This window comes from Trachypithecus francoisi, unplaced genomic scaffold (assembly GCF_009764315.1).
Source record: "Trachypithecus francoisi isolate TF-2019V2 unplaced genomic scaffold, Tfra_2.0 Lachesis_group10, whole genome shotgun sequence".
Lineage (NCBI taxonomy): Eukaryota > Metazoa > Chordata > Mammalia > Primates > Cercopithecidae > Trachypithecus > Trachypithecus francoisi.
Window position 1 is genome coordinate 59,388,767 of NW_022681455.1, and position 144,179 is coordinate 59,532,945.

Sequence of the window (144,179 nt, forward strand, 5' to 3'; positions counted from 1 at the left end):
TTAAGCTGTGTATTGAGAAAGCTTATTTCATTTCACATATTTTCACCACACATTATAAAGTGGACTTCTTACTTCCAAGGCCCCTAAAGTGTAGCATCATTTCCCCCACAGTCAGTCTAATTTACTACTGATGGGATAAGGATAAGCAACTAGATTTTGCAGCAGAGGACTGCAAAGGATAAATGTCAGTTGTCAAAAAGGTAATGGGGTCACCAGAACCACAATTTAAAAGTGATATGGAAGAAGAATTAGCAATGAGCCATGACTTGAAGGCATTCTTTATGCAGATTGGGGATTATTCTATCCCAGGTAATTTATTTTCCACAAGCACGTTGAAGCCATAAGACAGAGACCTTTGCTCCTCCTTCATGGCACATCAGAGTTTTCAACATTGTATTATTATTATTTTCCAAGAAGGAAGTGTTTTTAATGGTCCAGATTACCATTTCATCTGGGTCTGTCCTAGTGAATACTGCTATCCTCCAACTTACAAAGGTAGGAAAGACTCTTGTAAAACTTCTAAGGGGTATCACAAAATTGACAGAGAACAGAATACACATGAGGAAATCCATTATGACGATGAAATGCAAGGAGTGAAAACTTTGCTTCTGTTGTCTGTTTTGGTAATCAGGAGTAGAAGGCATCATTACCTAAATACAATACGATTAAAATTAGTCATTTATTGACTACTCTAAAGCCAGTTGCAGTAGTCTATTCCCAGTTTGTAAGTCTAAATTTAAATAAGCTAACAGTTTTTGCTTAATCATAATCACCTTCTCGACATTTCACTGTGAAAGGTAAATTAATAATCCAATAATGTCTCTTAAGAATTATTTTTGTTCAAGTATTATATCTGAACATCAGCGAGTTATTGAATTATGAAAGAAGCATTGACTATGATTTAGGACATGTGACGCTGAGCACCAGTCTCGTAATTCAGTTATACCATTAAGTCCTAAATATGCATTACTTTTTGGAACAAATATCTGCATGTTGTACTCCAAAAAGCAGAAGCTTTTGTATAGGAATAATCACCTTTATGTAAGCGAAGAATGTCTTAAGAATTTTAATTATTAACTTGCATTTAACATAGTTTGCCTGTCAATAGACAGAACTTTTATAAAGCAGTTGGAAATTTTCTAAAATAAAATAAAGAGGCAGATAATACATCTGTCAGAATCTAGTTACTTCATTCATTAAAAAAAAAAAAAGATGAGTCAATTCCTAAATATTTTCTCTTTGCTAATATAAGACTCTAAGACAGGTGTGTCTTTAAAAAACCAACTCTTTTAAATTTGAGTAATAAACACTACCTCCACTAGTGTGGTGCCTATCATATTCCTACAGAAGTGACTAAACTCAAGGATATAAAAATAAACTTCTGGTCAAAATTTTCCAGAACTCATCATTATTATTAATGGTGGGTAGCAAATAAATATTGAATTCTTATTTTTTTATTCAGTGTTAACATTAAATGTCATGAGTTCCACTATTGATTTTAAAAATTAATCTAACTGAAGACTCAACTGAAACTAAAGACAATTCTTAAAAATAGATAAGAACAGAATTAACATCATGGCATAAAAATGGTCTAAAAATAAAAACAAAAAGTTCAGGAAAGAAAAAATGGACAAAAATAATCATAGGAAAATGGCAGTTAATTCCATACAACATTATTGTTTTGATCTTTTGGGACAGTGAACAGTTCTATAATATTTAGTGCTGTAAAGTCTGTCACAAACAATACCACATATTCCATAAATTATGAATCAATTATTGTTTGAAGTCAATTTTCAATATCCATCAAAGCCTTTGATCCCATAATTAACCTGTACTCAAAGATATATGAACAATCAGATTAATTACATCCAAGTCTGTAATAGTAAAAATTGTGTATAAATCAAATTTCCCTCAATAAGAAATAACATAAATATGGCATCTATACAAGGGAATACTGAGCAATAATTTTAAAGACAGGTATACAGACAAGAAATGTCCTAAATATTAGAATGTGTATGACACAAATGTATTATTAAGAACTAAACTTTACAATTATAGTAATTTTTAAGTACAGGTAAATATATTAATATAAAACAATATAAATAAACATATACATGTATTCATAATTGAAAGTCTATAATAAAAGCAAACATGTTAAGAATGTTGAAATATGAAAAAGAAAGTAAAGTAGATGCAGGCCCACAGTGAAGGCTGACCTGGTTTTATATTTTCTATACAGTTTGGCATTTTCAACAAATATGTACTTAGTTACAATTTGTATAATCCAAAACACATTAAAAGTTAAAAAATAAACACTATTTTTTAGGTTATAAATTATTTTTTGCATTGTTCCCATGTACTCTTGTTTAGCCTCTTACTTTGGCTAATATATAATCATACATATAAATAAATTTAAGCTAATGAACCTATTAACATTAATGCTATGCAATATGACTACTGTAGATTTCATGCCATTATCTTAAATTTATGAATTACTTATAGCTTTAAATATACTTTATATATTGATAGGAAAGTATCTTTTTGAAAACATGGCTACTTGGAAGACAGTATTATTTTTAACTATTTATATGTCTTGATTTTATTTCATAGGTTCTCAGAGAAAATAAATACACTAACTTCAAGAAAATCACTTTTCTGTATCAGAACAACTTAACCTTTCTGTTCAATCACCCTGCAGTTGTGTGTTTATCTGTATGTTAAGAGGGCATGACTCTGTGTGTGCATAAAGAATACAACTCAAGGCCGGGCGCGGTGGCTCAAGCCTGTAATCCCAGCACTTTGGGAGGCCGAGACGGGTGGATCGCGAGGTCAGGAGATCGAGACCATCCTGGCTAACACGGCGAAACCCCGTCTCTACTAAAAAATAGAAAAAACTAGCCGGGCGAGTTGGCAGGCGCCTGTGGTCCCAGCTACTCGGGAGGCTGAGGCAGGAGAATGGCGTAAACCCGGGAGGCGGAGCTTGCAGTGAGCTGAGATCCGGCCACTGCACTCCAGCCTGGGCGACTGCGAGACTCCGTCTCAAAAAAAAAAAAAAAAAAAAGAATACAACTCAAGAAAAGCAAAGGACACAGTTCTATAATATCCTTGAGCAACATGACCCAAATTCAGACTCTCAACTCTCTTTAAAATTAGCCAGACTCTCAGGAGCAGGTTTGTCTAAATCTGGACAAATAAAGGCTTTAGGCCATTGACACACTGAAAATGTATTTATTTAATATCACTCAATGGAAGGTTTTTCTGCATTACAGATTAATTAGGAAAAGCAGTTAATTTTTCAGAATCTATTTTTAAAACTTAATTAAGTCTGTCTTTGTTTTCATTATTACTGTGTCTTTGGAAATAAAAGTCATGGAAAGATTAGTCTCTTGTGAAGATTATTATGAATATGAATAATTAGCTCCTCCATCATGCATTATATACATGTTAAACTTTTCCTTAATTGAATTTTTAACCATTACTGTAAATACTCTAATTTAATTTGCTATAAAGTGTCTTACTAAATAGCCCAAAGGTGTTGACTTTTATAGAGGTGAATCAGATTATTAAACTATGTTTTGGTTTAAAAGAAGAAAGAAAAACATCTTTTTTTTTTTTTTTTTTTTTTGCTTTTTGATGCTTTTTATTTGTATGTCAATAAAACTTTTGGAAAAATTGTAAGATTATAATAAGAAAATCCTAAATAATACTCTCTCTTCCTCTCTCATATTTTGGGACTAAAATTGCACATACTTTTGATGGCTTGATGTTGCATCATAGGTCACTGAGGCTCTGTTCACTTTTAAAAACTTTTTTTTTTCTCTATTATTCAAGTAGGTTAATTTCTATTGCCCTATCTCAAAGATCACTTACCAGTTTGTGTTGCCATTGCCAATCTGCTTTTAAGGAGATGGAGTTGTCTTTTCATTTAACATACTTTACTCTTTAGTTTTACTTTTTTTAAAAATGCTTTACATTTCTCTGCTGAGATATCCCAGTCTTTTCATTCTTTATAATAATATTTACCTTTAAGTTCAAACATGTTTATATTATTTGCTTTGAAGTCTCATTTCCTAATTTCAACATTTGGGTAGTATCAGTTTTGATTATCATTGACCACTTATTCTCTTATCTAAGGATCACATTTCACTTCTATTTATGTATTTAATGTGTTTGTGTTTTACTTTCTTGTGAGGTGGGTATACTAGGCACTGTGAATATGGCACTATTGACTCTGAGGTCTGTTTAGCTTATTTTGAAGAAAGATGAGTTTTTTTGGTGTTTTTTTGTTTGTTTTTTGTTTTGTTTGTTTGTTTTTTGTTTGTCTGTTGCACAGGCTGGAGTGCCGCGGCACATCTTGGCTCACTTCAACCTCTGCCTCCCAGGTTCAAGCAATTCTCCTGCCTCAGCCTCCTGAGTAGCTGGGATTACAGGCGCACACCACCATGCCCAGCTAATTTTTGTATTTTTAGTAGAGACGGGGTTTCAACGTGTTGGTCAGGCTAGTCTCAAACTCCTGACCTCGTGATCCACCCACCCTGGTCTCCCAAAGTGCTGGGATTACAGGCGTGAGCCACTGAACCCAGCTGAAAGATGAGTTTCGTAGTATCAAGTAGTTAACTTGGCTGGACTTTAAACTCTGCCTCTACTGCCGTGAGAAAGCAGTTAAAAATCTCTGTTCAGTTATTTCAACTTTCTTTTCAATGCTATCTGCAAGACACTTTGATAATCCTTTGTATGTGCACAGTTCATGAGAGAACCAAGGATGTAGGCAAAGTTTATATGCAGATTTGGGAGCTATTCTCTCTGTTGTTGCCTTTCCTTAATTTCCCCCTGAAGTTTTAATTCCTCTGGAAGCCCTGAACTCTGGTCTAACTTCTCAATATAGCTGGACTTGGACTTTCTGTTTGAGCTCAGGCTACTCCATATTGTATGGACAGAAAAGCCACAAAAACTCAAATATTACCCAATGATAATCCCTCTTTCAAGAATCATTCATCCTTCAGTTCTGTCTGTTTCAAGTGTATTATGGTTGTATCAGCGGTTGTTTTATTCAGATGTTTCCAGAGTTTTTAATTGCTATCTATAAGAGGCTTAGTTTCATACAAGCTTTTGATAATTGATATACCATTGTCAAGAGTGAAGTGAACTGCTATTAATAGAAGTTGCTTTCAATTTATTTTGTGCAGGTATTGCAATTTGAGACATTGAATACTTATTCCGTAAATATTTTGCAAAACATTTTATCTCTGCATTTAAATTATAAATAATTAGATTTTAAACCCTTTCACTTCATAAAAGTAATAAAATAAAAGTGCAACACAGGAGTCATTTATTGCAGTAGTTAGCTTCAGAACATCAACATGAACTGTGTGAGGTAAGTATTATTATTTCAATAACGAGTAATTGAGTGTCAAGAGTTTGGTACTTTGCCCAAGGTCAAAAACATGCTGGATCCTACCCTAAAATGATTAATTCAGAAATCCAGAGTAACTTAAACATGCTAAATTTTCTATTAAAAAAACATATTTATTTTAGAAATATGACTATTCATTTTGATGAAACTATACTGAAATCTGATGGGAATTCCAATAAAAAGTTTTTATGGGCTAATAAAGAAGCAATATACATCACACACTGGGGCCTATCATGGGGAGGGGGGAGGAGGGAGGGATTGCATTGGGGAGTTATACATGATATAAACGTTATGCACATGTACCCTAGAACTTAAATAAAAAAAAAAAAGCAATATAGTTTTTTAAATTTAAAATACTGTAGAAATCATATGAAATATTGTTTGGCATTAAATGAAAGACCAAAAATAAATTATCTCACTGGGCAAAGCATTTATTCTTCTAAATTTGTCTAAAGCAGCCTGCAATTTAAGCCATCTCTTTTAATGCTTATCATATTGGTATGAAAATGAAGAAATTAATGAGATAACTCATTATCAACCAGTTCTTAGGCCATTTATTATCAAAATTTTCAGAATTAATCGTGACATTTGAAAAAAAATCTGTTGGACTTTTAGACTGAATTCCTCTGTGTTAGCAAATAGGAGGTCTGGTTACAATCTCTAGATTTCCACACTTGCTTATGACAGGAAAATTTTAATCTAGTAATAATCATAGTCACACACTCAATGATAAGTTTTAGGAGGTCAGATTATTACCTATGTCATATAAACTATCTGAGCAAATAAAATTCTTCATAAATTGGGTACATTTAATTTAGAGTGTCTTTCTCCAAACTCTTTTATTATATTAGAGATCAGGGATCAATAAAATCATCATTTACTAATTTTATCGTTTTTTTCTGTCCTGCATTCTCTATCTCTCTTTTCTACACACACACACATCACAGTATCATACAAAATATGTGAATTTAATTCTAGTATTATAAAGGAAATCAGAAGAGTGAGTGATTAATTTCACCTGTAAATACCACTAAGGTAACATTTAAATGAACTTTTAGAAAGGAGGGGCTTTTTGATAGTCAGGGAAAGTACATGTATTCTATGCAGAAGGAACAATATGAAAAATAACATGGATTTATCCATGAGCTATAAAAATTTGGAGCCACAAATCTTTGCCTAGGTACAGAGTGTATGACGCTGTCAAGGCAGGAACTAGTGCTGGGGATACAACCTGGGATAGCATGGTAAAGAGCTTTGAAAGCTACATTAAAGTGGTCAGAAATTTTTTCCAGAGACTATGGGAAACCATCTCAGTATAGTTTCATTATTTTTTTCCAAAATGAAAAAAAAGGATCATAGTTGGTTTTTCCAACTGCAAAGATGATATTTACTTTTGGTTAATAAGTAAAATAATACCATAAAATATAAATAAGAAATAAATGTTATGTATACGCTCACTAGACAGAGGTAACAAATGTCAATAATTTGATGAGTGCCTTCTATGTATGTTCCCCCTTACAGAGTTTCTATATACCATAAAACAGTTTTTACAAACCTGTTTAAACTTGTTAAATTTGTAATCGATTTTACAGGCACGTTGTAAAAACAATTGAAAAAAAAATAAGTCCCAAGATATTATTTTGCCATTTTTCCTAGTTCATCATCCAAAAATCACAAATATGATTCATACTCTCAGAAAGAGCTATGCATATAAAAGAATATTTATATAATTATGCTCCCCTTTTAAAATATATTATTGTAGCATATTATAAACATTGCAACATGTAACACTACACTACACTTTGTTTATTCATTTAACAATTTACCCTGAAAAGTATTAGATATTAAAACACATGTTCCAAAGTACACAGAGAAGGTGATAAGTAATATAAACACATGAATTATTCATCTCTGCTTCTATTGCTAATTTTCTGATTGATCTGTTGTTTCATTTCATTATAAACAAAACATAATATTCTCACTATTTTTACTGTTGAATTAGATGAACACTTTTTGTCAAATACTGTGACTGTTTTATGGATGTTGGGAAAGTGTAAATTTTGTGCTCAATTGAGCTGTATCAATTAGATCAAAATAGGCAATAAGGTAATTTAGGTCATAGTACCTTTATTTTCCCAATTCTAGGCTTAGAGCAGCCCATACTGATAACATTTCCTTTATAATTTTAATGTAATTTTTTGTATGTAGATCATGACTATAAAATTTTCAATGTGGATCAAATATTTACTTTATATAAAGTCCTTATTTTGTGTTTAACCAAAATTATGTATTACTTTGTATGAGTAACTGACCCCCTAGAAAAACTTTTAACATTCAGTTTCCTTCTGTGTCTTTTTCTGCCCTTTTACTTTCAACCTTTCTGAATTTATGTTTCCAGTCTGTAACGAATAGTAGGATTTTGCTTGATTATCCCATGTGAGCATGTGTTTTTCTTTCAGTACATAAATAAGCCAGACACAGTGACTCATGCCTGTAATTCCAGCACTTTGGGAGGCCAAGGCGGGAGGATAACTTGAACCTAGGAGTTCAAGACCAGCCTGGGCAACATAGCAAAACCTTTTCTCTACAAAAATTTTATTCACAAAACTAGTTGGGCATGGTGACATGCACCTATAGTCCCAGCAACCCAGGAGGCTGATGCCAGAAGATTACTTAAGCCTAGGATGTTGAGCTTATAGTGAGCCATGATGATGCCACTGCACTCCAGCCTGGGTGAGAGAGCAAGACCCTCTCTTAAAAAAAAAACAGACAAGCAAATCGCATTTATGGAGATGAAGTGAATGCTTGATCTTAGTTTTTCCATCTTAATTTATGTTATTCTTTTCTTAGCATTCATGTTTTATTTATTTCTCAATAAGGTCTGTGCTTCCTTTATTGTTTATGTTTACGTGTGATAATTTTAAAAACTTATACTCTTTTAAAGTCATTATGGTGGTTTATAACTATAATTTATTTAGTGAAATGAATTTATTTCTCTACCATTGCTTAGTCATTTCCCTCTGCAAGGGTTACTGAGTTTATTATACATCTATTTTCTTCCTCTTTTGTAATCTCCATTGTTCAACATTATGTTGTTGATTACATAATTCTTGTTTCTTTGTGAGGGTACCTTCTTACATTTATACACAGATATACCACTTGTGTGCTTTTCAAGATGTAAGCAACACATCTTTTCCCCAACACCCACATTTACTTAGGTGAAAACTACATCTTATCTGTAGATTTTCTTCCACTCTGCCACACAGTTGCAAAGATGGAAAATTTCATGTCACTTCTGCTTCCTCTACAATGTTTTCTATGAAATAAATGAGGAAAATTATAGCATCAGTTGTCATCAGTGAAATAAATCTGTTTTCCAAGTATGGGATCTTTGATTTTGCCCCTCAGGATGGTCCTATGCCTTAGAGAAATCACTATCCCAAGATTTCTGCGTGAAATCATCAGCAGCAGGCATTCATCTCATCCTTGCTTTATTTTTTATTATGAAGTGAAGTATATCTATATGTGTATATGTTTTTATCTTACCATTAAGATAGATTTCTATTTATCATTCCTATACCTCATGTCATTCATTAGAGTCAGAAAGGAAAAGAAGAAATAGGTATCTTTATTATATCTTAAAGCCAGAAATTCATTTAAGGGTTTAAGGTTGAGGGTTATCACAATCATGATTGTATTTTAGAAGGACAACCACAAGTATATAAAACCATTGCCATATGTCAGGATTGGTGGCTCACACCTAGAATTACAGCCCTTTGGGAGGCTAAGGAGGGTGGATTGCATGAGCTTAGGAATTTGAGACCAGCATGAGCAACATGGCAAAACCCTGCGTCTACCAAAATACAAAAATTAGCTGGATATGGTGGTATGCATCTGTGGTCTCAGCTACCGGACAGGCTGAGGTGTAAGGATCACCTGAGCCTAGGAGGTTGAGGCTACAGTGAGTTGAGATCGTGCTACTGCACTGCAGCCTGTGTGACAGAGTGAGACCCTAACTCAAAGAGTAAACAACAAAAAAACAAACAAACAAAGAAAATCCAGAAAACCCATTGCCATACATACTAATTCAGTTGTGGTTTTTACAACATCTACAAATATTTCAGATATCATTGACTTTATCTAAAGACTATTCTGTTATGAGATACCTGATGAATCACAACATAATTTGTATATTTTATACAATAAGTGACTTAAGTAATCCAAGCATGGCAGGCGAGTCTAAAAGCCCATAAAATTGATTCCCAGGCAATATGGCCAAATACGAACAGCTCCGGTCTGCAGCTCCCAGGGAGACCAATGCAGAAGGTAGGTGATTTCTGCATTTCCAACTGAGGTATCCTGTTCATCTCATTGGAACTGGTTAGACAGTGGGCGCAGCGCACAGAGTTCATGCAGAAGCAGGGTGGGACATCGCCTCACACGGGAAGTGCAAGGGGTCAGGAAACTCCCTCCCCTAGGCAAGGGAAGCCCCTAGGGACCTTGCCATGATGGATGGTGCTATCCAGCCCAGATACTACGCTTTTCCCATGGTGTTCACAGCCTCACAGACCAGGAGATTCCCTTGGGTGCCTACACCAAGGGCCCTGCGTTTCAAGCACAAAATTGGGCAGTCGTTTGGTCAGACACTGAGCTAGCAGCAGGAGTTTTTTTTCATACCCCAGTGGAACCTATAATGCCAGCAAGACAGAACCATGTACTCCCCTGGAAAGGGGGCTGAAGCCAGGGAGCCAAACAATCTTGCTTACTGGATCCCACTCTCACAGAGCCCAGCAAACTTAAGATCTGCTGGCTTGAAATTCTTGCTGGCAACACAGCAGTCTGAAGTCGACCTGGAACACTTCAGCTTGGTGGGGGTAGGGGCGTCCGCCATTACTGAGGCTTGAGTAGGCGGTTTTCCCCTCACAGTGTAAAAAAAGCCACTAGGAAGTTTTGACTAGGTAGAGGCCACCAGCAGCTCTGCAAAGCTACTGTAACCAGACTGCCTCTCTAGATTCCTCCTCTCTGAGCAGGGCATATCTGAAAGAAAGGCAGCAGACTCAATCAGGAGCTTATAGATAAAACTCCCATCTCTCTGGGACAGAGCACCTGGAGGAAAGGGCAGCTGTGGGCACAGCTTCAGCAGACTTAAATGTTCCTGCCTGTCATCTCTGAAGAAAGCAGCAGATCTCCTAGCATAGTGCTCCAGGTCTGCTAAGAGACACACTGCCTCTTCAAGTGGGTCCCTGACCTCAGTGCCTCCTGAAGGAGAGACACCTCCCAGTAGGGGTTGACAGACACCTCATATAGGAGAGCTCTGGCTGGCATCTGGCGGGTGCCCCTCTGGGATGAGGCTTCCAGAAGAAGGAGCAGGCAGCAATCTTTGCTGTTCTGCAGCCTCTGCTGGTGATACCCAGGCAAACAGGTTCTGGAGTGGACCGCCAGCAAATGCCAGCAGACCTGCAGAAGAGGGGCCTGGCTGTTAGAAGGAAAACTAACAAACTGAAAGCAATAGCATCAACATCAGTAAAAAGGACGACCATGCAAAAACTCCATCCGAAGGTCACAGCAAAGACCAAAGGTAGATAAATCCATGAAGATAAGGAAAAACCAGGGCATAAAGGCTGAAAATTCCAAAACCAGAATGCTTCTTCTCCTCCAAAGGATCACAATGCCTTGCCACCAAGGGAACAAAACTGGACAGAGAATGAGTTTGACGAAGTGACAGAAGTAGGCTTCAGAAGGTGGGTAATAACAAACTCCTCTGAGCTAAAGGAGCATGTTCTAACACAATGAAAGGAAGCTAAGAACCTTGATAAAAGGTTAGAGGAATTGCTAACTAGAATAATCAGTTTAGAGAAGAACATAAATGACCAGATGGAGCTGAAAAACACAGCATGAGAACTTTGTGAAGCATACACAAGTATCAATAGCCAAATCAAACAAGCTGAAGAAAGGACATCAGAGATTGAAGATCAACTTAATGAAATAAAACATGAAGACAAGATTAGAGAAGAAAGAATGAAAATGAATGAACAAAGCCTCCAAGAAATATGGGACTATGCGAAAAGACTAAACCTATGTTTGATTGGTGTACCTGAAAGTGATGGAGAGAATGGAACCAAGTTAGAAAACACTCTTTAGTGTATTATCCAGGAGAACTTCCCCAACCTAGAAATGCAGACCAACATTCAAATTCAGGAAATACAGAGACCACCACAAAGATATTCGTCAAGAAGAGCAACCTTAAGACACATAATCGTCAGATTCACTGAGGTTGAAATGAAGGAAAAAATGTTAAGGGCAGCCAGAGAGAAAGGTGGAAGTTACCCACAAAGGGAAGCCCATCAGACTAACAGCAGATCTCTCTGCAGAAACCCTACAAGCCAGAAGAGAGTGAGGGGTCAATATTCAACATTCTTGAATAAAAGAATTTTCAACCCAGAATTCCAGCCAAACTAAGCTTCATAAGTAAAGGAGAAATAAAATCCTTTACAGACAAACAAATGCTGAGGGATTTTTGTCACCACCAGGCCTGCCTTACAAAAGCTCCTGAAAGAAGCACTAAATATGGAAAGGAAAAACTGGTTCCAGCCACTGCTAAAACAACCCAAAATGTACAGGCCATTGACACTATGAAGAAACTGCATCAACTAATGGGCAAAATAACCAGTTAGCATCATAATGACATGATCATATTCGCACATAACAACATTAACCTTAAATGTAAATGGGCTAAATGTTCCAATTAAAAGAGACAGACTGGCAAATTCGATAAAGAGTCAAGAGTCAGGAGGCACATCTCACAGGCAAAGACACACATTGGCTCAAAATAAAGGGATGGAGGATTTACCAAGCAAATGGAAAGCAAAAAAAAAGCAGGGGTAGCAATCCTAGTCTCTGATAAAATAGACTTTAAACCAATAAAGATCGAGAAAGACAAACAATGGCATTATATAATAGTAAAGGGATCAATGCAACAAGAAGAGCTAACTATTCTAAATATATATGCACCCAATACAGGAACACCCAGATTCATAAAGCAACTTCTTAGAGACCTACAAAGAGACTCAGACTCCCACATAATAATAGTAGGAGGCGTTAACACCCCACTGTCTATAATAGATCAACAAGACAGAAAATTAACAAGGATATTCAGGACTTGGACTCAGCTCTGGACCAAGCAGGCCTAATAGACTTCTACAGAACTCTCCACCCCAAATCAATATAATATACATTCTTTTCAGCACCACATAGCCCTTGCCTTAAAATCAACCACATAATTTAAAGTAAGACACTCATCAGCAAATGCAAAAGAAGGGAAATCATAACAGTCTCTCAGACCAAAGTGCCAATAAATGAGAACTCAGGATTAAGAAACTCACTCAAAACCTTACAACTCCATGGAATCTGAACAACCTTCTCCTGAATGACTACTGGGTAAATAATGAAATTAAGGCAGAAATAAATAAGTTCTTTGAAACTGATGAGAACAAAGACACAACATACCAGAATCTCTGGGACACAGCTAAAGCAGTGTTTAGAGGGAAATTTGTAGCAGTAAATGCCTACAGGACAAAGCGAGAAAGATCTAAAATGGACACCCTAACATTACAATTAAAATAACTGGAGAAGCAAGAGCAAACAAATTCTAAGATCAGAGCAGAACTGAAGGAGACAGAAACACAAAAAATCCTTCAAAAAAATCAATGAATCCAGGAGCTGGTTTCTTTGAAAGGATTAACAAAATAGATAGACTACTAGCCAGACTAATAAAGAAGAAAATAGAGAAGAATCAAATACACAATTAAAAATGATAAAGGGAGATCACCATGGATCCCACAGAAATCAGAGAATACAATAAACATCTCTACACAAATAAACTAGAAAATCTAGAAGAAATTGAAAATTCCTGGACACATACGCCTTCCCAAGACTAAACCAGGAAGAAGTCGAATCCCTGAATAGACCAATGACAAGTTCTGAAATTGAGGCAGTAATTAATAGCCTACCAACCAAAAATAAAACCCAGGACCAGACGGATTCACAGCCAAATTTTACCAGACATACAAAATGGAGATGGTACCATTTCTTCTGAAACAATTCCACACAATAGAAAAAAAGAGATTTCTCCCTAATTCATTTTATGAGGCCAGCATCATCCTGATACCAAAACCTGTCAGAGACACAACAAAAGAAGAAAATTTGAGGCCAATATCCCCAAGGAACACTGATGCAAAAATCCTCAGTAAAATACGGGCAAATCAAATTCAGCAGCACATTAAAAAGCTTATCCACCATGATCAACTCAGCTTCATACCTGGGATGTAAGGCTGGTTCAATATATGCAAATAAATAAACGTAATCCATCACATGAAAAGAACCAATGACAAACACCACATGATTAGCTCAATAGATGTAGAAAAGGCCTTCAATAAAGTTCAACACATTTTCATGCTAAAAACACTCAATAAACTAGGTATTGAAGGACCATATCACAAAATGATAAGAGCTATTTGTGACAAACCCACAGCCAACATCATACTGAATGAGCAAAGCTGGAAGCATTTTCTTTGAAAACTGGCACAAGACAAGGATGTCCTCTCTCACCACTCCTATTTAACATACTATTGGAAGTTCTGTCCAGGGACATCAGGCAAGAGAAAGAAATAAAGCGTATTCAAATAGAAAGAAAGAAAGTCAAATTATCTCTGTTTGCAGATGACATAATTGTATATTTAGAAAACCCGGTCATCTCAGCCCAAAAACTCCTTAAACTGATGAGTAATTTCAGCAAAATCTCAGGATACAAAATCAATGTGCAAAAATCACAAGCATTCCTATACATCAATAATAGACAAACAGAGAGCCAAATCATGAGAAAACTCCCATTCACAATTGCTACAAAGAGAATAATGTACCTGGGAATACAACTTACAGGGGATGTAAAGGACCTCTTCAAGGAGGACTACAAACCACTGCTCAAAGAAATAAGAGATGACACAAACAAATGGAAAGCATTCCATGCCCATGAATAGAAAGAATCAATATTGTGAAAATGGCCATACTACCCAAAGTAATTTATACATTCATGCCATTCCCATCAACTACCATTGACTTGCTTCAAAGCATTAGAAAAAAACTACGTTATATTTCAGATGGAACCAAGAAAGAGCCCACATAGCCAAGATAATCCTAAGCAAAAAGAACAAAGCTGGAGGCATCATGCTACCTGACTTCAAACTATACTACAGGGCTACAAAAATCAAAACAGCATGGTACTGGTACCAAAACAGATATATAGACCAATGGAACAGAACAGAGGTCTCAGAAATAGCACCACTCATCTACAACCATCTGATCTTTGACAAATCTGATAAAAACAAGAAATGGAGAAAGGATTCCCTATTTCATAAATGGTATTGGGAAAACTGGCTAGCCATATGCAGAAAACTGAAACTGGACCCCTTCCTTACACTTTACATCTTGAAAAATTATTTCAAGATTGATTAAATATTTAAATGTAAGACCTAAAACCATAAAAACCCTAGAAGAAAACGAAGGCAATACCATTTAGGATATAGGCATGGACAAAGACTTCATGACTAAAACACAAAAAGCAATGGCAACAAAAGCCAAAATTGATAAATGAGATCTAATTAAACTAAAGCGCTTCTTCACAGCAAAAGAAACTATCATCAGAGTGAACAGACAGCCTACAGAATGGGAGAAAATTTATGCAATCTATCCATCTGACAAAGAGCTAATCCAGAATCTACAAGGAACTTAAATAAATGTACCAAAAAAAACAAAAAACCTTCATCAAAAAGTGGGTGAAGGATATGAACAGACACTTCTCAAAAGAAGACACTTATGTGGCCAACAAACATATGAAAGAAAGCTCATCATCAATGGTCATTAGAAAAATGCACATCAAAACCACAAAGAGATACCATCTCATGCCAGTTAGAATGGCGATCATTAAAAAGTCAGGAAACAACAGATGCTGGAGAGGATATCGAGAAATAGGAACTGATTTTACACTGTTGGTGAAAGTGTAAATTAGTTCAACCATTGTGGAAGATACTGTGGTGATTCCTCAAGAACCTAGAGCTATAAATACCATTTGATCCAGCAATCCCATTACTGGGTATATACCCAAAGGATTATAAATCATTCTGCTATAAAGACACATGCACACGTATGTTCATTGCAGCACTATTCACAGTAGCAAAGACTTGGAACCAATCCAAATGTCCATCAGTGATAGACTGGATAAAGAAAATGTGGCACATATACACCATGAAATACTATGCAGCCATGAAAAATAATGAGTTCATGTCCTTTGCAGGGACATGGATGAAGCTGGATACCATCATTCTCAGAAAACTAACACAGTAACAGAAAACCAAACACCACCTGTTCCCCCTCATAAGTGGGAGTTGAACAATGAGAAAATATGGGTACAAGGAGGGGAACATCCCACACTGGGGCCTGTTGGGGGGTGGAGGGAAATGGGAGGGATAGCATTAGGAGAAATACGCAATATAGATGACGGGTTGATGGGTGCAGCAAACCACCATGGCACATGTATACCTATGTAACAACATGCACATTCTGCACATGTATCCCAGAACTTAAAGTATAATAATAAAAAAGGCCCATAAAATCACCTCCATTTTTTGGTTAATATATAAATTTCTACTCATAAATCTTAACAGCCTATGCATATATGCTGGATTTTTTTTTTACATTAAAAAATTTTAACATTGATAAAATTGTATGTGCTATGACATACAATGTGATGTTTCAATATACACATACATTATATAAAGTTCAAGTCAGGGTAGTTAGTCTATCCATCACCTCATGCATTTATCATTTTCTTGAGGTGAGAACATTCACAAACCTCTTTTCTACCTATTTTGTAATATACAATTCCTTACTGTTAACCAGTCATCCTGCTGTGCAAGGGAATACCCAGATTTATTCCTCTTATCCATTTGTAACGTTCTACCTGTACCTATCTCCATCATCTCCCACCCCACTGGATCACTTTTAATCTAAGAACACTACTGTTACTAACAACGCTATATCTGAGAATCAGTTTCCTCATATCCTAAAATTAAAAAAAAAAAATGTTGAGAATCATTTTTGAGAGGGAATTGAATAAAAGTGAAAAAGATACGGTTTCTGGGGGTGGTATGAGAAATTAAGATGAGGAATGAAGTATACAGTCTGCATATCCTAGTTTGAAAGAAATGGGCAGCTATGAGAACATGGAGAAATTAGTTTGGAACTAGAAGAATCAGAAATAAAACTTCATTTTAAACTTACTATTTTGATACTAAAATTGTGTCTTAAGATGTTTTGACACTTTCCATAATGCAAATGGAAGGTATTTTTAAACAGTGAATTCTAGATGAAAGGAGTGATATGCTCCAAGTCTCAGATGTTAGAAATGTGAAGCAATTAATCTGAGTATACTTAAAACAATGTAAAAATGAGTGGATAGAGATAGAAAGACACATGTGTTGGTAGTTTTATTTTTCAGAAATATTGAATAACAGTGATAGAAATTCAATTTCAATGAGATAAGGCTTAATGGAGAATGTATCATCATCTCTTGGATTCAAAGCACAGGCAAGTGAAAAAGCTGGCCTCAAGGTTAGCAAGAAGAGCCTTGTACAAGTAGCAGGACTTTTTCTATCTTGTATTTCAGTTTCTTCATATGGTGGGGAAAATGGTCCCCAGAATCTCTGCATTTATACATTATAGTTTTTCGAAAGAAAAAGTGTCCGTATTACTGTTAGCTCCCAACCCCTAGGTAAGTATTCTGGCTTTGCTCAGATCACAACACTAGGCTAGTCACTGCACCCAAGAGTGTGAGCAAATATGATTGATGCAAGTCGTCTCCAAAAACTTCCCCTGAGCTTAGACTGAAGGGGTAGGCTCCCAAAGGAAAAAGAGAAGTCTATCCCATAGATATCAACAATTGATACCCTACATTTACCCCAGGGAAACAACACACACACACACACACACACACACACACGTCTATATTTTCCAATATAGATTACAAACATGATCCTGGTTAATATTTGTCATACATTCAAAGCAAAACACATTCATTCTTTTCCCAGTGAAAACCATGAAAAAAAAAATGGATTCATTCATGAATCCTGCTCTGATCTCTGTTTTCCTGTCTATCACATTCATCACTTTAAAGCAGATATGGAAATTGTTCATCATAATTATTCAAATATGGCCTAAGACATTCAATTAAGAGGAACTTAAACCAGGGAGTTGAATGCAGTTAGGATTTTCCTGTTCTCTTCTGTTTGATCCTTCCTGTAGTTTCATTACATGCTCTAGCTTTAGTTTCTCTAGGAAGCAGGGATAATGGTCAGAGACAACAATAATCACAAACATTTTTGCAACAACAAAAAATAGATATCTCTTCCACCAAATATACTGTGGAAATCCCTAGGTAAGACTGACTTACTGGCCAAACTCTGCACCTCACATAAGCATCGTGTCTAGAGGATGGCCGGAGTCTGAAAGCAGTAGTGGTGGCCTGACCCTGTGTTCAGGGTTAGTTAGTAAGTAATGGGCTGAAAGGAGTATTGAGCAGATGATAGTAACTTCTGTGAAATACATTAGGAAACTGGAAAATGGAGACAACTCCTGTCTATTGTAATTTGTTTGTCCTCTGAATTAGACAGAATAATTTGCCTATTTTTGTAGAGTGCTTGAGAAACTAACAGAGTTGAGAAAGATTTGCAGAAAGGAATGAAAGATATGCCTCACTGGTAAGAGTTTCTCTTCTTCAAGTCCGAGATGCTAGAAAGAATTAATATTTGTTTATCTTAAAAATTCTGTGTTGCAATACTTTGATCTTCTCTTCAAAATTCTTTTCAAAGTTAAATAAACGTGAAATACAATCTAAGATAAAGCAATAAAAATTCAAGATAGTTCCATTGTTTTATCAATTTACAATTGTGTGGACTCAGTGGACATTCTCATCCCATCAGCAAATTATCTCCCTGTTAGAAACATTCCTAATAATCTGAAACCTCCCATCCAAGCACATTTTCGATACCATTTTGCTTTCACAATCTGTCACTTGAAGTAGCTTCATAAGATTATCATAACAATGAATATTGCTTTCTTCAGAGATATGAGTTGTTAGTAATAGAAACAACTGAAAAATATCTAATGTTCCCATTTTCTTCAGGGACATAAAGATATTCAATCTTATTTATGGCCAAAAACAAAAAAAGTTAGAGTTTTAACAAAAATAAATGATAAAAACAATGAAAGAATGCCATTATTTTTCACATATTCATAAAAAGCAAGGGTAAATATATTTAAAAAGAAATAACCAAATAATTCTTCTGCAGAAAAAATTAAAAATTTTAATATCATAAAACCATCCTAGAATTACATTATAAAATACAATACCCAGAGAACTACAGAAAAATCACAGAATGGTCAATGCTAAGTGTGTTTGTATTTAAGAAACTTTCATTTCTCTGATGTTGGCATGGTATACTTTTACAGCAAAAATCTGTCATCACCCATTTGGTCTTGAATTATCTGATAGAAAGTTATAATTTGAGAGTTATTTATAATAAGATTTTGGAAAACACATAACATAACTTTTAGAATTTATTGTTGCAAAGACTACAGGCGTGCACCATTCTCCACTTTATACTGAACTTAAATCCAATGAAAAAGCAAACAACCTGAAAATCTCTGACAAACTGACAACACCAATTTCCATGATGATACTTCTCTTGGAAATAACTGCTAGTGCAAACTATTAATACCAGTGATAAGCAGGATGTCAATTGATTTGTGTAAAGCACATCCAAGGTTACCTAAGTAATTTGTTTCAAATTGAGACTAAGAGATACTACTTAAAACAGGAGAATAAATTCAGAATCTATAACTAGAGTCAAAGAGACTAACATTTCCTGAATACCTATATTGTAGTGAATACGTAAGCACACTGAGAGATGAAGTGGTGGTACTAAAAATTGGTGATGGGATGTTTATTGGGGAAAAAGAAGATGATTAAAAAGGCTTTAGGTGACTAGCATTATACCAGATAGTTTTATGCATAATGTCATATTTTTCTCACTACCATTCATTTTTATTTCTTCAGCTTCTACAGTGTTTGTTAAATTAATATCTACACCGACTTCCCGTTGGTAGATGTTTTCTATATCCACCCTAGTAGTTCATTTTTATTACACAGCTTTCTGTCCCTCAGGACTCATTTTTTTTCCTGAAACATTCTAATACAATAGAAATAATTTTCACCTAATAAAATAGTTTCCTATTGCTGCTATAACAAATTACTACAAACTTAATGGCTTAAAGCAACACAATTTTATTGTCTAACAGTTATGGAAGTATGAAAGCCTGAAATGGGTTTTACCAAAACAAGACTCTGGTGTCAGCATGGTCACACTCCCTCCATCTGGAGGCCATAGAGAAGAATAAGCCTTTATGAGTTTTTCAGCTTTTAGAGCTGGATTCCTTGCATTCCTTGGACTATGGCACCTTCCTTCCTCTTCAAAGCCAGCAGTGTAGTGTCTCAAATCTCCTTCTGTTTCTTCCTTCAAATCACCTTCTGTCCCTTTGATTCCATGCTTTCCTCTTATAAGGGTCTCTGTGATTACATCACATCCACCTGGATATTCCAAGCTAATATCTCTATCTTAAGATCTTTGTTTTAACTATATGTGCCAAATCTCTGTTGCTGTATAAGGTAATATTCATAGGACTCAGGAATTCAGACCTGGATATCTTGGTGGGCTATTAATCAGCCTATTAAACTTAGGTTATGCTTTTATGCCATGCATAATACTATAACAAATAAAGTCTAAGTCATCTCATTTCAAAAAATGTACTTTGTAATGAGTAGCCATTGAAAGCCTAATGCAGTTTTGCCATTGCCAAGAACATGACACAATTATATGGTTTCTTCAGAAACCAATTCTTCGGGTAACCAACATGATAGAAACATCAGAAATATTAGTGCTATGCCACTAATATTTTCAGTTACTGGAGATTTTATTGACTGTCTTTAGAGTAGTTGGCACTCTAATTACTATTGTCTAAAATTTATATGTTGACATCCTCACCCCCAAGGTGATAATGTTAAGAGAAGGGACCTTGGGGGAAGTTATTAGGTCATGGTGGTTGAGTTCTTATGAATGATATTAGTGCTTTTATAAAAGAGGTCTAAGTGATCCCTCACCCTTTCTACCATATGAGGACACACAGAGAAGGCATTATTCATGAACCAGGAGACCAGTCTTCAGCAAGCACCAAATCTGCTCGTGCATTCATTTTGGATTTCCTAGTCTTTAGAAGGGTGAAAAGTAAATTTCCATTGTTTATAAACTACCCAATCTATGGTATTTTGTTACAGCAGCTGAAAGGACTAAGACACCATATACTTTTAAGAAAAATCTAAAATTTAATTACAGTGTTTTAAGCTATTAACCAAAGTATAATTTTTTTTTTAAAGAAAATTACTGGTTAGAATGAAAGTTAACTGGCTATGCTAGATTTATAAATTTCTACTTTTCTTCCCTCAATACACAATAGGGTACAAAGCCTGCAACACTAGAAAAATGTTCCAATTTCTAGAAGGAGTTTCCATCCACTAAAACATAGATGTATAATTTATTAGCAAACAATTAATGACTAGAAGACAACTGCATCAAGTGTTCCAATAATAAGAATTTCAGGTTTTAAATAGTATTACTTAGTAGCTCTTGAGACAGTTTATTGTGAGTTGCTATGAAAATTGAGAGATGACCTGAAAAATGGTGAGTAATAAAAAAATCACAATACCAAAAATCATGACTGATGGCCTATTCTCAGAACCTAGGAAGAATTTTCATTGCTTTTAATAGCAAAGATACTGGATTGAGAAAATTACCAAAGACCACATATGCATTATTTTATGTCAACGAACTATCCTAACTCTCTGAATGAAGATAGCAAGATGCATTATGAATTACCTATTCTCTGATCCTTGACCCAAGCCCAGAAAATACTGCATTCATCTCTCTGCTATATATCATAATATTTTTGAAGAACCTAAAGTATGTTAGTAACTCCAACAACTTTCTAAACTTTGCCCCATCTTGGAAAATAATTGGCAGATAGGTAGTTGAGTTGTATAGTAAGCAAATCAGTGCTTCCTGAGTATGAGGAATATATTTATTATCATTATAAGTAAAGTAGCCTTGGTATAGAAAGAGTCTCCAAGCATAATGTAGCTATTAGGACTGCATAAAGTTTAAAATATAAGAAAACCCAACTTTCAGTAGTTTGACTTAATAGGAGTTTTTTTGCTTTGTAAAAGAAAAAATTCAAGCATTAGGCTGTAGTGCCACTGATATCAGAGACCTGACTTCAGGTAGCTTGCAATCTACCCACTCATTTTGTAGTTTTGATTCTAATGCTTGTGGTGGTAACATTCATCATGAGATGGCTGTTGAACCTTCATGCATTGCATCCACATTCAATAGGAATGGGCAAAAGGTAGGACTATTTCTATCTGATCTTTTTCTTAGGAAAGCACAAGCCTTCCTGGAAATCCTTGCAACAGACTTTCTACCAGATATCATTGGCCCAGAACTAGGGCTAGGATTGCATCAGTTTTTGCAAATAAAAATGTAAGGTTATCAATCAAATTTGAATTTTAGGTAAACTATGAATAATTTTGTACTGTATGTCCAGTACAATATTTGGGACATTGAAATTGTTCATTATTTACCTTAGATTCAGTTTTAACTGGACATACATTTGATCTGGCAACCTTGACTGGGTCACTCAGCTATGCTGCTACTAGTATGTCATGAATGTCTTAAGCCAGTCATTATCCATAATTTAGGCCAGAACACACTGCCTCTTTATAAAACAAAACAAACAAAAAAAAAAACAAACAAAATATTTTTTCAAGGAAAAGATAGAGGTGAGAAAGTGAAGCAATTAACCGTGGCTATTAGAAGCTGCTGAATGGTATTCCTTGTCAGTTCTAGAAATTAAAATAACATAGAGAATGAATTACAGAGGAATCAGCAGACACTTCAACCTACTTTCAAATACAGATCTATAAACAACCAAGCAGATAAAAGCTAAAGCAAAGGGAAAGAAATCCAACAACCTAACTTTTACTCTCCCATAGAAATTATGGAATTCAACTAACTTTGAGGTAGGGGATATCTCCCTTAAAAATAAGTATAATGGTTCAATATATTAAAAAATAACTATAAAAATAGAAAGAGAAATAAACTGGTAAGCATTTTTCCACAAATAAAACAGGCAAAGAGTTGATATGCTTACTTTCTAAAAATTTCTGCTAAGTAATAATTTAAAGTATCGCTACTATCCCCAAAAATATGAGCAAAGGTTATGGACGTTCACAGAAAAGCAAATGCATGTGACTAACAATGTGTTTAGAAAATATCCAACAACTTGGTAATGAAAAAATCAAGTAAGTCAAATGTCATTTTTCACCTATCATATTTCCAATCTATGATAGCAAAGTATTTTCTTAGATGAACAACCTTATATACTAACTGTAGTGGTAGAGTTAGTGCAATATCCCTGAAAAGCAATTTGAAATATGTAGGAAATTAAAGGGCATGATCATTGAACAAGTAATTCTGAATCTAGGAATCACTTCTTAGCAAACAATCATTTGGTAGACAATTATTCAGAAACCTCATTTCTTAATTTGAAACAATAAAAGAATGTTTAAGATAAAAAAATAAGAAAACATCTAACATAAAACAATTGGAAAACATTTAAGAAAAAAATACGTTTCCAGAATACCTATGGCAAAACTACAGGGACGGAGAACAGATTTGCAGCTACCAGAAATTAGAGGGAGGAAGTAGATGTAAATACAAGGGTTAAAATGAGGGAATTTGAGGGGACGTTGGAGTTGGTCTATATTCTTTTGATGAAGGTGGTTACCAGATTCTATGAATGTGTTAAAATTCATAAAATGCTATACCAAAAAGAAAAAAAGAGGAAGAAGAAGAAGAAAAAGGAAAAGAAGGAAGAAGAGGAAAGGGAGGAGAGAAGATAAAATAATTATCTCTACATATATTTTTAAAAATTGTGACCAATATGCATAATAAATATGTTTTGGCAGAAAGCTGGAAAAGAAAACCAAACAAAAATGGAAAAAAATCACTCACTTCTTAGTATTCTCTTCCCAAGATGGTACAATTAAGAGCTAGCAGTAGCTAGAAAGTTTTCTATAGCCTTTACTGTATACATATGCATTCATATCTATAGATAAAATATATATTTGAATCATACTGTATTTAGTACATACTGCTTTATCATGTATAAAATAGATACTGTTATATAATTACATATTTTATATACACACTATATGATTAAATATCATAGCTTATGAATGTAATTTATTTAACCATTTTGCATAATGATATAATTATGATCACTATTATATTTACATATTCACATATAACTATTTTAATCATAAAGAGACATAGATATTTTCTAACAAAACACTTGATAATATTCTTGAAGAATGGTTGCTATGGTGATTTTGGTTTAGCTATAAACAATCTTAGGTGCTTGTTATATTCCTTTTTCACACCTGTCAAGGTGCTGCCAGGACAGCCGGTCTGGCATCATTTGCTGCCCTTTTCTTTCTTTTGCTGTGAACTACAAATATAGTGATTGCCAAATGGCCACCTTATATACTTTTTTCACACTCAGTGAATTAAAAAGAACAATGAAACATTTATTAAGGAAGATTGTTAGTCTTTGAACATTATCAAAATACAGAATTTTAAAGCTCTAGTATTTACAGATATGACATACTTTTATATAATTTAAGCTCTGTGGTAAATTTGTAAATCTCCCATGTTGTAATAATTATACAGATATATAAGAACTACTATGCTGGTTGAAGAGGCAGATCTTTGAAATTACAGCGCATTTCATTATAATACCAAAGTAAGAGAAACTAAATTATCAATGATTTATATGTACACAAAACCCAATAGCAGTCAAATTTATTAAACTCAAGAAGAGACTGATGGAAAATAATATAAATTATCTCTATGCATATATGTACCACTATTCCAGGCAGTAACTCTGATATCAAAGAAAGATTTTTTTTTGCAACAAGCTTTCCTACCTTTTCTCTAAGGTGTAGCACAAAGTCAGAGGGCCATCTTGTAATATCCAGGTGGGAAGGGGGTGCATCAGGGGTATATATTGCATATTGGAGCATCCAGTTACCCAGTTTAATTTTCACAACATTCAAAAAATGTACATTTCAGAGCCTGGTTATCAAGTCCAAGCAGGCATAAGGGAAATGGGCTGGAATCACGTAATTCTAGGTGCTGAGTGTAAAATATCAAGCAATGAAGTAGTCATGAGGCAGCTTCATGGTGGCTACCAGGGGCTCAAGGACTACAGCTGCTAGATTGCCTTCCCACACTTCCATCAACCCAGACAGTAGGAGAAAATAAGACCAAATGAATTCAGACAGTTTATTACTTTCACACACAGAAACAACAAGATAAATGTGCTGTCAACTCCCTTCATCTTAGTCCCACATGAACACACCAAATTACAGAAGTTGTATGACAGGCAGCATGGGTGCTGAGTAGCTCTAACACTGGAGAGTCAATGTTAACCTACAGTCAAGTAGTTTAAAGCCTGCAGTTGTACCCTAAAGGAGGGTAAGGTAGAAAGTCTGTTGCTCAACTGAAACTAGTAAGATGCACTAGAAACAGCCTCGTGGTGGTTTCCCCAAGATAGGAGAAGTAGCATGGTCTTGTGACAACTCATCAGGTGGCTTGTTTTTTCTGTGCTCAAGAGAAATTATAAGGCAATCTGCAAAGATTACAATGCTGCCAAGCCTTTCCCACACAATCTATGTGGACATGTTCAAAATTACCAGGACTCCGGGAGCTATTCCCTACATAGAATGACTTATAAGATGTTAAGCATTAAACCTATCACTAGCAAGATGCTGCAAGATCCTTACCTATGGTTTCTGAAGCCAAAGATACCAGCATGTACTAAGTTGGCGAGTTTTTAATCATGACACTTGTATATCTTTCATACTAGTAAGCAATACATAGAAAGAATGAATTTGTGAATAACATGTGGTTTTTAATTAATTTGTGCACTGAGCTGCTGTGTATTAACCAGGCCCGGTTGGCCCTAAGCCACAATTAATTTGCAAATAGATTAATAGGCTAATCTGCTTTTTGTCACTTACCCCTAACCTGTGAACACACTATAGCTCAGGTGCAGCCCGGACTCTCGGACTGGAGAAAAGTCCTTGTCCACATACCAGATGTCTCATTTCTGCTTGAATACTTATGAATCATGACTTCATAGACGCTTCCTTACATTATTGAACAGTTGACATTGCTTCAACTTTTAACTTACTTCTAGGTGCAAAGTTTAGTTTTTGTTTTTCTTTTCTTTTTCCCCCTACTGGCAAACACCAGATTAACATGCTACCTCTTATACATGGTTGTTCTCAACAAACTAAGACATGCTTATCTTCTGTTTCTTGTTATCTGCTCCCAGAAATTGTAGGGGCCAGAGAAAAGAGTGTTCCAGCATTGATTGTTTCCTCCAGCACAGAAATAGAATTCACTGCTCTGACTTTTAAGACATAAGTCATAGGCAAAATCAGAGAATCTAAATAGGTAGCAAAAGAATGCGCACCTTTTAAATCTCTTACACGGCAGTTATAGATGGCAGCCATAATAATAACATATTAGGGATAAGTACCTGACAGGGGACATGGCATCTCCCATTCCTATGCTGAGTTCTGACATTGTCTCCTTTCTCTTTTTAAAATTGTCTTTTTAAGTTTATGTCCTGGACCTGAATCCATCTATTTGGTCAACACATATTTATTGAAGTAGGTTGAGAACTGTTGTAAATTTCTGCCTTGGTTAAGTGTGATTATGTAGGAGACAATCAACAACTCAACAGAACTTCAGTTCATAACTGTAATGAAGACAATGAAATTGGCAATATGGCCAATAGTTGGTGGAGTGTTTCTTTAGGGGTCTTCTAGATCTGGATCATCCAGCTCTTCACCATCAGTTTCTAAATCTCACAGTGGAAAAGCAACAAAAATAGAGACACTTTTATGAAAATAGAACTTTATATGCTATGCTGCAATTTTCTATTTAGCATTATTAATTCAATTTATCCAAGATTATCTTCTGGAAATATTGCAAGCCTATAGTATATAAGAAAATGTATAGAATATACTAATTCTACCATTGGATCAAAACCAAACCATTTGAATGAAGATTGGTTCAATCTTCATTCAAACCATTGAATTGAAGATTAACTTTTTCAAAGCACATCTGAGTCCTGGGGATTTTTACATACATATTTGAAATATAGATATTCTAAAGGAATTTTAATTCCATATTACTTGTAATCCTGAGGTAACTAGAAAAAGTATTTACCAAAAAGTGACTTATTACATTTGATTGTTTGCTTACTAAGTAATTATTGAATGCTTTCGATGTGCAATAATGTTACCCTCATTTTATAATCTTATAGCATAAAAATGACCTTTGCCCATTTTTTCTCCTGGTATGATTTTTACTAATTCTTTGAAGTTCGGTTACAATCAGTCCCATTTAGCAAGCAAATCTTACAGTTCTGTTTGAACTCCAACCTCCGTGTAAGTACCTCTTAGGCCTGAATTATCCTTGGGGTCTCTGTGTCCCTTACTAGCCTATGAGCTCTGTGAGGCTGGGCAGTACCTAGCCCTCTGGGAGAGATAAACAAAAACAAGAAAGAATAGATGAACAGGCAATGTGAGAGGTAATATGCCATGTCATGGCTATAAAGGAAACAATAAACTTTTAAACTAATATGGGAGACAACTTCATGTGTGACAAATGACTTTTTTCCCATTTACATTTTTAAGTTGCAAGTCAAAAATCAGGTATTGCTTACTTATGTAAGAAATAGGTTTAAAAACATAGTCTAGGAATACCTTTGCTTCTCTAAAGACCTGGAACATTTACTCCTCATAGATAATGAGAACTGCATTAACTAACATTTCCCTTTTTCTTTGACTTCTAGGGATATCAGACACAAATTTATATCTCAATTATAGCATCCTCTTTGGACCTTATGTTCGCTTATCTGTGTTCTCTTTTCCCCTTGGTCTGTTCTACTTCTTCTGATTTATATTTTCCCTGGTCCTGATATTTTATTTATATTTTACTATATTGTTGGTTGTGTTTTTATAAGCCATTCTAAATCCTTTGTGGATTAACTTGGGATATAAATAAGCTACTTGCTTAAAACTGTTCTGAGTGCATTACTGTACCATCTCTAAGGCACATGAATTCTCCAAAAAAAAAAAAAAAAATCCAGGTTTTAAAGTTTTTTTTTGTTTGTTTGTTTGTTTGTTTTTTTTTGAGGCGGAGTCTCGCTCTGTCACCCGGACTGGAGTGCAGTGGCCAGATCTCAGCTCACTGAAAGCTCCGCCTCCCGGGTTTACACCATTCTCCTGCCTCAGCCTCCCGAGTAGCTGGGACTACAGGCGCCCGCCACCTCGCCCGGCTAGTTTTTTTTTTTTTTTTTTGTATTTTTAGTAGAGACGGGGTTTCACCGTGTTAGCCAGGATGGTCTCGATCTCCTGACCTCGTGATCCGCCCGTCTTGGCCTCCCAAAGTGCTGGGATTACAGGCTTGAGCCACCGCGCCCAGCCTTAAAGTTCTTTTTCTTGTAAAATTTTTTTTAAAGAAACAGTAACACTTTTTAAAACAACATTGTAGGTAATTTCATTTGTAAAATATGAACTAAATTTTAAATACTATCAAATATTTTTTCCTTAATTCTAAGCCCCTCTCAAAAAACAAAGGGGTTATTTTAAATATAAGCAGAAATAATTCTTCCAAGGTCTTATAACTCCCATTTTATTTCATTTTATTTTGTACATCTTCACTCTGATGTTTATTATTTCTGGATATGATTACAGACTTGTTCATAATTCACATGTATCATTCCTATATGAAAATGTCAGGACCTAGTTTGACTCTCCTGAAATAATTTAAGACAAAAAAGAGAAAATGTATAATAACATAGAAGGCATAGATAATAGAAGGCATACATAAATTTTAATCACCTGTGTGGAATTATAAGAAATTTTCAAATGCAAAAGAAAATCTAGAAAAATTAATTAATTCACATGGCTAACTAAGGGAGAATTTCTTTAATGAACAAATAGCTCTTTCAAATTACTAAGAAAAAGAATAATAACTCAAAAGAGAAATAGTCAAAGTATATAAATATGTAGGTCACAAAAACTGAATAAAAATATGAAAAGATGTGTAGCTTCATAATAAATGCAATGAAGATATAAAAATCCATGAGCTATCATTTTTTAGTTATCAGACAGGCAAAACTTAAGTCATTTGATGACCATACATTTTAACCAGGGTACCAAGGAATAACCCCTCTTATCTTCTATTGATAGTATATATAGCTGTGAACGTCAGAAGGCAATGTAATCAACATTTTCAAATGTACATAATCTTTAATCCAGTAAATTGAGTCCTGGGGATTTTTACATACATATTTGAAATATAGATATTTTAAAGGAATTTTAATTCCATATTACTTGTAATCCTGAGGTAACTAGAAAAAGTATTTACCAAAAAGTGACTTATTACATTTGATTGCTTGCTTACTAAGTAATTATTGATCACTCTGTGCCAGGCTTAGTTCTAGGTTTGGTAACCCACCATGAACAAGACAAAAGCTTACATTCTAGTGGGGTCATACATGTGAATGAGTAACAAATATACATATTTATACACATATTCATATACAAATTCAGACTGTAGCCCATACTATAAAAGAAAGCAAAACTAAGAATGCTGACGGAACTGGGTGGCTTATATTAGCATGGTCAAGAATAAACTTTGAGGAGGTGACATTTGAAGTATGACTACAGGAGCAAGGCACAAGCCACATGAAAACTAGGGTAAGAGTGTCATGGCACGTTCATACAAGGCTGCTCTTAAAAAAAAATAACAGGTCAATCTAATTGGGAAGGTTATAGAATGTGTTCTGTAATTCTTTCCTGTTAAGCAATTGTTAACTGTCAACAACTATTACACAACAGTATGTATTATACAATTCTTTTTGGTTAGATGAATTTGTGCGTATGTGCCTGTGTTTCGGTGTGTGTGTGTGTCTGTGTGTGTGCACACACTTCTGTGTTTGTGCATGCATATCCATAGAAAATTCCTGAGAATTATAAAAAAAAAAACTATCAATAGTGGTTATCTCCAAGGAGCAGACAGCAAATATCAGAGGGTTTTAAAAATCAGAGGTTTTATCTTATGCTCATTTTTTTGACATTTTCATTATAAGCATGTGTTACTTTTAAATAGTAATTTCAGTATCAGTATGTCATATATATACACATGTATATTTATTTATATATATACAAATAAATAAATAATAGGACTAGGAAGAAACAATCTTTAAACAGCTCCTTTTGAATGCCATTAGAAGTTTTCAGGTCTTTTTAATCCTGATTTTATTCAATAAAATTTCTATCAACCTATTCTGTCACCTTACACCTATATTAATGTATTCTAGAATAAACCTGACACATATCACCATTTTAATTTGCTGAAGTAATATTACATTTTTCATTTCAGATAGCATGTTATTATTGCCTGACAATTCATCCTCCCATTTAAATATAATATTAACGTGGACGCTGTAAATTGACTAATGAATTACAGCACTAAACTTGAATAAGATTGGTTATTTTAATTACTTATTAATTATTTGTATCTTGTTCAGAAGAGGACCACCAGAAGGATCTTTCTTCAGAATGGAGTATATTAAATATTTTGTTAATATAAATATATTAACTTTTTCAAAGCACATCTGTATTTATTTCAATTTGAATGTCACTTCCTAGGTGAATCTATTTCTGACTCCCCTATCCAGTTATTCTCTTCTCTGGAAGAGCACATTTTCTTGATTCTGTTATTGACCTTGTCCTATTATTATAATAGATATAGATATAGATATAGATATAATTTATAATGTTTATTTGTCAGATTCCCCTAAAATATTGTGAGTTCCTAGAGGAAAATTGATATACTTATTAAAGCAAAAACAAGTGATAAAAGAGAGTTTATTTCTTTAAACCAAAAGTTCTTTGAGTCCAAATAAGAAAAAATAGCATATAATCTCACAATTAAAAGTATCTGTGCTATTTCCCACATATTATTTTAAGATTTTTACACAATTATGTTATATGTATAAAAGTATTATATTGACTCTTAACCTGCATTTTTGATGAAAGAAAATATCATGGATATGTTTTGTCATTAAGTATTATTCTACAAGGGCATTTGGTAGCTACACAAGTCTACTGCATACACATGAACATTGTTTTAATCTTCTAACAGTAGAATTTGTGATTGTTTCTAGTGTGTTTTTTTTTCTTTCAGAAGTAAATAGCTATTAGATAAAACCAAACATAAATCTAGAGAATAAAGTAAAATTGGTCTTACCTGCATTGAATATTTTATATTTTCCATGCTCCATCACCTACTCCAACTCACCTAACACGCCCAGTCCCTAGCTGCTGTCAGCTTCCATAAGCTTTTCTGATGTGCGGAAGCTGCCCTACTTTACTTCTATTCCTTGTCCCAGCATTGAAGACTCCAGCTGACTCCTTTCTAGAACATGATCAGAATATGGCTTGTTATGGTTTGTTATGGCTATTTAAACCATACACAGGCCAGCGTTTAATGGGGCTCTTCTGTAGCTAGAGTAAAATCCTGGGGGATATCTTTCTCATCTCGGCTTTTCCTGGGCTTGAAGTAGCAGGCAAGTACTATTGCTCCTTTCAGATGGTCAGCAGACTCCTTATTAGTAAAATTCCGTGGCCAATGTGTAAACAATTTTGTTCCGATGATGGGAGTGTGGATGAAATTAGAAAGCTTTAAGGTAATTGAGTACTGAGGTAGCACGCTCAGGTGCCTGAACTTTAATAAGAGCCTAGACCATTTTGCCTAAATAAGAATGCCCTTCAGCTGTCTCCTCACAGAGGCAGATGTAGTATGAACAGGTGCATTGACTTTGCTGACACTAAACACCCATTGGGATCTGATGGCTTAAAAGACCAGACGAGAAGGTTCTCATACCTTGGGACCCACTGATTATCGAGATTCACTTTATACTTCTCTGTAGTTAGCTGCACCATCATGCTGTGCCCTTCTGGTAGCGGCAATAAAGTAACCATGAATATGTGTTTGTAATTACATAAAATCTAAAAGCAAAGAAACCTACAAGCAAATGGCTTCTGCTTACAAATTCAATTTATGCAAGTGCCAACCTGTAATTTAGAATGGTGGCTTGAGTGCCTCTTCATGCAGAAATTTGCAATTGTGAGGACATACACAGAATCAAATAAGGAAACAATGTATTCTTATTGCACCCCATTGTCAGAGGTGATGAATAGATTTGAAAAGCCGCAAAGGAGCAGAGCAAACTGCTGCAGCACCTGGAATGTTCGAGGAGAGAGAGAAGAGAACAGGCATTCTTGACAGGTCAAGTTGACCTTAGGCAGGCTCCAGATGTAGATACAAAATATCCTTATATCCTTGATACTCGAACACCCACTATTTTAGCTTTATTTCAAAATAACTGAAACTGACCCCTAGGCTAGAGAAGAATTTTCTAATTATGGGGCTGAATATCAAAGATTAGCATTTGACTAGGTTGTTGGAGTGAGAGGTCATGGAGAGAGGCTACATCATTTTGAGTTTTTATGTCATGTTTAAAGCACACATTTCCTCAAATGAGAACCCCTGCTTAACATTATACAGCTAAATAATGGCAGAGCTGATTTTTTTCTCCAACTAGGAAACATAAAATTATATTTGCCACTTCCCATGTGGTAATTCCAAAACGATGTGATTTATACATAGTTACTTATGTAGACCTCACAGTGAGCATATATAGAAGGAATTTATTTCGATGTAAACTTACTGATTCTTAATTTTAAATTCAGAGATACATGTGCAGGATGTTCAAGCTTGTTATATAGGTGAACGTGTGCCATGGTGGTTTGATGCACAGATCACAGATCATCACCACAGTCACTCAGGTATTAAGCCCAGGACCCATTAGCTATTCTTCCTGATCCTCCTCCTCTTCCTACCCCGCTGCCCTGTGACTGGCCCCAGTGTGTGTTGTTCCCCGCCCTGTGTCTATGTGTTCTTATCATTCAGCTCCCACTTATAAGTGAGAACACATGGTATTTGGTTTTCTGTTCCTGCATTAGTTTGCTAAGGATAATGACCTCCTATTTTTGGAGTAGTATATCATTTACTGTACTTCTCAACATTTCAAAAGTGGGACAAATGCTACATTCTATGTCTCTACCTCAAATTCTTCTGTTGGTGAGGTTTTTTGTTTGATCAACTTGGTCATCACAAGTTTCAGCTTCTTTTTAGAGGTTACTATATTACTTTTATTTGTGGCAATGTTACTACTTTTACAGATTGGCAAAGCATAGAAACATGTTCATTTAAGGTAAGGAGGAGTGTTTCAAAAAACCTGGCAGTGTTACAGCAAAAGATCTCCTGAAATCCTTTGTCGCCCACAATCATATTGGGATGAGGTCTATTATATTATCTCAGAAATACTGTTATAGCAAAAGACTTTCAAGTAGTGAGGAAAGTGCTTACAGTGTAGATCTTTTTATGTTTCTATTTTTACTATTTTTAATCTGCCCACATGTATTTATATGCTTTATTTCCTTTTTACAATGCCTTTCCTTTAGATGAAATATAGCTGTTTTAATTTAAAGTCAATACATTTTAATTAAATTAATATATTTGCATATCTCATATTCAAATAATATATTCAGAATACAATCTGACTTCTGCTTAATTCTAGAACAAACCAAAATTTTTTTAAAAAATGAAGAAAACTTTCTTCACCCCAAGCAAAACTGATCTCTGACAAATAAAGGTGTCCTCAGAAAATTGGATTAAAACCTTTTAGACTTCTTCTTCTTGTCCATCTTATTTTAAACATAAAATCTGTCTCTTTTTAGACATTGTTTACTTCTTTGCAGGCATAATACATTCATTTTGTCTCTTTCAAGAACTCTTCCATCCAGAAGTCAGTACTAGCTTTCTATGTACCCATTGAATTCATTGTTTATGTAGAGACCTTTTTGTTTTCAAGAAAGGCTACCAAGGCCAAAACCAAGTTTAACTCAAAGAATAGGGCACATCATTTTGAAATACCAGATGCTTAGATGACTGAATTTATGATATTTGGCGGCAGGAAGCCTATTTGTCTTGACAATCTATACCATATTAGACTGGTTTACTTGAAGGTTACATCTTTGATAAAGCACACATACTTCCCAGATGATAAGATTTGCTTAAGGTTACATAGCTAGCTAATGAGAGAACTGAGCTTTTCCTTTGAGTAGACCATACTACCTCCTATACATAAAAGTTTTTTAAATTAATTATTTTATTTCTAATTTTAATCACCTGTTTTACTTCTTTACCAATTTGTCTACAGATTTTCATTAAAATAAATATCCAAGGAAGGTGCTTTGACATCATGTATACTATTGTCACAATTACATGTTATTTGCTGGTCTCTGAATTAAGCACTCTACACATATTTTCTTATTCAGTCTGCCTATTAGCAATACTGAATGGATAGGCCTAAATCTAGGTTCAAAGCACCTGAAAAATAGTAAAGATTTTCATTTTAGTGTTAATATTTCTGCTATAAAATTGTTGTTAACTGATTTAAACAAGAATTTTAGACTTGTGCAGAAAACATACTTATTTGCAGCATACTTATTTACAACAACAATTTTAATGTGATAATCTTGGAGTAGATTAACATTTGTTAATGCCTCATGCATTGATTGTTTTTTGTCAAATGTTTTTAATGTCAATATTAATGTCTGAATGTAATTTGACCTTGGCGATATGATTCTGTATAGTAGTAAGTTATGTCATAAAGGAAGTCTTACTATAGTAGTATTTTTTCTGACATAGTTTGTAAAAATGAATTCATTATTCTATGGTATTGCTTTCAATTTTGGGGGTTTTCATAAAAAGAGAATTCTAATTTGAATACTAGTAAAATCCAAATTTAAATTGTGCTATTCCCATTGGTTCCCTAGGTTTGGGTTTATTTTTATTTTATGGTGTCTTTTATTTTATTTCAGATCTATTACATCCCTAGTTTTGCTAAATTTATCTAGCCAATTATTAGCTAGAGTATCATTACATTCCAGGGTGAATTATTTAGTAGCATGAGACAATGTATTCTGAAAATGAGGACTGTGTGTCAGTGAGCTCACAAGTTCAGTGTAATTGGTCAAAGTTCTAAAGAAAATATCTCAGTAAGTCATTAAAAATGAGAAAGGAAGGCTTTGGTAAAACATTGCTTCTCATTAGTATGGCAAGTCGTTAAGTATCTGGGGTTGGAGGAGGGGCCCTGCTGATGGATAAATGTGCTTTTTAAGATATTCCTGATCAGTTAGTAAGTGGTGTTTTCTTCTTTTTTTTTTTATACTTTAAGTTCTAGGGTACATGTGCATAATGTGCAGGTTTGTTTCATATGTATACTTGTGCCATGTTGGTGTGCTGTACCCATCAACTCATCAGCACCCATCAATTCATCATTTATATCAGGTATAACTCCCAATGCAATCCCTCCCCCCTCCCCCCCCACCATGATAGGCCCTGGTGTGTGATGTTCCCCTTCCCGAGTCCAAGTGATCTCATTGTTCAGTTCACACGTATGAGTGAGAACATGTGGTGTTTGGTTTTCTGTTCTTGTGATAGTTTGCTAAGAATGATGGTTTCTAGCTGCATCCATGTCCCTACAAAGGACACAAACTCATCCTTTTTTATGGCTGCATAGTATTCCATGGTGTATATGTGCCACATTTTCTGAATCCAGTCTGTCACAGATGGACATCTGGGTTGATTCCAAGTCTTTGCTATTGTGAATAGTGCTGCAATAAACATACGTGTGCATGTGTCTTTATAGCAGCATGATTTATGATCCTTTGTTTATATACCCAGTAGTGGGATGGCTGGGTCATATGGTACATCTAGTTCTAGATCCTTGAGGAATGGCCATACTGTTTTCCATAATGGTTGAACTAGTTTACAATCCCACCAACAGTGTAAAAGTGTTCCTATTTCTCCACATCCTCTCCAGCACCCGTTGTTTCCTGACCTTTTAATGATTGCCATTCTAACTGGTGTGTGATGGTATCTCGTTGTGGTTTTGATTTGCATTTCTCTGATGGCGAGTGATGATGAGCAATTTTTCATGTGTCTGTTGGCTGTATGAATGTCTTCTTTTGAGAAATGTCTGTTCATATCCTTTGCCCACTTTTTCATGGGGTTGTTTGTTTTTTTCTTGTATATTTGTTTGAGTTCTTTGTAGATTCTGGATATTAGCCCTTTGTCAGATGAGTAGACTGCAAAAATTTTCTCCCATTCTGTAGGTTGCCTGTTCACTCTGATGGTAGTTTCTTTTACTATGCAGAAGCTCTTTAGTTTAATTAGATCCCATGTGTCAATTTTTGCTTTTGCTGCCATTGCTTTTGGTGTTTTAGACATGAAGTCCTTGCCCATGCCTATGTCCTGAATGGTACTACCTAGGTTTTCTTCTAGAGTTTTTATGGTATTAGGTCTAACATTTAAGTCTCTAATCCATCTTGAATTAATCTTCATATAAGGAGTAAGGAAAGGATCCAGTTTCAGCTTTCTACTTATGGCTAGCCAATTTTCCCAGCACCATTGATTAAATAGGGAATCCTTTCCCCATTTCTTGTTTCTCTCAGGTTTGTCAAAGATCAGAGGGCTGTAGATGTGTGGTATTCTTTCTGAGGACTCTGTTCTGTTCCATTGGTCTATATCTCTGTTTTGGTACCAGTACCATGCTGTTTTGGTTACTGTAGCCTTGTAGTATAGTTTGAAGTCAGGTAGCGTGACGCCTCCAGCTTTTTCCTTTTGACTTAGGATTGTCTTGGCAATGCGGGCTCTTTTTTGGTTCCATATGAACTTTAAAGCAGTTTTTTCCAATTCTGTGAAGAAAGTCATTGGTAGCTTGATGGGGATGGCATTGAATCTATAAATCACCTTGGGCAGTATGGCCATTTTCACGATATTGATTCTTCCTATCCATGAGCATGGTATGTTCTTCCATTTGTTTGTGTCCTTTTTTATTTCACTGAGCAGTGGTTTGTAGTTCTGCTTGAAGAGGTCCTTTACATCCCTTGTAAGTTGGATTCCTAGGTATTTTATTCTCTTTGAAGCAATTGTGGTGTTTGTTACTATTTTTCTGAGGATTGCATCAGACTATAATAATAGTGGCCTATGTTTTTGTTTTTAACAATTGCAGGTAAACGATGAAGGCCAAGGCTTTAAGAAATATTTCACCCAGGAAACCACCACCATCATGGGAGTTAGAAAAAGGAGACCTGAATTCTCAATTGAGCTCTACCACTATCAGATTTGTTACCTTTGACTAATTATTGATTACTCTGACCTTCAATGTATTTTTTTGAAAATGAAGGGAACAGACTAGGTTGTATCCCTACTTTAATTGTTTTTTTTTTTTTTTTTTTGCAAGCTTCCTGAATTGACTATATGTAAAAAGACACCAAGAAAGACCAATTAATGTAAAAATCTAACTTTACAAACAAAGGCCAGGTAGGAAGAAGGTTTTCTTTAAGTGGCCCACAACCAGGATGGCCCTCATGTCATCCTGGCTTCCTCATGTCAGTTCCAGCAGCCTCACAGTTTGCTGGCAGGAAACAGGGCTCCTGAGAAGAGTAAAGTATTTGCATTACAGAAGCAGCTGCAGTGGCAGTAGCAGCAGGAATAACAGTTCCCTAATGAAGATCAGCACAGACTGAACAATCATCCTGTGTTTTCCAAAGAAGTAGCCCTCAGGATTTTTCAGGCTGCATTTTAAAATCACACAAGGAGTTCTGATATGTAGTGATACTCAGGCCACATCGAAGAACAAGGAAATCAGAATCTCTGTGATGGAGCCCAGGCAGAGATGATTTTTAGGTGATTGTCAGGTAGCTCCAGCACACAGACTAGACTGAGAACCACTCATCTCAAGCAAGACTGGAAATTTCACTTCCATTTTAATTATTGATTCAACTCAATTGTTAGTGGGAAAAGATAATAGATGTCTGAATCAGGACGAATTCTGAGATCACAGCTCTATTCAGCATAAGAAAGAGCTGCGATCAGCTGATGAGGAATATCATAGGCAGAGACAGCAGAACGAGCACATCCTGCTATACATTTGCCATCTCTGCATTAGAAAGTGTTTTTTATTTTCGTTGTTTGGCTCATTTTTTTTTTTTTTCCTACACTAAAATTCTTCAAGCAACAAATAGCGTCTGCCCATTGAAGGTTTTTTGGAACAGCCATAAGTCCTTCAGAACCTGCTTTATTTATTATAATCAGTCTTTACTTCTAAAGTAAACACTGCAAACCTCCCAGGAGCAGCCAAATAGTTAAGAATGCATGGAAATAAGACAAATTCACAGGAAAAAATAAAATTTAAAAAACCCCACAACTTTTTAGTTTTATAGTGGCTTTGTAGATATTGGTGCATTGATTCTCACGAAAGACTTTAAAAATAAGTTATGCTCATTGTGAAAGGCTAAAAAATCAATGACCATGATATAAGTGACTTTTACAATTATGTTAAAAATCACCTTCTCTTTTATCTTCAAATCTGCAGCATGCACATATCTTTCCAATGTTAAAACAAAAAGTAATTTGAACTTGCTACGTTTCTTTCTTCAACATTTATGTCTTCTTTATACTTTCATAATTATTTTTCAGAAAGAGAAAAGTGGCCTAACCTATTGCCTCTATATTTTTATTATTTAATCCTTTAGACCCTTGCAACTGACTTCTAGTTACTGCATCATGTAAACTATTAATTTAGGACTTCGATATCCAGATAGTAGAGTGATGCCAGATGAAACCATCTTTCTACTTCAATGCGTAACAACAAGTAAATTTAATATTCTAAGACAAAAATTCACTAGTATTAAAACACAGGAAGTTTAACTTAATACCATAAACCTCAAAATGTGACAGCAAAGAAAAGAACTATTTCTAACATATCTGTAGCCCAACCTCAGAAGCAGTAGTCTGAGTAAACAAAATTGTCACAGTTCTGACTTCGTTTATCAAACGTGTACATAATTAGGCTTAAGGGCATCATTTTTTCCCCTTCTTGACTCAGGGATGAGAATTTTTAAAAATGGAAGGTTACAAGATGGTGGAACCTTTGTACATTTTTGTACCACCACACAAGATGGTGGTGAAAGTACACATAGCTGTCAGAGAGAGTCTTGTTAAGTGATGGAAATGAAAAATGGTACCTGACAGAAATAGAGCCTCTAGGGTCTTTTGGAAAATTAGGGAGCCATCAGAATTCATGTACCTCCTCATAATGACTGGCTGCATTCCCTGCTAGATTGAAGTATAGTTAAAACAGTCTCAGAAAGCCGTACATAGGTATATGTAATTCCAGTTGAACTCATCTTAGTTGGGACAAAACTGCCTAAGTTAAACATAAATAAGATGTAAAGAAGAGGCATGATGGCTCCTGAAAAACCTACTGCTGTAAGAAGGTGATAAAATAAAGGAACATGACTCGTAAGAGAAAGATGAAGTACTGAACTAGGGAAAGACACTCAAATGTGAACATTTCTCCTGAATATTTTAAGTTTTAGTAAGCTTTACAAGAGCCCAAAGACCAATGATAAAACCATATAATAAGGTGACTCCATGTTTAGGCCAGGCGCGGTGGCTCACGCCTGTAATCACAACATTTTGGGAGGCCAAGGTGGGTAGATCACCTGAGGTTGGGAGTCGAGACCAGCCTAACTAACACGGTGAAACCCCGTCTCTACTAAAAATACAAAAATTTGCCAGATGTTATGGCAGGTGCCTATAATCCCATCTACTCAGGAGGATGAGGCAGGAAAATCCCTTGAACCCAGGAGGCAGAGATTGCAGTGAGCTGAGATCACCCCATTGCACTCCAACCTGGGCAACAAGAACGAAACTTTGTATCCCGCAAAACAAAAAAGAAACAAACAGAAAACTCCATGATTAATCCTGTCCCAGAATTTCAGAATAAGAAAACCAATAGTCAAACTTACATCACCAAATGGATACATACTAAATATCTCAAAGTGTGGCGTAACTATAACTGAATTCTTCATCCTAAAATGTACTTCTCCTTCAGTCTTCCTCATTACAATAAAAACCAGCCCAACCATCGATTTGCTAAAGCCAGAAATATACTCTTTTCTTCCTCCTTCCCTTCATTCTGATGGCCAGTTGATCATCAAATCTTATTGAGAGTTATTCCTCCAAAATCGAGCAAGAAAACCCCAAAAACCTTAACTCCTCCAAGTTTTCCTGATGTAACAACTGAAAAGCAAAAGAAAATGTAAGGCAATACTCCAAACTGAATAGATGTATTTCTAAAAGTATTGATCAACAGGACTATATTGAATACAAAATGTTAAAACTAGAAACATAATTGGCAAGTAAAAATGAAAAATAAAAAAAAGTTGGCCACGCATGACAGTTTATGCCTGTAATCCCAGCACTTAGGGAAGCTGAAGCTAGAGGATCACTTGAACCCATAAGTTTGATATCAGCCTAGGCAACGTAGTGAGACCTTGTCTCTAAAAATAATAATAATAATAATTTAAAAGAAAAAAATTGTTTGAAATAATAGACATATCAGAAAAAATGAAATTTCAAAATGCGTATGAAAGACTAAACTCAAATGATAATTAAGTAAGGGACATTGAGAAAAGTGAAGTATGAACTAAGAATGAAGAAGAAAGAAAGAGCCATTGAGACAGAAGAAATTTTAAAAATCATAAGAGACTACTCACATTCACTCCATGCAAATACATTTGAAAATATAACTGAAGCAGATAATTTCCTGTGGAAATACAGATTTTCAAAATTAATCCCATTGGAAAGCATAAATAGACTGATTTTCTTAGATGAGATAGAGAAAGTAATTAAGTAACTTCACCCTCTTTTACCAGGAAAATACTGACCCAGATATTTCCAAAGTAAAATTCTACCAAACCTACAAAGACCAGATAGAGCTAATACTTTATAAATGTAAGTATTTATAAAGTATTATAATGCTAAGACAATTGTTAATAAATCAGACTATTTTTATCAAGTGAGTCAACATTGATAACAAAATCTGATAAATATAGAAACATATTTGTGAATTTTAATACAAAATACTAGCTAAAATATTAAAAGGCTGAATCCAACACAACATTAAGAAAATAATAATACACATGATCAGGTAGAATTTATTCCAGTGATGTAAATTTTGTTAAATATTAGGAAATAATGAACTATGATAATATATTAAAGTATAAAATCATATAAATATTTCTGTAGATACTAAAAAGACTCTGACAAATTTAATACTTCTTCATGAACAACAGAAACTTCAAGAAAATAAAGAATATTTTAGCTCTAAGGCAATTATGTTATGGAATAAAAATGTTAGAAGTAGTTTGCTAAGATGTAGAGCAAAGCAAGGAGGTCCACTATCTCGACTACTATTCAACATTCTACCATATATATTAGCCCCTAGACCAAAAAAAGTAAACCAAAAAAGATAAATCAGCGAGAGGCAAAACATTTCATAAAAAAGAAAAACAAAAATCTCTATTTGCAGATGATATGATAGTGAACTTTGGAAACCCCCCCAAAAATGATAAAACTGATCATTCAACACTAAAACACATGAAAATATAAAACAATAAAACAAGTAAGGAACAAAATTAACAACAAAAATCAATAGCTTTCACCTACATAGACAAAAACCAGCTAGAGGACATACTATTAGAAAAAACTCCATTGCAATAGCAACAAAGATTAAATACTTAAAAAAAAATTAGGCCATGTGCAGTGGCTCACACCTGTAATCTCTGCACTTTGGGAGGCCGAGGTAGGTAGGTCACCTGAGATCAGGAGCTCAAGCCCAGCCTGGCCAACACAACAAAACCCCGTCTCTAGTAAAAATATGAAAATTAGCTGAGAGTGATGGCAGGCACCTGTAATCCCAGTTACTTAGGATATTGAGGCAGGAGAACTGCTTGAACCCAGGAGACAGAGGTTGCAGTGAGCTGAGATCACGCCATTGTACTCTAGCCTGGGCAATAAGAGCAAAACTGCTTCTCAAAAAAATAAAAAAATAAAAAATAAATAAATATATAAATAAAAGAAATATGCACAATACATACGGAAAAACTTTGAAACACTTCTGAAAAACACGGAAGCAGACTTTAAAAATTTGATGTCATCTGCTCTTGAATAGGATGACTCAACATCATAATCACGTCAATTCTCCCAAAGGTAATTTATAAAGTCAGTGTAATTCTAATAAAAATACCAGCAAGCTTTTACATAAAGTTAGGCAATTTAATATTAATGTTCATATGGTACAACTAAACATGCAAGAAGAGCCAGGAAAACACTAATAAAAAGAAAAACTACATGGGGTAATAGCCCTACTAAAACTTCAGATATATTTTTAAGCTCTTATATATAACCGTGTTGCACTGGCATATGCCAAAAGAACAGTGGAATAGAATAGAAGGCCCTGAATTAGAAACAAATACACATGGAAAATGAGTACACAATAAAGGTAGCATCTCAAATCACTAATCATATGGTGCAACTAAACAGGCAAGAATAACTTAAAAATAGATTTGAATAAATGGTGCTGTGACAACCTCGTAGCCATTGGGAAAACTATAAAATTACATTTGTACTTCACACCGTACAGAACAATAAACTTCAAATGAATCAGGATCTAAATGTTAAAAAGAAAACAATACAAATATTAGAAGAAAACACCCTAACCTCTGTGTAGGAAATGTGTACACTGATATAGTCATATTTCTATAAGTGAATACAGCAGATTGTAAAGACGATCTGTACTGTTGTCTTTCATGTAAGAAAGAAGGAGACAGAAGACAAAACATAGGTATGTGTGCAAAAGAATACTAGAAGAATAAACTAGAAACTAATGAGATTTGTTACTCATTAGAGTAGAGATTGGGTGGCTGGGAGTAAGGTAAAAAAAAATGCAGGAAATGTGAACAGGAGAGAAATAAGAAGAAAATGGCACTTATGTGAGCATGACATACATAACAACATATGTACATATGCATATATACACATATATACATAAAAATGTGTGATTTATATCTATATAAACACACATATATACATACACACAGGTATATTTAGAAGTAGATACAGATACGTTTGTACACCAGTATTTTCTAGTTTTGAGTACTCAGAGGGCAATTTCACTCCAGTAGCAATGAACATACTTAGCATCTAGATCTTGAGTTTTAAATAAGATTTATCACTAAAAGTAAACTAAAGTTTCTTGGAGATAGGGTTTATTCCAGCATTGAGGTGGGGAAAATACAGGAAAGCCTCAGGGTATTTTGTAATGCTAGAGAATAGGAAAAGATCATGGAAACATGCCAAAAGGAACAAGGAGTCCCCTTGAAAGAGCTTCCAGTAGCTAAACTTGGGAAAAAATTAAGCTTCAAAATCAATACTAATAGTAATATATTATAACCCATAAAATTAAATAATTATTCATGAGTACCTACTCAGGTAAATAAATGAGTAAATAGTTAAACAGGAAGACTGACAACTCTTATAGAAAATTTCAATTAATAAATGTAGAGAAGATTACAGAAATATTAAATTAACATTTGGAAAATAGCACAGTAATAAATTATTCAGGCAAAAATGATTAATAGAAGCTAAAATTTGTAGGTGCATATTTGTGTAATCTCATATCTTTCCTCAAGATACTTATTAACAACAAGGAGAAAAATAGTGACTATAATGAAGAAACCTTATAATATCAGAACCAATCTACCTTTTATTGATTTCTCTGATATCACAGGCTGGATCCTGTAAATATCTCTCCTTGGCCGGTTGGCACAATGTTAAGTTTTCTTCTTAGTTCTGGTTTTGGTGTGCTTCCTTTGGTGGGTTCTTGCAAGGTGCGTAGCATCTGCTGAAGTGCATATTCCTGCAGCATGAAGATGTCAGCAGCATCTGTACCCCCTCAAGTGGTTTCTCAACAAGTCTCATTGCCTGGCATCCCCCATGTACAGAGTCCCTCAAAATACTCTCATGTGGCTTTGCAGCAGGTTGCACCATATAGCATCTCCTAATGGACAGCTTCCCTTGAAACCCCAAGAGGGAGGGCGGAGTAAGATGGCCGAATAGGAACAGCTCCAGTCTCCAGCTCCCAGCGCCAGTGACACAGAAGACTGGTGATTTCTGCATTTTCAACTGAGGTACTGGGGTAATCTCACTGGGGAGTGCTGGACAATTGGTGCTGGTCAGCGGTTGCAGCCCGACCAGCAAGAGCTGAAGCAGGGCGAGGCATCGCCTCACCTGGGAAGCGCAAGGGGGAAGGGAATCCCTTTTCCTAGCCAGGGGAACTGAGACACACAACACCTGGAAGGTCGGGTAACTCCCACCCCAATACTGCGCTTTAAGCAAACGGGCACACCAGGAGAATATATCCCACACCTGGCCAGGAGGGTCCCACGCCCACGGAGCCTCCCTCATTGCTAACATAGCAGTCTGCGATCTAACCACAAGGCAGCAGCGAGGCTGGGGGAGGGGCGCCCATCATTGCTGAGGCTTAAGTAGGTAAACAAAGCTGCTGGGAAGCTCGAACTGGGTGGAGCTCACAGCAGCTCAAGGAAACCTGCCTGTCTCTGTAGACTCCACCTCTGGGGACAGGGCACAGTTAACAACAACAACAACAAAAGCAGCAGAAACCTTTGCAGACGCAAACGACTCTGTCTGACAGCTTTGAAGAGAGCAGTGGATCTCCCAACATGGAGGTTGAGATCTGAGAAGGGACAGACTGCCTGCTCAAGTGGGTCCCTGACCCCTGAGTAGCCTAACTGGGAGACATCCCCCACTAGGGGCAGTCTGACACCCCACACCTCACAGGGTGGAGTACACCCCTGAAAGGAAGCTTCCAAAGTAAGAATCAGACAGGTATACTCGCTGTTCAGCAATATTCTATCTTCTGCAACCTCTGCTGCTGATGCCCAGGCAAACAGGGTCTGGAGTGGACCTCAAGCAATCTCCAGCAGACCTGCAGCTGAGGGTCCTGACTGTTAGAAGGAAAACTATCAAACAGGAAGGACACCTATACCAAAACCCCATCAGTACGTCACCATCATCAAAGACCAGAGGCAGATAAAACCACAAAGATGGGGAAAAAGCAGGGCAGAAAAGCTGGAAATTCAAAAAATAAGAGCGCATCTCCCTCTGCAAAGGAGCGCAGCCCATCGCCAGCAACGGATAAAAGCTGGTCAGAGAATGACTTTGACGAGATGAGAGAAGAAGGCTCAGTCCATCAAACTTCTCAGAGCTAAGGGAGGAATTACGTACCCAGTGCAAAGAAACTAAAAATCTTGAAAAAAGAGTGCAAGAATTGACAGCTAGACTAATTAATGCAGAGAAGGTCATAAACGAAATGACAGAGATGAAAACCATGACACGAGAAATACGTGCCAAATGCACAAGCTTCAGTAACCGACTCAATCAACTGGAAGAAAGAGTATCAGCGATTGAGGATCAAATGAATGAAATGAAGCAAGAAGAGAAACCAAAAGAAAAAAGAAGAAAAAGAAATGAACAAAGCCTGCAAGAAGTATGGGATTATGTAAAAAGACCAAATCTACGTCTGATTGGGGTACTTGAAAGTGAGGGGGAAAATGGAACCAAGTTGGAAAACACTCTTCAGGATATCATCCAGGAGAACTTCCCCAACCTAGTAGGGCAGGCCAACATTCAAATTCAGGAAATACAGAGAATGCCAGTAGCTCCTCGAGAAGAGCAACTCCAAGACACATAATTGCCAGATTCAGCAAAGTTGAAATGAAGGAAAAAATCTTAAGGGCAGCCAGAGAGAAAGGTCGGGTTACCCACAAAGGGAAGCCCATCAGACTAACAGCAGATCTCTTGGCAGAAACTCTCCAAGCCAGAAGAGAGTGGGGGCCAATATTCAACATTCTTAAAGAAAAGAATTTTCAACCCAGAATTTCATATCCAGCCAAACTAAGTTTCATCAGTGAAGGAGAAATAAAATCCTTTACAGATAAGCAAATGCTTAGAGATTTTGTCACCACCAGGCCTGCCTTACAAGAGACCCTGAAGGAAGCCCTAAACATGGAAAGGAACAACCAGTAAGAGCCATTGCAAAAACAGGCAAAAATGTAAAGACCATCGAGGCTAGGAAGAAACTGCATCAACTAACGAGCAAAATAACCAGTTAATATCATAATCTGGATCAAGGTCACACATAACAATATTAACCTTAAATGTAAATGGACTAAATGCTCCAATTAAAAGACACAGACTGGCAAACTGGATAAAGAGTCAAGACCCATCAGTCTGCTGTATTCAGGAGACCCATCTCACATGCAGAGACATACATAGGCTCAAAATAAAGGGATGGAGGAAGATCTACCAAGCAAATGGAGAACAAAAAAAAAAGCAGGGGTTGCAATCCTAGTCTCTGATAAAACAGACTTTAAACCATCAAAGATCAAAAGAGACAAAGAAGGCCATTACATAATGGTAAAGGGATCAATTCAACAGGAAGAGCTAACTCTCCTAAATATCTATGCACCCAATACAGGAGCACCCAGATTCATAAAGCAAGTCCTTAGAGACTTACAAAGAGACTTAGACTCCAATACAATAATAATGGGAGACTTCAACACTCCACTGTCAACATTAGACAGATCAACGAGACAGAAAGTTAACAAGGATATCCAGGAATTGAACTCATCTCTGCACCAAGCAGACCTAACAGAAATCTATAAAACTCTCCACCCCAAATCAACAGAATAGACATTCTTCTCAGCACCACAGCACACTTACTCCAAAATTGACCACATAATTGGAAGTAAAGCACTCTTCAGCAAATGTAAAAGAAGAGAAATTGTAACAAACTGTCTCTCAGACCACAGTGCAATCAAACTAGAACTCAGGACTAAGAAACTCAATCAAAACCACTCAACTACATGGAAACTGAACAACCTGCTCCTGAATGACTACTGGGTACATGACGAAATGAAGGCAGAAATAAAGATGTTCTTTGAAACTAATGAGAACAAAGATACAACATACCAGAATCTCTGGGACACATTTACAGCAGTGTGTACAGGGAAATTTATAGCACTAAATGCCCACAAGAGAAAGCAGGAAAGATCTAAAATTGACCCTCTAACATCACAATTAAAAGAACTAGAGAGGCAAGAGCAAACACATTCAAAAGCTAGCAGAAGGCAAGAAATAACTAAGATCAGAGCAGAACTGAAGGAGATAGAGACACAAAAAACCCTCCAAAAAATCAATGAATCCAGGAGTTGGTTTTTTGAAAAGATCAATAAAATTGACAGACCGCTAGCAAGACTAATAAAGAAGAAAAGAGAGAGGAATGAAATAGATGCAATAAAAAATGATAAAGGGGATATCACCACCGACCCCACAGAAATACAAACTACCATCAGAGAATACTATAAACACCTCTACACAAATCAACTAGAAAATCTAGAAGAAATGGATAATTTCCTGGACGCTTACACTCTCCCAAGACTAAACCAAGAAGAAGTTGAATCCCTCAATAGACCAATAGCAGGCTCTGAAATTGAGGCAATAATTAATAGCCTACCAACCAAAAAAAGTCCAAGACCAAATGGATTCACAGCTGAATTCTACCAGAGGTACAAGGAGAAGCTGGTACCGTTCCTTCTGAAACTATTCCAATCAATAGAAAAAGAGGGAATCCTCCCTAACTCATTTTATGAGGCCAACATTATCCTGATACCAAAGCCTGGCAGAGACACAACAAAAAAAGAAAATTTTAGACCAATATCCCTGATGAACATTGACGCAAAAATCCTCAATAAAATACTGGCAAACCGGATTCAGCAGCACATCAAAAAGCTTATCCACCATGATTAAGTGGGCTTCATCCCTGGGATGCAAGGCTGGTTCAACATTCGCAAATCAATAAACGTAATCCAGCCTATAAACAGAACCAAAGACAAGAACCACATGATTATCTCAATAGATGCAGAAAAGGCTTTTGACAAAATTCAACAGCCCTTCATGCTAAAAACACTCAATAAATTCGGTATTGATGGAACGTACCTCAAAATAATAAGAGCTATTTATGACAAACCCACAGCCAATATCACACTGAATGGGCAAAAACTGGAAAAATTCCCTTGGAAAACTGGCACAAGACAGGGATGCCCTCTCTCACCACTCCTATTCAACATAGTGTTGGAAGTTCTGGCTAGGGCAATCAGGCAAGAGAAAGAAATCAAGGGTATTCAGTTAGGAAAAGAAGAAGTCAAATTGTCCCTGTTTGCAGATGACATGATTGTATTTTTAGAAAACCCCATTGTCTCAGCCCAAAATCTCCTTAAGCTGATAAGCAACTTCAGCAAAGTCTCAGGATAAAAAATTCATGTGCAAAAATCACAAGCATTCTTATACACCAGTAACAGACAAACAGAGAGCCAAATCAGGAACGAACTTCCATTCACAATTGCTTCAAAGAGAATAAAATACCTAGGAATCCAACTTACAAGGGATGTAAAGGACCTCTTCAAGCAGAACTACAAACCACTGCTCAGTGAAATAAAAGAGGACACAAACAAATGGAAGAACATACCATGCTCATGGATAGGAAGAATCAATATCGTGAAAATGGCCGTACTGCCCAAGGTTATTTATAGATTCAATGCCATCCCCATCAAGCTACCAATGACTTTCTTCACAGAATTGAAAAAACCGCTTTAAAGTTCATATGGAAACAAAAAAGAGCCCGCATTGCCAAGACAATCCTAAGTCAAAAGGACAAAGCTGGAGGTGTCATGCTACCTGACTTCAAACTATACTACAAGGCTACAGTAACCAAAACAGCATGGTACTGGTACCAAAACAGAGATATAGACCAATGGAACAGAACAGAGTCCTCAGAAAGAATACTACACATCTACAGCCATCTGATCTTTGACAAACCTGAGAGAAACAAGAAATCGGGAAAGGATTCCCTATTTAATAAATGGTGCTGGGAAAATTGGCTAGCCATAAGTAGAAAGCTGAAACTGGATCCTTTCCTTACTCCTTATACGAAGATTAATTCAAGATGGATTAGAGACTTAAATGTTAGACCTAATACCATAAAACCCTAGAAGAAAACCTAGGTAGTACCATTCAGGACATAGGCATGGGCAAGGACTTCACGTCTAAAACACCAAAAGCAATGGCAGCAAAAGCCAAAATTGACAAATGGGATCTCATTAAACTAAAGAGCTTCTGTACAGCAAAAGAAACTACCATCAGAGTGAACAGGCAACCTACAGAATGGGAGAAAATTTTTGCAATCTACTCATCTGACAAAGGGCTAATATCCAGAATCTACAAAGAACTCAAACAAATATACAAGAAAAAACAAACAATCCCATGAAAAAGTGGGCAAAGGATATGAACAGACATTTCTCAAAAGAAGACATTCATACAGCCAACAGACACATGAAAAAATGCTCATCATCACTCGCCATCAGAGAGATGCAAATCAAAACCACAATGAGATACCATCTCACACCAGTTAGAATGGCAATCATTAAAAAGTCAGGAAACAACAGGTGCTGGAGAGGATGGAGAAATAGGAACACTTTTACACTGTTGGTGGGATTGTAAACTAGTTCAACCATTATGGAAAAGAGTATGGCAATTCCTCAAGGATCTAGAACTAGATGTACCATATGACCCAGCCATCCCACTACTGGGTATATACCCAAAGGATTATAAATCATGCTGCTATAAAGACACATGCACACGTATGTTTATTGCGGCACTATTCACAATAGCAAAGACTTGGAATCAACCCAAATGTCCATCTGTGACAGACTGGATTCAGAAAATGTGGCACATATACACCATGGAATACTATGCAGCCATAAAAAAGGATGAGTTTGCGTCCTTTGTAGGGACATGGATGCAGCTGGAAACCATCATTCTTAGCAAACTATCACAAGAACAGAAAACCAAACACCACATGTTCTCACTCATACGTGTGAACTGAACAATGAGATCACTTGGACTCGGGAAGGGGAACATCACATACCGGGGCCTATCATGGGGAGGGGTTAGGGGGGAGGGATTGCATTGGGATTTATACCTGATATAAATGATGAATTGATGGGTGCTGAAGAGTTGATGGGCGCAGCACACCAACATGGCACAAGTATACATATGTAACAAACCTGCACGTTATGCACATGTACTCTAGAACTTAAAGTATAATAAAATATATATATATAAAAGAAAAAAGAAAAAAAGAAACCCCAAAAGTTATGTTTCTAGTCCCAACAGTGCTGACCTCAGTGAACTTCCCCAACATGTGGGAAGCTATGACTCCACCTCTCCAAAGAAATCTGGATCTCAGCCCTGTAGAAGGCTCTCTTCCAGACTTGTTCCTCCTCTGAGGGCTCTGTATCAACCCTCAGTGTAGTGTATGATTTTTTTTATACATCTACTATTCCTGTATCCTTTAACATTCTCTTTATCTCTTACTAGCAATCTCCAATTACTTCAAACCACAGTTATACTTAATATTCTTTATAATAAACTTTCCCTGATCAGATTTTTAATGTATTTTCTGTTTCCTGGTTGGACCCTGACTGATACACTACAATAAACAAGTAATCAAACTTCATATCATCAGCAATAAGACATACTGACTTCATGTGCCTCCTGATATGTGGCCTCTGCCTCTTCAGAGCATCATACCACATTCTAGTATTCTTGACAAAAATAGCCTGAATTCAAGCAGGAGGAAACATCAAATAGGCCCAAATCAAGACACTATTAAAAAATGATTAGCCAATATTTCTCAAAGGTGAAAGGCAAATATTTAAATGAAGAATAGTATTTTAAGCCTGCTAGTGATCTATTATCACACTTATGATATTAAGTGTGATAATATCAAATTATCACCCCAAATTCTTATAGAGCCCTATATGATCTTGCCTCTGTTTCTCATCTCTGAAGTCATTTCATAGCACCCTTCCCTTTCTTCAGTGTGCTGCAGCTGTCTGGCTTGATACTGGTTAGCGCAGTTTATCTATTCCTTTACCCTGCTATGTTTACTTCTTTCATACTCGATAACCCCACAATCAAATTGAATCTGTCTCAAATAAGCTCTCATTAGGAGCCACTCTTCTAGAATGCAGACTCTATGAAAGCAGAATCTCGTCTCCCTTGTTCCTTGTTATCTCTCTGGCTAGTACACTACCTGGCATATTCTAAGTACTAAATAAATATTTTCTGACATGTATTGCATTTGTGACCTCAACTGGTAAATTCAAGTTTGTTTTTCTTCTTACTAGTTGATTATATTGTGGCATTTGACTCTGTGGTCAAGCTGAGCTTCTTTAAATTCCACTCCTCCTTAGCTTTTGTGCCACTGTTTCTACTTCCCTTCCTACCTCTCATACCCTTTCTTTTCTTCATAGGTTTGCCTTCTCCTGCCTTCCACTTAAATAATTTCTGCAGAATTCTGCTGGGCTAGAACACAGATCATAAGGAAAGGAACAATGTCTCAAAGTGGAAATACGATACCTGGCAAAAATTCACACATCTTATAACATGACATGTTCAACCTTACTGAAAATATCTGCCTTCATGTATTACAATAACAGTAGCTGTTGTAACAAGCAATCCCCAATATTTCATTAGCTTAACTGTGTAAGAGTGTGTTTTTCTTGTTCATGCTGCTGTAAACATGTACATGCTGTTTTTTTCATGTTGGGGCTCTAACATCCTTTAGGATTTTGAAATCATTTATGTACACAGTAGATGGAGAAAGAGCATGAAGGGAGATATTACACACTGGGGAGACATTTATAGGCTAGGCCTGTAAATGTCACATCATGTCTTCTCATATGACATTGACTAGCACTTGGTCACATTGTCAAACTCAACAGCAAAGAGTCTGGGAAATTTAGTGTAGCTATGGGCTCAGGAGGGGCTCAGGAGGAAGAAGACACAGGCTTCATGAACAGATAGTAGTCTCTGCTGTACTCTATTTGGAAAAATGGTGGAAGCCTTCAGGGCAAACATGATACTAGTTGGTAATTAACCTGGTATATGAGGAAGCAATAAAATATAAATTTTATGAGCATGCTTTAGTGCTCAGGGAAACTGCTTGATAGGATATGAATGACCTGGATAGAAGTTGTTGGGTTTTTTAATTTTATTTTTAGTGCTACCCAACAGATCATCAAGCAGTACATATAACCTCCACTCTGAATTTGGGATTTGAGAGCTACATTCATGGAGAATGTTAGCCTACCACCTCACATGGTCTCCTTGGTTTAGAAATTATAATGTGAGATTTCCCAAATCTAGAGTGGTCCTCTGACTCCTTTCTCAGCTTTGAAAGGCAAGTGGTTCCTACCTGTTTCATCAGCCTTTTCTTCACTTGTGCACACAAGGGAGCTGTGGTCTAGGACCCAGGACCAATTCACTCACCTTAGTATCTTTGGTCTTTGTATTGCCCTCCCTTAGCAAGCTCAGAAACAGGCCTACTGTCAAACATTCTGTGTGCTCTCATGGCATGAAAATTCATTTTTAGAGTGTCCCTTATATGACTACATCTGTTTCTTGATCTAACTAGGATGTTGTACCTGTGGTTAAAGCTGTGAATGCTGAAATTAAATAGAGGTATCTTGGATCCCTCACCTGTCACTTAATAGTGTGTGACCTTAAGGAATTTATATAATCTCTCAGAGCCTTGGGTTCCTAATCTGAAATAAAAATGGAGAAGTAATGGGAACCTGTTGCTGTTAACATTATCTAATCATAATAAAACCTGTAGATGATATTTCCTTTCTGTATTTCTTATTCTAATTAAATGATGAGTATCCACTAAATTGACCACATGAGAAATCTGCTTGTCATCCTGAACACCTTCCCTGTCACACTTCTCCACATGTAATTCGTTGTCAAAATCTATTAATTTTACCCTTGTGATAGATACTGCAGGTTGTTCAGGAGAATTGTTTCCTTTTATTTCTGGACACATGGCTAGATTCCATTTTCCAGACTCTGTTACAGTGAGGTATGGTCCTAAGACTGATTTCTAACCAGGGCAATGTGGGTTGAGGCGATAGGTGGACACTTTTCTTGCTGTCTGCCATGCTCTTTTCCTTCTGTCTGTGGGGTTTGGACTCCCAGGGTGACTTTGGTCATTATTGGTGAAGACAGCAGAGTGTTCTTCACTCCAGGGCTGTTACTGATGGTATAGAGTAGAGCACTGTCACACTTCCATCTTTTCAACTCCAGTTAATTTAGACCTGCCTCAGACCTTTTGGATTTTTTAATTGAGCAAGCATTATACTTGCATTGTGTTTGGAACTGTTCAAATACTTAGATGACTATTAGCTACATTGGTGTGACTATTTTTAAAGTCTTTTAAAAGTTCTCTGCTATATACAGGATACTATATATGGCCAACAAGGACCTTCATTATTGCTAATTTTCCTGTTCCTTTAAACTCGACTCCCACCACCCCTCTGTGCACAGTGTATTATATATCTATACCAAATCATTTCACTGACATGATGGAGCACGTGTCATTTCCTTTTATAGGTTTTTCCCTATATCTAAAATGTCCCTGAACTCTTCATCATTTAAAATGATTTTATTTTGCTTACAATTTCAAGGGTCAGAGGTTTGTGAAGAGATTGACACAGTTTATCTTTGATCCTTGAAGAAATCTTCTGGGGCAACAGGTTGCTGCTGGATCCTCTTCCAGAATGGCTGCTTCATTTGCATTTCTGAGCCTCAGAACTCCTTGGTTCATGTCTGTCTGCCTGTCTCTTTTTCTTTTTCTCTCTTTATGTGGTATCTGATCCTCCAGGGAAGGTCCACAGAGCTACTTCTCACATCATGGTAGTCTCAGGCACTTCTTCATGGCTGCTGGATTCATGAAGGATCCAAAAGCAGGTGTTCCAAAAAGTCTGAGTAAAATTTGCAAAGCTTGATATGATGAAGCCTCAAATTCCCAAGACATCACTTTTTATGTATCTTATTAGACAAGCAAGTTATAAGACAAGCATAGTTTCAAAGGAAAGGAAATTAGACTCTATCTCTCAGTAAAGGAATAACAAAGAATTTGTAGCCACAATAAAAACTGGATATGCTAGGTATGCTATGGGTCTGAATGTCTGTGTCCCTCCAAAATTTATATGTTGAAATTCTCATCCCCAAGCTGACAGTATTAGAAAGTGAGGCCTTTGGGAGATGATTAGGTCATGAAGGCAGAGCCCTCATGATTGAGATTACTGCCACTGCGAAAGAGGCCCCAGGGAGCTAGCTTGCCCCTTCCACCAAATGAGGAAACAGTAAAAAGACAATCATCTAATATAAACCAGGAAACGGAGCTCTCATCAGATCCTGAATCTGCTGGTTCTTCATCTTGGACTTCTCAGCCTCCAGAACTGTGAGAAATAAATATCTGTTGTTTCTAAACCACCCAATCTAAGGTATTTTGTTACAGAAGCCTGAAGAGACTAAAGTAAGGTATATTCTAACTAAGTCATCACGATCTAAGAAATGAATATATCCATAACTAAAAACAAAATCTAAAAAAAATTTCACTATAAAATTAAAAAATTAAACACTCGAGTGGCCAAGGTATAACACCAGTCAGGCAAACTAAATAATCTGTGGGTTTTTGGAATCAAAATCTGGAAGTGGATATATATATGTGTATTAATCCGCTTTCATGCTGCTGATAAAGACATACTCGAGACTGGGAAGAAAAAGAGGTTTAATGGACTTACAGTTCTACATGGCTGAGGAGTCATCACAATCATGGTGGAAGTCAAGGGGGAGCAACATACATCTTACGTGGATGGCAGCAGGCAAAAAGAGAGATGTTGTGCAGGGGAACTCCTCTTTATAAAACCATCAAATCTCATGAGACTTATTTACTATCACGAGAACAGCACCAGAAAGACCTTCCCCAGTGATTCAATTACCTCCCACTGGGTTCCTCCCACGACACTTGGAAATTGTGGGAACTACAAGTCAAGATGAGATTTGGGTGGGGACACAGCCAAACCATATCAACATGTAAGTGAATCATAGTTACATTCAATGTACAAAGAAGCACATAATTTTATCTGAAATGAATTCATTAAAATAAACATACGTGTGCATGTATCTTTGTAGTAGAGTAATTTATAATCCTTTGGGTATATACCCAGTAGTGGGATGGCTGGGTCATATGGTACATCTAGTTCTAGATCCTTGAGGAATCGCCATACTGTTTTCCATAATGGTTGAACTAGTTTACAATCCCACCAACAGTGTAAAAGTGTTCCTATTTCTCCACATCCTCTCCAACACCTGTTGTTTCCTGACTTTTTAATGATTGCCATTCTAACTGGTGTGAGATGGTATCTCATTGTGGTTTTGATTTGCATTTCTCTCATTATAAATTACTCTACTACAAAGATACATGCACACGTATGTTTATTGCGGCACTATTCACAATAGCAAAGACTTGGAATCAACCCAAATGTCCATCTGTGACAGACTGGATTAAGAAAATGTGGCACATATACACCATGGAATACTATGCAGCCATCAAAAAGGATGAGTTTGCGTCCTTTGTAGGGACATGGATGCAGCTGGAAACCATCATTCTTAGCAAACTATCACAAGAAGAGAAAACCAAACACCGCATGTTCTCACTCATAGGTGGGAACTGAACAATGAGATCACTTGGACTCGGGAAGGGGAACATCACACACTGGGGCCTATCATGGGGAGGGGGGAGGAGGGAGGGATTGCATTGGGGAGTTATACATGATATAAACGCCATGCACATGTACCCTAGAACTTAAAGTATAATAAAAAAAAATAAAAATAAAAAAAATAAAAAAAAATAAAAAAAAAAAGACTAAAGTGAAAATATTCACAGGAAAAAAATTGAATTTAATATTAGCTAGTAAGTCTAGGTCTTTAAGAAAATAGATAGCTTTTTAAAGCATGGAAAACACAGACATACCATTCAACCCAGCAATCCCATTACTGGGTATGTACCCAAAGGAATATAAATCATTCTACTATAAAGACACATGCATACATGTTGTTCATTGCAGCACTATTCACAATAGCAAAGACATGGAATCAATGTAAATGCCCATCAGTGATAGACTGGATAATGAAAATGTGATACATACACACCATGGAATACTATGCAGCCATAAAAAAATGAGATCATGTCCTTTGCAGGGATATGGATGGAGCTGGAGGCCACTATCCCTAGCAAACTAACACTGGAACAGAAAACCAAATACAGCATGTTCGCACTAATAAGTGGGAGCTACATAATGAGAGCATACGGACACATAAAGGGAAAAACACAGTGGGGCTTTTTGGAGAGTGGAGGGTGGGAGAAGGGAGAAGATCAGGAAAAATAACTAATGGGTACTAGTTTTAGTACCTGGGTAATGAGATAATCTGTACAACAAACCCACATGACACAATATTACCTAAGTAACAAAGCTGGATTTACACCCCTAAACTTAAGACAAAAGTTAAAAAAGAAGTTGGCCACACTATGAATAAAAATAATAAAATAAATAAAATAAAAAGATGGAAACCACAGAAGAATAAATGTATATATAAGAAATGTCCACTTTTGTTGTATTGGTAAAAACTAAAATTTTTCTCACTTAGTATTTTGCAGACAGGTATAATGATATAATTACAGCTTGCTCTGATATAATAATTACTAGTATTATAAAGAAAACAAAGACAACATAAAAGGGATGATTTTTATTTAGGAATGATGTACATGTCAGTTTATATTACGACTATTTTGGAGACACAAAAAACTTGACTATGTAGGAAGATATCAACTGAAAAGAACTAATGTTGTCACTGTCAACTATCGGCATGGGGTCACTTCTAGAATAATAATTGAATTAGGTTTCTGGAGCAGTGAAGTAGAGGACTTCCTTCTTTTTCTATAACTTCATACTAACAGGTCTCTGATTATAAAACAGTATGTGTTCCAGAACTATTTCAGGAATGATATTTAAGTATTTTTTTTTAAAACCATGTGAAAGCAGTTTGAGAATAAGATTACTAAAATAGGTGTAGTGTTCATCAGTGATAGCAACAGCTGTAAATGTAGTGAAATGATACAGAAAAAAGTGTATGAAGCAAGCTAGGTTTGTGCAGCTATGAGTAATACTCAAAATGAATATCTATCATAGTTCAGTTGCAGGAAACAGCAATCACTCTAGGTCACTATAGCTATGTTAGGAGAAAAGGATTTAAAAAAGGAAGTTGTTGTGAGGACTGTAGACTGAACATTCAGGAATGAAGACCTCAAAATACATTGTTTAGCTGGCCTGCCAGAAGAACATCTACCTCTGTCACAATGGGAATGGAGGAGGCGTTGGGAGACTGCTCCTTACACAGTCAGGCTTAGGTACATACCACTGCAGCAGTGATCCAAGGACCAAGGAACTGTCACCAGTGTACTTACCTCTTAACAACCCCACAGCTAGTGACTGGAGCATGGCCCTGGGAACATCCCACACACACATGCTGGCCAGTTTGCCAGCATCAACAGCAGAAGCAACCTACTTCTTCCCTCTTTAGGGAATGTATTTAATCGGCAGACTAATTTGCATCCATGCCTCTGGCTATCAGATAGACTGTGAAAAGTATTCAGTTTTCCAGGCTTTTCTGGTTCAGATAGGCAATTAGAGGAGGCTGCAACGGCGGATGGTTGCCACTTCAATTCAACCACTACAAGGTGTTCCTGAGCACCTATGAGTGAGCATCCTGGAGTCACACTTTGTGTGGAAGAAAGGCACTGTCTGTCCTCTGCCCGAGACTGTATTGTGGTCACCAGCAATTATCACACAAGAAGCCAACTCTCTGGGCCAGGCAGCTGTAGAAACGGAAACCCCATAGTAAGGATGCAAATACTGGAGAATGGAAGGACTGAGGAAATTCTTTCTGGGGATAGTTGGAAAACACACCTGGAAAAATTTTCTTTAATTAGGCTACTGTAAATCTTTCTCTCTGCTAGCTTGTTTATGTAAGGGAAATACAATTTGATTTTGTTGTCATACATTGGTGAGGCCAGGGATGTGGGATTGAGTACAGCTCCTATACTTACGAAAATATTCAAAAGCAAATTTTGAACTCAAACTTCCACAACTCCCAAGCAAAACAGTCATAGAACCTATTCTATTCTATCTAAGGCCACAGCCAAAACAAGGCCATAAAATGTACGCTCAGAAGTATTTTAAAACTTATTTCCAAATATTAAGGACACTATGTATCTTTATTGAAAGGATAATAAACTTTCTTTTTGATGTTTATAAAAACAAATTGTATGTCAAGCCAATATTGAAATAAAATGGTACATTTTTTCTGACTTATGAGAACACGCAACACCTAATTGCTAAACTGGGCAACACTGGATTACCTTTTAAGGGTAGCATTTGGTGTAAATGAAAACAGACCATGAAGCTGCACTGGGATTGATCTCATTGGTATCAGCTGAATGAATCACATCTACAACCAAACATATGAGCCTACAAATTGTGCTGCTTTGTGTTAGGATTAAAAACAAATTGATAAATAAATACGTTATTGAAATAAGAATGCACTCTGACTCTAGCTATGTTATTAGTCATTCTCTCCAGGAGAAAATTCTTGCTTAAAAGGACTGTAATTATCCTCAACTGTGTCATTCTATTTAGTATGAATACAGCTTTTAAAATGAATACATTATTAACATTGGTAAAATAGTGTACATAAATGAGGATTATTATCAGTGAACTATGGGTTGTTTTTACAAAAATAAAGGTAATTATATAAAACCTATAAAACTAACGTTCAGATTCTAGCCTCATAACTTCTGTCAAGTTCTTACTAACACTACCCTTCACATAATCTGCCCCTACTTTCCATCACATCTTATGCATTCCTCTATTGCAGTATGAAGTGCCTTGAATTTTAATTTTTGGTGTGATTTCCTGTCTACATCAAAAGCGTACTCCATGAAATCAATGTCTTTTTAAAAATTCTCCTTTGTATCCCTAACATCAAAACCATAGTGTCTGACAGCAAGTATGTGCTCAACAAATGTGGGTTGAATAAATATCTACAATCTCTTATGTCTTTGCCTTACTTATATTCAATTTATCCCCTTATGTTTCCTTTAATAAGAATTTGTTTTAGGTGTTACGGTAGGTTACTGAGGAACACAGCAAACATTTCTGCCTATAATTGTGTTGGAGACAAAAGGCTGACATACCAATAAGAAATTTATATAAGATATTAACAGTGGTGTACAATCAAATCTATTTGATGGATTTCGGGATTCAGTCTAACACTTAATAATCCAGAGAAAGGAGAGGAAGTATCAGATATGTTTGCAGATAAATTATAAAATCTTTCCTGAATAAAGAGATCCAACTAAAGTTACCATCTGACTGGATATTTCTCAAATTTTTACATTAGTGAATATTTGTTAGGCACCCACTCGGTAAATATTTTAGGCACCCACTGGGGAAGACAACACTTTTGGTTCCATAATCAGTGCCAAAATATGAGATAAAAACAATGGTTCTCAACTTACAGGCAGTAACCTTCTAGAATTCACAGGGATAAAAATAGGAAAGGAAATGGAAATGTAGATATTCCTGAAATACTGTTGCTTTGTTTGTTTTTAGTAAAGCATTGCCTCATGAATTATGTATTGTGCATGAATAGTATCCAGAAGAATACTAAGGTTATTACCAACACAAACAACACCTATCCTGACCCCTAAGAGAAAAAAGCATTAGTTCTGGGTTAAAAGCACATATCTGAAAAGCAAATAACAGGCTACAAAACATGAGGCAGGACGCAGAGTGGAAAAAGGGTTGGAAATAAATAATGTCAAAATTACCAAACTGGGTCATAAGAAATTAATTTCATTATATGAATTAAATATTTTTTTCTTTTTCTTTTTTTTTGAGATGGAGTCTCACTCTGTCACCCTGGCTGGAGTGCAATGGCTTGCTCTCAGCTCACTGCAACCTCTGCCTCCCAGGTTCAAGCTGTTCTCATGTCTCAGTCTCCCGAGTAGCTGGGATTACAGGCACCCGCCACCACACCCCACTAATTTTTGTATTTTTAGTAGAGATGGGGTTTCGTCATGTTGATCAGGTTGGTCTTGAACTCCTGACCTGAGGTAATCTCCCCACCTTGGCCTCCGAAAGTGCTGGATTACAGGTGTAAGCCACCACACCCAGCCTGAATTAAATATTTTTAACTTGAATTTTAGGTGCTTGATTCAAGTTAAGGTTATTATAAATTGCACAGACTAAATTTTAGTGTGATTATTCTTCACTTCATCTTCCTTCTTAATTCCTGAAATAACTTATAAACCATATTGAGGAACAACCAATGCAATCAATTTATTAAAACTGCATATTAAATTAAATAAGTAACATGAAATTATTTTTTTCTCTGGGTACTTGCTTTGATGCAGCTACTTTCCTCTTAATTTGGTATTAGAGATTATTCTTAAGTAACATCAATAAAATTATCAATCATTGAATTATATATAATATTTGTGAGTTTGAAAAAATGTAATATCTGATAATTTAGGGAGCATAGTTGAAGAAATACTAGGAAGACACATAGCTCTCAACTTATCCACATAATCTGAAAAAGGTACAAGTGTTAGACACAAAAACTGGCAAAAATGCTCAATCTGCATTTTTAAAGAAAATAAAAACCATATACAAATATCAGATGTTAATATCTAAAATTTTATTATACACAAGAAACTTTTTTTTATTTTTTCTACATCAGAGTCTCTATGTATTTGCTGGTTTATAATACAGAAGTCTTTCCCAAATGATTTAGCTGGAAAATTAATTGAAAACATAACATCTTTGTGGAAGATATTTTAGTTTATAGCTATAAAATATTATGGATAAATAATATAATGCTATTTTTATATTAAGAAGTAAAATTTATAATATTACAAAGATTGTATAACATTCATGAACACAATCCCATGTCCTTTGAAATTGTTGAACACAACTGATTATCTACTCATTTTAAAAACATGTGTTTTTGAAAATTTCCCAATTACCAGATAGGCTGCTTTTCCTTTTTTTCTTAGAGACTCCTACTTCATTTTGTCTTGTAGAAAAATAATAAATGATCATGGTAGGGAATATAGAGTGAGTTGATGGACCCTCATTCTAAGTGAACCTGCTGAACCATGTGAGAAATACTGCAGGTATCTGCCCATATGTATTTTTCTGGTTTTGGTGCATGTTCTTACAGATTCTCAAACTAATTTGTGGAGTGAAAACAGATTCAGTGCCTTTTAAGCCACTTATTAGTAAATGTCTCTTATTATTTAAGTATTTATGCTTTCTGGTTTTCATCTTTGCATCTATCTCCATTTTGTTTCTCTCTTTCACACACACATTCTCTCTCTATCTTTTTCCCTGTTTCCCCACTTATCTACATATATATGTATAGTTATTAATTTCAAATATAGCTAGTTAGCCATTTGTAGAAAAAGGATAGTAGTAGCTACACATATTTTCTCATTTATGTATTTGTAATTTTAATGTACATTATATGTATATGTTTGAGTATATTCATTAACCATTTTATTTCTAATTTTAATTTTTCCTTTCACCTATTCTTTTCTGCAAGAAATGTTGGTAATAGTTAACATTGTAATTAGTTTGTAGTTCATTGATTACAAACTACTGGATGCTCAATTAAAGTCTATCAACAGCTGCTGATAGTTGAATATTGAACTAAAAGAGAAATTAACATTATACGAATATGCATATGGAAATTCACGGGTCCTTATTTTTCCCTATTTTCTGAGAGAAATTTAATTCATACAAAGAATAGTTGCCTTATTAGGCGAAAACATGAAGTAGTTTTGTACATTGTGTGTGAAAGATTTATATGGATACCCTGGTAAAAGTAGATTCTCAAGAGCCATTCAGATCAACCATCAGGTGCTTGTTTGTTGGCTCTCAGATTCATCTTCATCCCTCTTTGCTTTTTGCTGAAAGACAGGGGGCTGGAAGCCAGCAAATTATATATACCAAAGTCCTTTGACAATTGACTTTTAGCTGGTCTCTGCTAATGGAAAGTCCTGATATGAGTATAAAAGATATGAAGGGAAGAATATTTTTTCTTGCTTCTGTAGTTCTTCCAGCAGTAATGGGCAAATCTGAGCATCTGGGACAATTTCAAGCAGTGGAGTTCTCTTCACAGCTGCGGCAGGAGAGAAAGAGCAGCAACTGCAGCAGTACAGTGCTCATGGGCTCTGTTTCTGGCCAAGGCAGTAACAATTGTGAACAATATCAAATGCTCTGGGTTTTTGTATAAATGTATGGACACACTAATGACTTTTATGTAGGCTGTAGGTAGAAACATGTTCTTCAGAGAACTGTGAAAAGAAAAAGGATGGAAAAACAAACCAAGAACAGCCAGCTTACACATAAAATTGTAATCCTGCAATATTTGATAAAATTATTTTGCTAGTTTTTAATGTGTTTAAATCATTATAAAAGAAACCTCACATGAATGATACAGTAATACAGAGTCAGATTAACAAATCTTATAATTGTGGGAATCTTGAAAAATGAAGCACTATTGTACTCTAATTAAGTTGAGAATTGAGTTCAGTAGAATGCTTCAAGAGACAGACACAGCTTGTGGCTTGCCAGGTAAGCCACTCCACAGCAGAATGAAATTACATGATGATTTTTTTTTTTTTTTTTTAGAATCAAAAGAGCCTTAGAAATGGCTAGCCTGATACTATTGCTTTCTAAATAAACAAAATGACAATTTCTGATAGTAATTTGTTAAAATGTACAAGAATAATTGGTGAAAAACCTGAGACATACACTCAGATTTCTTTCTGTGTATGTTTCTGTGAGCAGAGTGTTCAGAATGAAAGGATTCTGCACTTACATTGTTTTTTTAAAAAAATTCTTCCAATAGCACACTTAGCTTGAAATCTTGCAAGATCACCAGGCCAGTAAAGAGAAAAGGTTGATTCCTTGGGAAATCCATGTTTTTGGCATTTTTTTTAGAGTCCCTGTGAATTAAGGCAAATTATAGACATTTGCTAATTCTTTATTTTATAAATGGCATTAGATAACTTCACACATATGTGACGTTTCCTATGCTCAATAGCTGCTCTTAGGTGATTTTGCTTCAGTGTTTCCCTCATTATTATGTTGAACTTTATGAATTTGCTATTTTTTGGTCAAAAATGGTTTAAATAAACCATTTCATATTACTTACCCCAATAAAAAGAAGTTGGTATTCTCTTTAAACTTTTCTGATTTGAGAAAAATTCAAGGGTTTTGGAACTCATCATAAATCAAGAAGACTTTGTTAATACGACTTTATAGGAAGAAATTTTTCTCTGAAATCTCTGAAGACCTCTTCTTTTGTCTTGGGATGCCTCATGCTTACTATCTTATTCCAGTATCAGTTGACGACCAGTCAGTTCATTGATTGTATAAAGCAATTTTGAATTGGATTATTATAATAGAAAATGCATTAAGGACATAAATGGAAAAAACACCCCAATTAGATTGCCAGTGGGGCATATACAGTACTCTTTATAATCCACTGGGAAACTTGAAAGACTAGGCCATGGCATAGGTTCAGGCCTGGCCAAAAATGACTAGTGGAGTAGTCTGTAAGGTGGATGCCAATGTACAGGAGCCAAGATTTCAGAATTATGGTAATTAGCAAAAATCCGCAACTTATAAAATTTTTTTTTGGTATTAAATAAGTAGGTTGACAAAATATATCTGCAAATAAAATATCTTTTTCCACTGAACTTTACTTTCTTCTCCCTGCCTTTTTTTTTCTGTCATTGAAAGAATAACTCTTCATCATAGATGATTTTAGAGTTTGCAAGTCTTGGTAACTGATAATGCTCAAAATGCAAACTAATCAGAAACACTGAGAAAGGTTACTTGTCTAGTCAAACGTATCAGTGGAGATCAAGATACAGATAAATGTATTCATTCCAGTTCAGTTTAAATGGTGAACATGAATCTATGTGGTAGATAAATCTGTATTTGGACAGTCCATTAAAAAAGGCATTAACAATTTTAAATGCATCATTGAGTATTTTATTAACTTACCTGTTGGCTTGAAAACTCAGTAAGTAGGGAAGAAAAATATCCAAATTAATATACATTACTATTTGGCAATGCATGTGTATTGATTTACTTTTCTACCAACTAATAAAAGTTTTAAATGTCAGGATGAGCAATATAGAATTAAAAGTATATGCCTCCAAGTATAAATATTGTATATCTTTAACAATTAAACATTTTTTATAGAATGTAATTTCTCGTTCCATCTTAACTCACTTTTGCTATGATTTTTAAAACATGTTAATTAGAACTATAAGCTACAGAGAAAAGCATGTTCCTAAAGTCAATAATAATTTTGATGTTAATTTAGAAAGTGTTATAAGAAAATTACACAATTTGTATAATATTTTCTAAAAACTAAATATTAAGAAAAAACAGTATTTTATAAAAGTGGTTTTTTATTTTATAGTAATCCTATCAGTTAGAGTTCAGGCAGGCAAATAAAAACCACTTAACTCTTCAAAACATAATAAATCAGATAAAAGAAATTTATTATTCAGATGATGGAAAAACTGAGAAGCAAAAGAGGGTGCAATGATTGAATCCAGATATTAACACAGCAGGAAACTGCAATCATCTCTAGAGCAGAAGGAACAGTGGGAGAAAGTGCATTGAGAGCATAGAAGCCATACCTCCTAATGCAGCCTGGAACCACAGCAAGGGCTACCCAGAAATTACTGGGACCACAGTCAGAGGCTCTCATGGGGTATTAACCCACAAAAAGCTGCAATGCTGTGAGGTAGTCAGCCAAAAGAAAAAGAGAGGGAGAGTAATTCCCTGGCTTCCCCTTTGTCTCCTATCGAAATCCTACCAGTGCTTTCTATGGACTTCACGGGAAGCCATTTGGAAAGGGGGCCTGGGAAATGCGTTATCATGGCCTTGGAAATGTGTGACTGGATCTCCTGATGGAAAAAAGTGTAAGACTGATGGCTTCAGCTGCTTCCCCTCTGGATGTATCCCATGTAAACACCACATTTCTAGATAGCTGCACTCCACAAATTAGCACAACAGAGTTACTAATACAGACCTATTCTGCAAGATGTGGTACTTTCTAACTGATGAACACAGTTTGAAGTCCTCCCTATTGGTCTAAGCAAAACTTTCTTCATGCTGTACTGCGGTTTGACATTTTTTTCTACCCCATCTTTCTTCCTTCCTCATATGCTTATAGGGAGTCATGCAGGCACTACCATCTAAAGGCACTTCTCATTTTCTCTTGCTCCATCCTTTTTTCCCTTCATAGTGACTCCCCCAATAAATCTCTTACTTGTAACTTTAGTAGCTTACAAAAACGTTTTTTATCTCCTGTGGTGGAATCTCCTGTGGTGGAATAGCTAATGTGACATAGCAGAACTGAGGTTCTGGTAATTAGTCACAGAACTCCAATGACAATTAAAACCTTATCCAAGGCAGGTGTCTGGTGCTGTGGTTAGGGTTCTGATTAAGAAATCTCGAAACCGTAAATCATGGGCTAGGCACATTGAGATGGAAGACTCTGAGCATGTTAATGCTACAGATCTCCCTGATCCTATGAACCTGAATGATTGGCTCACCCCTCCCTACTAAGAGCTTGCATTTTCTCCATGCTAGATGACTATAGGGAAGAGGCCCCTTCCCTATAAAGTAATAGGTATTTTTATTTAGTATTGGCCCCTACTCCTTTCCCAACTTGAAAAACTTATAACTATTGTAAAATTCCAAAGCAACCTTGGTGGGAAATTGTTTTCTTAATAAGGAAGGAAAGATAATATATACAAAAAGAGCTCAAAGAACTACCTAGCATATACTGACAGAAACCAGGAGAGTACTTGAAGATGCTTGATGAAGGGCCCTGGGAACATAAAACTGTATAAATGAGATTTCATTTTCTTGGTAACACTTTTCCAAGGATATAGGACTTAATGCCCTGGAAAGTAGCCTAGGGGATGGGAAAAATTGGCTGATAGGTGACCCTTGTAAACCTGAAGAAACTGAGATCCATTGCTGAAATGGAAAAACCTGGGTTGCTCTAAGGGATAGCAGATGAAGAAATAAAGGAGCCAAGAGAAGTAGGGCATGTGAGAATTAAGAAGACTCAATAGACAATGATACAACACAGGAAGACCCATAGTGCATGCTTTTGACCAACACCATCAGAAATGGGTTAGTAAGAATAGCCTGAGTATCATAAAGTAGTTCAGTGGTAAGACTCCTCTGCAAGCCAGGATGATGGTAGGATAGATGATCACAGAGATGAGCTCATTAATATCCAAGGATCCCCATTCCCCTCTCTCCATACACAGTAATAGAAGACAATCAACCTAATTACTGGATGTAAGAGGGCTAGAAGAGCTACAATAAGAAACGGCCAGATCAAGAAGACAACCAAGGGGTTCAAACTGCATGGAGTTGTGCAGATGGTTAAGAGAGCATGGCATGCCTAGGGGTAGAGTAGATAAGCATCATAAAAGATTGTTGTTTAATATTTGTATGCGAAGAAGGTAACAATGGAGAGGCAGCAAGCCCAAGAATGTCTCCCCAGTGAAGTGTCATGATCATTTTCTCTCTTTCATTTCCCAGACTTGAGCCAATTCCCAAATCCAAATCACATTTGTGGAATTACTGGTTGTCATTTATAATTGTGGTTGCCATACATGGCAGTTAGAATAACCTCCACTTTGGTTCCTTTCCAACAGCTTAAGATTTATCATGGTAGGGAACGTCAAGTGGAAACTTCTGAAATGAACTTCATCCCCTTAGCCAAGAAAGAATGGAAAGGCAATACTGCATCCTATCCTCCTAACTCTGGGTTCTGTATATTTGGAGGTCCTGATGCTTTCAGAACTCTACTCATGAATGTTTAATAGAACTACAGTTTATTGATGCCCCAAAGAAATGTGGATTTTCTGATGTCTAGGAAATAGTAGGTGAGAAAAGAAATCACTATCTTGGAAGGGGTGATTGACTCTGCTCAGCAGAGGAGCTAGGGCTGCTGTTGCACAATGAAGCTAGGGAAGAGTGTGTATGGATCCCAGGTGGTCCACTGGAGAGCGAACCTTCTGGTCCATCCTTGCCAAAGTGTAACTGTGATCAATAAAAGCAGAAACCCTAGCCCTCAAAGTTTGTTACTGCTAAGGTCTCAGATTTTGCAGATATGACAGTTTTAGTCACATCACCAGGTAACTCTTCAAGACCTGCTAAAGTAATAGCAGGGTTTGAGAAGAATTTAGCATCCATAGTGAAGAAGGGAGAGGATGAGTACCACATGTTCTCTGTGGCCAACCCCAGTGATGAGAGTGATCATTCAATCAACTTTCCTCTTCTAGGTCTCTCCTCAGGAAGAAAAGCCCACTTAAAATATGGAGGAGCTCTTCTTGAAGAACTATTTGTGGAAGTAGATGTGTGGAGCTCTAGAATTGGACTGTGGCAGACATTAAAATGCTTCATTTAGATCTCCTGCTGTGGAAGTATAATTGACTGGCAGTCCTAGTTGCTGCCATTTCTTACCTACGGGGTCACCATTTATACTATATTTCGGGTAGCTGCTTTCACAGGGATACTAAAGCAGACCCACTCTTGCAAACTTAGAATGCCTTGAACAACCTAGGCTCGGGGACTCCCCATTATCCTGGCCAAAGGTGTCTTGCATTGTACAGCCCTTCCTAGTCAATTCTCCTTCTTGCTCCTTTTTATTCTCAGAGGTCAGATGTGTAGCTTGTTCTGAAGGCTCTCCTTACCTTCTCTGGCTCCTTCTCCTTTCTCCTTCTCAGGTATCTTCCCCAGTAAATCTCCTGCATGTCTAATCTTTTATTGACAACTGCTTCTCAAAGGCTCAAACTAAAATATTGTTTTTCTACTGTATGGATCACAAACTAGAGGGGCAGTAAATGGATCAGATAGGTAAACCTCACAGTTTTTAGAAAAAAATTGAAAAAATTTCAGAATTTTTGAAACCTAACATTATTTGTCAGCCATATATACTGTGATTAAAGTTTTTATTTATCCATTTTCTGCAAGAAATATAATTAAGAGATGTCTATCATAATATATATGAATCACCAAAATATAAAATTGAACATTTGATTTAAACATTGTTAATTAAGTGCCTCATTTCCAAAATTATAAATTTTGTTTCTTTTCATATTTCAATTCTTTCATTAATAAGAAATGCCTTAATTTTCTCTTCTTCTCCAGTGTCTTAAAATATTATGAATCTGTTCAATACTGTGGTTAATAATCCAATTTCCTTACGTTTATGGCTTAAATTATTTAAAAAAAAAAAGATTGCACACATGAACCTGCTACACGAAGACTGTGGCGTAAACGCTCACATTGCATGCTTAAAAGTGAATAGAAACAACACTAATGTCCATCAAGAGTAAAACTGATAAATCGGTAAATATCCACACAGTGAGAAAACAATAAAGATAATGAATAAATAGCTGCTAATATGCAATAACATGGATAAATCACAAACATAATATTGATTGAAATAAGGTGTATGCAAAAGAATACATAAGAATTCAAAAGAAGTGACTGGGCGCAGTGCCTCAGGCCTGTAATCCCAGCACTTTGGGAGGCCGAGGCAGGCGGATCATGAGGTCAGGAGATCAAGACCATCCTGGCTAATGCAGTGAAATCCCGTCTCTAATGAAAATACAAAAAAATTAGCAGGGCGTGGTGGCAGGCGCCTGTAGTCCCAGCTACTAGGGAGGCTGAGGTAGGAGAATGGTGTGAACCCAGGAGGCAGAGCTTGCAGTGAGCCAAGATCGCGCCACTGCACTCCATCCTGGGTGACAGAGCAAGACTAGGTCTCAACAACAAAAACAAAAACAAAAAAAGAAAGAAAGAAAGAAAAAGAAGAAAGAGGACAAAAATTCAAATTCAAAGAGGCAAATGTTAGGCTTCACAACAGAAGTGAAGCTAGTGGCCCTATGTTGGGAGATGGGAAGGTGAAGTGATCAGGAAGGGGCCTGAGAGGGAAGTGATCAGGAAGGGGCCTGAGAGGGGCTCCTGGGGTATGATTCATGTTCTACTTCTTCACTTGTGATGCTGCATAGGCATGTAACTATTGGGACTATTATTTCGTGATTTGTATACTTTTCTATGTATTTGCTATATTTGGATGAAAATGTTTAAATATAAAGGTTAGCATTGAGATTGTGAGTTATACACTGCGAGTCCTTACGCACGTGAACTGACAGGATTGGTGTGTCATGCAAACGTCTTCAGTTCCCTAGTAAAGAGGATACATGTATTTCCCTAAGGTTAACTAATTGCCATATAATATGAAGATCATCTTAGATGCTTTCAGAGGCCTTACATCACTAGTGGGACAAAGTTAAAACTCCATCATATCCTACAAGTCCTACATTATCTAGTGCCCCAGTCGATCTGACATTCTTTCCCATTTTGCTTTGTACTCTGGATAAATTTGAATTATTTATGCCCCTTGCACACTACAATATATTGACATCTGCTGCTCCACCTATCTGCAATGCTCTTCCTCCTCCATCTTGGTGAATTCTCAATCAGCATTTTGACTTCTACAAGGAAGGCTTTCCTGATTTTCTAACTAGTGTAAGTCTCCATAAAACTCTTGTGTTTCAGTGTTTTGCTTCACGGGACTTGTTACAGTTAAGGTTTTTCATATAATTGGTGATTGCTTGCTTAAGTCCTGTCCAAGTTTGCATATTGTAACATTTGTGAGAATAGCCACCATGTCTGTTTTTGTTTGCTTGTTCATGTTACTTTTTCACAGTTTAACTCACAAGCAGCTGTTAACATAACTACAGTTTCCCTGTACCTTTCATGCAGCTTCCTTCAATTCTAAAAGCTTAGATAACCACAATACATTGTCAAAAACAGGAAATTAATATTGGTACAATATTATTAACTTAAATAAAATGCATGACTTTTAAAATTATCACTGTACATCATTAATTTCTGGTACAGTGCCTTACACATAATTGGCGCCACACAAATATTTTTAAATCAGTATTGGCTAGATGAGAATATGGAAAAATCATAACCTAAATTTCCTCACTTATGAGAGCATAAGATTGCCTTACAAAATACCGTCACTTCCAAATTCCATGACTCATAAGATAGTGCCACTGTCTTCTCTGAAATAAAAGTCTATTTGTATTTTTTCCAAAATTGTTATTTTTCTTGATTACTCAATTTTTCCTAACTAATGCCAATTCTCTGATGTCAGAGTTAAAATATTGGATTTCTGGAAACTTCTACACTAAAGAAACAAATAGCATTCATTAACATTCTATTGTTTAGAGCTAAGTAGCTGTGCAGGCAAGGTGGAATTATTCCCAGAAAAAGGAAATATTTGAGAGACTTCACTATATGAAAAAAAAAATCATATGAGGCAATTTAATTCTAAATTTACTTGAGATACAGAATAGACCTGGGCACCGTTAGATAGTGTTATAGGAATGTAGAGAAGTCCTTCATGTTTCACCTTGATCCCCAAATATTATTTTCCTCCACATTGCTTACCTATAATAACATCCATTGATGCCCCAGCCTGCTCCATTTTCCAAGAAAACTCAGAATTAAATAATCCAGATTTAAACGTTTGATGGCTGTTTAGTCATGACCACTAAACTCTGGATTGGTACTTGTATAAACTTATTACCAGTAAGACCATGTACCTAGTTGCCCAAGGAACACGCTTTAGGGTTTATTTTATTATATTCACATTTATGCATTACCACTATCAATTCCCTAAGCCTTCCTCTACCAAGTCCAACCTCCAAATAAACACCTTCTTAATAGATGAGTTTAAAGAACCAAAGTATTAGGTACCTTCTTACTTTCTCTTCTTTATTTTCACCCAGCTCTTACCTAGATATATGTAAATACCAATCTGTAGTTTAAGTAGCCTTTTCTAAGCCCTGATTTTTCCAGTCTTCTTTCAGGTAATGCAACCTAGCCCTATGCCTTAACTCAGGGTTGAAGGCTAGCAGTAATATCTAGTTCTACTTGATGAATTCCTATGCATTAACTATTGCAGAGATTCTCTAGTACTCCCCTCCTTCATAATATTTAATTGTCTTCTCTTGAATAAGTCTGGAATTAACACTGAGATAGTTCTGCCTCTTTATATATGGTGTTCAGCCTATGAAGCTTCTCTGAAAGCAGTTTTTGAAGGTCATTTATTCCCTGTCTCTCTCCCATCATGAGGTGCAAGTCTGGCCTCAAATAATTCTGTCATAGACACTCCACATCTGTTCAGTTTGTTCCTACTTTATAATGATAAATGATGAAAATAAGAAACCTAATACAATTTATTTTTTCTAAGATGAAAAATATGCCATTTATTATTTTCCATTAAGAAAATATCAATTTCTCCCAAGTGCTAAATATAAATAGTGATTTCAATATCTGGGAGAGAGAAAAGTATATTCACTGCTAAATTCTATTTAATTACCTTTTTATATTTCACAGCATGAATATATTCATCACTAACTCTTTAAAAGTGACTGAAGTAATTATCAGGAAAAATTACTTCATTTTGATTACTAGAAAAGCATCTTTTAAATTATTAAAATCTTCAGGCAAATGCAAAACCTATAATTATGCATTTAAAAACAAGGCAGCATTTCACAGCCATTAAAACACCTCTTTCCTGAAGGAAGGAAGGCAATGTTACTATTATTTAGGCTGTAAAGCACAGTCCAAAGACAAGACCCAGAGAGCTTCAAGAATTGAATGGATTTTAGCATGTGCCATCAGAGTGTAGTCTACATGGTTGATCCAGAGTCTCACATGGCTAATTGAATTAAAATACATTCAATTATTAAAAAAGTAAAACATTCCAAATTATCCGTGCCAAAGAGATATCAAGCTGGAATAATTTAAATCAATTCTTTCTGATGTTAAGTCAGGAGACAAGAAGGTATTCAATATGTGAAATATTCTAAGAATTACACATTATATTTACTTTTAACACTGAGTAAGGGAAGTGCAAATGAGGTTTAAGTATATATAACTTAATTTTGGTTTAAAAAATTGTGTGAACTCTTCCTGATAGTGGCCATTCTTGTATTATTATCTAAGTGAAAGCCATATAAAAACATTTTTTCCATGTCCTAGTTCAATGGCCATAATCTAATTCCAATCTTCACAATGAGTATAATTCTACTACATTTTATTTCTCGTTGGAATTTTAGCAGTTCCCCCCCCCAAAAAAGTATCTTTTAGCCATTGTGACATGAAAAGCTAGTAGAAACTTTATTGCACAGACATAAACATTTTGACCAGAGAGGATGTTTTCATCTTTTTATACATATACCTGGAATCTGCTTAATTTTTCTGATCTATACTGGCCCATTTACTTGTGTTTTCTTACTAAAAATCGCCTTGAAGAATCACATATAGGCCGGACCCAGTGGCTCACGCCTGTAATCCCAGGACTTTGGGAGGCCAAGGCGGGCGGATCATGAGGTCAGGAGATTGAGACCATCCTGGCTAACTCGGTGAAACCCCATCTCTATTTAAAAAAAAAAAAAAAAATTACCCACACATGGTGGCAGGCGCCTGTAGTCCCAGCTACTAGGGAGGTTGAGGCAGGAGAATGGCGTGAACCCGGGAGGCGGAGCTTGCAGTGAGCCGAGATCGCACCACCGCACTCCAGCCTGGGTGACAGAGCAAGACACCGTCAAAAAAAAAAAAAAAAAAAAAAAAAATCACATATAATGTAACATAGGATACTAAACAAAACAAAACAAAAACATGGAACTAACAGCAGGCACTAGGCAATAAGGTTTGAGTTACTTTGCCTGATTCACAGCTCTGCAAGAGGTTGCTGCATAAACCTTTCCAGGACTGAAAAAAGAGGACAGGGACAATTGGTAACTAGAAGTAGAATCTATAAGGAGCTTGGTAATGATCTAATTCTATACACAAGATGGGAAAAAATATGTAAACAGCCAAACCATATAAATTGGGGGGAAAAAAACTATGTTTTCAGAATCAAAGCATTTGAATCTTGCTCCTTGTAAGTGGCACTAAAATGAACAAGATGACAGTTTTTATATTATAATGAGAAGGGAGGTGTTTGTAATTTGAAATCTATAAGAGAAAAAGGTTGTTTTATATTAGAAAACTTTACTGAATAAGTTTCAATTGTGTGTAAGAAAAAAATATGAAAATATTCTTCTCATTTCTTCTCTACAGGATATTTTATTGAGTCATGATCTGGAAGAACAAGTTAATAGGAAGTTAATAACAGTTTTACGTGAGCTAATTTGGAATCTTTCTTATTTAAAATAACATTGGTAAAAGTAGAAATTGGTTATAGAATCTAATAACACAGAGTAACATAAAAATAGTCAAACAAAGAAATTGTGACATGAGAAACACACACGTGTGAATATGTGGACATGCACATTACTCTGAGTTAAAAAGACAGCCTGAGAGAGCTGTTACATAAGAATGCAATATTTTTGATAAAATAAATCAATATCTCAATGCCATTTTTCATTACATGAGAAGATATATAATGTTATAATCTCTAGGAATATATAAAGTGAGTGCCTGACTCAATTTTTAACTGCTATTAGCTAAGTTATTTCTGAATATCTAGCCTTATATCATAGGTTAGCAAAATGAATGTCAGTTATTGAATTCATGAAGTTGAAAGCACAGGGACTTCAGTCAGATACGTTTATATTTAAATCCTAGCTCCACTGCAGCCTAGTTGTGTGACCATGGAGAAAATACGGTATTTCCCTATGCCTGCATTGCTTTATCTACAAAGTACTAATATTACCTCTCTCAAAACTTGTTTTAAGAATTAGGTAAAATAATGTTTGAAAAGGTTCATTATTTATATCTCCCATTACTTCCTGTATCGTGAATAATGATACATTAGAAAAAAATTAGTTGTGTTTTTGAGAGCATATATAAGGACTCAAAAATAAAAGTATTGGAATGTTTATCTATCAAGAAGCTTGTTTTTGGAGTGAAAACAAGATTTGCTTAAGTTTTCATCTTAAAACTCAGATTTGCTGAGGAAGAAGTTCTAAACATCATTATGGTTAACTCTACTGACTAAATTTATTTCCTCAACACCTTTCTTTAATGACACATATGCATTTTTTTCTGATTTCCCAAGGTTACTGGGCAATGAAGGAACTGCAGCTGTGCCTGGGGCAGCATTGGAAGAAGAGGCTGAGATTTGGGTTTTTAGCCTGTTTAGTTCTCAAGCAACTTGAAGATATTAAAGTCAAGATGTCAGATAGACAGTTAGGTACGTGGATCTGCATCTCAGAAAAAAAAAAGATTTGGATTCATGAGCTGAACTTGGAAATCATTACCATATGGTTACAATTACAACCACAATTACATATAAGTTGCCTATAAAGCAGAGTATGCACAGAAGAGAAGAGAAAACTGATCAATATTAATTCTTGTCAGACCCACAATTTAAGCAAAAATAGAGCAGAGGACATGCAGTGGAGTCTGGACTGAGAAAGAGTAACAGGAAAAAATGGGGGAAATCAGGAGACCAGAGGGTCAAAGAAGACCCCACCACTACATAAAGACATCTGAAACGAAAGTTATTGTGGACCTCAGGCATCCTCTTTTACAAGTTGATAAAAACATATATCTCCTATACAATCCTTGATGTAATTCCTTGGTGCTGCAGTCTACAAGCTAAATTTCTTCCTTGGAGTGCCTTCAACTGGTTGGAATAAACCCACCCAATTTATTAAGGGCAATCTTTATTTAAAGTCAACTGATTGAGGAGGGGCTTCAAAATGACTGACTAGAGGTATGTGGTACTCCTTTTATTTAAAAAGAAGAAACAAAATAGTGAGGAGATAGTCATACTTCAAATAGATTAGATAGATATAACACTGGAATTCAACAGAGGAGTGATAGGAAACACCTAATGCAAAGAAGAGGGAAGTGAGGCAGCCTGCTTGGCCTGAATTTGCTGGGAAACTGGAGATGCTCCCCAGTGTGGGGAAAAGGAAGTGAGACATCCCCAGTTGTCCACAATCCTATTGCAGACTCCTGCAGTTTTAGCCAAAGGAGAACCTTTGACCCTTTTGGGCCCTGACATTAACAGAGAGAGCTACCTGGAGCCCACATGAAGGCCTTGCCCCAAAGAAGAAGATCATGATGGGTCCCATACATACTCCAAGTCCTAAGCAGCTACAGCAAGGTGCCACATTGAGAGCCCAGCCCCCACCAGACTGCGTCTTGCCCAAGGGCCCTACAGCCCATATACCTCCACATCTCTAGAGCCCTATTGACATGCCTCACCTGCAGTAACCACCACTGCTGGTTGCTGTGGTCAAGCCCAGAATATGAGCCACTGGCTTTGATCCTGCCATTCCCAGCAGTGGGCTGCCATGCATTACAAGCACCCTTGAGACAGCGTAGCTACCATACCTGAAACTATCACCTGGGACCAAAGCACATGCTCCCAGCCACCTGCCTAGAGCTAAAGCCACTGAAAGTAACCCTGCCCTCCCATCACTAGAGCCAAAACTTACCTCCTTTTTCCCTGAACAGTTCAATGGAGGTCCAGGGATAACCAACTTCTGCCTACCATGGCCAGCACCCACTAGTGGACCTAAGGACATGCCTGCATGACCCAGCTCTGTAATCCCCAGTGTACAAACATGCTGTCCATGGGTTGGGAGAGCTCTCAGCCCGATTCGGCACTATTGGCACCTGAGCACTCCTCCTGGGGGCCTGAGATTGGGCCCCCCAACCTGCAGCTACAATTATAGCGTGTACCTACCCACATGCATCACATCTGGGCCTGGGGACGGGCCTTCTCAGACCGTTGCAATCAACACCAACACCAGCAGAAACTGCCTGAGATCCAGAAGGTTGTTCCACCACCACTACTGCCATCACCATGCCACATCCACCACCTAGGGTCCCAAGAACCCACTCACCTTGTTGGCTCACCACTTCCATTGCTAGAACCCAGGAAGCTGTTCTAAAAATAATTCTTACTGGTTACTAGTGTAACGATTTCCTGCTTACAGATTAAGACAATTCACATGAGTAGCTGCAGAACACCAGAAATAAACTAACCCATTCTTCCCACATCCCTTGAAACTGAATACAAAAGGCAAAACAACTATACTTTAGACTGATTGCTGCTTTCTGAAAATCTCACCGTGTAATAATTTTAATATGTTATAGGAAAATATAATAATAGTTTGTAGAATTTAAAATCATAAATTCCTATTAACAGTACTTATTGTGTTCATTAATACACAGAGGTAATGCAGCCTAGTGGTTAAAAGGGCAAGATTACCTATGACTCCTCTAAGATAACATGATATAAATACTAACTCCTCTAATAATAACATGATATAAATCCTGTAGTCTTATTTCTTGCTATCAGATATTGTGAAAAACAATGTAGGAACCAAAAGAGGATCTAAGGTATGTAATTACAGTGCTATAGCCACACAAATGTCTTGTCGTAACCTTAACTGTCAGGCCACTGGCAATGAAATGAATTTACGGTTTCTTACTCAGTATTTATTTTGCTTTCCCAAATTTCTTATCTTCAACATCAGTAAAAAAATTCACCTTGAGGGTATGCTGTTATTCCAGAACTGTACGTAAAGGATATTATAGCATTTGTTCTTTTGTTCCCAACCACATAACACACCTCACCTTTATGACTGCAGGATAATAATGCAAGTCCCAGACAAGGAGCCTGATGCTTTAGCAAGTGATTAAATGGAAGCCAGGTAGTATCTACCTATGTACTTTTTTACAGGATATTTTACATTCATTAGTCATGAAATTTCAGCATAGTGTGATGTTATAGTATATTTCTGTGTTCCAAAATCTACCAGAAAGAACTTCAATGAAGTTTAGAGGACTATAAATGTAAAAATACATTATCAACACAATGATCTGTAAAACCTTCGTGTTTGGAGAGGATCAGCACTGGTAAGAATCAGATCAGTGACCATAAAGAAATATTCTGTGTTGACTGCATCAGAGTCATCAAAATGCAAAACAATAAAATTGCTTTAAGCATTTGAGAATAGCCAGATCATAGTTCATCATTTCAGAAAAAGTGAGTTATGTGTCTGAGCTTAGATGCTATGAGATATACTGCCAAATTTCAAGACATGTCTTTATACACTTATTATGAAAAATATATTTACAAAAGCATCCTCTCCAAGATTTATGGGACAGATAAATCAAAGGAATAGTTAATAGATTTTCAGGGAGAAAAGTACTGCAGTAAATAATTTTTACCCATATTTCGGGTTTGTGATAATCATTGTCATAATTTCTGGCATGCTGTAAATTTCTTATAATAATTACATTTTAAAAAAAGAGAATTCTTATGATTATAAGGAAATGTCCTAATCCTGATTTTTAAATGTAGACATTTGAAATTTTCTTGTGCCAATAATCCATGTACTGTTTATTAAATGTGAGAAGATAGGAATAGCAGTTTAAAAAACGTGTTAGAAAAAAATAGCAATATATGCTAATACAGTAATTTAAAACTCTGACATTTACATAGAGTTGGCACATTTCAGATCTATCCATATTTTTGGTACTCGTGAAATTTGTAGAGCCAGCTAAGAACTTTATTTTACAAGATACATCTCACACTATAAGCTTATCTAGTGGTTGCTACACTTTCCAATCAGTGAGTTGTATTTTCCTTTTTTTGTCAGTGCATATTCCAATAAAATATATAATAAAACATAGCCAAAAACTTTCAAATGCAAACTGAACTATTATAGCTTTTGACAAACAGACAGTAATCCCTTATTTTCATTATGACACTCTAAATAAAACTCTGAGGGTGATCACCAGAAAAAATAACAAGCTTTGAGATTGTTTCCCAGGATGGAAAGTTGTCATAAGCACCCAAGTTAAGAACACACACCCAGGTTAGGTGATGCCATGGGGGTGAACATTCCTGAGGATATATTCTTATTTAGGGGATCTCTTTTTTTTTTTTTTTTTTTGAGACGGAGTCTCGCTCTGCCGCCCAGGCTGGAGTGCAGTGGCCGGATCTCAGCTCACTGCAAGCTCCGCCTCCCGGGTTCACGCCATTCTCCTGCCTCAGCCTCCCGAGTAGCTGGGACTACAGGCGCCCGCCACGTCGCCCGACTAGTTTTTTTTTTTGTATTTTTAGTAGAGACGGGGTTTCACCATGTTAGCCAGGATGGTCTCGATCTCCTGACCTCGTGATCCGCCCGTCTCGGCCTCCCAAAGTGCTGGGATTACAGGCTTGAGCCACCGCGCCCGGCCTAGGGGATCTCTAATCTGCATGCTCTCACCTTTGGAACTCTTAAAGACATCAGACTTAAAGTTTCAATTTATGAAGAGAAGCACCCTGACAAGATGCACAATGTTCTAGATCAAGTGTTAGAAGATCTATCTTCAGACTGGGTGCAGTGGCTTAGGCCTGTAATCTCAGCACTTTGGGAGGCCGAGGAGGGTGGATTGCTTGAAGTCAGGGGTTGGAGACCAGCCTGGCCAACATGGAGAAACCCTGTCTCTACTAAAAATACAAAAATTAGCTGTAGTGTGGTGGCCTATGCCTGTAATCCCAGCTACTCATGAGACAGAGGCAGGAGAATTGCTTGAACCCAGGAGGTGGAGGTTGCAGTGAGCTGAGATCGTGCCACTGCACTCCAGCCTGGTTGGCAGAGTGAAACTCAACAACAACAAAAGATCCAACTTCTTGTTTGAATTCTGCCATTGTGTAATTTTGGCATGGCATTGTGTATCAACTATAATCTGAATACTGTACAGTAGCTATAAAACAAGGCATTTGCCAAGATAATGTAGCTTCTATTTCTAATATTCTATAATTTAAAACGTTAATGTATATTTAGCAGACTCTGATCATGCTTGGAATTGTGCCAGTTGCCAGAGGTTAAAGAATGACAGTACTAAAGAAATAATGACATTGCCTTCAAGAAACTTAATTTAGCAAAGACATACTTGGAATAATTATGGACTGTCAGAGAAACATTCTAGAATGTTTCTAAATGTTTAGAGGTAGAATATACAGAAATAAGTTACTTAGACAATGGTCGCAACAAGAGAAAAGAAAGAGAGGGAGAGAGACTCAAAGACCCTCTAGAATGGGTAAAATCCAAAAGACTGAGAGCACAAAATGCTGGCAAGAATGTAGAACCACTAAAGTTATTTTACATGGCTGAGAGAAGAATAAGGGAGACATTTTCGCATTTTCAATAACCCTTTGGCTTTTCTTTAAAATTATTTCATAACAGTTCCATTTGCTTGGAATTCCAGTGCACTTGAATAAATTTCATTCACTCAAAATAAATAAAAATGTGTGTCCAAAAAAGGGCTCATACAAAAATATTCGTAGATTTTTTTCTTTGTTTACCTTTCTTTCTTCTTCCCCCCTCTCCTTTTTTTTTAGATGGAGCCTTGCTCTGTCACCCAGGCTGGAGTGCAGTGGTGCAATCACTGCTCATTGCAGCCTTGGCCTCCCCACCCCAAGCAATCTTTCTACCTCAGCTTCCCAAGTAGCTAGGTAAACAATTGTGTGTCACCACTTCTGGCTAATATTTTAAAAATGGTTTGATGGTAGAAATGAGGTTGCCCAGGCTGGTCTCAAAATCCTGGGCTCAAGTAATTCTCCCACCTTGGCCTCCCCATTACAGTTTTCTTATATTTTAAAATATAAATTTTTCCTCAACTTCTTTATCAAGACATACAATACATATGTTATATATCACATAACATGCATAGTATAATTATATATTATGTAATATATATTATAATATATATAATATAATTTAAAAAGATATAGGTCGGGCATAGTGACTCATGTCTGTAACCCCAGCATTTTGGGAGGCCAAGACAGGTGGATGACTTGAGGTCATGAGTTCAAGACCAGCCTGGACAACATGACAAAACCTGTCTCTACTGAAAATACAAAAATTAGCTGGGCATGGTAGCATGTGCCTGTAATCCCAGTTACTCAGGATGCTGAGGAAGGATAATTGCTTGGACCTTGCAGGCGGAGGTTTCAGTGAGCTGAGACTATGCCATTGCACTCTCAACTGGGCAACAGAGTGAGACTCTGTCTCAAAAAATAAAAGATGCATATATATATCATTTATTATAAATATCATAATATATAATATATAACATATATTCTTATAAGTATAAGCTTATAAGAAAGTAAACTATATGATTATAATATATAATATATAAAGATATAATATATGATATATATTTTATATATAAAACACATATATCTTATGTTAATGATGTTTTTTAATATTTGTAAGTATTTATATATTATATATATTTTATATTAACAAAATTATATATAATATATATATATAACAACTCATGCTTTGTAATTATATATAATTATATTAGAGTTATATATTATATAACATATAAATAATTAGTTTATGAATATATTATGTATAATATAAATCATATATCATTATAATTATGTTATATCACTATAAAGATATATCATTATAATATAAACAATGTTATATTATATATATACATTTCATTTATATATAATATATGACATATATTATATATAACTCATGACAAGATACTTTAAAGCATGTCAGTTTAGGAATAACTTCCTTTTAATCCTTAAATATGAGGCAAAATATGAGCAATCAAATTAGCCTTTCATAGTATTATGAATTAACATTTGTGTTTTTCAGGTTGTGTGGAACTCATATCCAAATCTAGTAGGCTCAATCATAACTGACACCAATAATAGTTTTAAAAATGTGAACCTTGTTTGATTTAAACGTTGCACCTCTGATAAACTCATGAAAACAATGAAATTGAGCCACTCCCTTTATAAAAGCACTGCAGCTGTGAGAAATATTTAGTTTGTTCAAGCATTAATTATGAATTTTCCATTAAATATTCCATGAAATCATTAACAAAAAGCATGAGTTAAAGTTGGTGGGCCACCACACCCTGCTAATTTTAGAATTATATATAAATACATTTAATATATATATTTTAATCCTTAAATATGAGGCAAAATATGAGCAATCGAATTAACCTTTCATAGTATAGCAAATAATCAATGTTAGCATTTGTGTTTTGCAGGTTGTGTGGAACTCATTATATATACTTATAAGTATAATATATAAGTATAATATGTAAGTATAATATGTAAGTATATACACTTATAAGTATATATAATTATATGATATGGTATATATATATATTATATGATATAGTATATACTTAGAAGATATATAATATACTTAAAAGAATATATTTAATTTATATTTAATAATATATAATATATAGTATATAAAATATATAAATATAAAATATATAAAATATATATAAATATATAATATATAATATATAAAAATAATATATAATTTTTAATGCTTATAAGTATACATTATATTATATACTTATAACATATATATTATATATTTATTAGAATATATTATATATTACATTATGTATTATATAATGTAGCATATATAATTATATATAATATTATGTATATTATATGTTCTCATAAGTATATAATATGTATCTTACAAGTACATAATATAATATATACTATATACTTATAAGTATATATAATTATATGATATGGTATATATATATAATTATATGATATAGTATATACTTAGAAGATATATAATATACTTAAAAGAATATATTTAATTTATATTTAATAATATATAATATATAATATATAATATATAATATATAATATATAAAATATATATAAATATATAAAATATATAATATATAAAAATAATATATAATTTTTAATGCTTATAAGTATACATTATATTATATACTTATAACATATATATTATATATTTATTAGAATATATTATATATTACATTATGTATTATATAATGTAGCATATATAATTATATATAATATTATGTATATTATATGTTCTCATAAGTATATAATATGTATCTTACAAGTACATAATATAATATATACTATATACTTATAAGTATATAAATTATATATTTCATGTGTATGTATATTATACACATATAGGTATGTTATGCATAATATAATATATTCTCATAAGTATCTATTCCTTATAATATATAATATGCATTGTCATAAGTATTTAATATATAATGTACATGTTTTTATGCATATATTTATATTCTTATATATTTTCCTTTCTTAAAAGTATATATTTTGTAATATCTTATATATACTTATATATTATTATATACTATATATCATATAATTACATATACTTATATATATTTATATACTTATACTTATATACTCACGATATACTTGTAATAATTATAAATAATTTTATATAGTATATATTATATTAAGACTATACATTATATACTTATAAGTATATAAATTATATACTTATAAGAATGTTATTCTTAAATATACACTTTTTTATATATTATACACACTTATAAGTATATACAATTATATAAAATATATAATACAATAATATATATTATATATATATAATACAGTAATATATATTATTATATAATATATAATACAATAATGTATATTTATATAATATATAATACAATAATATATACTTATATGAATATGTATATTCCTATATAATGTAATAATTCTTGTATATATTCTCATATATAAGAATATATTATAAGAATATATATACTTGTAAGAATTATTTTAATAATGTATATAAGAATATATATACTTATAAGACTTTTAAGTAAATATATTCCTATAAGTATTATAAGAATAATATACAATTCTTATAAGTATATATACTTACAAGTATATATAATTTTATATTTATATAATCATATATTTATTAATTATATAATTATATATATGTATAAAAATATATATTATTCTTATAAGTATATATACTTGTATAATCATATAAGCATGAATATATAGAAATATAATTACAAAATTGACTAGTATATAATTACATTTATAAAATATATAAAATATACATAATTATTATATAAATCTATTCATATAATATAAAGAATATGTTATATTATTATATAAAATAATGTTATATTATGATACATTACATATTTGTAGTATATGTGTGTGTATACATAAATGTCTCACAGCTGCAGTGCTCCTATAAAGGAAGTGGCTTAATTTCATTGTTTTCATGGACTTTATTAGAGGTTCAATGTTTAAATCAAACCAGGTTCACATTTTTTAAACTGTTATTGGTGTCAGTTATGGTTTAATCGACTATATTTGAGTATGAGTTCCACACAACCTGAAAAACACAAATGCTAACTAATGATGGTTGTTTATGTACTGAAATGTTAATTTTATTGCTCATATTTAAGGATTGAAAGGAAGCTACACTTAAATTGACTTGTTTTAAAATATCTTGTCATATTAGCAGTAATAAAGTTGTATTAAGAGCAGAGTAGAAAGGTAAGAAATCTTTTCTTTTTAACCAGATATGAAATCCCAAATTTATTCTAATAAATTCTAGATATCTGAGGATTCTTAGGTTCTTGAGGTAAGTTTAGATTAGCCATTATTAGCTTATTTAATTATTTTCTGTCTAAAGTTATATATACCCAAATTTTGGATATATATTAATATATATTCTATATACAATAAGTATATATATAATAATATATAAGTGTACATATTTCATATAACATATGTTCAATTTTTATCTTGTAATTACAGGACAAGAGTGTGACAAAAGATTAAAGAAAAAAGAGTTTTTGAGTCAGATTAGAAAATAAACGTTATGATTTAAACAGAAGAGAGGCTAAGTATGTGGCAGGCCATGAGAATATGATTTTTAAAAGCACAGAGAAAAAGGAAGCACAGGAACATATAGCAAGACCTGCAAGAAGGGCCCCTGTGTCTTTTACAAGGGCTACAAAAAAGCAGGAGAGAGGTCTTGCCATATTCATATGTATTCTAATATAAAGCTTTGCTGATCATGGCTAGAAGGATTTTGGATAATATACCTTTAGACAGAAAATAATTAAATGAGCTAATAATGGTTAATCTAAACTTATCTCAAGAATCTAATATTCCTCACATATCTAGAACTATGTTGGAATAAATTTGAGGTTTCTTATCTGGATTACTCTGCTCTTATTTGGACTTTCTCAGTGCTAGCATGACAAGATATTTTAAAGCAAGTCAGTTTAGGAATAACTTCCTTTTAATCCTTAAATACGAGGCAAAATATGAGGGATCAAATTAACCTCTCATAGTATAACCAATCATCAGTGTTAACATTTGTGTTTTTCAGGTTGTGTAGAACTCATATCCAAATCTAGTAGGTTCATCCATAACTGACACCAATAATAGTTTTAAAAATGTGACCCTTGTTTGATTTAAACGTGGAACCTCTGACAAACCCATGAAAACAATGAAATTGAGCCACTTCCTTTATAGGAGCACTGCAGCTGTGAGAAATATTTAGTTTGCTCAAGCATTAATTATGGCTTTTCTATTAAATATTCCTTGAAATCATTAACAAAAAGCATGAGTTAGATGAAGGACTTGCCAACATAGGCCGCGATCGCACCCAAACCGTGAGGAAGGCGACCTGGGTCATCGTATGGGCAGCAACTTCCACAGGAACAAGCGCCTGCGTGAGGAGATCGCCATTATCCCCAGCAAGCAGCTCCGCAACAAGAAAGCAATTTATGTCACACATCTAATGAGGCAGATTCAGAGGGGCCCGGTGAGATGTATCTGCATCAAGCTGCAGGAGGAGGAGAGAGAAAGGAGAGGTAACTACCATCCTGAACTCTCAGCCCTGGATAAGGAGATCACTGAAGTGGATCCTGACACTAAGGAAATGCTGAAGCTTTTGGAGTTAAACAGTCTGTCCAAACTGCAGGTCACTCAGTCTACGTTAGGATGAATTTCAAAATGCCTCGTGGAGCTGGCTGAATCTTTCTGTAATGCTGTAACATTTTCAATAAACCTGGGACAACAGCAAAATAAATAACTAAATAAATAAAAATAAAAGCACGAGTTACACCAAGATACGTCAACGTAAATAAATTTTTCAAAAATATTATATATGATAAATACATGAAGGAGCTCTCAGCATGCATTAGGAGGCCAATAGTTTGTACATGGCACACTCAGTGATGCTAATGGTTTGGCATGATTAAGACCTAATTCTGCTGTAAATAGATGCCTTACTATCAGCTCTCTCTCTCTCTTCTCTCTTTTTCTTGCCTTCCATTTCCATCCCCAGCGAACTAATTCACTCAGGCCTCCGTGTGCTAAGAAGCTAGAATATTTTGTTTTTCTGTATTCAAATAACTAAAAACTGCACATAAAGCTAAATCTTATCAGCATGTGATTTTTTGGTGTATAGATGTGTAAGTTAATGCAAGCATTTAGCACATAATGTATTGCTGGGCCTCTAAAACTGTATCTTCCCTTAATGTGTGTAATGTAGGGCAGAGACCCCAGGACATTAACTACACGTAATGATATTTTATTCCTCTAGGATATCCTTATTCCATATCATCTGAATATAGTAGTACTTTCTTTCTAGTTTGCTGTAAACTAAATAGACTTGCTTTTCCCAGCTTCCTTCTATTACTAATAAATGCTTACATAAGCCCTCTTGACACAATTACACAAGTTCTGCTTATTATGGTAAGTCCAGTGAAAGCCCACCCAGAGATCCTTCTCCCCTTTATCCCATGCACCAGTTAGGCAGCTTTATTTGTGTCCTCATTTTCCAGTTAAGCTTTCAGAGCCATCTCAACTTGTTCTTTTCTAAATGTCTGAGTGTCATCTAAATGTCAAGTGTAATTTCAATGGCTTCAATATGGGGATTCTTTATTTCTTCTTTTTCATACTGGGTTCAGCCCAGTCATTATTCATCTTTTTTTCTGCAACTAAAAACAAAATTGTTAGCACCATGTCTGAGGATGGCCCCATGACATTCTCCAATATAAACTTAGAATTTTTATGAAATGCCCTATAATCAATAAAAGTAGTTTTAACTATTGAATAATAAAAGAGACAATAGCTAGGTAGTCTTAATTCTCATTCAAATTCTCTGAGACATTTAGTTTCCAGTTAGTTAATATTTTGTATTTTCTTGTGTCACTCATATCCTGGGAAAAATTAATGTTATTTTTAAAATGATCTTCTCTACTCTGTCTGTGACAGTAATTCATACCAGATTAGACTTTATGCTATAAACACTATAAAATGGAAAAAATATTTTAAAACAACTTTTTGCAAGTACAAGATAACAGATATTTTAGAAACATGATTCTTGAGAGATGAGCAGTAAGCAAACGATCCCTATGATTCCCCTAACTCTGTGCCTTGAGGCACTTTCGACTTTGGCACAGCAAGGGATAATGGAAGAGTGTGGAAATTTTAGTAAGCTGCAAGTAAATTAAATTAAATACCTGCCAAAACAAAGTTCAGCTATCTACAAGGAAAACAAAAAAATCTAGACCCTCAATATCATAATATTCATTTCAACCTCCAATAATAAAGACCTAGACATGAGAAGAAGTAAAATGTGACCAAAATGTATGAGAAATACGAATAGACGGAAACAGACAGAACTGAGAAGTGATGTAAGTAGCCAGCAAGGACTTTAAACGTCATCATAAATGTGCATGAGAAACAAATAAAAAAAATATATATAATGGGGAGATGAATGAAAGATGTTTAAAAAAAAACTACATAGAAATTTTAAACCCCCAAAATGTAATATCTATATTAAAAAAAATACTAGATGGACTTAATAGCAGATTCAATTCTCTGGATGAAAGCCTTGGTAAACTTGAAGACAGCAATAAAACTATCCAAATGGAACAACAGAGGAAAAACTGCTGAGAAAATAAATAATATAAACAGACCCCCATGATCTGTGGGAAAAGATTAGCAGTATAACGTGCATGTGACTGAAGTCCTGGAAAGGAAAAAGGAGGTGGGAGAAGGGAAGACAAAATATTTAAAGAAATACTGACTGAAAACGTTCCAAATTGTATGCCAATCATCAAAAATCCCAAAGAACTCCAAGCTATAACACACAAAGAATACTATACCAAGGCTCATTACAATCAAACTTCTGGGACCACTGACAAACAGATAATATAAAAATAACAATAGGAGGAAGAAAACACATTGCATAGAATGAACCTCAAAATAAAAATTATCATTGACTTTGCATCAGAAAAAAGGCAAGCCATAAGAAACTAGAAGAGTACTTTTATAATTCTTTAAAAATTTAAAGCGGCTAACCTGGAGTTTTATAACAAAACAAAAAAATCAAAAATAATAGTGAATATGAGATAATAGACATATTTATTTGTCTCACTATAGTAACCATTTTACTATATATATAATACATATACATGAGATACACATATATATGTATCTCATAACACTATGTTGTATACCTTAAATATTCACTTATTTATTAAAATAAAAAAAGTTGAAAAAAATGTAAAAAGTGAAATAAAGACAATTTCAAACAAGCAAAAGCCAAGACTTAATTTTAGGCTAAACTGCACTTACTGAAATGTTACATTCTTTAGACTGAGGGAAAAGGATACCAAATGAAACTCATGTCTACACTAAGGGAGCACAAGAATGGTAACTATTACCCTGCTAGATGATTGATTAGCCTAAGGAAAGTAACAGAAACTGATGAAAGGCAAGCTAGAATAGGACCAAGAAAGATGCCGTAAGACTACACAGGAACCCGATAATTTACATGCAGGGTTAAGATGAGCTCTAATCATGCTAAATTATGTTATAATCCAGATAAAGCAAACTGAAACAAAAGTAGTGACGAACTGCATATAAAACTAGTCCACAATATAAACAACTTACATACATGTAAATAACCATGTTCCCAAATATGACTTCTAAAAGTACTGACCTATCCAGCATAGTATAATACAATCATACATACATTAATCCCACAGATAAACTCCTGTGCCTATTATGACAGGCTCCTGTCAGTGGTGACACACTGAAGACAATGGAATATAATCTAACCTAATTATAGCTGTATAACAAATATAACTATAACTGTATAACTATAACAATTGTATAACTATACTAGTCTCAGGGAGAGTCAGCTCTGATGGCACATCATTCTCATTTGGATGATACCCTAAAACCCTATCTCTCCCATCTGTGTTTTTTTTTTTCTGGATAAAAACAACCTTTGAAAGAATTGAGTAGAATGAAGCCATAAATCAATATTGTGAAAATGGCCATAGTGCCCAAAGCAATTTACAGGCTTCAGTGCTATTCCTTTTAAACTACCATTGAGATTCTTCAGAGAACTAGAAAAATACTATTTTAAAATTCATATCGAACCAAGAGCCCGAATAGCCAAGGCAATCCTAAGCAAAAAGAACAAAGCAGGGGGCATAATGCTACCCAATTTCAAACTATACTATAGAGCTACAATAACCCAAACAACTTGTACAACTTGTACAGTGGTACCCATACAAACACAAACACATAGACCAATGGACCAGAATAGAGAACCCAGTAATAAAGCCACACATCTACAACTATCTGATCTTTGATAAACCTGACAAAAACAAGCAGTGGGGAAAGGACATCCTATTCAATAAATGATGCTGGGATAACTGGCTAGCCAAATGCAGAAGATTGAAACTGGACCCCTTCCTTACACCATATACAAAAGTTAACTCAAGATGGAATAAAGAGTTACATATAAAATCCAAAGCTATAAAAAAAACTGAAAAAAACCTGGAAAAGTTAACTCAAGATGGAATAAAGAGTTATATGTGAAACCCAAAGCTATAAAAAACCCTGAAAAACAATACCATTCTGAACATACGAATGGGCAAAGATTTCATGATGAAAATGCCAAAAGTAATTGCAACAAAAGCAAAAATTGACAAATAGAATCTAATTAAACTAAAGAACTTCTGCAAAGCAAAAGAAACCATCAACAGAGTGAACAAACAACCTACAGAATGGGAAAAAAATGGTTTTCAAACTATGCATTCAACAAAGCTCTAATATCCAGCATCTGTAAGAAACTTAAACAAACTTACTAGAAAACAAACAACAACCCTATTAAAAAGTGGGTATAAAACATGAACACTCTTCAAAAGACATACATGTGGCCAAGAATATATAGAAAACAAACAAAAAAACAAAAACAAAAAAAACCACGCTTCACATCACTGATCTTTAAAGAAATGCAAATCAAAACCACAATGAGATACTATCTCACACCAGTCAGAATGGCTAATATTAAAAAGTCAAAAAATGACAGATCCTGGCAAGGTTGCAGAGAAAAAGAAAATACTCACACTCAGTTGGTGGCAGTATAAATTAGTTCAACCATTGCGAAAGACAGTGTGGTGATTCCTCAAAGACCTAAAAACAGAAACACCATTTGACACAGTAATCTGATTACTGGGAATATACCCAACGGCATATAAATTATTGGGTAATTTATAAATTTTAAGGCATATAAATCATTCTGCTATAAAGACACACATACACGTATGTTCATTGCACTATCCACAATAGCAAAAATAAAGAATCAACCTGAATGCCCATCAATGATAGACTAGATAAAGAAAATATGGTACATATATATCATGGAGCCATAAAAAGAATGAGACCATGTCCTTTGCAGGAACATGAATGGAGCTGGAGGCCATTATCCTTAGCAAACTAACACAGGAACAGAAAACCAAACACTGTATGTTCTCACTTATTATAAGTGGGAGCTAAATGATGAGAACCCACGGATACATAGAGGGGAAAAACACACTGAGGCCTTTTGGAGGGTGGAGGGTGGGAGGAGTGAGAGGATCAGGAAAAATAACCAATGGGTACTAGCCTGAATACCTGAGTGATGAAATAATCTCTACAACAAACTCCTATGAGACAAGGTTACCTATGTAACAAATCTGCATGTGTATTCCTGAGCTTAAAATAAACGTGAAAAAAGCAGAAATTATCAACAAAACGCATCCCTGAGGGAAAATTCCTTGAAAATACTCTCCTCAGGAAAACTGAAATAGGAAAATAGGAGGTGGTAAATGGTGCTGTTTTTTTCTTTGCAATTTAACTAAATACATGTTTCCATTTTCTTTCTGAAGATTATGGAATTGACTGCTCAATATATTAAATATTATGAATGGGTTGTAGAGAATTAGAAAGAGCTAAAATGTAGAATATTTGCAATGACCTCCAACCTCAATTTTGCTTATACCATATCTCATACTCCCTTATGGAGAAATTAGAATTTTAGAATTGGGAGGATTTATCTAGTTAGGCCAGTTAATTATACAATTAAGAAAAAGGGCATCTCCCCTGCAATGTTAAATATGCAAGATCCTCTGAATAGACTTCTGCATGAAGGAGTTGACAATAATTAGCTTAAATAACTGATTTATGACTCTCTCCTTTTAATCAGTAGCACCTTTTAAAAGGAAAATGTATTATTAACTCACCGCTTTGTATAAAGTTTTCTTCTGAACTAAAATACCAACTTTCACTCAATAACATTTAATATTCTTCATTATTTCCCCCTGGGGGAGAGAATGAAGCATTTTGAAATAACTCACATATTCTTTTTGATTAAAAAGAGGCAAGAATATTTCTCTTGTTTCTTGAAAAACCTGCTCTAAATTAAGTCTCACACCTTCATAAAATATGAATCTTCCTCCTGTGTTACATCCTCCTCTATAATTTCACACCTCCTCTTTGCCAGTTACTAAGCCATTGTCTCTTAGCTTTAAATCTCCCTTCCCACTTCTACACTCAGGTTTGTAATATGGCTGTTAGTAGTCTACAAATCATATTTTGGCTTTTCTATTAGATTCTACCTAAAGGGAGTGCTAGATGAAACTGGAATACTGAGGAAGAAAGAAGGGACCATATTATTTGCTATCTCTTTGCTTCCTGTTCCTCTTGAGCATTACTTCTTCACTAAGCTTTAGTAGTTGATTCCTGTTTGCGGTTTTTTTGGCACTTACAGATTCAGCCTTGTTGTATACTCCTTTGGGACCTCTGACACCAGCTGACCAGCGTTTCTTCCTCAAAAACCTGAGTCCAGCCCCACATGAATAATCCTTCAAGTTTTTAAATTGTAATAATTCCAGCGTCTTCCCTTTTTTCTCCTTGGTCCTAGGGTTTGCAGCTGCTTTCTCCACTGTTGTTTTGTGATACTTTATTTCCTTTTTCTCTTTCAATGTTTTCAACTCTGAGAAATACTTTATATTAGAGAAGTTCAATATATTAAAAAATTATTCTCTGTTGTTAGAATAAATGGGTACTTTCAAGTCTCTTGACCAGACCCTAACTAAATTCACACCTCTTATAACTCCGGCTATTTAAGTTGTGTACCATGTTTCTCGGACTGAGACGCGTCAAAATAGAATATTGCGGTAGAATCATGGCTTTTTGGGGGGGCGCAAGTAAAATTACACTTAAAGTGGCAGCATTTTCTATCTCTGGACCCTGGTATTTCAGTGTTCACAGTTGTGAGCCAAAATGATATATCTGCAAAAAAAAAAAAAAAAAAAAAAAGGATGCAAGTAAATTAGAAGAAGAGTGCTTCATTGTTCTCTATTCCAGGTTCATGTAAAGTTAGTACCTCCCCATGCCATCTTACTATTTGATCTTCAGAGATACACTGGCTCCCTGGCTCTTACTTTATGTTTCTCCTACATCATGAAGGTTTAGACAAACCTACATTTTCTATATTTAGTCAATCCAATCCTCTCATTTTGAAATTGAGTCATCTGACCCCAAGAGGGGTTAAAATAACTTTTCCATAGACACCCAGCTAGTAAATGAATTGCTGGAACTGTATCTGCCTCTCACGAGTTGATTTCCAATATATTCTTTCGCAAGTATAGAAATAGCTGATTATCCACAAATTATTTTATGTTGCATAAATGTAAGTTTAACTAATCTGACCGCAGATTAAATTGACTGTCCCAGCATTAAAACTAAAAGTATCTTCACGGTTAAGTTCGGCTTCAAAATCACTATCCCCTGTTATGGTTTGAATGTTTGTAACCTTGAAAATTCATGTTGAAATGTAATTGCCATTGCAACAGCATTAAGAGGTGGAACATTTAAGAAGCCATCAGGCTATGACAGTTCCACCCTTATGGATGGGATAAGTACCCTTATGAAAGAAGAAATCTGGCCCTCTCATACACTTTCCCCCACCTCCACCCTTGCCTTCTCCCATATGTTGAGGTAGCAAGAAGGCCTTCACCAGATGCTGGCACACTGATATTTAACTTTCTGGACTCCAGAGCTATGAGCAAATACATTTCTGCTTGTTGTAAATTACCCAATTTCAGATATTTTGTTACAGCAGAACAAATGGGACTAAGACAACTCCTTAAATTAAAGTCTACACATGTGAACTGCCCTGACCAGTGTGGTAGCTTTGCTCTCTGAAGAACCCAGAAATGCTGGCTCTTTCTATCTTCCACTCCTAAAGTCATTTCATGGTCCCAAATGATTTATCTACCTCAGTGAATATACTAACAAAATAACCAGCAGGGAACAGGAGAGAGTAGGAAAAGGTCCACTGTCTTTACTTAGAGACACTTCCTGAATATTTTATTTGTCACTTACAGTAACAAATAGCACATTGTCAAGAACTTATTCAGAGTGCTACACACTACATTAGAGGAGGCTGCGCAAAGTAGTCTTTATTCTGAGTATCCATATTTTATATAAAAATTGGAGTTTAGTGATGAGTGATAGGAAATACATCTGGTTGTTTTCAGGGCATTTGGAAAATACCCGCGTAAAAGCATTTTTTTTTTTCACGCTTTCATCAGTGTCCTTACCATTTATTTCCCTTAGGCAAGTGTTGGAGTATAGAAGCTTTGAACTTTCTGTCTCACTGGATTACAGATTAATTAATTCAACAAACTGAGTTCTCACAATGTGTCAAGAACTTACGCTGGATATTGGAGAAATGTCCATGACTAGGATAGTCATGACTGCTGTCTTCAGGCAGCATATACCCTAATCAGGAAACATAATTGTATTTACTCTGATTAAAATTGAACAGCACGTAAAACCCCAGCCACAGAAATGTTTTCTAAATAGGGTCCTTCTTCCCCTATTATAAAGGACAAAGCAGCATTTTTCAATATGGTTGTTTACATTTTTGATATTTACACAAAATTTAAAAATTAAGTATTTATACACAGATTCATTGCAAACTCCTTGACAGATTTTTAAAATCTTGTTATTTGCAGTACAAATTAAAGGTGTCATAAAAAGTGTATTCTTTTTGCTTGGAATCCTCAGATTAACCTATTTTATGGTAAGAAATCAAGCTTGAAGTGACTAAACAAGTAGGCAGTATATCAGATAATTAGTGGGTATGAATCTCCATTTAATGCCAAGTTTGTGAGTCTAAAGTTAGTCATTCTAATGACTATAATACATCAGTAATAGAACAAATGATAAAAGTTGTGAAAAATGTACAGGAAAAAACAAAGAAATGATGTTTCTGTATTGTAATCTTGTGAGCAACAAAAAGTAAAAAATACATTTTGTGAGAAAGGGGTTCAAAGCATCATTCTATTCTTTACTCTGCTGTAGCATAAAGTTATTTTGGGTAGAGAAGAAGCTCTCTAGAAGCCTCCATGCATTGGATGGGAAGCTGACGAATGCCTCTAGCCTGGCTTAACTAAAGTTTTTATATTAAACTATGTCAAGCTATGAATAAATTAGTAAAAAGATAATTTTGTGTGTTAACTTTAAGGAGAATTCCTATATCCACTTGGTCATTTCAGAGATGCCATAAATATATAGAAATGGGTCTTGGGTACTAATGTAATCCTAATGTTAATACCAAATTTGGGAATAATTAAAGGCTATTCAGAAGGCATATTATGGTTATATGTTAAAAGTTATTATGTTAAAAGTGAACACATTACTTTGGAAGAGTGGGGAGTTTTTATTTCAATATATTATCTTAATTCTTTGAATACTCAATTCAATAAAACGTTGGAAGGGAGAAGGGGCTCTGATACTTTCCTTCTAATTGATATACTGATCCTCTGGCTGTCCTCACTGTTTCCATGTGGATAGAGAATTTAAAGCATGTAAATGATAAAAAATATTTCCATTTTCCTAAGAAAATGATTTAAATCAACCAAGCTAATAATGAATGACAGAGTATCAGCAATCTTCAAGTCATTTTTTAGGCATTGCAACAGCTACAAAAGTAAGTACAAAATCCCTCCCTTCAAAGAAATTATTCTTTAATAAGAGAGATTAGATTTGAAAGGCATCTATAACCAAAAGAAAGGATGGACATAAAAGGGGTACAGATGGATTACTCGAAGAAAGAGAGGGTGTCTGGTTTTACAAGCAAGATATGATTTTTTAATGAAATGATATTTGATGTGTACATGGTGAATTTAGTGATATTTCAAAAGAACATAAAAGTATTAGAAGAGAGATGGCATTCAAAATAGACATATAAGTGTAAACAAACAAGATGATAGGAACTCGAGATATTTGACCTCTCAGGTTCAATTTAATTAAAGAAAATTTTATGATTGTGTGTATCTTTATAGTAATCTAGCACTTTTAAATGAGTAATAAAAAATTTTATGCAAATAACTTATTACTCTCATCCTGATAGGAGTGAAGTTACATACCCACTATGGATTGAACAAGAATAAAAATAAATCAGTTATTTGGTAACCTAAAATAAGGATTAAATAGGTTTTTAAAAAATAATTGTTTTATATTACTGAAGCATCCAAGTATATAGCTGGATTCGAGAGCTCAATAAATATCACTGAATTCTTTCCCTCTCTATCCCTCAGTCTTCCTCGGTGTCATAGACATAATTAGACCATATTCTCCAGCCTGTCCGCCATAAAAGAAAGAATCCATCGTCTCTGACAAGTAGGAATAGAGCATTCACAGAGTTATCTGATCGGCCAGTTTGCATCACAGGCACACCTTTACTGAGGCAATTCTAACTGGTTAGGAATAGTTCAACACATCTTCATAAATTGCTAAAATTTGTGATTTAATTTTGCATATTTTTATCCCATTTTATTCCAACAATTTTGTGAGTAAAGCTGGCTATGATTATCATACATATTTCACTTGGGGAAGAAACTGAGACTCAAGAAGATGATGGATATGGGAATTTGTCTGAGATTTTCAAATTCCGTCAGTGAGCGGAATTGATCATTTTAAAATCCTGTATGTGAGAACCTGGAAGATGATAAGGAACTAGTGAAATAGACCAGACAGATAAGAAGAACATTCTAGAGTCATGGAACAGAAGAAACAAGGACAATTTTAAGACATAGAAAGATGGCAGAAACTACATAATGGTTAAAGAATAACACTGAGAAAAAACCAACAAATTTTAAATATACATGTGAAAGAGGGAAGGTACACTGTAATGAGATTATGTTGAGGAAAGCTTGGCATCTTGGATATTGACATTTGTGTGGCTTAAGAATGGTAACAAGGAAAGCAATAGGATTGTATCCCAAAAGAATGAGATACAGTAAGAATTTAATATATTTATTTATTTTTGGGTTTCTTTGGTTTATTGTTTTTTGTTTTTTGAGATGGAGTCTCACCCTGTCACCTAGGCTGGAGTACAGTGGGGTGATTTCAGCTCACTGCAAGCTCTGCATCCTGAATTCAAGCAATTCTCTTGCCTCAGCCCCCTGAGCAGCTGGGACTACAGGCACACACCACCATGCCTAGCTAATTTTTGTAATTTTAGTAGAGACTGGGTTTCACCATATTGGCCAGGCTGGCCTTGAACTCCTGATCTTGTGACCTGCCCACCTCAGCCTCCCAAAGTGCTGGGATTACAGGTGTGAGCCACCATGCCAGGCCAAAAAAAATTTTTTTAAGATTTGTTTTGCTTTCAAGATAGCAGAAATCAACTTTTATAACATATGAGCAAATAGAAATAAACGTATATTAAAAATATTTTAGAAATACAGTTTTAAAAGTATTAAAAACATTTTAGAAATAAAATTGAAAATGTATGGAAACTAATTTAGAAATAAAAGCTTCATTAAAAAGTATGTGTTCATTCAAACTGGTTTTAAATAACTGTGTTCAATTGAATGTAAAATTTCTGATAAGCTGTCAAAAATCTATTTCATTTCCTTGTAGGTGACTACGCCCATCCCATGACAAACCACTGACTAGAAACAGATTCAGTCTCCTGTGCTCTGAGGGCTAAACAGCAGTGACCATGACTTCACCTATCATCATTTCTTGATTGTAACAGAACAAATAGCTGCTAGAGGTTATCAAGGGTAAATTTTTTACCTTCACTAAACTGTCTCAAGCTTGGCAATTTTAGTGATTTTGATCAATCAGCTGTCTTCTCTTGAATTGTCCAGCAGTATTTCTGGTGTCAGTTTGGGTCATTCTCTTAAGATTTCTAGACTCCAACATTCTAACTAGCCCTTTTACTTTTTTAAATTTTTTTATTTTTATTTATTTATTTATTTAAGTCTCTGACAGGTGCTAACCCCTCTTAATTAGTTCGAGTCACTGGAAAGAATAAAAGCACAGTGGAACAACTTGATACCTGCATTTAGCTGTCTTTTTTGCTTGCCTGGGTTCTGACTTGCGGCTTGTAACAGAGGTATATTTGACTTCACGCTGAATTTTTGTAATTTTTTTCTTGCATATCCAATGAGATTGTGCCTTAATGGAAGCATTTTTATCCGGGGATAATCCTGAAAGTAGGCACAAGGTTAAAAATGTTAGCCTCTAAGGAAAGAGAAATCTGATTTTTATATTTCCATGCTTGTAACATTTTTGTCTGTATCACATTTTGAATGCACTGACTACCAGTAACAACTCATCTTGGGCCAAGTGAAAAATTAATGAATGAGCAGAAAGAGCAACAACTGATGTTATAGGTAACAAGTGCTTCTTTTCTGAATTTGGAAAAATATCTTAATCTTAGTTTCAGTTCTTTCATTTGTTTAAACAAATAATAATAAAGTAAGTTAATAATTTTATATTTTTTTATGGGTCCCAGCACATTTATTTCCAATGAAAGCTTATACAGATCACCAGCCAGATATTAATCAAGTATGAATCCTTTTTGAAAAAGGAAGATTGAGCCCACAGTCCTGCCTGACTAAATCCTACATAGTGTGAAAAATCACTGAACTGGGCAGATGGCATTCAAAATAGTTTTTACTTCTGAATCTTACGGGCATTGTACTAACAATGGTCATCTTGGATTTGGGACAAGTGTTGAGGGTGACTGGGAAGAGGTGAAATATATGGTTTGAGTATACACAATATAGTTAATGTTTTATTTTGTTGAGCAGAGTAGCAATTGACATTATTGGAAATACCAAAAATTTAAGGAGTATTCATTTGGAAAAATAGTCTTTACTCTGGTTTTTAGAAGTATTAAAAAAAATTTGTCTGGGTTGGGGCAAAGGTCATTCTATTTGAGTACAGAGGCAATGATTCTGCAAACTCAAGGTTGGGAAAAAATGCATTATTCTGTGAGATAATAAAGTTCACTCTGATGGTAGTCTATTTATTTTTTTCCTTCGGGAATCCCTCTTTTGCCCTGATGTGGATACTCTTTCCTCTAAAAAGGGAAACAGCTGGCATAGCAATATAGTAACAAGTTGCGCAGTCTTTGAAAGTGCAATGTACTCTTTTAGCACTTAGAGAAAACATGATTGTATTCAATGAAAATAACTGCTTCTAAGCTATTAACAGGGACATTTTTAGGCTTACATCAGATAGAAGCTTGTCAAAATCATACAATCTATAGCACCACTCTATTACTATTTTGTCTCCAATTACTACAAGTTTTCATTCAAAGAACATATCACAATTTTTCTTATGCATTTTCAAGAAATTCCTGAATTTAATACCTTATTACCTCACTCTTTCGTTCACCCAGTATCCAACATTTGGGGGTGCTCAATAATTTGTTGAGTTAATGAATAAATGAATGAATAATAACAAGAGTTCCTATGAAGAGCTATAAATCTGTATAAACTGTGAAGGAGATTGAAGGGAAATGAATAGGTAGTCAAATGGACCTACCCATAGAGATCAAAGGTTAATATATTTACCTACTTTCCCAATTTCAAACTGATGACCTCATTTAATTTAAACTTTCCTCTGGAGCGGGAATTTTTTCATGTCAACTTATTACAATAGACTTGACGTTTCATGGCATGTGATTAACTTTCACTTCTGCTGAGTCACAAATTTGAGGCATGGAGAGGGGCTGGAGAGAAGGAGCAATAATTTTTTTAATCTTTCATGAATTAGACTAGGCAGTGACAACCTGTACTTTCTACACTGCAATGAAGGTTTGCTTTTCTGTACTCATTGGTACAAAAACGCTAGATTTCATAATTTTTCGCTAATTTTATGAAAATAAACACAAAGAAGAAGAACTCTATAAAAACAGAACTCAAGTAGAGTGTATTTAAATATGCTTTTAAGTGACTCTCTGCTTAGAATCATTAAAGATTTAATGGGAACCCACAAATACCTTTCAAGTATGATTTACCTTGTGGGAAAAAAGTATTTACTATAGTGTTATTAAGGAAGTTGAGAATTACAAAGCAATTAATACATGTCCTTCATAATGTCAGTGATCTACTGAGCAATTTCACAGTTCAAGTTAATCAAGATTCACTGAAGTTACATTCAAGTAAGTCTCCTTAGGAGAGCATATAAGCACATATGAGAGGGTTCTTTCATCACAAATGAATCCCAGATTATTTCTTTCTTTGTTTAAAAACCTGAAAATTCTACTTGCTTTTACAACTTCTGTACTTAATACTAAGTTTCCATAGCAATTTAGGAAATGTTTATGTTGGAAAAACACTTAACAGGGAAAGAAAAGTTTTGAGGACAGAAAAATGCAACTAGCAATATGCCCTGCAGCCTACAGTATAATTGCTTTAAAAACCAGGGAATGGAAAACAGTTAAAGTGTTATACTGCCATACATCTTACAGGGATTAAAAGTTATCATTTTTCAGACTTGCGCAGGGCAGTTTGTTTTGGCATGGCACTCTGCCACATGGTGATATATTTGCCTGCAGAGATCACACTGAGGTAGTATAATAACCAGTCCTACTTTGGATTTTCCCTAAAGGCAGACACAATCACTGCAATAATCGTGATAAATTGTGTGGCACTTTGCTGAACAGCAAGAGACTCCCCCCAGTTTTGCAATAGTTTGAGGCAGTTTGACTGTGTTTGGTTGTTTTTTTGGTTATTCAATCATGTTTTCCAAAGAAAATACTGGTACCAGGATTTCACTGTAAATGCCAATAACACAAACATTTTGTTCCATGACCTTTAAAGTTTTTGTGAAAACCTTTTGCATTCCAAATCATGGTTCAGTTAAGGCAAAAGATAATGTATTTTCGTATTTTAGTAGAAATTGGACTTTGAATTATATCTATTTCTTAGCAAGATGTAATGTGTTTGACTAAATGTTCATTTCAGAAAACCAAAAATGTTGAGTCCCCTCAATGTGCCAGATAATGGACTATGTGTAGAAAAAACTAAAATGAATATCCTAACCATCAAAAATTTTCAATTTTAGGCCAAGCACAGTGGCTCATGCCTATAATCCCAGCATTTTGGGAGGTAAAGGCAGGAGGATTACTTGAGCTTAGGAGTTCGAAACCAGCCTGGGCAACAAAGTGAGATCCCTATCTCTACAAAAAATGAAAGTGAATTTAAAAAATTATCCGGTCAAGGTGGTGTGAATCTATAGTCCCAGCTACTCTGTAGGCTGAGGTGGGAGAATCCCTTAGGCCCAGGAGTTCAAGGCTGCTGTTAGCTATGATCGCACCACTGCAGTGCAGCCTGAGCAACAGAGCAAGACACTGTCTCAATTTTTTAAAAATCAGTTTTAGAGGATCTTGTTATGAACACAACATGATCACACTGTCCTCTTAATCTTTCAATGGCAATGCTCATGAATGAATGCAGACTTCATCATTTGTTCTACCCTCTATGTATAACAACCACTTATATCTGCAGCAGAGGGAATGTTAAAATCTTATGACACCAGAGAATGATTTCTGCATCTGAATATAGATCAAAGTAGAAAAAAGTGTGAGAATGACCAGTATACGTATTAAAGTAAGGACAACATGCATTTCAATAATCCAGCTTTATTAGACTAAACTTTCATTTCAAAAACTCAGAAAAATTATATGAAATTAATATATCTATAATAACAATCATAGTTGACCATATAAGGGAGAATAGTGTGACAGCACAGAGAAGATTTCCTCTTCTCAGGGTCTTTGAGGTCAGAAGTGATAAAAGGAGTTTTTCATAAAATGCCCAGTAGTACACTTTAGGAAAAACTGGGCAATGTGACTTTTACTGAGCCCGTGCAAAGAGACTAGAAGTATCAGAAAGAAACCTCAGAAAGGTTCTCTTTTTCTCTCTCAATATTTCCTTTCTTGGCATTTTTACCATATGTTGTGGTTGCAACTGTCACTTTTAAAATGTATCTCTACAATCATTATTCCAAATAACCTTTTGAAATCCTCATCTGTTTAGGTTGGTGCAAAAGTTTTGCCATCGATGGCAAAAACCACAATACCTTTTGTAGCCACCTATAGATTTTCAGCGTCTTAAACTTATTCTGTCAAAACCTAAATTAATTATCTGCCCTTTTGTTTTACCGCATCCAATCTTCTCCCAATGACTCGAATTCAAAATTCTATGTTCTTTTTTTCTTTTAGATTTACATTACAAAATGAATTTCTACACTCTTCTCCACCTCTCTCTTCCTCCTGCCACTGTCTTCTTTCAGATTACATCCAGGAACAGACAACACAATATTGTGGAAAGACCACAGGTTTGCAGACCACTTTTGTTTTGAGTCTTTTCACTTCTCTCAGCTATATAATCCTGTGAAATAATTTCATCTCTCCAGCTATAGTTTTATCACTTTAATAAGTACGAAGTGTAGCTAGCCTAGTATTAAAGGAAGGAGTCTCCTTGATAGATTAGTCATCATTTAATTAATCCATTAAATAATTTATTTATTATTTTAAAAATATGTGTTAAGTGCCTACTGTGAACTAGAAACTATGTTATGCACTGAAATTATTCAACCTGCGAGCATATTTTTGCCATTAACGGGGATGAAGGGCACTGGAAGATGCCTAGGTTTTGGTGGCATAAATCAGTGGAGTAAAGAGGAGAAATGTATAAGACATTTGATTACAGGTTTTGTTTGAAACCAGAGATATAAGTGAGGTTTTATGAAGGTAGAATATAGTGATAAAAAAAAGAATGGTCTAGTATTATCATAATGAACTCTAACGCTTCATAGACAGAAGAAAATGAATCCGCAAAGTATATGACAGATAAATCAGAGGAAATATGGAGACTTAGCTCGTAGACGTTGAACTCAAAATATTTTAAGAAGGAAATAAACTGCCAATTTTTGTTGAGAGATTCTACAAGGGGAGAATGAAGAAACTACCCATTTGATTTGGATTTATGGACATAATCACATACCCCAGTAAGAGTTATTTTGTAGGAATGATGGAAATATAAAACTGGCGTATTTGGCAGATTCTGCTACATGTCTTCCACATGCTATTTTCTCTAGCAGAATAATAAAACTTCCTATTTTTCTCTGTGCACCTACAAAATTAAGCAAACATTTCCCAACCATCATTGTAATTGCATGTGATTAAATTGCTAATTTATAGATAATGTAACAGAACTTCCTGATAATGCTTTTCATTTTTCCTTTTCCCTTGCCCAGTGACTGGGATGTGAACATAATTGTATGCTACCTTTGACCATGCAGATAAAGGCAAAACTTTATAAATATCAGAATAAGATAGAATAAACATGGGCTTTGAAATTTTATCAGAAGGATGATGTCATACCGGTTTCTTTCTTCTTCTTCTTTTTTTTTTTTTTTTTGAGATAGAGTTTTGCTTTTGTTGCCCAGGCTGGAGTGCAATGGTGCAACCTCCACTCACGGCAATCTCTGCCTCCAGGGTTCAAGCGATTCTCCTGCCTCAGCCTCCGGAGTAGCTGGGATTACAGGCGCCCACCACCAAGCCTAGCTAATGTTTTTTTATTTTTTAGTAGAGACAGGGATTCTCCATGTTGGTCAGGCTTATCTCCGACTCTCAACCTCAGGTGATCTGCCCGCCTTGGCCTCCCAAAGTGCTGGGATTACAGGCGTGGGCCACCGCGCTCAGCCACCAGTTTCGATTTTTATAAGCAAAATATAATTCATGTTTGTTTAAACCTTTGTTAATTTTGGATCTCTGTTGTAGTAACCACACTTATACATTCTTACCAGTATATAGATAATATAATGAGAGTGTGTTGAAAAACATGGAGACAGCACTTTAGAAAACTTCCTACAATTTGACCTAAGGAGAATAGAAAGCTAGCGAAGTAGCTGGAGGAGAATGAGGGGAAAAGTGACTGTAACAAGGTGTATTTGTTTTCAGTGGTAAAGATTTGAGTATGTCTAAAAGCCAATAGGAAGAATCCAGGTGACGGGTAGAGGTTAAGAGTGTTGTTTACCTGGTATACTGTTTCCAGGCTCAGATATTATGACTCTCTTGTCCTAGTAGGTGATGCTGCAAAGCCTGCGTGAATCTGGCATGGTTAAAATGCAGATATCTAAGAGGTTAATGAAAAGACTGATACTGCTTCTTTTGTTTTCATATCCTCTTTTTCTCTGCATAGGATGCATGGTACATTGCTTTTTTGCTACTTCAATGAATTCAAGAAAATTGTGAATAACATAGTAGGAACTCAATGTCTATTTTTTGAATGAATGAATGTAAACCCATTCTATCTAAACTTCACTCTTTTGGGATTTCTGTATCTAGAGTTGAGTGCTAAATACCACAAAATTACCACCTGTGTAATGGAACCATAAGCAGATCTAAATAGGCAACAAAAGCGTTCCACATTAAAATTTCTCTGGGGGAAACACACGTATTCCTTATGTATTTCATTATATAGTACTCAGAATTGTCACTGAGAGTTTTAACCTGTCTGTATGTAGTAAAGGCTGATGAAATTATATTTAATGATTGTATTTTCTATGCTTCACTCATTAGAATTATATTCAGATAGTGTGGCTCAAGCCTGTAATCCCAGTACTTTGGGAGGCCGAGACGGGCGGATCACGAGGTCAGGAGAACGAGACCATCCTGGCTAACCCGATGAAACCCCATCTCTACTAAAAAACACACACAGAAAAAAAACTAGCCGGGCGAGGTGGCAGGCGCCTGTAGTCCCAGCTACTTGGGAGGCTGAGGCAGGAGAATGGCGTGAACCTGGGAGGCGGAGCTTGCATTGAGCTGAGATCCGGCCACTGCACTCCAGCCTGGGCGACAGAGCGAGACTCTGTCTCAAAAAAAAAAAAAAAAAAAAGAAGAAAAAAAAGATAGTTTAAATAACACTATTGTTTTTTCCTCCCTCATAATTAAAGTCAGGATTCCACTTGATCATGATCAGTTAGGCATTCCTGAAGATCTCTGTCAACTTGCATTTAAATATCAGGTCCAGCCTTTCTTTTGGTAACAACCTACTCACTGGCATGTCTATCAGCTGTGGCATTTCTTTGCAATGAGTCTCTGGTGTAACTTGGCTGCATATGTTTCTTTTTGTTTTCCCAGTAACTGGGAAATACATCTTGAATGTAGCCTATAATGACTATTCAATCCTTTTTTTCTATTTTTAGGTGTTTCTCAGTCAAAGAAAATACATTTTTTTAAATTAACCTGAATTTTGTGACTCTTTTTTTTAAATTCCAAGGGATTAGAGCATTTGTGTAAAAATAAACCTGAAACATATAAATATGTCACACAAAACTTCATATTCTGAAAATGTCTACACAGAGCTCTATAGCTAAACATGGGTGTAAGCACTTGACAGAATAATAAATTAATTAACAAGCCTCTGTAAGCACTAAAAGCCATGTTCACGTTTTCAATACCAGGCTTTAGGAGGTCTGACTTTCTTTCTTTCTTTTTTTTTTTGACGGACTCTTGCTCTGTTGCCCAGGCTGGAGTGAAGTGGCACCATCTCAGCTCACTGCAACATCTGCCTCCAGGGTTCAGGTAATTCTCCTGCCTCAGCCTCTTGAGTACCAGGGACTACAAGCACGCACCACCATACCCAGCTAATTTTTGTAGTTTTAGTAGAGATGGGGCTTCACCATGTTGGCCAGGATGGTGTCAAACTCCTGACCTCAAGCGATCCACCTGCCCTGGCCTCCCAAAGTTCTGGGATTACAGGTATGTGCCACCATATATCAGGAGAAAACCCAAACCTGATATTCAATGTGGATTCTTTTCTATTTCCTTAAACATCGGCTGGTCTGAGAAATAAAGGGAAAGAGTACAAAAGAGAGAAATTTTAAAACTGGGTGTCTGGGGGAGGCATCACATGTTGGCAGGTTCCATGATGCCCCTGAGCCATAAAACCAGCAAGTTTTTATTAGCAATTTTCAAAAGGAAGGAGTGTATGAATAGGGTGTGGGTCACAGAGATCACATGCTTCAAGGGTGACAAAAGATCTCAAGGTAGGAGATGAGGGTGAGATCACAAGGTCAGGGTGAAACTAGAATCACTAATGGACTTCCATGTCCAGCTGTGCATGCATTGTCATTGATAAACAAGGTTCAAGAGTAGAGAACCAGTCTGACTAGAATTTGCCACGTTGGAATTTCCTAATCCTAGCAAGCCTGGGGGCACTGCAGGAGACTAGGGGGTGTTTCGTCCCTATTTACATTTGCTTAAAGTCAGATACTCCCAGGGCGGCCATTTTAGAGGTCCCGCCCTGGGAATGCTTTCTTTTCCCAGGGCTGTTATTTATTAATATTCCTTACTGGGAAAAGAATTCAGGGATATTTATCTCACCAGTTTTCGATAATAAGAGAAATATGGCTCTGTTCTGCCCAACTCACAAACTTCAAAGTTATCTCCCTTGTTCCCTGAAAATCGCTGTTATCCTGTTCTTAAGGTGCCCAGATTTCATATTGTTCAAATACACATGCTCTACAATTTGTGCAGTTAGCTCAGTCATCACAGGGTCCTGAGGCAACATTCATCCTCAGCTTATGAAAATGACAGGATTAAGAGATTAAAGTAAAGGTAGGCATAGGAAATCACAAGTGTATTGATTGAGGAGGTGATAAATGTTCACGAAATCTTCACAATTTATGTTCTGTCACGGCTTCAGTCGGTCCCTCTGTTCGGGGTCCCTGACTTCCCACAACAACCACACTCAGCCTAGGAGGCCCAACTTTTAAGTGCCAAAGCCGTTATAGTATTTAACCTTTGACCCCCTAAGATTCTAGATCCTGTAAACAATTTTGAGAACCAACAATCAGAAAACAATGCGATCAAATGCTTATAACATGTTTGTGTGCTTATGGGAAGAGGAAGACCAAAGGGATCAAAAGTAAGAACATGTAATCCCAGCACTTTGGGAGGCCGAGGCTGGCAGATCACGAGGTCAGGAGATCAAGACCATCCTGACTAACATGGTGAAACCTGGTCTCTACTAAAAACACAAAGAATTAGCTGGGTTTGGTGGCAGGCGCCTGTAGTCCCAACTACTCGGGAGGCTGAGACAGAATGGCATGAACCCGGGAGGTAGAGCTTGCAGTGAGCCGAGATAGCACCACTGCACTCCAGCCTGGGCTACAGAGCAAGACTCCATCTCAAAAAAAAAAAAAAAGTAAGAACAAAAAGGGGAGGAAGATACAAGCCTATTACCATTTCTGAAATAAATGCTCTTTTGTTGTACTGACTTCTCATCACTTTGGATTTCACGTCTCTTTGGTCTTCTCTGAGCAGTTCACTTATATGAACATTTTATATTACAATAGTGACCCCTCATCTTTGGGTTTACTTCGCATGGTTTCAGTCACCGGCAGTCACATGAAGTTTAATAATACATGCAATGCAGTACAATAAGGTATTTTTGTGAGAGACCACTTTTACATAACTTTTATTACAGTTTGTTGTTGTAATTGCTCTACTTTATTATTAGTTATTATTGTTCATCTCTTACTGTGCCTAATTTATAAACTAAACATTACCATAGATATGTATATATAGTAAAAAACAAAGTGTATATTGGGTTTGGTACTATCTGCGGTTTAAGGCATGAACTGGGGGTCTTGGAATGTATTCTCTGTGGATAAGAGGGGATACTGTGTGTGTGAGAGATGATTATCATATCAGAAGCTACAAACTGCTGTAAAATTACTGCCTCTTCAGTATCTCTGTATTACTTTTTAGAATTTATACTATTTACTGAACACAATCCAAACTTGCGTATTCAAGGCACCTAAAATGATTACTTTACTCTAATAATACACTCACAAGTGGAACCAAAGAGAAATTGAAAGAGTGAAAGGAGGACAAAGACAAAGGAAAAAAGAAAAAAATAGGATGGAATGCAAAAAAGTCAAGAGGAATAAATGGAAAAATTGTGTGAAAAACAATATGGAAAATAATAATTGAGGGCACAGATACCTAATGTAATGAATACATGAATGAACATTTCCACATGCTTAATTATTCTTTAGTTGTGAAGAACCTTTACTGAAAGCAGTTTTCTTACCTCAGAGCTGTACTTTCTTTTACGTATAGCTGCTGTAATGTTCTAAGAAATGTTTAAATGTTGGAATAATGTCAGAAAAGGCTAAATATTTATATGATACCTGTAATTACAAGAAATGGGAGCAATGGAATTTGCATTGTTTAGAAAATTATATCACCCTTATGATTATCAAATATTCTCCCTCAAATTCATTTCCATTTCCATCTTTCAGTTGTGCAATTCTAGGAATAAAGTATAATCATGGTCAAACCTAGATATACTTGGTCTGAGAAGCTTAGAAATGAAATGTTTATAGTTTGGATGAAGGAGTGTAGTATAATTTTCACATATGGATACATACATACACATACACACATAAAGAAGCAAACATAAATTGAGGTGTGTAAAGTCAGTGCATAAACAAATTAATGAAATTTTACATCTAAAAAATAAAAACCATCTTTGTGTGCATATTAACTTCCATAAAATACACGCTAAATATTTTAAACAAAAATTGTATTCATAGATACCTTTATTTTTGGCCCATTTTCATTGTATTTAGTCCAGGTTTCCATATTATTTGATGTGACTTACCTTTCTAACATGTGAAAACCTTCTGCCAGATGTCTCTGTAATAAAATATTAGAAAGATAGCTGCTAATATATGCTCATTACTCTTATTTTTCTGGGATCTCAGATAACATGGCAGGTCACTGGCTTTTAGTTTCTCAAAAACTGTACGTTTTCATTGGTTAGAATGTTTTAAAAAATGCATATTTTTATGTTACTAGCATTGTATGTATAGCCTATTCTCTGTCAAAAAGTGAATCTTGAAAAAATAATGAAAGAAAAAATGATTTTTAAGAGAAAATATAAATTAAAATGTTTCATTGATTCATAACTATTTTCTTTTTTCTTTCAAGCAGTATAAATCTAGGAAGTCCTCTTTTTGCACAGTATTGTATCATAATAAAAATGACTGTGCAAACTGAATGATCTTAAAAGTGATCTTACTAGCCAATGAGAAATTGATGATTGTTCCATTACCTTTAACAGCTTTTGCCAAAATATTGAAATGTGCCAATTATAAATGTACACAGAAATGAAAAATAGTAAATTTGTAATATTTATGCCATAATTTGAAATAATGAGAATGTTTAAAGTGTTTTATGTCTTATAAAAATAAATGTCAATAGTAGTTTGCACACACAGTGAATAGTCTTTAGCTCCTTCTTGTTGCATAATTTACAATATGGAATGAGCATCCGTTCTATACTTTGTGAATTATCATACTCTTTTCTAATCTGGATCCACTTCCAATACTTTATCCTTTGTTTCTTCAATGTCATGAAATACCTCTGAGAAGCCTTCAGAAGTGCCTATGTCAATTATGGGACATTTGATCTTTTTCCTCACAATCATATTTTTCCTCACTTATGTTGATAAGTTGGCCTTCACTAAGTTCTTCTGGGTGTGTATCTAGTGTCTCTCAAATAGCTGCAGTGTTAACATTCCGACAGTTAGCTGTTTCTGCTATAACCCCATTTACATTTGACTCATATCCTTTAAAGTTATTTGCATGGTACAGTAAACTTATGCCATACTGCATGCATCTTACTTCTAATTACCTTCTGCCAACACTTGAATGTTTTCCATTGCTTTATGCTTTATGTCATATTTTCTCCAAAATTCAGCAAAAAAAAAAAAAAACCTACATAATCTTTCATCATAGGATTAATAACCTTTCCAAAAGTCAATTTGTAGTAATGGGCAAAGTTGAAATAAATTCCAGACCCATTGATTGGATTGATGAAGTTGCATTTGGTGTAAAAATTAAATGTTCACATTTTCATTCATGCTACAAAGAGAACCAAGGTGACCTGGAACATTTTCCAATGGTAGTAGTACTTGAAAGTTAATTATTTTGCTTAGTCTCTTTCTACATCTGAGAGATAAAGAAACACAACTATACACTTTGCTGCCTGTGTGTGAGCTGAATAGCAGATGTACAGTATATCACCAAAAGTTTTTGAAGGAAATAATAGCCATCTATCACTTAATGATGGGGATACTTCCTGAGAAATGTGTCATTATGTGATTTTATTTTTGTACAATCATCATAGAGGATACTTACAAACACTTAGATGCTATAGGCTGTCACACACCTGGCTATATGCTATAGCCTATTGTTCCTAGGCTAGAAGCCTGTACAGCATGTTACTGTACTGAATACTGTAGGCAGTTGTAACACAATGCTAAGTATTTATGCATCTAGACATTTAAACATAAAAAGGTACAGTAAAAAGACTGTATAAAAGACTTAAAAATGGTATATGGTATATCTGTGTAGGGAGCTTACTGTGAATGCAGCTTGGAGGACTGGAAGCTGCTCTCAGTGAGTTGGTGCATGAGTGCTGAGTGAATGCAAAGTCCTAGGACATTACGATATACTACTGTAGACTTTATAAATACTATACTCTTAGGCTACATTGAATGAAAAAAACATTTTTTTTTTTTACTAATAAGTTAACCTTAGCTTACTGTAACATTTTTTGTTTAGGAACCTTAAATTTTTTCAACTTTTTGACTCTTTTGTTATAACACAGCATACAACACAAACATATTGTGCAGCTGTACAAAAATATTCTCTTTATATCCTTACTCTATAAGCTTTTTTCTGTTTTAAAATTTGAAAAAAAATAATTAAACTTTTTTGTTAAAATCTAAGACAGAAACTCACACATTAACCAAAGCCTCCACAGGGTCAGGAACATCAATATCACTGTCATTCAACTTGACATCTTGTCCCACTGGAAGGTTTTCAAAGGCAATAACGCATGCGGAGTTATCTCCCATGACAACAGGGTCTTCTTCTGGAATACCTTCTGAAGGACCTGCCAGAGGCTGCTAATTTACAGTTAATTTTTTTTTAAGTGAAGGAGTACACAAAATAAAATGATAAAAAATATTGTGTAGTAAATGCATAAGCCACTAACAGTCATTTATTATAATGTATTGTGTACTGTATCTAATTGTATGTGCTGTACTTTTATACGCCTAGCAACATGGTAGGTTTGTTTACATCAGCATCACCACAAACATGTGAGTAATGCATTGCACTATGACATTGTAAAAGCTACCATGTCACCAGGTGATGAAAATTTTTCAGCTCTATTATAATCTTATGAGACTATTGTTACATATGTTACCTTCTTTGACCAAAACCGCATGCAGCACATGACCGTATGTGATTGGTCACTGATTATAATGCATTTTTTTAAATATAATGGTTTTTAAAACAAAGAGCCAGAAGGAAAGTTCATACTTTATGTAATTACTCACAGGTAACATATGGTAGTAACTGAAATTTAAATTGTATTACTGGGGAACTGGTGTTATTTAAGTAACTGGTGTTAACTGAAACACATATATTGAATCGTGCAAAGTGAAGGTCATCTATATTTTACATGATACTCACTGTTTCTAAAATTAAATAACTTCACTAAGTTTTGAAGCTGATTTTCCTAATAATATCTTTGAAATAAGTATAATTCGATTTTGCTTTCAAACTGAAAGACTTAGAGTGACAAATAGTTTGTTAAGCAATGAACAAATTTTGAGTTGCTGGAGGACAGTAATCGTAACTCACTTATCAGTTCTTACCAGAACCTAATTGTGCTTGTGTGGTAGCTGGTTTGAATGAATTAATTAATTAAAGGAAAAAATACTTACTCTCAATATGTATAATGTATCTGATAAAAATGTTTTATTTAATGAAGTTAAGAAATATAATATCTCATTTTTATATAAAATTATGGACATAATTACATTAATGTTATAAAATGTGCATAATGTTAGAGGATCGTAACAGATATAGTGAAACTATTTTTCCCTTTGAATGTTCCCAATAAAAAAATAGAAGACATGTTTATATGTCATGTTTGATGTATGAATAAATTTGGGGTTGGCAGCTATGCTTCTCATATTCTTTCTTTCTTAGGCATTTTTTTCTAGAATATGAATGCCTCTTTGGTCTGAGAAAATATATTTGTATCTGTAACCCCATTTTTGCTTCCTGTAACATAAAAACAAGTAAAGCTTTTATGTTTTTCCTCTCTAATCAATTGTACAAGTTGATAGTGGTCTGGATGTGTTTCTTTTAACATTACAATATTTTTGGGCTAGTGATTGATGTGTTTCTTGCCTCTCTAAAAATAAGAAACCCGTATCAGATTTTATTGTCCTTATGCATCTCACTTTGAAAATTATAGATGACTATATATATCCAATAAAATCAGACAAATAAAAAGTAATGAAGCATAAATTCAGGAAATCAAAATACTATGGTGAATATAATGTTATTTCTATGGAGAAGGTGAATTATACTCCATTTTGGGTACAATAGAAAGGCGTGTGGAAATAACATTTCACATACACTAAGGAGCAGTATGATTAATTCCACAGCAATGAGGTAAACTTTGTCTTCAGTGTTTGTGGATAATTAGCAAACAGACATACTTTTGAAAATGAGCCTTACTCCCTTGGTACTACATAATATCAATTTGTGTCCTATTCATTGTAAATTCTTTGAGGTATACATACACATTTGAAGTGGCTCTCTGCATAACTAATCATAATTATGTTGAAAATATTTTTTCAAATCAAATATCTAATATTGGTCAAATAACATGAATTAATATTTGTTTAGAATAGAAGATAAAATCTTTTTTTAAAACCTTGTAATTATTTGTTCACTTTTTGTATTTGTTTATTAGACAACAAAACTAGTGAAAATGGGTTCAATCACCCCTTCTGGTTTTCTGCCATCTATTTTCCTTCAAATTAGTAAAATAAATCAAAACAAACCTTAACACAAACAAAAAATTTTATGATTCCACAGGCAATTAATATATTAAATAAAATTAGAAAACAACTTCTAAAACTTGAATAGTGGAATAAACTTTTTAAATTATTTCATTTATTGATCTTCTTCTGAATTAAACCTGACTAAATTTCATTATTTCACATGGCAAAATATTTTTATATTCAAGGATTGTTTTAAAGACAAAGTCTTGAATTAATTCTTAAAGAATTGGGAATTTTGCATCTATTGGTAAAATTTTGATATCTCTGAATTCTCTTGTTTGAACTAAGTTGTGGATAAAATTTATTGAGGTTGAAGTGATGGAAAGATGAGAAGTAAAAGCACTAGTTGTAATTATATCTGTTAAAGCAAGGCCATGACCACAATATTTTCGATATCCAGGGTGGACATACCATTTATCCTCCCACTGCAACACTTTTGAGAATCAAAGGAAGTCCTATCATAGTTACATTTGGAAAACAGGAACAAATTAGTACTGTCCTTACAAACCTAAATGTAAGGTTGTTCCTCTGGGCAGCAAACACGAATTATGGGCAAAGATAATGTATTTAATTAATCTATCTTTGATGCACACATCTTTAAATTTTTGAATCCTGCTATGTTTCACACTGATATGGTTTGGCTGTGTCCCTACCCAAATCTCATCTTGAAATATAGCTCTGATAATTCCCACGCGTTGTGGGAGGGATGTGGTGGGAAATAATTGAATCATGGAGGTGGTTTCCCCTTTACTATTCTCATTGTAGTGATAAGTCTCATGAGATCTGATGACTTTATAAGGGGAAATCCCTTTTGCTTGGCCTTCATTCTCTCTTGTCTGCTGCCATATAAGATGTGGCTTTTGCTTTCCACCATGATTGTGAGGCCTCCCAACTACGTGGAACTGTGAGTCAGTTAAACCTCTTTTGCTTTATAAAATGTCCTGGCTATGTCTTTATCGGCAGCATAAAAATGGACTATAAACAAGCATTCTGTGTCTTTTTTTTTTTTTAAGTGAAATAGAATAGTGGAGAAAATCATAACATTGTAAAGAAAGAAAAAAGAGATGAGAGACAATGAGAGGAGAGGAGAAAGAAAAGGAAAGAGGAAAGTTTAATAGAAGACCCCGTGTACCACTGACTCAAAAAGAAGAGACCCAGAATATATGCATTTTAAAAAGAAGGAAAGGAAATTTGAAAAAAATTTTATTCCTAGATAACCCGTGTTTTCCATTAGGAAATAAACTGAGATATTTTATATATGTGTGTAATGAGAGGCAGAAGAAAAATGAAATCCACAACTCGCCAAACACATGATTTGCTGGTACAATGTATCATTAATCTGTTGATAGTTTCCATCCTAATTTTGTCTACATCAAATGCTGTTTATGAAGGAACTACGTTTTTTCAAAATCATGTGTTTAATCATGTAGTAATGCTTATCATGGGGGACCTTGTAAAATGCTTTTCCTGAAAGTCTAACATGATTCGAAATTAGGTTTTTTTGTTTTTAATTTTATGAACTCCTCTTAGCACATCAAAGCTTATGCAAGAATGTCTATATCAGATAGATGGAAGCAAAAAGACAAAATTTTCCTTCATAGAGAACTAAAAATAGGTATTGAACATAAAATATTATAAAATAGCCCTTGTGAATACAAATATTTTGTATACTGAGTTACTTTTTCTCTGCAGTCATAGATATATTTAGTTATTGCAACTAACTATTTTTCATTCATTAATATTTAATATTCAGTTACAGTGACACTCATTTCACCACAGGCTTTTAAAATTAGAGTCATGAAATTGCATCCTACTCCAAAAAAGATAAAATAGTTCTCCCATTAAGTGAAACCTGTTAAGTATCATTTCCACAGCCTGCAAACCTCATAATTCTCATTGCATATCTAGCAGTCTTCCTCCATTTCTCAGCAGCAGATCATTAGCTGAGAAGTGGACTGAGACCTAATTATCATTCACACTAACCTATTTTCACAAAATGTGTTAAAAGAAATTTACTGGTCTACCTGAAGCATTGTCAAAAAATTGTTACCAAACCACATTTGTCAAGATAAATGAACACAGTATACTTTATGATATGGTCTTCATTTTCAATCATCTTTGCTGGCTTGTTCTCTAATTCATACAAATCAGTAATTGGCAATAGATTTCTGTCATTTATGTAAATTTGGTCTGGCCTTCTGTAGCTTTAGTATACCAACAAGCCTAGAATTTTGTAGCTATTTTTAACACTTAAAATGTAAATGTAAACACTTACTTGTTTGTGAAATACACTTTTGTTATTTTTGACGTAACATAATACAATGTACATTAGCAGAGAACATGTTTATAATACTTAAGGGAAAGCAAGGTATTTCTAAAAAAGAGTTACTATCTTTCAAATTTGATCGTTTAAAATTAAAAGGTCCTAAATAAAATAATTACCAAAAATCAAAGGCTAATGAGAACCTGAGAAAAATGTGAAAGCTAACTAGCTAAATTTATTGATATACAAAAACACATACACCAATAAGGTGAGGATTAACAACTCAATGTACAAAACAGCAAAATAAAACAAAATATAAATGGAAAAGAACTTGAAAAAATAGTGACTCTTATTATTATTAAACAATGCAAAATAAAATAACAATGAAGTATTGTTCACTTAAACAAAATCTTAAAATATACTTAAATTCAATATGAACAAAGGCAGTCTCTCAGACATTGTTAATACAATTATAAAATTATGTACTATTTTTTTAGAAATGTTTGGAAAAATACAAAGGAAAAAATCCTAAATATGCTTTCTCATTAATCAAGCAAGTTTGTGCACATATAATACATGTAATATAAATTTGTGATTTGTGGATGTTTTCGTGCATGCATAGAATGTCACTACATATTTATTTTGGCCCAGTTTGGAATGTCGGATTCATATAGACTTTTGTTTTTGAAGAAAATGGCAAAGCTAGATATCTTTATTATATCTTAAATATATGATGTATTTGATAAAAATGAAAAGGAACTAAAGGTAATGATGATTTTTAAGTTGTTACTATACTTTCCCTAAATGATAAGTTTTTGTTCCTCTCTCACCATCTGTATTTAATGAGAAAAATATATTTTAATCTGTGTTGTTCTAGTTCAAAGTTAAAGTAGCAGGATATAAATAGGCTATGTTTTTTCATCTACAATGCCCAGAATGATCTCATGTTTACATGATCTCTATTTTAACCTTTTAAAAAAAATGTATAACATGGGCATACAAGACATTTACTCAGAAGTCAAAATTCTGTCAATTCCTAGCCACAGGGAGAGAACTAATACTGAGAACACTCTCCATCAAATAAAATAATCCTTTGCAGGGATTTCCTTACAGCATGGAATGAATAATGGGTAAACCATATCCTTATTACCTCAAATAATAAATATAAAATTACCACTGGACAATCAGGCTTATTATCAGGGAATGTAATTAGACCTAATTACATTCCAGACTTATTTTTCCTAATATTTTACTCTCCTGGTACTCATGCATATTGATTATACCACATAATCACAGGTGTACTGACTTGTTGCCTTTTAATTGGTCTCTAGTGTTTCACTGATTTATAGTTCTCATCACCGTAGGGCTGTTTTGTCTTTTTAATGCCTTTCCTACATTCCTTAGTAAAATTGACAATCAGGAAATGTTTCTGTAATGAAAACATAATGAAGGAGAAGCAGTTCAGCATGGCCTATTAAATCACTTAACTATACAGAAAAAAATCCAACATGGAAGGTAAGATTCTGGTTGTCAATTGGATAACAATAAGAGAAGATTAAGCGATAGTTGTATAGGGAAAGATAAACCAAGGAATCTAGGTCCAATGAATTAAATAGAAAGTAAGGAATGGTCACATTAAAACAATTTTGAATAAATGTCATATGTAGTCATAGAAAGAGGGGGAAAATAATACCAGGTGTTCACATGGCTTATTTTTCAGGACTAAGTATACATGTTTTTAATGACTTATAATAAAATACAAAAGGAATATGAGTTCCTGTTATTGAACTCATAAAGGACAACTTTGTTAGATTCAACGTTTCTCTGTTGGTTCTATACATACATTTTTACAATCATTTTTTTTTTTAATTTCAAGCAACAATAGAGATACATTTTCTGAATCACTTCTTTATGCTTTGGTCGTTGTAACAGCATATATATTGATCGATGTCATATTGTAGGATTGAACAGAAATTTAAAAATAATGAAATTAAGTGTCAGATAAAATCCTATGTATATCAAAAGCCTTGAAAAATACAATGGAAAATGTTACTCCATAGGCAATATATGTGATATGCAACTTTCAAATATCTGGAAAAATTATATTATTACTATACCCAATTTATTCAATCTTACTAAAGGCATTTGTACACATTGAGGGATAGTTCCATGCCAAGATTAAAATTTTAACAGCTATTCTATGCATCAGCTAAAATGCATTATAAAAATCTTCTAGGAATTCAGTAACACTCAATGACAAATCATATATATATTTGTACTTTTAGTTATTGAATAGCCACTTTTATTTATTGAACAGTTTGACCTACACTATATTTCTTTCTATGTGTAATCAATAACAAACATATTTTCCTGAAGTTGTTTAAATTGCAAATATTTTTCCTTTTCTCTATGAAAGTGGAATGTGATTCTTTTCAAATACATAAAAATGTAAAGGTAAGAAAGTGCGAGTTGAGATTGTTATCTTTGTGAGGACAGGAGCTCATCTTTGTACGAGTCTGGATATAAATCCAGGTTGAATACCAAAATGGTAGTTTTGTTACATATGCTTCATATAACTTGCTGATTCATATAACTTCCTAATTCAGGACTAGAGTTCAGTAAAATTTGTTTCTCTCTTTCTCTACACACACACACACACACACACACCTGTATATATGTGTATATGTTTGTGTATACACATACATATATGTATATATGTATTTTTGTGTACAGATTTATACATACATATGCACATATGTAAGTGTAAAATAAAATTCAAATTTCCTATACTTCCACAGAATTATTTTTTCATAAGTAAGGAATTATAATTATCTGATCAATGATTCCTTATGTCTTTCCTCACGATAGATAATATTATTTAATAAAGACATTCACTCTGTTCAGATGCAGAATCCTTTTCAACACAAAATTTCAGTTACCATTACCAGTATATTGAAAACGCCATTATAAGAAAAACATTTGTAATGTAATAACTACAATAATAATTTGTTTCCAATATTTTAAAAATTGTGTTATCAACTATTATACTCATTTCATACAAGCATTTATAAGTTTCCTTTGTTTTTATATTTCTGAACATATCAATTAACCTTGATATCATCTGTTGAGATCATTTAGTCTTTAAAGGTTTCATGTTATTTTGTGCAAATACATACACAAACTGTTATAACCATTGTGAATTGTAATGAATAAGAGTATGTTTATTTCATTCAATATTTTCTCACCAAAATCTAACATATCTGATAACAGAAAATTCCACTTTCATTTTGTTTGCAGTTGCCTGTAGGTTTTTGCTCTCCTGTTTATTTTAATGTTTAAGAATGAACTTTCTTTCTTTTTTTCTTTTTTTTTTTTTATTATACTTTATTTCTAGGGTACATGTCCACAACGTGCAGGTTTGTTACATATGTATACTTGTGCCATGTTGGTGTGCTGCACCCATCAACTCGTCAGCACCCATCAACTCGTCATTTACGTCAGGTATAACTCCCAATGCCATCCCTCCCCCCTCCCCCGTCCCCATAATAGGCCCCGGTGTGTGATGTTCCCCTTCCAGAATTCAAGTGATCTCATTGTTCAACTCACACCTATGAGTGAGAACATGCGGTGTTTGGTTTTCTGTTCTTGCGATAGTTTGCTGAGAATGATGGTTTCCAGCTGCATCCATGTCCCTACAAAGGACACGAACTCATCCTTTTGTGTGGCTGCATAGTATTCCATGGTGTATATGTGCCACATTTTCTTCATACAGTCTATCATTGATGGACATTTGGGTTGATTCCAAGTCTTTGCTATTGTGAATAGTGCCGCAATAAACATACGTGTGCATGCGTCTTTATAGCAGCATGATTTATAATCCTTCGGGTATATACCCAGTAATGGGATGGGTGGATCATATGGTATTTCTAGTTTTAGATCCTTGAGGAATCGCCATACTGTTTTCCACAATGGTTGAACCAGTTTACAATACCACCAACAGTGTAAAACTGTTCCTATTTCTCCACATCCTCTCCAGCACCTGTTGTTTCCTTACTTTTTAATGATTGCCATTCTAACTGGTATGAGATGGTATCTCATTGTGGTTTTGATTTGCATTTCTCTGATGGCCAGTGATGACGAGCATTTTTTCATGTGCTTGTTGCCTGTATGCATGTCTTCTTTTGAGAAATGTCTATTCATATCCTTTGCCCACTTTTTGATGGGGTTGTTTGTTTTTTTTCTTATAAATTTGTTTGAGTTCTTTGTAGGTTCTGGATATTAGCCCTTTGTCAGATGAGTAGATTGCAAAAATGTTCTCCCATTCTGTTGGTTGCCTGTTCACTCTGATAGTAGTTTCTTTTGCTGTGCAGAAGCTCTTTAGTTTAATTAGATCCCATTTGTCAATTTTGGCTTTTGTTGCCATTGCTTTTGGTGTTTTAGACATGAAGTCCTTGCCCATACCTATGTCCTGAATGGTATTACCTAGGTTTTCTTCTAGGGTTTTTATGGTTTTAGGTCTAACATTTAAGTCTCTAATCCATCTTGAATTAATTTTCGTATAAGGAGTAAGGAAGGATCCAGTTTCAGCTTCCTACTTACGGCTAGCCAATTTTCCCAGCACCATTTATTAAATAGGGAATCCTTTCTCCATTTCTTATTTTTGTCAGGTTTGTCAAAGATCAGATGGCTGTAGATGTGTGGTATTATTTCTGAGGGCTCTGTTCTGTTCCATTGGTCTATATCTCTGTTTTGGTACCAGTACCATACTGTTTTGGTTATGGTAGCCTTATAGTACAGTTTGAAGTCAGGTAGCATGATGCCTCCAGCTTTGTTCTTATGACTTAGGATTATCTTGGCAATGTGGGGTCTTTTTTGGTTCCATATGAACTTTAAAGCGGTTTTTTCCAATTCTGTGAAGAAAGTCATTGGTAGCTTAATGGGGATGGCATTGAATGTATAGATTACCTTGGACAGTATGGCCATTTTCACAATATTGATTCTTCCTATCCATGAGCATGGTATGTTCTTCCATTTGTTTGTGTCCTCTTTTATTTCACTGAGCAGTGGTTTGTAGTTCTCCTTGAAGAGGTCCTTTACATCCCTTGTGAGTTGGATTCCTAGGTATTTTATTCTCTTTGAAGCAATTGTGAATGGAAGTTCATTCATGGTTTGGCTCTCTGTTTGTTTGTTACTGGTGTATAAGAATGCTTGTGATTTTTGCACATTGATTTTGTATTCTGAGACTTTGCTGAAGTTCCTTATTAGCTTAAGGAGATTTTGGGCTGAGACGATGGAGTTTTCTAAATATACAATCATGTCATCTGCAAAGAGGGACAATTTGACTTCTTCTTTTCCTAACTGAATACCCTTTATTTCTCTCTCTTGCCTGATTGCCATAGCCAGAACTTCCAACACTATGTTGAATGGGAGTGGTGAGAGAAGGCATCCCTGTCTTGTGCCAGTTTTCAAAGGGAATTTTTCCAGTTTTTGCCCATTCAGTATGATATTGGCTGTGGGTTGGTCATAAATTGCTCTTATTATTTTGAGATACGTTCCATCAATATCGAATTTATTGAGAGTTTTTAGCATGAAGGGCTGTATAATTTCTATCTTGGGGAAGGTAGTAATTCACTCCTTGCTGGGATATATAGCTATTACAAATATGGGTGTAACTTCCGTAATTACAATGCTTGGTCTATTCAATTTACAGGATGCCCGATCTATGAGCATGATATTCTCTACAATACTGTCTCAGATCAACTGGTCATTTTCTTTTTTTTATGTAAGTTCAATTTCATGCTCAAAATACAGCACATATTTTGTGAGAACACATACAAGTTAGAAGATGCTTATTAAACTATTAGAGTCTGCTTAGGTGGAGAAGGGAAGTACTGAGACTGGGATATGAGAAAAAATAATAAATAAATAAGTACAAATAATAGGTAGGGGAAAGTAGAAACAATGAGATTCCCTGGGAAGCAATATGTGAGTGTGTGCATGCATATGTGTATGTGCATACAAGTATTTATGGAGTTGCAGAATCTTTTTTGGTGTTAATGCTAAATGTAAGCCTTCAGAACTTCAGATCAACTTTATGCTTTGAGATGTTTTCGAGGGATTCTACAGTGAAAATGAGGACAGAAGAAAACGTGGTCCACTGTCTTACCATGCACTTTATTGTACAGAAGCATCTAACTAAATCCTAAAAGAATGTTGAAATGCCCAATTATGATGCAGTAGATGCACGGAGTAAACAACTAGTATATAGTGTTGTGTTTCTAATAGAATGCATAGGTCCAGAAACAAACAACTGGTTACTTTCATAGAGACTACTAGTGCTCTCATCTTACCCTCAAACTTAGGGTCTTCCAGGTTAGGGGTCCTGGTTCTCAGGGTCATTAGACTCCTATGAGGATAAAGAGAAAAATCTTCCACTAAACTTGAAACTGTAGTTTCCATGTAGTAATTATGGGTTACTCATGACTATAGACCAACATTTAAAAATTTCTATGTGGTAGAGAGGGGGAAATCTACTAAGCTCATTATGACAAACTAGCATTGCTTTTATACATTGGATTTGGGAAAGAGTATGCATGAGACCCACAGAATTTACTGGACACTCTTGTACCCAGTAATAATGGTGACTGGGCAGTTAACACAGCCTAACAAGGGCATGGTGACTAAGGGCCCAAAGTAGTTTAAGTGCCGACTGAGGATGAAGGAAATCTAGAATAAGTGGAGAAGTGAAATATTTGAGAACAATTTGTGCCCCTGAGAATAAGTAATAATTGTAGCTTATTTCAATAACCATAATATATTAAGTCTTTGCAGAGACTGTAGTTAGCTACCTCCCTGAAAGAGACTGGAATTACATGAGAAATTCTGAGTGGTACAAAGAGTGGATTATTAACATCTATTATGCACATTAAAGATTCTATTGGCATAACTAATTATTTTTTCCACTTCTGTGGAAATCAGTTTCATGCAAATTCTCACCAGGTTCACAGTTACAACCTGACCTGACCATGGTCTCACTTAAGTCTTGTTTTTCCACTCTTCTTTCTTGCTCCCCTAGAATTAATAGTTGACATAAGGGGGAGGACACATTGGGAATGAGTTAAGAACTCAAGCATGTGCAACCTAAAAGCTTAGGGGACTTAATGCCCTGTGGAGTAAACCTGTGATTAATAAGGAAAAAGGGCTAATGGTTAAATGTTTTCTCCTTTTTTTTTTTTTCTAGGACAGAGGATCACACAGTTCTTCAAATGGCCACAAGTCATTGAGCAAATAGATACCCTACCAGTGGCCAACTAAATAACCTATCCTTGTATTGGCTCTCAATTCTTCCTATTTCATTCTCTTGTCTCACTCATGCTCTTTGAGCAATAAGTCTTAGTAAAACCCTTGCATTTAACCATGTGTTTTAGGCTCTGATTTCTGGGAACCCAGGCACAGATATATATGAACAAGGATGTTAATTATATCAGTGTTCTTAACAGTAGAAAAAGTTAGGAACAACTAGCAGTAGAGGCATAATTGAATGAAATTCAGAGCGCCCTAATTATGAAATGCTATTCAACACACCAAATGACTGAGTTAATCTTCATGGATCAGAAGACACATAGAAATCATAGAAAAACAGGTTAGTGTGGTTCATTGTCATTTTAATACCAAACCAAAGTGTTTATATGTACATATGTTATTGTACACAATTTTATAATGGGAAAACACTAGGAAAGTAAACCAACAGATTATTTTTGGAGAATTTTAAAATTATATATTGACAAATTATAGTTGTATATATTTATGGTATACAGAGTGGTAATATTATTTTTTAATACAGTGTGGAATAATTAAATTAGCTTAATTAACATATCATCAGATACTTAACATTACTTGTGATGAGAACATTACAAATTTACTTTGAATTATATTGAAATATACTGTAATTATTATCTGTGATCAGCATATTGTGCTATTGATTTATAAACATCAGATGTATTCCTCTTATCTAACTAAGGTTATTTTGACTTGACATTTTTGACTATTATGTGCCCATTTCTCCCACTCCCAGCCTCTGGTAACCACCATTCTACTCTCTGCTTCTAGAAGTTCAGTTGTTTTAGATTTTACATGTAAGTAAGAAACGTGCAGTATTTGTCTTTCTGTGTTTGGCTTATTTCACTTAGCATAATATTTTCCAATTCCATCCATCTTGATGCAAATCACAGAATACCTTCCTTTTCAAGACTGAATAGTATTTCATTATGCATACATACTACATTTTCTTTATCCATTTACCCTTGAAGAGACACCTGCTTTGATGTCATTACTTGGTTATTGTGAGTAGTTCTGCAATGACTATGGGGGTGCTGATTGTCTCCTTGACATACTGATTTTAACTTTTTTGAGTAAAGACCCAGAAGTGGAATTGTTGGATCATATGGTAATTCTATTTTTAGTTTTTTTGAGGAATCTCCATACTATTTACCATAATGGTTGTAATAATTTACATTCCCACCAACAGTATACAAAGATCCCTATTTCTTCACATCCTTGCCAACACTTGTTTTCTGTCTTCTCGGTAATAGCCATTCTAACAGGTGTAAAGTGATATCTCGTGGTGATTTAAATTTGCATCTCCCCAAAAATTAGTGATGTTGAGCATTTTATGTATCTATTAAGCATTGATATGTCTTTCTAATTCTTTTAGAAAAGACAATAGGTTTTTAACATTTATTATTTCAGGAGATGAAATTGAGAATCATTAACTTTCTTTCTATTCATTCTCAAATTTATTTGTTGTAAAAATGAATAAAGTAATAATTTAGAATTTAAATGTAAAACAGAAGAAATAGTTGTGCCATGCTCCTGATGATTTTTATAAGAATGAACTTATCACTGAAGTTTGCAAGAGAGCCATTGGAAGAAATGTATTACATGGGAACAAAAGCGTAATTAAAATTGTCTGAAGAGAAAATGAGAGTTGAGGATTTCTTTTTTTAATGAGTGTAGTCTATGCTTTTGAGGAATTTCTGCTGTAAAGAATAGTTGACATGTAGTGCAATTAGAGTGAGAAGAAGATGAATTCAAGAAAGGGAATCATTAAACTATTAAAATAATAATTAATTTGCATTTTCATAGGTAGATTCTTGGTGAGGTAAGAAACTGATGACATAAGAGGGAGGAGATAATTCCTTGAGGAAATCATTGAGCATCCAGTGAAAGAGAAGCGGTGCTAACCTTCAGCAGGTGTGTGGTCAGGAGGGAAGGGAGACCGTCAAAGCACAGATGCAGATGGATTCATACAGTTAGCATTGCTTATGTTGGTCACTTTCTTAGTGAAATAGAAAATAAGGACATCATTCAAAAATCGGGAGAGTGGAAATGGAGACAGAATTTTAAGGAAAGATGAAGAAATGCGGAATTTATAAAACTAAGAGACAATTATCTAGGAGGTTAAGAAAGGATTGCTAAGCAGTGCTTAGCTTGAAGAACTTGGTTGTAATTTAATATCAGTCCTTAGAATCCACATAGGTTTATTTTTCCAGCATGGTCATCTATCTGTGTGGATCTAGACCAAAAAAGAGTGTTGTGGTTGGATGTTTATTCTCTCCAAATCTCATGTTGAAATTGCATCCCCAACGTTGGTGGTGGGGCCTATTGGAAGGGGTTTGGGTTGTGGGAGTGAATTCCTCACGAATAGATTAATGCCCTCCCTTGGGGTGAGTGAATTCTTGCTTTATTAGTTCCTGAGAGAGCTGGTTGTTAAAAAGAGCCTGAAATAGCTGGGTTGAGTAGTAGTTCAACTCTTAGTTCTTGGAGAAATCTTCAAACTGCTTTCCACAGTGACTGACCTTCAGCATCATACAATATACCTTTGTATTAAACTTGCATATATACCTCTGATTCTAAAATAAAAGTTTAAAAAAAAGAGCCTGTCACCTCCCCACCCCAATTTGCTTCCTTTCTCACTACATGGCTTCTGCACACTCTACTCTCCTTCTCCTTCTGCCATGAGGGGAAACAGCTCGAAGTCCTCACCAGATGCAGATGCCCAATCTCAGACTTTCCAGTAATCAGAATTATAAGCAAAACAAACCTTTTTCATTTATAAATCACCTATTCAATGTGTTTCTTTAGAACAACACAAAATGGACTACGACAGGTAGGGTTTGGTTATGCAAATAAAATAAATAATAAGCTAAAATCTAAGTTTTAGCACTCAATTACAGAGTTGAACCACTTCCTTTCTATTATATTGTTATTGATAATTTCCCTTACTTTCTACTATAATAATCTTTGTGTAGCAGAAATGATGAGAGATGCTACTTCTTAGTACAACAGCTTCTAAGTGTTTGGCAGGTTCCTCTGCCCAGGAATGCCTTCCATGATGCTAGTAGATATTTCATGATCTTTGCAGATTTGATTTAATGATAACTGTCTTTGAGGCTATCCTGCCTGGTAGGCCTAAATTCATAATGTGACAATCCCACCATGATTTTTCACTGCTCATTACAGATGTCCTATAGTAAAGGAACCTTTTATCTTTAGGCTCCTGTAGCTAATCAAGATGGAATAAGGCAGTTTACTTCCTCCTCACTGTATGTGGTTTATATTAATTAATTATTTACATAACACAGTGTTTGAGAATTCACCATGGAATTAATAGAAACAAATTTTTAAATATAAAATGGTATCATGAATGACGAATAGTCTTTTTTATTAATTGCTTAACTCCAGGAGGAAACCATTTTTTGTCATAAACAGTAGGATAAGGGTTTACTACAGTTGTTAGAATTTTGCATCCATCTTAAGCTGTGATGAAATACACAATGTTACAACCAATAAATTTGATTTATTTGAGGTATATGTTCACAGTAGTTTCTATTTTTGGCTGTTTCTATAAGATAGTATGTATGTAAATATATACACACACTAAATAATGTATAACCAGAGCATAACCTAAAAATAATTTATTCTGCTACTGTTCATCATTTATCATTTATAAATTTGCCTGTTGACTTTTTTTAGCTCTCGTTAACATATTTCAGAAAGAAAGGTTTTTGCTTTAATAAGATATAGTCCTAGAGATTTTGAAATAATGAATATGATCAAAGCAACAAAAAGTAGATTTTAAATCTCTTTACTGGAAATTTTGTATTAAGTATAGTCTTTCTATAATGTAATCTAGGGAACATACATCACCACAATAATTAAATACATTCTTTTCTTAAATTCTGGTAAAATATATACATATAATGAAATTTACTATTTTCGTGATTTTTCAAGTGTACTATTTAGTGGCATTAAGTACATTCACATTCTTGTTCAATAATAATCACCATCAATCTCCAGAACATTTTCATCTTCAAAAACTGAAACTCTACCTGTTAAGCAATAACTCCCCACTCTAATTTTTTCTCAGCTGCAGACAACTACCATTCTATTTTCCAACTCTGTGAATTTGACTATTAGAGTGATCTCATGTAAGTAGAATTATACAGTATTTTTCATTTAGTTACTAGGTTATTGCACTTAGCTTAATGTCTTCCATGTTGTAACTTTTGTCAGAATTTCCGTTATTTTTAAGGTTGAATAATATTTCATTGTATGTATACACCACATTTTGTTATTAAATCTTCTGTCTTCGTGATATCTGAAGACAATAACATCATTTAATTTTCGTCATTGAAATAAAATATTTGCAGACTTAAACAAATCTGAATCATATTGCTTGTAGTTTCTTTAGTGGAACTGTACTGAAATAAGAATAGAGAACTAAATGGCCCTAGAGTCCAGTAGATGAGAAAATCTATAAATTTACACATCTATAACATTACCTTTATGCTTTTTCTTCAATATGAACATGAACAGTAGCCAAAGTTTGCAGCCAAAATATTAAATAACATTTTGGAACTTGAACTGTTTTTTATCCCAGGACCTTTACACTTGATATTAAACCAGAAACACTCTTCTTCCATAGCCTTACATATTTGATTCCTATTCAGCCTTCAGAACTCAGCTCCAACATCACCTTTTAGCGAGGTCTATGTTGATCTACCTGTGTAAAACGCTTTTCACTCTTCGTCATTTGCTACCCAAATCAGAGTCGAATTGGCTTTATTTTATATCACTGAATTTACAATTCCATAAAATGATATATGTGTCTACTTGGGTACTGTCTCTTTTTAGCATTCCCAACTAAATGCGTACTCCAGGAAGGACCTTGTTTGTCTTTTTCTTCTGAATCTCTAGTTCCTGAAAGAGTAGCTAGGATATAGTAGGTAATGAATGAGACATTTGCAGAATAAATGAAGTGAAATGAAATAATGTTTAGGCTAAAACTTCTAATAAAATCATACCTTTTTTCAAATTATTGAAGTTGAATGCTTTTTTATTAATTACACAAATATAAAACTCTTATACATGGACCATTTTTAACTCATTTTATGAGAGTCATTTATGGACCTGTTTATTGGTCCTGATGGAAAATACACTGTCCACATTTTATTTTTCATGGTGAATAGATATCTTGTAATTAGTTGGATCTCAGTGTCTATGGTAGATGCTTACTTTCTGTCTTATCTTTTAGACCTCTTGGCCACAGAAAATATTTATTTCTCTCTGATACTGGAAAAAAATATTTTGCAATTTCTTAAGCTTTTGAGATTCATTTAATTTTCTCAATCTTTAGTTCCTTAACTCAGAAACACTCAGTAGTAAATCAGTTTCTATTTCTAAGAACTGTGTATGAGACGAATGAGACATTTAATTGTATGGTACCATTTTTCAAAATCTATGCAACATTATTTTTAATGTTACTAGGGAATCTTATAATTTAAGAAAATTTCAGGAACTAATTTCAATTGTACTTTTCCAAGCCTCTTAAAAGAGCTACACTTATATTAAATAATTAGCTTTTTGAATATCATGGTTACAGAGAGCTGCTGCTTTTAATATGTCTCACAGCATATTATTTTAAGGAAAAACTGGCCATTGGTGCTTCATCTGCTTAGACAATATTAAGATCTTTTTCAATTTCTTGTTAAGAAATAACTCAAGCTCTTCTTTTCTCAAAAGCACTCTTTCATTTGAGCAGAATGATGCATTGGAAACAATCTTTCCCAACTTTAAATACTAAATACCAGAGTGATTATTGAGCGATGGAGTGTTTCCAATACTTTTTGTCTTTCAGACAGTTTTTTGTATCATGAATTTTTTAGTGCAGACAGAGTATTGCAATATTCTGAAGTGCAACCCCTTTCCCAATGAATCTCATAAATCTCAGGCCCACTGTGGGTATGAATTATAATTGCAGATATTCCTGGCCTAAAGACAAGTACTTTTACAAGATCTGTTTTCGTTGTTGTGATTACATAAAAGGAGGCATTTCAGGAAGAATTGTATGGCATAGCATGACAGGCTCTGGTTAAGTAGTCTGCAAACATTGTTTCTGATTGAAGCTGAACTTGGAAATAACAATTTCTTCAGGGAGAGATTCACATTTAAAAAGGAATAATTCTGCTAATAATGGTGTTCTAACTTATATCGATGAAAGTAAATACACTGATACATTATTTTCCAAAAATAATAAAGAAAATGTTTCCTCTAAGATAAAATCATGACTTTCTAGAAAGCCTCTGCCTGAATAGTTTTTTGACATTTGTGACTCAAGTTAGGAGGCCAATCTCATCTACTTTACTAGAACATTTTTTTTTTTTTTTTGGAGTCAAGAATAATTAGCAGGTTGGCGTTCTAATCTGGGGTCCTCAAAATTAGGTCTCTTCAGTTGGTAACACTGCATATTTAACGTGGGAACCAGTAGTTTCAGGCACCGAAAATAGAGATGACTAAAGTTTGAAAAAAATTATTGTCAACTTCAAACAAAAGCTTCTGTAAATGAACATGATTTTGAAAGTGTCTCAAGAAAGTGGCCTCAGGAAAATATACTTGTAAATGGTTAATAATAGCTAATAATATCACTAACTGACTATGTGCTGATTTCTAGATAAAAGAGATAAGAACTACTGGCAGTGCCATTTTCAGCACAAATATGTGCCCCCCAACATTTCCAAGAATCTAAGAACCTAGGTTGTATGTTGTATGTAAACATATGATATTCAGTAAGGTCCTGAATAAGAAGATAAGAAGCAAATAATTTACTAGATAATCTTTTCAAAATATGACATAAATTAACTTACAAACATTTTTAGTTTTTCCTCCTCTTAATTCAAGCTTCAATGGAAGATACATATTAAATACATGTATTTAATATAAGTAAACATCATTTTATAACTGCTTTGCTAAAAATAACTGCTTTGCTACTGAAATCTCTTAGAAAATATGTATTTTTAAAAGCTCCAATTTTGTTTAAGAAGATTACCCTGCTAGCAATTTTCTGGGACTTTTTTTTTACATTTTGAATTGAGTGAAATTTGGGACACTCATTTTTAATTCTATACATTAACTCGTGATGGTATATTTGTGCTAATTATTTTAATCCAGATTTTTTTATTATTACATAATTTTATTTACTATATTGACTATACATGTTAGTAATGTTTAAATGATTTATTATTTCTTATTTTTTTCCAGGAAGCTATAGAATAATAGTCATTTGTGTTGAAAATGGGTAAAGTATTCTAAGACATCTTTTATAATGATTTAAATTTTCGTTACTAATGGTATCTATGAGAAAAGTAAGCACAGCAGGCTGTTTTGGAGGTACAGCTTTTCAATTATAAAATATTAACTATTTACACCTGTAATCTCAGCACATTGGGAGGCAGAGGTGGGCAGATTGCTTGAGTGCAGGAGTCAGAGATCTGTCTGGGCAATGTGGCAAAACCCCGTCTCTATGAAAAGTACAAAACTTAGCTGGCTGAGGTGGTGTGTGCTCTAGTTCCAGCTACTCAAGAGGCTGAGGTGGAAGGATCAATTGAGCCTGGTAGGTCAAGGCTACAGTGAGCCATGATTGTGACATTGCACTTCAGCCTGGGTGACAGAGCAAGACCTCAATTCAAAAATAAATAAATGAAAACATAGTTACAGTTTCATGCTTAGAAATCATCCCTGCCTCCAGTACTTGTCCTAGGACCATTGCATCAAAAAGGGGAGAGAGAGAGAAAAAAATCTCTTTGAGGTGATCTGGGGAAAAAAGAAAAAATTATAATATTTAAATCAGTGTACTCTTTCCTTAGCAAAAATTGCATAGTCATACCACCATACTCCCCATGCCTTCTTCCCCAGATAAACCAGAAAAATAGAAAAACCTAGTGGAGACACTCCCTTAGTCCTACTCATGTTGAATGAACATACACTTGCGAAAGCGTGTAAGCTAGCCTTTCACGCCTTTGTCTCCCTCTCCCTCTGTTTCAAACAACCATGTTTTAATTGCCAGTTCCACTTTTCTATAAAACTGTTACTATGAGAAGGATATCTCTCTGCCCACTGTTGTGGCCATACAGCATCTTTCTTAGTCTGAAGAAATGACACAGGCAATCCAAACCCATGCAATATCTTCTGATTTTTTGTTTGTTTGTTTTTATTTTTGTTTTATGACACACTGGGCATTTTCATCTTCCACCAGGGAAGCAACGCCCACTCCAGAGTTAGTGGCTATTCCTGTCAAGATCTATTTGTAGCCCCCAGGGCTACCAGCATCAATCTCACTTTCCAGCTGTGTTCAGGGCCTTCCCACCAAGGAATCTGTCATACAGCCATAGGCAGTCTCTGTCCCTTTTCTGACAGAGAGTAGTCTCATTAGCATTATGTGCCTTAGATGGTACAAAAGGAACATGTTTAGGTTCAGTCTATCTCTGCACTGCTGTAGCTTCCCTGAATCCACTGATTTTATGGGCCCAGGAGGCCACATCAAGAGAGCATATGGGGTCAATTCCAGTAAACTTCTGGATCTGGAATGGATTCACAATGGGTATTGGGATTCTGGAATGGGCATTGACTTATTCTACTTTAATGCACCCTTCAATTTTCCATAGGTCCATGCTCCTTACAGGCATCCCTTTAATCATCCAGGTTTCCATTGTCCTCTCACCTGAATGGATAGCCAGGTCATTAGTAACTACACAAAAGTCAGTAAAAACCCAAGCACAGAGGCTTCTACAATTGTTCAAATCTTCCATTACTGTTAGGAAAACAGCAGGCAATTCAACCCACTGGGCAGATCTGTTTTTACCTTCTTTGGTCAAAACAACAGCCTTCCAAACAGCATGGTGTCCATTTACCTGGGAATTGCCATCCATGAGCCAAGTTGCTTTTTGTCACTCAGTTGAGAGCTGTTTATCAAGCTCTGTTGAATCCAGCAGTTTCTTACACAGGTCCAGAGGCCATTATAGTAGAAAAGATACTCCCTGCTTGAGGTTGTCTCCTCCTTGCATTCCCCAGGTAGCGTGATTCTTAATAAACTATTTCAATTTTATTATAGACCTCTTCTGGAACTGCCATTCTCATTAGAATGTTTCTCTGACATCATTCAAGACAGTATGAGTAGTTCAAGTGTCACAAGGATAGCTTCAGCTAACATTTCATAGTAAAACAGTAAACGCCTCTCATGTTGAAACTGTCTAGTGCAAAGTATCAGTAGTTGTTGTTAGGAGGTGCTCATAAGCCTTTGCCATAATTTTAAAAATGCTTCATAAAAGACTATTAAATGGAGAATTTGTCCCTATCAGTAACCTAGCTTCTACTCTGCACTGTGCCGACTTGGGCAACCTTACTGGTTGCCATTTAGCATGTCTAGTTAATATTGCTTGAAGGGCAAATTGACATGCCTTCTATTTTATGGCACTAGGTAGGGAAAACATTTCCCAGTTAGATACAATGTTCATACCCATGATACAATCAAGTAAAAGAGATGTAGTCACTTCACATGAACTGTGATCAAATATGCCAACTTTCATAATCCTGTCAACTCTTGCATTTTTATGTTCTAGGTCCAAGGATGCCTCTTCTTCACCCCTAGACCATTTTATCCTTCCTTGTGCAAAAAGGCTTTCGGTCCTCAGCCAGAGGTTGGACCAAAGGATCCCGACCCTCCCATCAGTCTTTGTCTTGATTAATCTGTTGGACTATTACCCCTGGCAATCTTGGATCTGATTTCTCATTATAATCTCTATCTTCTGAATTTTAAAATTTCTCCAAACTGGGGGAAATACAGCAACCTAGTTTGGGGTCCTTTAATGTTGGGGAACTAGGAGGGGCTCCTTTTGGTTCACCGAATCTTCGATAATGTTTTATTAAGACCTTTGTTTTAATGCCATCAATTTCCATTTTATTCATTCAATTTCTTAATAATCATCTAAAGATTTCCATCATGCTGGGATTAGTCCAGTGAGTCTTCCCTTTGTTTTCCTTGTTGGTTTCACCTCTATCAATGTTTCCTTTGTCTCATTTCTTAATGACCTCTTAAAAACTTCCACTTTCCTGGGATGAGTCCTTTGACTCTTCCTTATGCCTTTCCCCTTCTCTTGTTAATTAACCTAATGTTTTAATTAACATCTGCAAGACCCGTGGGGGAAGCTGAGAACCTGGTAAATTTGATGAAGCTGCTCAAACTATTGTTCTACTCTGCAAGAGTAAGGTTATATGGGGTGCCCATGTAGAAGAGGTACACTTAACCACAGCATTTGCCATAACCTAGGTAACAGGCATATTCAGTGAGTGGATATCCCTGTCATCATAATGCCAGTCCTACATGGCTTGTATATGAAGCATTTTAGCTGCTTCATCTGGGGTGCTCCACCTGGCATTTATAGGGGGAGTTGGGCAGTCACCTTTCTCATGGTGAACAGACTTTAAAGTAGCTTTTATCCAGTCCTCAAGCCTGGTTGTTCCCTCGGGAATAACCTTCTCTGTGTCTGGATCATAGATAGCCATCTGCAGTTATTCAATAGTGAGCTGTGGGTCCTGCATCAACCCAAATGTGCTTTCCCACTCTGCAGCATTTAAAATCAAAGATACTGCCCCTAAATTAGTCATTTTCATAATCCATTTTAGAAAATGTTTTCAGGAAGTTGGTGATGTCCATCTACAAATTGAAACAATTCCTTCCCACTATACCCTCTGATTTTAATAGGGTTAATGAGTGCCTGCCATTTCTTAGGGACCTTTCCTACCTTGCTCGTATCTGTCTGACTACCTACTCTAATACCATCAAAGATTATACCAGTGTTATTGATGATAAAAATTTAAAATTCCTATTACAGCTCTGTCTTTTGTTTCTTTTCTGTTTTTGTTAACAGAAGTAAAAGATAAATACTGCAACAGTAATCATTGTGCAAGATGATAGAGCTGAAAAGAAACACTTGCAACTTTGCCTAAGATAGCACTCAGGAGGTAAATGCTACTGGGAATCATTTTTTTCCCTTAAAAATTAGGCTGCCAAATTAATTATTGACTCAGAAATATCACTGGATTAAAATGAAAAAACAAAAAGCCAAAGAAGTAAGCTTTCCATGTAGAATAGAATATGCATTTTGCCTGTCTCTAAGCACATATATATGCATTAGAAGAAATTTGCCTCTAGCAAACCTAGCCTTGCCTCTCTGCCCATGAACATTAAGTTTTCTTATAGTAACATCATAGCCCTATGCCCTTATCTATCAAATCTATTGTAAAAACGTGCTTTCAATCTCAGGAGCAGCCTTCATCTTGCCAAAGTTAACAGTCACTACTTTGTTTTCATATCATTCAATCTCTCATCAACACGAATGACCACTGCTTTTCCCCAAAACACCTTCCAGTCTTAGATTCCACAGCACAACATGTCTCTGATTGTTCTTAAATGCCACAGGTGCTTCTGCAGCAATTCCCTTTCTGAAATCCTTCTGCTATGACTGACCTTTAAATGTTAGGTTAAGCCATAGTTTCACTTTTAATTTCTTTATCATCTATATCATTTATCTGTGAACATAGCTTCAAATATTATTTATATTTAGCTGATTCACAATTATCTACCTCCATATTTATGTTTCCCTTGAGGCTGAGACTTAAATATTCAGTTTTCTATGGAAAACAAAAATAAAATTCTGAGCCCCCTCAACTGACTGACAAACCCCCCTCTTGAGCAAGGGTATTCCAAAGTAAACCTGAAAAGTTAGTTCAGGCCATGATGGGAAGGGAGGGGTGGGGCACACTCATTATATCCTCCCCCTTTGAAATTCAGGCACAACTGGCCAACATTAATGTTAAAACAGAGACCTCGAGACTGACAAATCAGATACTTGTAGCAATAAGACACCAAATTCCAATCGGACTCTAGTATAGTATCACATGACAGATAGTCATAAAAATGACTTATCTTTATTTTACCCCGAAATATATTTATTTAACATATTTTGAAATGGCCCTGAAGAGCTATCACTTGTGGGGAAAATCTGCATTCTGTAAAGAATCCCCTTCCCTTTTCTCTGATCCAGGAGAGAGTTAACTAAATGACTTGCACATCATTAGCTCTGATAAGGGCTCTGAAGTCTACTACCTGGAGGCTTTATCTGCATAAAGAACCCCTTATCTTAACCCAGACACTCCCTTCTATTGATCCCTTTTCTTTAGATAACAACTTAAGTCTTTTAATCAATTGCCAATCAGAAAAGCTTCGGATTTGTCTATTAAATGGAAGCCTCTGCTTCAAGTTGTCTCACCTTCCAGGACCGAACCAAAGTACACATCTTTCATGTATTGATTGATGTCTGCTTGTAACTTTTGTCCCCCTAGAATGTATAAAATCAAACTGTAAACCCACCACCTTGGGTATATGTTCTCAGGACCTCCTGAGGCCATGTCATGGGCCATGGTCCTTACATCTGGCTCGGAATAAATCTCTTCAAGTATTTTGCAGAGTTTGACTATTTTTATCAATTCTTACTACACATTTCATTTAGCTGAAAATTAGTCACCTCAGATTTAACATGTTGAATATAGGGCATTTTATGCATCCCATTTAATATCTCAAACCTATAGGTATACTCTGTTCTGGCTTCCTTGTATAGTAAATGAAACTAAATGGAAGATGTGGTAAAACATCTGAGAGGGGTCTTTAATTAATCTCTTCTGTCTTTCCAAAATCTAACTAATCTATAAATACTATTGACTTGATTTCCAACATATATCTTAAATACATGTGTTTCTCTTCATCTATCTACTGTCAATCTCCTGTTTAAACTCATTGTGAAATGCTAAAACTCCCACTTTATACTTATACATCTCCACACTTGCCACCTACAATCTATTATTCAAAGAATAAACAGAATAGTCTCTAAAAATAAGTTGAATCAAATCACTCCCTTGCTTAAAAACTTCCTCATATTTAGAATCAAATCCAGACTCTTTCCCTTGGTTTGCAAAATCTACATACTTTGTTTGGATATCAATTTAATATTATCTTCCAATCCTCTCCCCATTCTCTTCACCTTCCAGTCACACTGACTTTTTTCCTCTTCCTTAAATGTGCTAAAAAGGTTTCTGTCTCAGTATCCTTGCACTCATTGTTCCTTCCACCTGAAATTCTTTTATTCAGACTCTCCACATTCAATTTTCAGTCCTGATTTCACCTCCCCCGAGAGTCTCTCTCTGCCTTTCCTTCCTATGTTAGCCAGAGCCTCACAATACATCTGCCATGGAAGAATGAGCCCTGTCTGTATAGATTGTCGCTTAGGATTGTGTTGGGCATCTAACTTTTACTTAATATACAGTGGTTGATTCAATAAAGATGTTAAATGAAAACTTTCAGAAAGTATTCAGAATGTATTCACACTGATTGAAGAAACATTTTAAATTTGTTATTAAATTTTTAACATTAAAAATAGAGATTATTTTTTAAAATTTACTACAAAGATTTTGGGGTGCCCTTCATCAGATGGCGGCAGGATTTGAGGGGTATGCCATAAGCCATACCGGGTCCTCAAGTAATATTCATAAGTAATTCCTTCTAAGGTTCATGATAAAAATATCCAAGGAAATTGCACTTGCATTTTCCATCAGTTTCATTTTCCAATTTGCTTCCATTTTTAGTGATATTTTGTTTGTTCATAAGTGATTCACATTTAATTTATCAAATTGGGGTAAAAAATCACATCAAAGGAAATAGTCTATAATGTTAAAACAAAAATGAATTTAGAAATATTTGTATCTCCATGCTTTGTAAACATATTTTAAATATATGCTATCAAGCACGGGAGTTAGAAACAGTTAACCTGAATTATAGAGTTATAATTTCACTGATGAATTCTTGAGGCACAAAACCATGGGTCATATTCTATAGATTTTAATATGAAACTCTTTTCACAGTTAGAGGAGTTCCACTTGAAAACTGTGAAGACAGGTTGTGAATTAATAGTCATAAAATGCATTGTTCTATGAACCCCATATTGAATTAATAAAAGAAATATGAGTCAGGCTAGTGAGAGAGGAAGGTATATTTTCTGGTTTAATGAAAGAATATACTAGCACCATATTTTAGAATTAGAAATGAATGCTATAATTTTCTTTAAGCTATAATAGTCATATTTAAAGAAAATATTTTTACTCAAGTAGGGCCTGAGGCAGATAAAATACTTTGATGTTACAAATTCTAGGAAGTGAGCAGCTACCAGAGACAGATGGACAGTCTATTTTATTTTTACTTATTTAACCAATGTCACATACACATAATTTTAAACTAAACTTTTGTTATTCCCTTGGTAGAATCTGCAAAGTGACATGAGTTGAAGGATTATTTGGTTCAATCTCTCAATTTTTTTATGTGAGGATATTTAGGTTGCAATAAGTCAAATGACAAATAGCATTGGATTTGTGAATAGGCTACTTAAGACAGAATGTGACCTTTTGCAAATTACTTAACCTTCCTAAACTTGGTTCCTCATCTGTAAAGGGGGAACATTTTGTTGCAGATCATTTTGTAAATAAGCAAAATTTTATATATATGTATAAACACATATATATATAGCTATATATATAACTAGTTTTTCTATATAATTAATATATATGCATTCTATGTTATAGCAATACTTTTCTATCCATTTAGTTTTTAAATCTTCATTTTCTAATTTTGTAGGCAGGCTTATTTTCTATTTTCTCTTAGTTCTCTACCTTTAGAAAAGACAAATAGACTAAGTCTAATCTAGAAAGAGTTGACATCAAATTATTAAACAGCATCATAACAAAAGCCACAATACTGTAAAAATAATTGGGCTAAATACATATATTTTTAATTTTCTTTTACTTGTATTTAATTCTTATTTTTATATTTTTATAATTACATGATTTCACAGATAAAAATATTTTAATATTGTTTTGAAGCAATAAAGAGTTTCTCTATACTGAGTAGAGATGAGAGGTGTTATGCATTAAAGTCAAGATATTTCCATGGGTTACTGTCTTGACTTTGTTCTTAGATAATATGTCCATATACACAGGAGATTTGATGAAATCTACCAGAAAGAGTACAGGGTATAAAATCAATATACAGCCATGAGTTATATTTCTTTATCCTATTCTTTATCCTATATATCATTATCCTAACAAAACATATAATTGAAATGAACAAAAAGTACTATTTATGGCACAAAAAATGTAAAATAATTAATTTATAAAACATTCCTGAAAAAAAAAATGATGCAAAACATGGAGAGTTACAAAGTCTTCTAGGTCAAAAGCTTCAGTATTGTTAAGATGACAATTTTTCCCAAATTGGTTTCACTCAACTGCAATCTCACCCAAAATTCCAGTAGGATATTTAATAAAAATTGACAAAACGATTCTATAATTCATAGGAAAATGCAAAGGACTTAGAATAATCAAAACTACTTTGAACAAGAGAAACAATATTGGAAGACTAACAACACATGGTTTGAAAACTTACTATAAAGCCTTTTATATGAGCTATAATCATGCTACTGCACTCCAGCCTGGGAAACAGAGTGAGACCCTGTCTTTAAAAATGAAAAAGGGAAAAAAACTACATATAATGACGATGGTGTAAAGTCATTTAAGTAGAGAAGGAATAGTCCTTTCAATAAACAGCGTTAGAACCATTACTTATCCCTGCATAAAAATACATGAATTTTGAACCTATACTGTGTACCACATGAAAAAATTACCTAATATGGATCACAGTCCTAAATGTAAAATCTAAAACTATAAAGTTTTTGAAATAAGATAAAATATTTATGAATATTTAGTTAGATAAATATTTCTTAGCACAATCTATAAAACATTATAATTCCTAAAAAGGAATTGACAAATTGATGTTATTTAAATGAAAAACTCTGCTTTTTGAAAAACAGTATTAAGAGAAGGCAAATACAAGCAAGAGATGGGGAAAAGATATTTGCAAATAGTAAATCTGAGAGAGGACTTATTTCAACAATGTAAAATGATAGAAAATCAAACTAATTTTTAAAAATAGTCAAAGATTTAGATGGCTACTTCAAAAAAGGCAAATGATTGAACAATAAGCCCATGGAAAAATGTTTAACATCATTAAGAACTGGGGCAATACAATTAAAACCGCAGTGTGATATCAGTACATATCCATTAGAATTAAGATTGAATAGACTGATCAGAATGTGAAGATATGAGAACACTTCCGCACTTCTGTAAAATAGTACAACCCATTGGAGAAAATGTTGGAAATTTCTTAAAGTGTTAAACATTCATCTATCATATAGTTCAGCTAATATTATCTTAGATATTTACACAGAAAACATGAAAGCACATGTCTATACCAAAACTTTAACAGCCTCTAACTGCAACTAACCCAAATGTTCATCAGTAGGTGAATGGATGAACAAATTATGAGATATCTACACAGTATTCAGCTATGAAATGATTGAATTACTGATACATATATCAACATGGAGAAACCACAATGTAATTACACTGGATAAAAGAAGCCAGATAAAAGAAAATGTGTTGCAATATTACATTCATATAAAATTCTAAAACATGCAAATAAATCAATGTTAGTAGAAAACAGATCAGCATTTGCCTAGGGATGCAGATAGTGGAAATAGGGAAAGTTTTGGAAAGGAGGAAATCGAGAAAAACATACAAAAACTTATAGGGGTTATTGATATATTCACTTTATTGATTATAATGGTGGCTTCACAGATATATAAATCAAAATGTCAAATTATACACTTTATGTGTGGTTTATCATATGTCAATTATCCCTCAATAAAATTGTTAAAAATCAAATTGAAAAAGTAGATATAAAGGCAGCATGCAGTAAAACTGCAGAAGGAAATTAAAATTTAGAATATATTTGAAAAATTTATTTTAAATATCTTAACTATTTTTTAAATTTTGTATTATACTTTAAGTTCTAGGGTACATGTGCACAACATGCAGGTTTGTTACATACGTATACATGTGCCATGTTGGTATGCTGCACCCATTAACTCGTCATTTATGTGGTGATTCCTCAAGGATCTAGAACTAGAAATACCATTTGACCCAGCCATCCCATTACTGGGTATATACCCAAAGGATTATAAATCATGCAGCTATACCGACACATGCACATGTATGTTTATTGCAGCACTATTCACAATAAATATCTTAACTATTTTAATCAGGGTTTCAATAGGGACCATTGTTTAGTACTTTATACTCACTCATACCTTTATTAATATTTTTCCTCTCTTACCCAACCATACTAATTTATTATTTAAATTAACATCTTTAATAAAGACACACACAATTTTGAAATGCAGTAATTTCATAGTTAAAGATGTCATACTCCTCATGGATGGAGATGGAAGCCATTATCCTCAGCAAACTGGCGCAGGAATAGAAAACCAAACACTATTATGTTCTCACTTATAAGTGGGGAGCTGAACAATGTGAACACATAGACACAGGTAGCGGAACAACACACTGTGGTGTATAGGCAGGGGGTGGGGGGAAAGAGAACATCAGGATTAATAGCTAATGCATGTTGGGCTTAAAACCAAGGTGACGGGTTGATAGGTGCAGTAAATCTTCATGGCACACGTTTACCTATGTAACAAACTTGCACATCTTGCACACGTACTCTGTAACTTTACATTTAGAAAAAAATTAAAAATAAAAATAAATATTATTTTAAAAGAGTGATTTGTGAATACAGAATAACCACAAAATCCCTAAGTTTGAGATTGTGTCCTCTGCTAATAATTAACAATGAAATCTATCAGAGACTGATTTAATGTCAGTCTCTGATAGACCTACATTAAAAAGAAAGTCTTCCTCCTAATAAGCCAGATTCCTTTTATTTTTACTTGTATCAATTAACATATTCCTGTTCTTCTGGACACCAGAACTAATGTTCTTCCTTTTGTATAGGTACATCTGAAAGTAGTTGAAGGAGGCTATTAAATATCCCTGATACCATCCCTTTTATAATAAAAATTATACCCAGTTTATTCTGTCATTTTTGAGACATATTATTCTACCCTCTTCATCTGATTCAGGATTCCCTTGAGTTTATTAGTGTCACTCTTAAAATATGGAACCCCAAACTGGAAGCAATGATCTGGATTTAATATGATCAACAGAGAGCGCACAGAGACTATAATCTCCTTTGTTCTGAACCATACAACAGCCAAAGATTGGATTACCTTTTTTAGCAACAGTGTCATGCTGTCAGCTCCTATTGAACTTGAAGTTAAGTAAAACTTCAAGCTTTTCTTATTTCAGTAGCACAGCTATAAATTCTGTTTTCTACTTTTTTGTTTATATAAAATCAACTGTTTGAACCAAAGTATAAGAATTTGTATTTGCTCCTGTGAAATCACATCTTGTTTTATTCTTCTTGTTTCTGCCTATTGAGGTCATTTTGAATCCAATCTTTTCATCAACTATATTTATAGTTCATCTTAGCTTTGGGTAATTCACAAATCTCATACACAACGTTTTATTTTATGTGCTTTCCTTCAGCCTTATATTCCCCTCTAGCTACCAATTTACCTTTCACCTTCACTTCACAATTACAGTAGACTTATGTTATTTATTGCCCAAGGTACATTTCCTTAAGAAATCATTTATTCTCTTTTGTGGAACTGGCAATTTCAGCACACCACTCTTCCTTCACTAAAGAAAATGTGATCTGTACTGGTCAATTTGAATCCTCTGTTTCCAAGGCTGCTGTGATTTGTTCCTGAATTGGAATATTATCTGCACTGGGTCAATCGGTATCCTCTGCAAGACTTACACACTAAATTAAACATAAAAACACATTTAAGTCACAATACCGGGAGAATGTGATTATCCTATTAAGAAAAAAATGATGGAAAACTGTTGAGATTAGGACAGAATAAAACCAACTCACAGTCATAGGCAGTTGAAGGGAAGACCAGAATTGTAAGAAATTGTATTAACTTCTGAATCCAACCATAACTAAAGTCACTATCATGCCTTAACCTCCTGATAATATTAGCTAACTAATTATGTTTTTGTATAAACTACTTTGAGTTGAATGTTATATAACCTCACTTTTCACTCTTGTTAATTCTTAATAATAACAGTGCTATATTTTTTATTGTAGGAAAATTACAAAGTATAGCAAAGCAAATTTTACCTATGTGAAGATATCTAATACTATATTATAGATATAGCCTGTATATGAACAATTACTTTTTATTAATTAACTCAATTCTATGGAGAGTCAAATGTATGTCAGATGTAGCATATAATGTCAGTAGTATAGTTCTCCTCTTCTAGAATCTAAGATTCCAGACATGCTTTGCAAAGATCGAATACATATGTTTGTAATTCATTACACAAGTAATCTCTTAATTCCTTTCTTCCCTTCTAAAAACTAAGAAATAAATACTCGAAATCCATCACATCCTAATTATTATACCATTGTCTATGCTCTTGAGATTACTGGTATTTGTATTATATGATGGAAATATTGTATGGTTGCGTGCTTTTGTGCATGTCCTCTGAGCTCTCATTCAGTTACTTCATGATAAATGACATCAGCCATGTTGGGAATATTTACACCATAGACACTCGCAAACACTACAATTCAAGCCTTCCTCCACACACCCGGTTATTAATAATTTATCAGCACACCAAGCAGAGCAATAAAAATAGAAAGCAAAACATGCCACCATTTGGTCTTTATATGTTAAATATATTAACTCATTTAAATCTCACAATGATAGTATGAGCTAAGAACTATTTTTATCCTCATTTAACAGGTGAAAAAAACTAAGGGACAAAGAGGTTAAATAAATCCTTTGATATCACACAATTAAGTTGCAAACATGTCACATAAAAAGTCTCATCTCTGTCTTTCCTTAGCATATACAAAAACATTTATGATCCATACTAAGGATGAGTCATAAGAATGATATTTTATGTTTGTAAAGGTCTGGGCAATGATTTCTCCAGTTTAAATATTTGAAAGGACTTGCCAGACTCCATAGAGCATACTCATGAAAGGCTTTCATTTTCTTCCCTTTCTAGCTTGAACATTCTTAAAGTGAAAAACAACAAGTAAAAAAATCCTTTAGAAGTTATCTCTGGCTTCTAAAAACAAAATCCTATAACAATTTAAGGTTTTCATGTCACTGAAATTTCCTTTTTTTTTTTTGACAGGTCTCACACTGTCACCCAAGCTGGAGTACAGTGGCCTGATCATCCCAGCTTAGCCTCCTGAGTACCTGGGACTACAGGTATGCACCACTATACTGAGCTAGTTTGTTGTTGTTGTTTTGTTTTGTTTTTGTTTTTGTTTTAATTTTTGGTAGAGACAGGGTTTTGCCATGTTGCCTGGCTTGTCTTGAACTTCTGGGCTCAAGAAATCTGCCCATCTAGTCCTCCTAAAATGCTGGGATTACAGGTGTGAGCCACCACATGCCTGAAATTTTCAGTATATTTTCATGCCACTTCTTGGTAAGCATTGTCTTTGTTATTCAATACCCACTTCACTTTAAATTTATATTTTGTTGCTTTTTTTTTTTTGAAACAGAGTCTCGCTCTGTCGCCCAGGCTGGAGTGCAGTGGCCGGATCTCAGCTCACTGCAAGCTCCGCCTCCTGGGTTCCCGCCATTCTCCTGCCTCAGCCTCCCGAGTAGCTGGGACTACAGGCGCCGCCACCTCGCCCGGCTAGTTTTTTGTATTTTTTAGTAGAGACGGGGTTTCACCATGTTAGCCAGGATGGTCTCGATCTCCTGACCTTGTGATCCGCCCGTCTCGGCCTCCCAAAGTGCTGGGATTACAGGCTTGAGCCACCGCGCCCAGCCTTTTTTTTTTTTTTTTAACAGTACAATTACTTCATGGAGCTAATTGTTCGTTATTTCTTTGGGTATATTCCATTTCCTATTTTTCTTTTCCACTGAAATTATCCAGAATTAACCAGTCAGGGGTGGGCACAATGGCTCACGCCTATAATCCCAGCACTTTGGGAGATCAATGCAGGCAGATCACCTGAGGTCAGGAGTTCGAGACCAGCCTGGCCAACATGGAGAAACCCAATCTCTACTAAAAACACAAAATTAGCCAGGCATGGTGACACACGTATATAATCCCAGCTATTCGGGAGACTGAGTCAGGAGAATCTCTTGAACCTGGGAGGTGGGAGTTGCAGTGAGCCGATATCGTGCTACTGCACTCTAGCCTGGGTGACAGAGCAAGACTCCATCCCAAAAAGATAAATAAAAATTAAAATATAAAAATAAACAGTCAGATTTGGTTTATGGTGGGTTTCTGAGTGTGTGTGTGGAATTTGCCTGGTCATAGTACTTCTTACCTCTGCCATAAGACCATGGTTTCCTGTTCTTGAAATATTTAAAAACTCTTTCCTAAAGTCTTTGGTTCTTATGGTATTGTGGCCCAATATTTTTTCTTTGATTTTGTAAATATTAAGATAGCATTATTCTTTCTTTCTGTGGGTAACTATTGTTTCTATAAACAGTTTTCTATTTATATTTCTATAAGCCTATATTTTCTTAGTAAAAATAAACTTCAGTGTAATAATTTTAATTATTGCTTTTATATGCTCAAAAATTATCAAGCCAAATTATTAAACCCTTTATTATATATCTTACATTTTGCCTATGTTTTTACTTCATGTAGATACTACCTCATAGATGGATAAATATAAAATATAGTCAGATAACAATGAAAGAGTCAATCAGCCATGAATTTGAGTTCTGGATCTATCTTTTACTAGGTTTAAAAACTTTAGCTGAAGTTTTGTTACGTAAAAAAATAACAAAGATTGCAGCAGGGACTACATTATTTTGCAGCAACACTACTCCTGAATGACATTGTAATAATGAAGCTCTTGACATGCCTGATACATGTTAGGTACTCAAAAGTATTGGGGTTATATACTTACAAAAATGTTTCTTAGCATTAACTTGAAATATTTTTTGAACTCAAAAAAGAAAATAATTTAATTTAAATAAAAATTCAGTTCATTTTTTTAATGGTAATAAAAGGGAGAGATCTAGTCTTTAAAGATAATAACCATGATTGTAATGTCGATCATGATGGTAAGATGCATACTCCCTAAATTATATAGAAAATGCTATTCATATCATGTAAACATGTTACTCATATCTGCAAATTTAGAGTGTGTAAACTAGTCTCCTCATTTCACAAATGCAAAATGAGGCTCAGACTTTACATGTACGAATTGAATATTTCACAGGTATTAATTCAGTTCATTCTCACCACAACACTGTGAGATAGGTACTATTAGTACTTCCATTTTACAGAAATGGCCCAGAAAATTATAACTTCCTTGATATAACACACTTGCTAAGTGACAGAACAACTGGCCCCAGAGGCTTCACTCTTCGCTCTGTAGTGCCCAGAGGCACTACAACAAGCAGTTCCTCAACTGTGCCTTATTGCTAGAAAGTGATAATGTCAGAATAAAAAGATGGGCAGGCTACTCTGTCTGATGTTCTTAACCACTACACCACCTTTATCTATGAATGCCTCAAAATTACCAGGCTTTCTGCAGAGATGGGTACTTTCTCTCTGGAAAATCACAGCAAATCACTGATCTGCGGCATACATTTTATTTAGCCTCAAAGTTTTAAGACTTTTGCATCATGTATCTCATTTAAGTCCTTTTGTCCTTTGTTATCAGAGGTTTTCCTTCAGTGATTCCCAAATTCCTACAAGTGTCTATCTTTACTGTCTTCTTTATCATCATGATCATAACAAGTATTTATTTAATTATTCTTTATGGGACGTGCCATATGTGCACGGTGGACAGGCATTTTATTCAGTTCTTTACACAAAACAATAAAGCACAGGAGTGTAGAAAGAGGAATAGAGAGGACCTAGGCCCTCTATGACACTGTAGGGGACATGAGAAATACACATTCTTTGTGGATTCTAATCTAGTGGGAATAGACTGCAGGCAGAGAGGTTACACGCACAGTATAGTGCCCTGATGCTAGGAATTATTTACCTACCTGGGCCACTGATGAAGCTGATCATATTTTCTCTATCAT

The 144,179-nt window shown here is 34.9% G+C and overlaps 1 pseudogene; it reads left to right on the forward strand.

The window, feature by feature from the left end:
• The first annotated feature begins 203 nt into the window (after positions 1–203).
• LOC117088549 lies at positions 204–84,849 on the forward strand (annotated as a pseudogene).
• The last annotated feature ends 59,330 nt before the right edge of the window (positions 84,850–144,179 follow it).